Source organism: Antennarius striatus, chromosome 13 (genome assembly GCF_040054535.1).
Source record: "Antennarius striatus isolate MH-2024 chromosome 13, ASM4005453v1, whole genome shotgun sequence".
In the NCBI taxonomy this organism is placed as follows: Eukaryota; Metazoa; Chordata; class Actinopteri; order Lophiiformes; family Antennariidae; genus Antennarius; species Antennarius striatus.
This window is the reverse complement of record NC_090788.1, coordinates 3,051,760-3,182,500: the sequence shown is the minus strand read 5'-3', so window position 1 is coordinate 3,182,500 and position 130,741 is coordinate 3,051,760. Positions and strand designations below refer to the sequence as shown.

The 130,741-nt window shown below is 45.0% G+C and overlaps 6 protein-coding genes across 16 annotated transcripts; 5 read left to right on the top strand and 1 right to left on the bottom strand.

Annotated features, from left to right (window-relative positions):
* Positions 1–10,239: 10,239 nt before the first annotated feature.
* On the top strand, positions 10,240–35,950 carry jam3b (junctional adhesion molecule 3b). Its single transcript, XM_068331937.1, has 9 exons — positions 10,240–10,468; positions 31,188–31,256; positions 31,348–31,461; positions 31,540–31,692; positions 32,122–32,324; positions 33,221–33,320; positions 33,417–33,546; positions 33,624–33,678; positions 33,778–35,950. The coding sequence occupies exons 1-9, from the start codon at positions 10,327–10,329 to the stop codon at positions 33,811–33,813; spliced, it is 1,002 nt and encodes a 333-aa protein (XP_068188038.1). The 5' UTR covers positions 10,240–10,326; the 3' UTR covers positions 33,814–35,950.
* A 4,026-nt stretch (positions 35,951–39,976) lies between these two features.
* Positions 39,977–45,929, top strand: LOC137606537 (vacuolar protein sorting-associated protein 26B-like). 3 transcript variants are annotated; one of them, XR_011037860.1, is made up of 7 exons: positions 39,977–40,320; positions 41,155–41,311; positions 41,446–41,610; positions 41,701–41,876; positions 41,965–42,107; positions 42,217–42,439; positions 45,814–45,929. XR_011037860.1 is itself a non-coding variant. In XM_068331823.1 (7 exons), the coding sequence occupies exons 1-6, from the start codon at positions 40,098–40,100 to the stop codon at positions 42,337–42,339; spliced, it is 987 nt and encodes a 328-aa protein (XP_068187924.1). In that variant the 5' UTR covers positions 39,977–40,097; the 3' UTR covers positions 42,340–42,383; positions 45,814–45,920. The 3 variants fall into 3 exon arrangements, 2 of the variants coding, with proteins under 2 accessions (XP_068187924.1, XP_068187923.1); XM_068331823.1 differs by having other exon boundaries at positions 42,217–42,383; positions 45,814–45,920; XM_068331822.1 differs by lacking the exon at positions 45,814–45,929 and having other exon boundaries at positions 42,217–44,543.
* Positions 45,930–61,547: 15,618 nt separating this feature from the next.
* arhgap32b (Rho GTPase activating protein 32b) lies at positions 61,548–102,930 on the top strand. Of its 7 annotated transcripts, none has more exons than XM_068330727.1 (24): positions 61,548–61,704; positions 68,608–68,713; positions 71,293–71,387; positions 71,651–71,735; positions 79,611–79,697; positions 80,995–81,132; positions 81,548–81,640; positions 82,238–82,360; positions 82,585–82,662; positions 83,245–83,326; positions 84,183–84,233; positions 84,572–84,646; positions 92,333–92,482; positions 94,163–94,265; positions 94,980–95,124; positions 95,529–95,611; positions 95,992–96,099; positions 96,380–96,525; positions 96,600–96,801; positions 97,169–97,314; positions 97,421–97,495; positions 97,579–98,406; positions 98,584–99,227; positions 99,311–102,930. In XM_068330727.1, the coding sequence occupies exons 1-24, from the start codon at positions 61,610–61,612 to the stop codon at positions 101,501–101,503; spliced, it is 5,931 nt and encodes a 1,976-aa protein (XP_068186828.1). In that variant the 5' UTR covers positions 61,548–61,609; the 3' UTR covers positions 101,504–102,930. The 7 variants fall into 7 exon arrangements, with proteins under 7 accessions (XP_068186828.1, XP_068186829.1, XP_068186830.1 ...); XM_068330731.1 differs by lacking the exon at positions 61,548–61,704 and adding an exon at positions 65,787–66,146; XM_068330728.1 differs by lacking the exon at positions 84,183–84,233.
* A 790-nt stretch (positions 102,931–103,720) lies between these two features.
* On the bottom strand, positions 103,721–113,950 carry usp28 (ubiquitin specific peptidase 28). 3 transcript variants are annotated; one of them, XM_068331112.1, is made up of 26 exons: positions 113,756–113,950; positions 112,500–112,577; positions 112,262–112,382; positions 112,075–112,162; positions 111,814–111,976; positions 110,248–110,334; positions 110,027–110,164; positions 109,522–109,592; positions 109,345–109,421; positions 109,114–109,262; positions 108,900–109,027; positions 108,690–108,785; positions 108,425–108,604; positions 108,145–108,353; positions 107,960–108,030; positions 107,641–107,869; positions 107,224–107,559; positions 106,878–107,011; positions 106,494–106,787; positions 106,310–106,405; positions 105,946–106,124; positions 105,615–105,693; positions 105,111–105,190; positions 104,902–105,025; positions 104,618–104,816; positions 103,721–104,554 (listed from the first exon to the last, which is right to left on the bottom strand). In XM_068331112.1, exons 1-26 carry the CDS (start codon positions 113,798–113,800, stop codon positions 104,379–104,381), a joined length of 3,627 nt encoding a protein of 1,208 aa, XP_068187213.1. In that variant the 5' UTR covers positions 113,801–113,950; the 3' UTR covers positions 103,721–104,378. The 3 variants fall into 3 exon arrangements, with proteins under 3 accessions (XP_068187213.1, XP_068187212.1, XP_068187214.1); XM_068331111.1 differs by lacking the exons at positions 112,262–112,382; positions 112,500–112,577; positions 113,756–113,950 and having other exon boundaries at positions 106,878–107,008; positions 112,075–112,180; XM_068331113.1 differs by lacking the exons at positions 112,262–112,382; positions 112,500–112,577; positions 113,756–113,950 and having other exon boundaries at positions 110,248–110,308.
* A 487-nt stretch (positions 113,951–114,437) lies between these two features.
* LOC137606402 (5-hydroxytryptamine receptor 3B-like) lies at positions 114,438–118,473 on the top strand. Its single transcript, XM_068331650.1, has 9 exons — positions 114,438–114,755; positions 115,311–115,474; positions 115,559–115,603; positions 115,683–115,792; positions 116,216–116,385; positions 116,664–116,821; positions 117,422–117,632; positions 117,809–118,018; positions 118,111–118,473. Exons 1-9 carry the CDS (start codon positions 114,719–114,721, stop codon positions 118,377–118,379), a joined length of 1,374 nt encoding a protein of 457 aa, XP_068187751.1. The 5' UTR covers positions 114,438–114,718; the 3' UTR covers positions 118,380–118,473.
* Positions 118,474–119,686: 1,213 nt separating this feature from the next.
* Positions 119,687–122,471, top strand: htr3a (5-hydroxytryptamine (serotonin) receptor 3A). Its single transcript, XM_068331706.1, has 9 exons — positions 119,687–119,760; positions 120,328–120,494; positions 120,572–120,616; positions 120,730–120,839; positions 120,925–121,094; positions 121,261–121,421; positions 121,505–121,715; positions 121,803–122,039; positions 122,119–122,471. Exons 1-9 carry the CDS (start codon positions 119,700–119,702, stop codon positions 122,427–122,429), a joined length of 1,473 nt encoding a protein of 490 aa, XP_068187807.1. The 5' UTR covers positions 119,687–119,699; the 3' UTR covers positions 122,430–122,471.
* The last annotated feature ends 8,270 nt before the right edge of the window (positions 122,472–130,741 follow it).

Sequence of the window (130,741 nt, the reverse complement as noted above, 5' to 3'; positions counted from 1 at the left end):
CCGGCGCTTTAATGCGATTGATGATGGGAACCTTTCGGCAGAGATGTGGTTGCGTGAAGGGAAGTCGTTCGGCTCCATCCATGCATCCACGTCTAGTTTGCTGGTCAAACAAATGTCGTCTCGCCTGGGTGGGCAGACGCACACAGACGCAGCGACCCGGATCGAACACCTGAGGCCAAAGGGGAAACAGGATGCATGCAAATCGCACAAAGAAGAAAAAAAAAACAGAGCAAACAGTGGAGAAAGGAGCATCGTTTGGAAGAACTGTTGGAGACTGAGGGGTCTGGACTCAGGAACTGGGTGTCAAATGGACGGTTTAATACATACAGATGTATTTCAAGCACAAGCATGGGATTTTCAAAGCTTTAATTGCACCACTGAACAGAATGCATCTTAAAAAGTGAGAATCAGGGTGATCTTGGTTGAGACAAGTTTGCGAGGAACAAAAACAAACACACATCAACTATCTTTTCCTAATGCTAACCGCTGTGTTTGGAGGCTAAACTTCACCGAGGCGTCGCTTCATATTAAGCAACGGAAAAAAGGCCTTTTTTTGACACTTAAGGGCTCCCTGTCAGTCTGGATGAGCGCCACAGCGTGGATGGATTGCCCAAGCCCGAATCAGAATGAATTGTTGTGACTTTATTCCATCCATAAGAAAAATAAATAAATACAAAAACACAAAATCAGAAGAATTCTTTCAACATTTTGCTTTACAAAAAAATATTTACAGGTGATGGTTACAGCTGATTAGCGTTAGCTAACTGCTATGTTGAGTAGAGACCTTGAGTGCAGTATTTTCTGCACTATATAAGGCGTGCCTTCAATGAATGGCCTATTTTAAAACTGTTTTCATATACAGTGGTATCTCTACTTACGAAATTAATTGGTTCTGGAAGAAATTACGTAAGTAGAAAATTTCGTAAGTAGAGACGCGTTTTCCATGCGAATGCCCTAATCCGTTCCAAGCCCCCCAAAATTCAGACATAAATGTTTTTATACAGCATAAAAATGCATCAAAACATGTAACAAATACATGTTACGATTAGATTATTACACAATAAATGAGAGTTGTGCATAATGTTAAAAACAAAGAAGAAAGAATAATAATGACGGTGATTTACCTTTTAACTGCTGTCCTCATTGTTTTTTTGCCTTCTTTGGTTCATGCCCTCTTGCCCCCCCATGAACAACAGAGTGAATTCCAGTCCTCCTTCTGAACTTCTCCAACCACCCACGCAACGCCTTAAACTCCTTAATCTTCCTTTAGTTTTAATAACGTGGTGATTTTAGATGCATTACGGCCATATTCTTTGGTGAGATCAACCAAACTTTTTCACGCTTTTCTATCATCTCTTGATTTGTTTGTTCGGACAAAAAAACTATTTTCTTCTTTTCTTTTCCTCTTTTCTCCGTCACTTTCTTGGGGTCCATAGTGAATACTCTAAAAGTTAATATATTTTAAAACAATCACAACACATCATGGGTCGAGAGCAGCGTCCTCAAATTTCGAGGACGCTGCTAGATAGACACCTACTGTATCTAGCTCCATCTAGGTCCCTCTTAGCCAATGGGATGCCAGGATGCTCGGTAATACCAATGGCAGAGCAGCTATAAGAATGTTGCGTGTGGGAGCTGCGAGTATCAGCCCAGACTGTATTTTTACCTTTCGTAACTCGAAATTTCTTTCGTAACCAGAGGCAATATTTTGCTATTGAGGCGTTTCGTAAGTAGAAAATTTCGTATGTAGAGACATTCGTAAGTAGAGGTACCGCTGTATAAAATACTGTACTGATTTAAATAGTATGATGCTGATAACATCTTGCTAAAGTCATTATATGTCAGTCTGGTTAGCCTTTAGCTTAGCGTGCAGCTCTCTACAGCAGAGCTACAGTGTCTTGTCACCCATCTTGGCTGCTTGAGGCAATGAAACATGACCTCCAGACCTTTATGCTATGTTCCATGCTTCCTGTTGGCATGCTAATTCACAAATCCAGCTGCTAAGCCTGTATTAGCCACGGAGCTAAATGTTTTTACTGCTTCTGCTTCTTCGGCCTCCGAGCTGAAACTGCTTGCGTTGCCTTCTCGCTTCACGCGTCCGTCTGCCGCTGCTGCTTCGTCAAATTACTCTAAAGCATCACGACACAAAAGCAGACGCATCATGATATGTAAAACTATCAATTTTTCAATACTCGTCGCAACACAAACCTGGACAAACCTCGAGAGAAGCAATAAATTAAATGAAATTGAGATCAGGCAGACAGACGCCAAGATAACTGAGGACTTCACCCCCCCGTCGATGTAAACCTGGGGGTAAGGTGTCGTTTTTCACTAAAAATGTGCTTACTGAGCGCAAAAACGTCCCCAAGAATTAATGCGCGGTGCAAAATGAAGGCAATGCTTTCAGAGCCAAAAATGCATCAGAACGACACGTTTGGTGTCGATCCACAAAGTCGGTCACGTCACATCTCCTCTGATGGGGAAGGTGTGGAAAAGCATGTCAGCCCGAGTTAACGTATGACTTCATCACTCAGCTGCTGGATCTTTATCAATCACTGGGGCTCTGGGAGGAGCTGGATCAGCAAAGTCCTCCGGGGCTTCGATAGCTGGCGCCGCCGTCTGCTCCTTTCGTAGTGATGTCATGGTGCTGCAACTTTGAAGGCCTGTGTTACTCTGCTTTACTTTGCTGATCGTTATTGTTGGGCACATCTTCCATCTTCGCCCTAAACTTGCGTTTATATGTCAGGGTGGGAGAATTTTTGTCGCTCAACAGGAGGAGCAGACGTCACGCGTTTGATCTGTGCACACGAGAGGATTATTCTGTCGCGCTCTTTTGTTTTTGGCATTGAGAATCCACAGTGGATTATTTTTTAAAAATGGGATAAATTGAGGTAAAGCATGAGAAACATTGGTGTGGCCAGCCAGCAACAATCTGGGCTTCCAAGGAAAAACAATTGCCCACCCCTGTTGGAGAGAGATGCTGCAGCTTCAACCTTATATTCTCACAAAGAGCACGAAATGAGCGTTTAAACGTGGGCAGCTGATGAGTCTGGTTGCTAGGCTGAACATCTCTGTGCCATTTCCACGACCCTGGAAGGTCCTCTGTAGTCAACAGACTATTTATACTCTGATTTATACTCTTATTTTCCTGCTTTGAGAGAAGATGCATCTAATAGAGCATGTAGGGCTGCAGCACTTTGAATTAAAGATGTCAATGCAAAAAAAAATTCATCGTTTCAACCAAGTAACATCCATGAGTAGAATCATTAAATCAGGGTTGAACATATTCAGAAAGGAAATCTAAATCAAGTGTTAGCAACAGAAATAATAGGTTCCATAACAAAATAGGACGGAGCCTTGAACGAGCGATGACACATCAGCAACAGGCCGACGGGGAACAAGAGGGATCACACTGACTAAACACACCGAGAGACGAGACGATGAAGAACAGGAGGCGAGGAGGAGGAGGAGGAAGAGGAGGAGGAGACAGGTGGAAATAATCAGAAGCCTGCAGAGGAGGGAAAGCCAAGAAAGGTGCAACAATAAAATGACACAACTACAAAACAGGTAAGATGTCTGAGAGACCGAGGAACCCAAAGGACGAAACAGATGACAAGGACATGTGAGAACTTTCAAAATAAAACAGGAAATGGGACACTTTAACGCCAGATGAACCAAAAACATCAGTTCAGTGAAGACATGAAGGTGGTAAAGACGTTCGTTCTTCTTCTATTCTGTGAAACACATCGTCTCCATCATATCCTCCAGTGAAATAACAAGTTTGTATATTTTTATACCTTTTTTTCCATTATTTTTTTAGAACCAACTAAATTAATTCCCATCAGGCACAGCAATAAGCTCCTAGAGCCAATGGCAAATGTTAAAGCTGCTATTTTGCTTATTCCACTGGACAATTTGATTCCTATAATAACAATTTCAATTAAATGAATGTCGTTATTGATATCAAGGCAATATTTAAAGTTTTTGAGCTTTTTAAGGTTTAGTCTTTTTCTCTGGAGACATAAATGTTTGCTGCTAACAGCGCTGGTGGATGTTGACTCATTGAAGCCAGACAAGCTGAGGGTATTTCTTTTCCCGCTCTGCCGATGAGCCAACACGTCCATCTGGTATTTGAAAAAGACACACACATCCGAGCTGCCAGTCCAACTAAAATATGACGGTGCGTTTGATGAATGTGGGAACTTCCAGCGGGATTCACAAGATGCTGGCGACTGTGGGAGAAGAAACAAATGGCTGGCCTCGGGTGGGAGCAGCAGAAGGCTTTTCATCATCATCATCATCACACATTTTGTGTGCATGTCTGGTGGGACAGAATGTGTGTGTGTGTGTGTGTGTGTGTGTGTGTGTGTCAGGCTCTAATGAGGACGCCACATATAGTCACAAATTACAGCGTTTATGGAATTTCTTCCAGCTCAAGGTCGCTACGAGGCGGCACTAACAACTGGAAACTGTTCCAGAAGTAAATATTTTGTCCTGATCTTCTCGTACTCGCATGAGGGAGGATCCCGGTGAACTTTCATCCGAACACAGTCTGACTCAGACGAGTTCGGCTCCAGAGGAGACCGTGTTTCTGGAGAATTTTGATAAATAGTGGGACTTTACATCATTTATCAAAAGAAACCTCCCATTACTTTTATTTTAGTTTTTTTCTGTTTGTCAGTGGAACATGAGTTTTCTTTTTTCTTTTTACATCAAATACCCATAAAATCATAAATTAAATTTGCTTTTAAATATTTTATTGTAAAAAAAACGTATGAAGCTCATGGCTTAAGCAAATCTTGTGGACAAATTGAAAATATGTAACATAATCTCTTTTTGTCTGTTATTACTGATGTGACACACACACACACGCACACACACACACACACACACCACCGGTTCTCAGTGTGTTAAAAGGGTAAGCCTGGAAGTAAACTAACATCAACGCGTCTCTGCAGTGGACTCAGTGTTGACTCTTGTTCTGAGTGCTGTAAGTAAATGTGAGCCTCCAATAAACCTTCAGACACTTCTATTATTCAAAAGAACACCAGGAAAACAATGGACGGGGCGAAGTGTGTACGATGTGTGTTTGGATCTGTGTGTGCTTTTGTGTTTTCTCCTCACACAGGACCGCTTGAAGCTTCATTTTTTAGCTGGGGGGGGTTGGGGTGTGTGGACATGACATCACCGAACTGTTAGAAGCGCTTGTGCGTTTACGTCTTGTGTTCTACCTGTTTCCATGACGACAAACTGGTAATATATGTAGAATCCATCCACCTTGTCAAAACATTATCTAACTATTGGAATTTTTTATGTAAACTGGAGGGTTTTTTTTTAAATCTGTATGAATCTACAATAAAGATTTTAGTTTTTTGTATTCTTAGTACTTTTTTTAAAATTATCCTCAAGTGACTTTTTATCGTCTACGTGATTGGTTAACAAACAACAGGATGCTCTTCCAGCTGTAGTATTGTTTCACTGCTTTAACGTCTGGTTTAATTAGGATCAGGCCGTAGCGTTTTATGTTCAGTTCCATTCCCTGTCCAAACCTGTTGAATTTTTATTTTTTTTTAAATATGAAAGCAGGAAATCCATCTGCAGGACCAGAAGGAGGCTGTGATCAAGTTGGACGTTCCACATTAACTTATCTCCTGTGAAATCCAGCATAAATTTTCCTGCATTATTCTCAGTGCGTTTGTTAAAATGCTAACAATGACGCACGAGTGCGTCTGCATGCTAATTGCTTTAGTTTGCTGTGATGCTGAGGGAGGGGGGTGGGGGTGTTCACTGGGGGACAGACATGTCTGAGGGGAGTACGTCACAGCATGGCCAGCTCTCTCCTCTGTCCTTGAAAACCATCCTGCTGTCTGATGAACTGGTCTTTGAAAAAATAAAGAAAATAAATATATTCTTCTCACGTTCTTGTTTTGCATGTGTTGTTCTTACATCTTTGACTTTGGGCCCCCACCGATTAAAGAGAGGGTGAAGCTTCACGTTCACTAATATCAGAAATGTTCATGACCGGTATGACATCAGCAGTTGTAAAGTGTGTTTTCTTCAGCAGCAGCTGTGTAGAATGAACACAAGCAGAGTCAGCCTGTAAAGTGATGTTCAGTAGTCATGACAACATATCACCACCCCATTTCATCGCATATTAAAGGAACCTCCATGAGAAGACATAAAAATAGCATCCAACTTTGAGCTGATGCTTGGGGGGGGTGCTTTGGATTTCAGTATCACTTTAATTTACCATTTTTATGACTTTTAACACCCCGATCCGAATTCCTCTTTCAACCCCACCCCTCGTTTTTTGACTTGACTCGGCAGAAGTACTGTTTGGGATCTTTATCTAGGAAATGGGACGCCACTTTTCTCTGTTATGGTTAACATAATTACCACAGATGTTTATTCCCTGGCAAACAAATCCAACAGTTTGGCCACGCCCACAGCAGTTTGGCGGATTTCTCTCCTGCTGGGAATCGGATCAGATTCCTGGTTATTTCAGGCGTCCCTTGAAAACATGAAAGTATTCTGGTTCCAGTTGCTGCTTCCGTTATCATCTAGAGACAAATCTGAGTTCATTCACGGGACAGAGCAAAAGAATACGGGAAAATAACACACGACGCATTCAAAAAAGACATTATAGAGCAAAAATGTATGAGAATAGTGGGTAAAAACATGGAAATGGTGTATTTTCTAAAATGCATTACAACGATCCAATTACTATATTAGTCAGATATCCCTATTGATTTAAACATTTTTCATGCTTATTTGCAAAATATAAAACATTTAAATCCCTTCTTTTACTGGAGTGGTAGCTGTCTTTCATTTATGTTGCTCCTGCTCGCAAAGCATTCTGGGATTTCTCGTCACGCCACGCTGGGCCTAGTTAATAAATGGTACTGTTGAGAACTTTAATATCAGAATGTAAATGTTCTTTCTGAATTGTACTTTGCGTCTCAGACACTGTCTTATTTTGGAGAAAAAGGAAACTTAGAGCGACAGAAATCAGAGAAGTCAAACACGCAGGAGGTATGAGATTACAGTAAAGTAGATGAATGAACAATTCATCTTAAAAGCAGGAGCGATTCTTAATCTGGATGTAATCTCATCCGGTGTGTCACTGAAATAGAAATACACTCATCTGTGTTTTATTTAATCGAGTTATTTCTTTAGTGCTGAGATACTTGGCCAAGAAACAAGTGCTGAGACAAACACTGCAGCTGTGTACACTTCACATAATTACATAAATATGCATGAGCTAAAACACAAATACAGTCACATGCAGGTAAATGCAAGGCAAAAGTCATTATGGGAACAGTGGCACCAGAGCACACGAGCAGGAACAGGAAATGAGCTCAAATAGATTTAAAGCTAAACAAAGAATAATCAGTTCCTTATTGAATCTGCATCAAAACCATTCATATTCATATTAAATTCACACAGAGATCCCTGCTCTCTGTTTTACATCATTTCCCCACAGGCTGCAGGAGCAGAGAACATGAAAGCCCTTCGGTCTAATTATGTTATCCACAAGAATAGAGGAGCATCACTTCCACCGTCATACAGCTATTTTCCTCCAGGTCTTTAAGTTAAGAGGTTTACGACTGACAATGAGCATCAAGCGTCGCCCGTCGATTACAAACTCATTTCTTATTTAGTGTCAGTAATGAACCTGAGTTTCCGATCAGCGCTCACACTGGGAGGAAGAGTAGGGCTGTGAAAAAGCAATTTTCCCCCTTAAGGATTTTTTTTTCTCCTGCTTTTGTTTCTCACAAATAAATATTTAAGATCATCAAAATAACTAATAAATTATTAGATCAATTAATTAATTTGTTTATTTATTAATTCATTAATTCATTAATATTAATAAAGGACAAAGTGAACACAAAAATAACCAGGTAAGAGGTTGTGCCACCTTTGGCAGCAATAACTGGTGGTGAGATTTTCTCATTGAATGTTGGCCTCTTGTTTTAAAACACGTTGGAAAATTTTGAGCATGAAATCTCTGTTGACACTGTACCACAGTAACTAAATTTGATTTAAATTTATACACTTTGGATATGTAACAGCCATACCTTGAAATCTAATCAGTTCATATATGACTTAGATCTCACGACCAATAACTCACTGAATACAATGCATGTATTACGGTCTGAAATGTTCTATTTTGAAGGGTTAAAGTGCAAAAAAAACTCTCTGGATTCAATTCAATTGAAAAAACTTTATTTGTCACCAATGGGCAATTAATGGCACATTAAGCAACATATTTTAATACACAAAAAGTCAACACTAGCACTAAAATACACAATAAACAGATATGTAAAACATAAAACAATGTATGTGTGTGCAATGGGGTAATAAATATATAGAGACCGAAATTGTAAAAATTATAAACTACATATTTTCTCCTCTAGGTATTCTTCTCCTCTATTAATTAAGCTGCAGAAGGCAAAAGGAAAGAAGAAGGTAAGATTGTGACACGATTACTACGCTTATCTGTTAAATTACAGTTAAAAAGTCCAGACTTAGAAACTGATGCTTTCCAGCAGGACAGATGAGTTGTGTAACAGTCGACTCTCAGTAACCTAAGAAAAGAAACTTCCTGGATCTCCTCCTTAATCTGGATCCAAACCAAAATTCACTGGATTCTTTCCTGGTCTGCATCACCCCCCCCCCTCCTTCGTCTCCACGATGTTAAATGGAAATAAACCCAGTAGTTTTTGCATAATCCTGCTAACCGGTAAACAAACGGCCGAATAAGAGCAAATGTTATTTATATTGACTTTACCCTTTTTTCTCTGGATCTTAAAGACATTTCTAATACATAAGATCATCAGTTTTGGTCTCCAGCACAAACTGCAACAGAACCTCAAGACATCAGTGGTCAAAATAAAAAACACCTGACTCGTATTTAAAGCTCACTGGAATTACACATCCATGTGTCCTGCAATGCAATTCATGTACTAATCAGATATAGTTCTATATTTACACATAATTATTCCAGTAATTAAATATGCAGTGGGTTTAACTTTTATAAAATTACTTACAGATCACGTCAAGCAGTCATGCATGTGAGGTATTCCGGTGCCACGCCTCATATTGGCCTGCAGTCCCAGACGAGGCTCGAGTAGCATTTACAACCCAGGCCCTGTCAACCGTCAAGCGGTTCTAAAACGGGCTCGCTGAGAGGAAAGCGCTCGATGTAAGGCACTGGGACTAGAGGCCGGACCATGGCCGCTATGGCGAAACAAGGATTTCATAAGACTGAGGTTGTTCTATCATGTGAATCAGATTATGCTCTGACATGAATGTAGAGCCCATCACCGAGAAACGATGTATGAGCAGATCCACATGGATTTACAACTGGAAAAAAATGGTGAGTTAATATATTATTGATAGCTGATCGAATGTAGTTGGTCACAATGATGACAGGCAACCAATTGTTACACATTTGACATATTTCTTCTTTCTATCATATAAGTTCATACCTGAACTTATATAACAGAAATAATAATACAGTGCGCCCTCACGCATTAACACTTGTGACTTCACCTCATTGCGGATTTTTGGTAGGCAGTCACGTGATACCGTACACGCATTCTATTGGCTGACAGCATCTGAAAGTGCTTTAAACAATCACTAAAAGTGTGGGAACAGGTAATACAGATAGGTGGGGAGGGTTCATAAATGTTAAAATGACTGTAAATAATAAGGTAAATAATTTGTTGCTCAATCGCGGATTCCTTATGGTTCCTGGAACGCATTAACCGCAAAGAACAAGGGCGCACTGTAATTACAGATAAATTAGGATAGATTATTTAAATGATCCCAAACTGGGAAACTCACATGTTGCAGCAGCATTCAGACAAATAAAAACAGGGGGAATATATGCTGAAGAAAATTAAGACACTAAGACAACAACAATAATAATATCCATAATTAACAATAGTAACACCCTAATATAACAAATATTAAGTCATCTATAAATATGGAACACGGAATCTTGAAAAGAAATGTACACTTTTTTATTTATTTATTTATTTATTTACATGCACATATTGATGCATAATTTCCCCATCAACACCTCTTGTTGTCATGCAGACTGGAGGCTACTGGTTTCCTCTGAGCTCCCAGCTGCTGCTGACCTACAGTATGAGGCCACAGTAGTAAAAACCACCCACATAGCATCAACTATAAATTCTAGCCTGGGTGAGTGATGCTTTCGGTCGCTATGGAAACCTAATATAATACAGCCCTCGCGCTCGCTCCCTCGCTCGCGCGCTCTCTCTCTCTCTCTCGCGCTCTCTCGCGCGCTCTGCTCCAATGTCTCTCTCCCTCTCTCCATCCGCATCAAAGCGCTTTAGATCGGTTGCGCATGAACAGCCAAGTCACACCGAGCCTCGCATCGACTCCAAGATGGCGAAAACACGTCTGGTTAGCCTCCTGACTCTCCTCGCAAGTCACTGTAAGTAAGAAAAAACACACAATAAATGGCTTTTTGTCGCGTTTTCCCCCACCGGAGGAACGCGAACATCCACCGCCGTGGACTTCTGCGTGTGTTCGGTGGAGATTTCTCCGCCGGTGTGAACGCAGTAAATAGATCCGAGGGAAGTAAACTCGAATCCGGGACGAAACTATCTGTAAACTCCATCCGAACTGACAGCTTTTTCCGATGTGGGAATTTTTAATTTATTTAATTTAGTTCAACAAAATAAACAACTTTATCTAACTTTAGCTGGATGTTAGCGTTAGCGCGGATGGACGCGGAGCATCGTCGGGATTAACGGTTTCTGTCCAAACCGCCACGTTTTCTGCCTCCACTCGGGGGGAGGAAAACAAAAAAACAACAAAAAAAGTTTGATCCACTCGAGTTTTCGGTCGGATTTATGTTTTCGTGAATTCACAACGAATTCCAAACCCGCCACGGTTTTTTTAAACTATTTTAACGCGGAGTTCACGTCCGAGATGTTGGGGGAGTAGTGATGCGAGATAACGGGTTCTCTCTCCTGCGGAGGGACTAAGGCAGGCTTGTCCGCGGGAGGAGCGACAGGAGCGGGAGGGACCCCCGCCTCCTGCCCGCTGGGAGTCTCCCTCCGCCGGGCTGCTAATCCAAAAACAAGACGTGGGGGAATCGATTATTTTAAAGATGTTTTCGGACCTTAAAGACATCGCGTTGACACTTTATTGTGCTCCTTTGATATTAATTCCTTTGATTGTTTAAAAATATCAAAACGTTGACAAACTGTTTGGAAATGGACTCAAGACCGCGGAAGGATTTCTACCTGGAAAGAGATCATCCACTTGTTGCTGAGCTACGAGGGAATAATCGATAAATCAATATTGTTTTCCTTGTTAGACTCCCAGCTGATCCCAAATCTGTTCCAATAGATAAACTGATCCAAGAGCCAGAATCCTTCATATACTGCAAATGCAGATCAATGTTGTTTTAACCTGCTTGAAAAGGACATTTTCATTCCCTCTTTGGTGTGAAATCAACATTTGAAATCTTTTTTTTTTTTCTCCTTTAAATTATCTTTTTGTGCTTGAGTTATGCTTTGATAGGAATTTAACCGTAACAGATTGTCCTGGAGATAAAGGTTTTTTTTTCTTGTTTTTCCTCTTTACTGGAGGCGAGGTGTGACAGGACGGTGGTACAAATCAAATAGATCCAGGGACACCAGAGGCCTCCTGTGATCTGAATTGACTTTCCTTTCACTTTAATTAGGGATAATAGAGACAAGCCTCTTTTGAAATCCGCTGCCGTGCCATCGACGCTGTCTCTTTTGACATACCTTGAAGCTGTGTGCTCATTTTTAATGTCTGCTCTACGGCTGTACGTTTCAAAGTCAGCTCTGGTAACGATGTTCCCCCCCACCTCAGTGAAGTTGGAACAGACCATCGCAGGAGCACAATTGATGTTTTTAGTAGGGGGTGGAGGAGGTGAAGATTTAAACATTTCTTTTGTCCTGCTTGGACCCGGTTAAACCATGTGGTTGATTGGCTCCCAGCCAGATCGCCACTGACTTCAGATGCAGGACAAATCCGGTTGGACAAAGCTGCAGGCGGTGTCATGAGTTACTACTTGGTGCTGATAGGCTGTGATGACTTATATGCATTGACTCTAATTAGATTGCTTCCTGTATATTGGAAGAGCTCCTCTCCAAATCTCTGATGTTTTATGAACTTAAGTCCACTTCTTGTCCCGTAAGTTACATTTATTTTCATGTATTATAATGATCACAAACTCCCCCGCCATTCCAAATGAAGGCTAACCCAGCTAGGCAGACCATATCGGGCCCCCGTCGTCTGTCACGGGGCCATTGTTATTTTAAGTACGCATGCTTACAGCAGACTTTCCATTCCGGCCGTAATGGAATGCATTGAAATTTTCCATTATTGGCTCCACCTGAGTCATCTGGCTTAAAATATTCCAAAAGAAAGTGGTATGCACTTTAAGAGGACATCTGCCTGAACGCTGCTGCCAAGAGCATGTCTGAGATATGTGGGCGCTTGGAAGATGCTCAAAGTGGATTAGTGCTGAGCGCATATAAACTTTGACTCACACAAGTTTGACCTTATAGGGTAAATAATCGATGAGAAATGAATTGTGAAATTCTGATGCACCTGAAACTGAGACTCATGGAATACAAATGTGTCTTCAGACGCGTGTAAGCGAGCGTCTGCCTCGCAGAAGAGCTGAAATGGATTTTTTTTTTTTTTAAATTCCAATCCTGGCAGTTGACATTTTTATGACTTGACATTATCTTTGTTTTCACCCGTGGCTGTCATCATAATCCAATTGGAGCCCTGTTTTTATCTGAATGGATAAGATAAGGGGAGAACGCCATCCTGTAGATTGCTGCTGAGCCTCCCCTGTGTTTTCTGCTGATAAGTCATTGCATCACCCGGACAGCTTTTGAACATCCTCTAACCCCTCGCATAACTGGGGTGCTCGTCGGATGACGCTGCCCAAACATTTGTCTGAATCCGAGCCAAGTGTCGGCGCTGTATTTTTTGTCTTTTTGGCGTGCGTGGCATTACCGTTTTGCATGGCAGGAGTGGAGATAACTGCAGATAGCGACTCCCCTGGGAGGTGAATGTTGTCAGATGTTTCCCTACCCACCCAAAGCTTGTGAGCAAATGTTTGGAGCACTCTCTGAATGGCATGTACGGCCCCCGTGGGCAAGTCACATACTGTCTGACATTTTACTGCAGAGACGGTAAATGGCAAAGAAAAACAGGGACTGACAAACGGCGAGGAGTCCCTTGCCGCTCCGAGTTTCTTCCTGGAGAGTTGTCAGAGACCTGACAGATTAGGCGTCTTCTGCGCTGCCTGCTCGATGCGAAAACTTCGAATCATTATTCCGTCTTGCTGTTCTTCAGTTTAAAGGGTTAAATGGTTTGTTTGGGGGGTGTTTTTGTGCCTTGAAGCCAGTGGCGGCGGGGGGGAGTCAGCGAGACAGCAGCACAGGACACATGACATATTGTCTTACATGTCATACCTCTTTTGCTTCCAGAACACTGTGATCTACAATCACACACACACACACACACACACACACACACACACACACACACACACACACACACACACACACACACACACACACACACACACACACACTGCTTCGTCTTTATTTTCTATTTTGGAAGCAAACTGCTGTTGAGATAGGTATTTTTACAGCACTATTTTTGAAATAATTTTCATTTCAGGATTTTATTTTTAGTTGAATACAATTTCTAGCATCTTAAAATGTCATTTACTATAGTGATGGCGAATTAGACGGGTGAGGCTTGTGAACATTTAGTCTGTGAGGGTAGTCTGTTGTAGAAAGAATGAAAACCATTTCAACCAATTCTCCACCCCTTGAAAAGTATTTCATTTTGGAAGGAAATGGACAATATTTAGGCTTAAATTAAAAAAAAATTGTAATTGAAGTTTAACTGAACAGAAATAAATACTTAAATAAATAAATATAAATCACTAAACACAAAACTCAGAGTATTATATAAAATCATGATGAAATTTGATTTTTTAGATGTAAAGTCAGTCATTGCAGTTCAGAACACAACTGTTAATCAAACAAAGCCGTGAGGTGACCCCCTGTTTGTTCCGTCTGAAACCGATTCACACCCGTTCTGACCTGAGGCGGTGATTGGCTCTTCGAACCGATGATGTGTCTAAAACCAGCCGCTGGCGACTTGACAAGTGGAGCTAATTTATATTATCTCACTCTGCGACTGCTAGCTATTATAAAAACAAAACATATTGGTAAATATAAATAATTAGAATCACAAAATGAGGAAGTTATTTACACCGTCTTGTAAGATAACAATTGTACCTGCAGCAGAATCCTGCAATTAACAACCAAACAGATTTTTTAGTGATCTCTCATTCTCCCATATTCTGCAGCAGCTCACTGGTGATAAAGTTCACAAGTAAAGTGTCATGAGATTCTGTGGACATAGATGTCCACCTATCACATGTCACAACTATCCTATTGGCTTTCCTCAGCCAGTCCAATCCTTCACTTTTAGCGTGTGTGAAACGCTGCGTCGGTAGAAAATCATGGAGTTGGAACAATATATATCTCGTCTCCATCACAAATCCTTGGCAGTGAAAGTTGTGATGGAGTTTGTGATTCCTTTCATTCTTTCTGAGTTACCACCGGCTGGATTGTTCTCTAGTAAGCAGGAAGTCCAGCTGGTTATTTTTCCTCTGACTCCAGATGGAAACATGAGATGTGGTTCCTCATGTCCGTCATGTTCCCAAAATATTTCAGTTTTAGTTGGACACGCCTTTCAGCCTCACAAAACGAGACTATTGTTTTATTATTGAATTAAATGTTATTCACAATCATTTAGAAAATCAATTCATAGAGTTGTAAGAATCGATTTATTTAATCCCCACCAGATGAGTTCAGCTGTGATGGGTTCACATTCCACACCCTAATAAAAAAATGTAATCACATTATGAATTATAATTTTAAATGGGATCCAGAGAGTTCTGTTTTTGTTGTTCTGCTACTTGTCTCTATATTCAGTGCTTTTAAATTGACGATACCCGTGGAAAAACATCCCATCCGTGGCCTGAGGTTGAAGCAGCACATGGCCCTTACTGTGGAATGACTCAAAACAGCTGAGCAGGCGTGGGCGGTGGTGTTTTGAGCTGCGTTGCAGGCGTACCCAGAAATATCTGTGGTGTCCCTCCCCAAACCTGAGCGCATGTTAGCAAATGCAGCATTCCAAACAAGAAAGCACAAGGAGGCGGAAACCTTCTCCTCGCATGTCGGAGCCTAACAATCACAACCACCTGTTTTCCTTAGAGATAAAAGGGAACCCCCTCCCCATGCATCGATGAGCCGGCCGAGGTCAGAGGAGGAAGGGCGAGGAAGGGAGTGCTTGTTTAAGGTGTTCAGAAAACAAGTTGGGTGTGGCAAGAGAAATCCATTCCCTCCCCCGTCCTGGATCCGTGGTGTTGTTGTTGCTCTTGGTAACTTACAGCAGATGACGTCGAAAGGCGAACATGCTCACATTCCCAGAAAAACCAGTGGCATGTGCATACTTCAAATGTCAATAATAGAATAGAGGTGGCCTCCAGGCAGCACATCCGACCAAAAGCTGCGTATGATAGAAGGAATATTTCACGTAGCACAGATTTACAAGCAGAGACCATCCAAACAAAACAGGGAAATAATTGTCATCCTGTTTAGGGTAGTGAGCTTTTGGAAAAGATCGCCCTTCCTTAACCTTAAATGGTTTATTTTGACAAGACTTTAGTTTTTGCTGTTTAGGCCTCTGTAGATTTAGCAGGAGAATCTCTGCTTCGAATCCTTATCTGGTCACATGGTCTTTGGAGGGAGGAAGTGCCACGGCAGCCCTCCGCTTGACGTGTTGGCCGGATACCAACGGAGCGCATCAATAGGTCAGAAAAGACCGCCATCGACTTGACATGGGGACTCTGTCAGCTGAGTGAAATAATTAGCGGTTTCGTTAATGACATGGCCGAGGCATCGAACTCGCACGCCGCCTGTTCCGAAAAAGGAAAATGCTGGAGGCTGCGCTCCCTGCTGAGAGTCATAACCAGATAATCGCTTTAGATTCGTCTTTGTTTACCAGGCTGTAACAAAAGGGCAATTACTGTCTAAAAATAGCCACCAGGCAGGGTCACGTGACAACCTCAGGTGTTTGATCGCAGTCGGTTTCAAACCATCGGCCCACCATTCAAAATATCTACAGTTAAAATGATTAGGAGTAAAACTTCTAGAGCCAAATAATGGCTCAAAAAGCTTCTGTTGTATTTTTCTGGAATCTCCATTTTAATGTGAGTGAGAATTATTGAAATTAAACGACATCACCTCTCAGTCTGACAACAGGTCGGCAAAGGAGACTTCGGCGATATCATTTGGGAAACATTTCAAATGTTTGAGTATTTTGGGGGTAATAACTGACAGTCTGCCCCATATGGAGATCTTATCTGTGGAAACTGTTGGAGGTTGATATACCACAAGATATTTTTACCACAAGAACTCCCTGTGTTCGTCAGGAGCCGTTGTGCTCGAGGCTCATTTCCCTTCCTTACATCTGGTAGCCTGTAATTAGGGAGTCTCTACACCTTCATCCTCCACCCTCCACCTCCACATTGATGTCAGGCCTGCAGGATGCTGCTGTGGGGGCAGCAGGAGTCTGCGTGCACCTGCCAGTTACGTACCCTTCAAAATAAAAGAAAGGAACATGTAGTTTGTTGTTGAATATGGAACTGGGTGGGGGAGACCTAGACTCAAAAATGCTGGCAAGCCTGTTAAGGATCAACAGGCACTGACGGTAGATTAGGAGCATAAATTCTGCTCTGATACTGTCTCCTAATCATTGAAATGGACAATCCAATCCTTCTTTTGCTGGTTCCATGATGAAGAGTGATCTTAATCTTCATCTCTGAAAAGCAGAGAAGTTACCGGTATTTCATACTTGACAGAGAAACATGGCACAGGACTCTTGTTGCTTACACATATCAGGTGTTATTCCTGATTAAATTTTGTGTGTGTGTGTGCGTGTGTGTGTGTGCGTGTGTGTGTGTGTGTGTGTGTGTGTGTGTATCTCTCGATAGAAGACTCCTTGCTGGTCTGGCATTGGTCTGGTATTGGTCCTATATTCGTCTGGCATTGGTCTGGTATTGGTCCTAAATTCATCTGGTATTGGCCCGGTATTGGTCTGGTATTGGCCTGGAATTGCTCTGGTATTGGCCTGATATTGGTCTGGTATTGGCCCACTATTCCACAATTGGTCTGGTATTGGCCAGGTATTTGCCTGGTATTGATCCAGTGTTGGTCTGGTATTGTTCTGGTATCTTCGTCAGGTGAGTCATACATTGATCGCAGAGGTAGGATGAGGAAAGAGCTCAGCATGAAATCATTTGCAGTCCTTTATTTTAAAGATTGCTTGGAGTCTTTGCATTTATTAGATCAAAATAAAGGAAATAGAGGAGAGAGAGGAACACAATATCGACAAACATCATTCTTAGCAACAACAACCTCTTGAATCCAGACTGAGAAAATAAATCAGAAACTAGACTCAGATTCAGATGAACCTCCGGTACCGACCTTAATCTGTTTTTAATCTATTTTTATGACCTAATGGAACTAAAATGTCCTTTCTGTGTGATGCATCAGGAGACGTTCCACATAAGAGCACAGGAAGCTTTTCCTATTTGACCCAAAAAATATATTTGTAATATACTGTATTTATATATACATAATTACATAAATAAACAGCAGAATGTTACGTCATTTTCATGTGTCATCCCTTCTCATGTTACATGAGCTCATGTTATTATATTTGCTGTTGAGTTGAAGCATTCTTGACTTTATATCACTGTTGTTTGGACTGTTGCACATGCATTGCATTATGGGATATTTATTGCATTACATCATCAGATATATTTGAATTTAAACAGCGCTGTATTTACAGAGCATGGAAGCACAGAATTTCACACGTGGCCTCGCGTCTGGGGGGGAAGTTAGCTTCTTGACGTCTCCACTTAATTTAATATCTTTTCATTCTAAGAAATGTGTGATATTTTTATCCAATAAAAATAAATAAATAAATAAAGAAGCCCACCAGTGCAGTCAGAATGCTTTTAGCTGACTGGACATGCAGATTGTAACCAGATCATTTGTCCATATGGTGTGAGGACTATCCCTTCTGGGCTACTTAGTGCTAAATATGTTGGGTTTGAACCGGCGCTCCTAACACTGTTACGCTGAATGGGTCCTTGCCAAATCATCATTTGGTAAACTGTAATCAAATGGAGCCCAGATAACAAGACGATCGTCTGAGGGCTCTTCCCCCTGCGGCCTCTCAACCCTTCTCGTCAGTCGTGTGACGAGCTGTCCTAATTTAAAGTCTTGTGAGATGGGACAGGAATAAATACTTAATGGTCGACATCTCTGAGCATTAATGGGATTTCTTGATTCTGTCGGGATGGATCACGAAGTGGGGCTGGATCGTGTGTGTTTGTGTGTGTGTGTGTGTGCTTTTCAGGAGATCGGCGTCCACGGCGCCGTTGCCACATGTGTGTGAGAGGGCATACGTTAGCTAAGTAAGTGCCTCAGATATTTGTCAGGATGCCAGACATAGGCGACAAGTTTGTATCATGGTTGCCGCCCCCTGTCTGAGTTCCAGTGAATGTGTTGGATGGGGGGGCGGGGGGGTTGCGTGTGTGTGTCATAGAAAGCAATAGAGGAGAAAGCAATTTGGGTGGATTTCACTGTGACTCAGTAGCGTGTCAGATGTTTGTCACCATCACAACGGGTCAGTTGGGGTGGTCGGACATAGCAGGTCCAAAACCTGAAACTGTTGAACCAAAACGCCATTAAACCAGCAGCTCTTTCAAGTCAGGAATGAACAATATAAAAGAGAAGACATGAAAATGGAGGATAATCCAACGAATATTCCACTGCCCATCTCTGTGTTCAGGGATTTCCTGAATTCTTTGCCGACGAGATTATAATTAAACTAAATTGTCAGCGCCTCCAAAATTAAGCCTCATATCCTGTAAGAAAGCAGACCCATTCCCAAAATGACCATGTTATCTACCCATGCCATTTCCTTTCACAAAGCACTCCAATTCCATTTGAATTAACACACAATGGTCATTATCAGAGCTTAAATAGGAAAAAAGAAACCAACAGAAACATGGACTCTTTATGGAGAAGAGTCCAAACTGTTCTCAGTGTGGAAAGAAGCCACCACTCATGGAAAAAATTAAAGCTACAAATGTACAAAGTCAATGTCTGACACTATATTTAAGTGTGTGTATATATGTACTGTTTATATACAGTATATATATGTGTATATGTGTGTGTGTGTGTGTGTGTGTGTGTGTGTGTGTGTGTGTGTGTGTGTGTGTGTGTGTGTGTGTATATATATATAAAACCAAATCAACACACAACCAGAGATTTCCTCTTAACTGCATTACCTACATTACTGGCGATGGAACGGAGCCACCGAGTGACATCACTGGAAGCAATTTTTCAGATTACTTTAGAGATGGCTTGCTGAAGAGTGGCCACGAGCTTACACAGAGATTTTATGGTTTTATGACAAAAAAATTTACCCGGCTGTTCAAGTGTGACTAATTTCTTGATTATTTACAGTTGTGCTTCTTGTGTTCCTCATCTATAAAAACAAAAGCCACGTCTCAAAAATTGTACTCCCGAACACAAGAATACGGAGAACAGGGAGGGTCCTAAAATATTCAACATACAAAAGCAAAGAGCCAACAAATTATTTATTGAGAAAATAAAAAAAACAACAACTGTGGAAAACTGGAGAACAAAAGCCATTTAGTTGGCAGGGGTCAAGTTTATAGTGGGAGTGTGCAAGCAAACACACACACGCACACACACAGAGAACACATTGAATGCTGGGACTTTGTCCTTTCTACTCTGATTCGAGCTGGAACGAAGATCTTCTGGTTTCATGAGCTGCTCAACTCACTTTCAGAGGGAATCTGCTGCTCAGCGCTGACGAGCGCCTCCGCACATCCTCCGTCCAGCCAGCCAGCGCTTCCTGTAATGAATCCCCCGCCCCCTCCACCCCCTTTCCCTCGCCAAGGTTCGGCCATGCAGAACGAAGAGACTGTGCAGTTTTTTTTAATCTCAGATCATCAACACTCAAGATCATCAGCGTTCACATCTGTGAAGCGGCTTTCCTTCGGGGCGATAACGGGATAGCGCTACTCAGCGAGACGTTCACATCCGCGTGGAGAGATGAGCTCTGAAGGGCCGCTGTCATGAGCTGGTATCCGACCTAAAGGTCCCAGTCAGACGCAGTCAGATCCATTCAGAATGGGACTCAGCCACTTAGGCTGGCTCCGTTACACCGTCTTCCTCCCCGCGTCGAGATGGATGCCTTTGAGCAGATTGGCATTTTGCCATTCTCACTGATTACTTATGGCTTATCAGGGCTGGGCCGGCTGATTTCAGTGCAGTCTGGATAAATCTTTACTGCAGGCATGAGGCAGACTATTGACTTTAGTTTCTCACTGATGGAATGTTCTGCTCACCGTGAATAATGTTTACATGTAATTAGCTAAGGGATTATTTTATCTGACAAACATTTGAATCATCTCACATTCACGCTGCATGTGAAGCAGCATCTTAATCTGCATTAAAGGCAGTCAGAAGAAGTAAGCTCCATGAGGTTTGTGCAAGTGTTGGTTTTCTTACACACCTTTCACACTTCCTGTTTGACGCTACGCTACGGCTTCAGACGAACGGAGCGTCTGGTCGCCGGGTCGTCTTGATGCCTTCCACTGGTATTTCCCACGGAAACCCATCAAGGATTCCTTCGTAAGCAGGTGATAGAAGTGTGGCTCCAGTGCTGGGGGGGGCTGGGGTCAGCTGCAAGGAGCCTCAGATGGTTTCCCTCCCCAGCTGTTGTTCAAGCAACATTCCCCCGTCCTCTCACTCAACCTGCCTGTGCTAACTGTGTGGGTCTGGAGTACGCCTTCATGCACATTTGTTGTCTGGTGGGGGGGCAAATTCCTGCTTGGAAATTGCACACTTTGATGTCTCAATATTTATTTTAGTGTTTTTGACATGCAAAGCGGGCACACACCATCCACAAACACTTTGTAAGGAGGAGGCGGTGGCGTTTGGAGTCTGTTTTGGTCGTGTGGCTCTTAAACACACCTCAAGGAGAGTTTTGTGTCTTTTTAAACGATTCACATGAATTTCTCAAGTGTTTTTTAAATTTGATTAAAAGCCTGAAATTCCAATCAAACCATCATCAATCAGACAAATGTTTCAGGTAGAAGCCGCCGTTATAAATCCTGGGATTGGCTGTTGGTTTCCCCTGATAGCATCTTGATGACTGAGCTGACAGCAGCAGGGAAGCCGTCTGGTGAAGTCTTTAAAGGCCTCCTGCCGCCGTCTCACACATTACGCTCCTGAGTGCCATAAGTGTGCGGCTACACGGCTCGAAACACGAGTGCATTTGGCTGCACTCTTGTCTTGTATTGAATGCACTGTTGCATTCGTCTGCTGGCATTCATGCGTAGCTGGTTTGTGTCATTCGGCTACGATGAGCCTCAGATGAGCAAACTCCCAGCGCGGAGACATTAAATAAACACCGAGCTCCGATCCATGAGGGATGTGCATGATGATGGAGAGGGGGGGGGGCAAACGCCTCAAAACTGAAGTCAGCAGAGTTGCATGAAAGTTAGCGCATCCCCAAAGGCTGGGTCCTCTCAGCTCAGGAAGCAGATTAAACCTTTTGGACCTGCTAAGTCAACATGTCTCTGCCGCGCGGCGTCATTGTTCAGTTGTCAGTCAAGCCTTAGCTCATCGTTGTCGGCTACGCCGACCAAGCACTCAACAATGAGCGCTTATCTCTGCAGGCTACTCGCACCCCCCACCCCCCACCCTTAACTCGCCTCCCAAATGCTGGCTGGTCAAAAAAAGAACCGCTAATATCGCAGCGTCCAGATTAGCCTGATATCTGCTAATGTGATTGTATCTGGATTTTTATATGTCGAAGAGGAATTATTGGCTAATCCTGACATATTGATGAAAAGCTTTATATTAAAAAGGGGGGGGGAGTGAATATTTTTATCTTGGATTAAAAGTGTGTGTGTGTTTCAGGGTGTAAATGCACCGGTGTGGGGGAGGTTTTTGGTGTGAGTGGTTGAAAGGACAGGCAGCAGGATGTTATCCAGGGATTTACTCCGTGTATTATCGTTTGACCGCTTCATTGTTGACCTGCAGGGAGGATGTAGGTTAGAGCACAGTAGCCACAGCCGTTTAAAATCCCGCCCCAGTGATCGGTTTAAAATGGCGTCACAATCGGCCGACTCACGGAATCATGAGATGATGCTACTACCCATAAGCCACCGCTCCTGCAGCAGCGCAATACAAATGTTTATTTTCATCCTTCTTGAAAAAGGGCCCGTGTGGAAATTGCATTCCTAATTAGGATTAAGGAAGGGGTCAGACAGCCTGGACTAGAATGCGAGGCATTCGCGATGAGCGTCGCTGATGCCATCTGTGCAGAGCATGGCGAGGAGCTAATTTTGGCACGGAGCGCGGAGTGATTTAACACAGAAATCTGTGGTAGCAGCTCCGATTCAGGCGTGGGATACGTTTCTGAGCACCAGCAAAATGTTGCAGGGAGTTCAATCTTGCCCCCCACCCGCCCCTTCTTGTTAGATCTCCTTGAAGCTGACGCCATGGAGCTTCCCCGATTCACTCGGACATCCACCATGTGCGGCGTGTCATATTGTTTGCATAGCAGAAATGCTACGCCAGGGGAGGCCCGCTCACCCTCTTGGCCTTAACGCTTCGATCTGTTTTGACAAGGCCTTCTCAGCGTCTCCCTCAAGAGGAGGCCCCCAACAAATGAGGGGCCAATTATTCTATCACAAAGAATGGTGATTGCCAACAGAGAGCAGGGAGAGCTGGTGCTGCCAAAAGCTTCTTACCTGGGAGGAAGCCTGATTAGCGGCCTGCAGGGGGCCAGGCTGATGATGACTTCCATCCATCCTTCTATTTTAGGTGAAATGATCACAATCTGAAATACAGGAGCAACAGAAATCCATTATGTATCACCAGACCTGGTATCTCCCTTCCAGTTCCAGGAGTTCATGTGGCTGCTACCCATTTTTGTTTCATTTGTCAGGATGATGTAAAAACACAGGGCAGGATAACCTGTTAGATTTCAGATTGGAAGAAGATCTCCCCTGCTGAACTTATTCGTCAAGGAGGCGAGGCGTGGCTCAAGCTAAGCTAAGATGTGCAGCACCATTTGTCCTTGGCGGAGTTATCCGTTATACCGAGTGCCGTTCTCGTTTTAGCCTACGCTGTGACAATTGACAGTTTCCTTGTGACATACATAGTCATGTTGCCTTGCAGCTCAAAAGTAGGGACAACTTTATTTTCTGCCCAGTAGGTTTGAATCCACGTTTCCACAACGTGCTATTGTGATTATTATCTCCTCAGTGACAATAGCCGTCGACCACTGTTCTGCTTCATTAAGCATTCATTCACTCCTACTCGCTGAAACTGTGTCACAAAACAAAGGTCGCCATTGCTGCGCATGGGACCTTGTGAAGAGGCAGTGTGACGCCGAACAACGGCGCTCTATTTTTCATACAGTGATCGGGATGTGATTATCTGAGTGCCAAGATATTTCACATGACTTATTGGATGAGTAACATTATCATTATCAATCAGTTTCTATTAGATCCTTTTAAAGGCGTTTTTTGTTCAGATCCACTTCGGCCGTATGAGAGGAAACATTGTTCGACAAAATTTCTGCGTTTAAAGGTTATTTCACAACAAATAACCCGTGTGATGCCTTCAGGATGTGTCCGCACTTTTTGCATCGCGTCACATAAAGTCAATTCTAATATTTTATTCATCTATAAAGCAAATAAGCGCAAACACACCTTTTGTTTCAAGTTTGATTCCCACAGCAAAAGTAAGCTACAGCTAGAAATCATTTCTGTAAATTGTCAGACATGCAGTGTTTATTACGTTGCCTCACTTTTACGATCAATATACATTAACAAGTTGGCAGGGATTCTATGTACATTAATCTATGTGCATTAATGCTGCCATTACATGCAGGTTTTGTTATATTTGCTGGCGGCATTATGGTATAAGTCAAACAAGTCAACAAAAAGGGTTTAATCAAGCCTGCCATCTGCTCCCGTTGTAGATTTATTAGATTATTTCCAAGAGTTAAAAGAAGTGAGACTTTATAACAGAGTGGGTATTTTTAGACGTCTCCTAAACAGCCATTTAGTGGCTGTGGAATCTGTTCGTCCCCTGATGTGAAGCGATGGCTTAATGCAGCGACTGGCAGCGGCGCAGCGAGGGAAAGGCGCTGCATGTTGGGTGAAAGAGTAAAAGTTTGTCTGCAGTCCGGTCCTGTGAGCCAGCTCCACTTAGCTGGAGGTCAAAGCGAGAGCGGGGCCAGATGTAGACGCTAACGCTGACGCAAAGTGACAGGTTCCCAGGCATTCAGTGACACTATTGGCTCCTCCCTTACCCCCACCACCCCCCTGCATGCTCTCATTGGCTCAGGCCAAGTCTTTGACCCTGCCTCGTTCCGAGGGCTCACCAGCAGCAAGGCACATGGGTTGCCCTGGCCGTACCGGGCTCACGGATCAGGGCCTGTGGCAGCCTGGTATGTAAATGCAGAATTCATGAATACACAAGGAGCCCTCATGGGGGAAAGCTGAAGCATGTTGGAGTCCACCTGGAGAAGATAGGGTGCATTCCAATGAGCTCCTCATGCCAGCATACAGCTTCAGTCAGACGTGATTTATCTAGCAGGGGTGGAATAGTTGTCTGGGACATCATCTGGTCGTCTTCTAGTCGATTTAATTTAAGTGCAAACTTTAAAGTTCATTATGTATGTACAGTAGATGTGTGCTCCACCTGTTATTTGCTGAAACCGAGTGAATTCAGGCCACTTAGCATTCTGAACACGCCGTTAGCTCAACCAATTTCATCTCTGAGAATAATAATTCTGCAGGCCGTATGCTGCTTGGCCACGAGCAAAGAGACTGGGTTAACACGTTCAGCAGGAATGCTGCACTTCATTGCATAAGAACATGGTGAGGTTCCATGTACAAGCTGAAGGGCAGCTACAGCTAAAAGACGGGCTGCTAACGTCTTCGTTTTCACCTGTCCATGATGCTTTCAAGATGAATCAGAAAATGGGAAAAGTCAAAGCAATGTTGTCAAATCAATTTGAAATCATTTAAATTTTTTCTTTCTGCTCTGAAACCCTGAAGTCATTGGATTTGATGGGATTTATTTACATTATGATATTTGCCCAATAGCCTAGTCGAGATTTATTGATTCCAACATAATTGGCCATTGATATTATCAATAGTCAGGGCATATGCGACATTTTCCTTACTGATTTTGTCAACTTTTTCAGAGATGATAAATTCCCTGAATGGCATTACATCATTTACAGAATAAATTCTGCAACTGATTGTTGCAATGTGAGCCGTTGCATCTTTTATACAGCCATTAAGACATCATTCAATACAAATACATCACTCCTAGCTTACACAGGAAGTGGAAGCAGCCTGAGCTGTCAGCCTGAAAACAGGCCATCCTAAAGGAGGTCTGACTTGAGCTCAAGTATCACATGCACCCAGACAGACATGAAGGCCGTCACAGAAGACCGTTACGCAAACGCTGACACGGTGTATGTACCAGCCCATGAACTTGTTGCACCTCTGCACCCCTGATCAACACCTGATACATTTATAAGCAGGTTTAATATAGCCGCATGTTTAACATACAGCTGAAGTTTGCTGCTGCTACAGTCACAAGCTGTTCCACCTCCATCCAGTTATAGTCAAACATGGTGAACATTCTCCAAATGGCTGGACAAGTATCTCAGGAGTGTTTTGTTCCACAGGGTATCATTCAGGTAACGGATGATATTTATGTAGACTAAGGAGAGAAAGTGTCCTAAACTGTAGCTTCAAATCATTTTTCTAGTTGAGCTGAAGCTCAGATGAACAAAAGTCCGGAATTGAAAAAAGAACATTGTTTTTTCCACAACCAATCAAAGAGGATTTCCCACAGAAGAGATTACTCCCTGAAACCTCACTTTATCTCATGAATAGTTCCTCTGCGATAATCTGAACTGTCCGTGACTTTCCACTGCCAAAACATACAGACATATTCCTCCAACACATTGTGTCATCACATGACCGTTTCCTCAGAACAAGACTGTCCACCGTCGCCCATGGCTACCGAGACAGGTGGGACTCCCGCCGTAGCACTGGTCACCAGTGGGAGGATGAGAAACGGCAAGAACGACAGAGAAAGAATCAGTTACTATGGAAATATCACCAATATCGCTATGGGAACGGAAGCGGCAGAAGCACGCTTTGTCTAGGATCGAGCTGTAATCGTCTCTCAGAAAGAAGCTTATGGTAATATGTGATGCTCTTATGAATTAATTTGTCAGGCTTTGTGTCCCAGATGACATCATAGACCTTTATCAAATGGAAATTAGTGTCTCCTCAGGGAAGAAGCACGGAAGACATGAGAGCGATTAAAAAAAAAACACTTCGACTTTTGGCTCGCCTTCAAGTCGGCTTGCATGTCCTAATTTAAATATCCATAATTAAAGGTCACTTTGTTAACTAAATGTAATCATTTCATTTTGTTTGCAATATATTTCAATTTGAAGGTTTTGGTTTTTACAGTTAAGAACAGACTGTGTTTTAAGTCTAATCCCTAGGCCATCATTATTTTAGTCTTCATGATGCCATTCTTCAAATTTTACAGCATGTTTGTCACCAGATTACTTTTTCTTTCTCACGACTTTAACGCTTTAAAAAAATGACCATTTTAGGCCTTGTTCGGTTTGGGATGTTAGCGTTGGTGTGAGCGCCGCTAAACACTTTCCTAGGACGTTTGAGACCAGAGACTTTTACACCCTTTTAAAAGATTCTTCTTCAGGAGAAAATGTCCAATGGAGACTCTTGAAAGGGATGAACGAGTGAAATCCATCCAACCCCCCAAGGAGCGCTGGCAACCTCTTAACACAGCATGAGCTGTGAATGCTTTCGTTTCATCTGTCTTGGGTTGCTAAAGAAACGGGTCATCTGGTCGTTCTGCAGGATTTTATTCACAAGGACGACCTCATAACACACAACTTTTAATTACGCGTGTCAGGTCCTTCCTTCAGGGAGGACATTTCACAGAATTACCAACATTTGTATCCTTGATAAAACCACATGTTTCACTAGATGGTGAACTTCTCCTCCCTGAAACACAAAATATATCAATTTATTTCTGAGAAAGTTTCTCTTCTGATCTACTTGTGTTTCATTTCTAGAATCAGCCTTGAAAAGAGATCACAGATTGTTAAAATGTGTTAAAATGTGGAATTCACCTAAGCCTCGTGTTTTTGGAGGTGGGAGGAAGCTGGAGAACCTAAAGAGAACCCACACAGACACGGGGAGACATACAAACCTCTGAACAGAAAGGAACCCAGAACCTGTTTGATGTGTAATAAGTAAAAGTTGACAATCATATGTAATAAGTAGTGCTTAAAACATAAGTTTGCATGTGTTGTTGAAATTATGCATGAATATTTGTATTTATTTTTTTATGGCTTGTCTGGTGGAGACAGAACCGGTAACATCGGGCGACCTGTTCGTCCCCCTGACTCTCCTTCATCATCCTTCATTCCTCCTCCCTCCTCACCATTCATATTGTCATTTGCCTCCCCGGTTGGGGTTGTTTACCTATGTTTCCGTTGGAAACACGATGCTGAATATGTATCAGCGGTATCTAGGCCATGTTATTCATGTAACATTAGCTACATGCAGTGAATACATAGCATGTGCAAGATGTTCTCCTCGCCCTGCACCTAGTTCTACACGTGTGTTTGAACGCACATGCTCATTCTGCCTCGCTTATTTAGCGTCAGACGTTCCTAATGCAGAAGTGTGAGCGACACCGACAGTGTGTGTGTGTGTGTGTGTGTGTGTGTTTGTGCTCTCTTCCTGTCGTTTTTAGAAAAAGAATAAATCACTTGAAGGACGCGGCCTTGGAGAGCAGACGGCGGTTGGTTGGCGCGAAGGTAGCAGGACAGTTATTTATTGTCAATTGTATCAGACGTGGGACGAAAGTAATCGACACTAATCCTTTTTTGTGAAATCAGTTATGAAGAAATACAAAGTGAATTAAACAATCGTGAAAAGAATGTTAAAAACTCATATCAACGTGAAGATCCTTCAAACAGCAACCGGTTGATAGCGAGTGAAATGTGTGCTTTGATGTCAGAGCTTCCACGGTGGGGGGGTTGGGGGGGCATGGGAATATTCTCCACAGGCGTGGGGCTGAGGTATTCCACAGGGAGAACCACTAGGTTGCTTAATTGAACCTTTCTATTTATGATAGCAGCCTCACCTCTCTGGATTTACAGAGCAGCAGCAGCGGCGGCGCAGGAAACAAACGCAGCTTCCCATGGGGGGGTGGTTGGAGTGGGGTGGGGGGGCAAGGAAGAAGGAGGGATTCATTACCCTCAGCGCAGGCAGCAGGAAACACTCAGCTCCACTTCGCCTATTGTATTATTCAGTGATGGGGGTTTATGAGGGTATTACACTAAGATTACAGAGAAAACCCTGCGCCTGTAACGGGGGGCCGGGGTGGGGTGGGGGGATTAAAAAAACAACAACTTTGATGTAGATTTACAGATTGCTAGATCTCACACAGCTGCGTCCATCCAAGAAGGAAAAAGATGGAAAGGAGGGGTGGGTGGTGGTGGGGGGGTAGAGGAATGAAATCCACGGCACATGTAGGTCACTGAGCACCTGAGTGGTTTAAACTGACTCGACATTACGTACAAAATATTAGGATAGATGACAGTCAGGAAGTTGGGTCTGTCGTCATAGCAACTTGTCACCGCTTGGATGCATCTTTTTCAGCAAGATCTAAAAGTTGTTTGTGTGTTGTTGTTTGTTTGTTTTTTAAACGAACAAACAAATCGTTTTCACAGTATCACAAAAATTTCACCCAAATTCGGCGCTGCTCTTTCCACGTGGGGAGTTTTGTGTGTTTTCCTGGACAGCTGCTTCCACGGCGGACCTCCCCAGCTTTTTATCTCAATTTCAAGCTAACTTTGGAAACTAATCTGCACTAATACTCTCAGAAATAAGGAGGAGTGCAGATACATTACAAGAAACACGCTGCATTTAGTGGAAAAATGTTCATGTGAAAAGAATCGCTCGGATTAACGAATTGTCAACTTTCATATTGTGTTTCAGTTCAGCCTATTCTGCTGCTTCGGTAACTTGGCACACATCTCCAGTTGGATTTTGTAATGGAGTGCATTTGGAATTTAACCCAGAAGCAAACGCTGACATGTTTTACCCAGAAAAATAGCGTATTTTCATTAAAAAAAACATGTTTTTATTTAAAGGCGTGTGTGTCGTTTGCCACGGGTTGTCACTTCTCATCAGAAATGAGTTGATGTTTCTGCGAGAAAGCAGAAACCCTGTGAGCGCGTCCTCCTGTGCACACAGCTTTTAATTCTGTCAGAACGGCGCGTTCCATCCTGCGTGTCGCGCCGACGGGAGGAAGCTAAATAGGTGACGGTTTCCTTCTGAACCGGTGATGTTTTTTTGAGTGTCACGTTTCCAACAGGAAGTGTTGATTTTCATCCTCTCCTCTTTGTCGTCCTGTGTTAAAATTCACAGTTCTGAAACAAGTTTTTTTGTTTTTAAAAAAAGTTTTTTGGGGTTCTTGTTGTACAACTAAACTTAATCCACTCGGGACTGAACTTTATGGAAATGCAAATCAAATCTAAATTGAAATTCACATTACAACCAGAGTTTGGTTGTTGTAGATGTCTTTTTAGTCAGGCATAGCTGTGACCTACTTCTGCCTCCATACAGTATTACTACAGTCGGCACCGGCTAACAACAAGCTGTCGTCTTGTCATGATCTCCAGAAGGACCGCGGGCTAATCAGCTTAGCCCGTCTGGTTCCACAGGTGACCGCAGACACTACTGTGTGTCCACGGAGCAGCTGCTGGGGGCCGGGGGTGTCTCCGTTGGTCTGAATGAGAGCCCCCACTGAAAAACGCTGCATTTAAAAATCACTCATTTAAAAATAATTTGCTTTGTACGTTTCAAATTGCCTCAATAGCAGACGACAGCAGTTTCTGATCTCCTCAGATGTTATTCAAAATGATTATTTAGATAGTTCACATAAAATAACTGGTGAGCATGACCCACCCTACTCCGCTTCTGATTGGCTAGTAATTGCCTTGTTGTACTAGTCGGATAGCCATGAGGAGTATTGATCGGTTAAGTAATATCATCACAGAGAGCCAATCAGCAGTGGGTATACTGGTCCATCTGTGACACTAATGTATCCGCTCAGAGGATAAGTTCGCCTTCATGTCTTTTTTGAACACATTAGGTCAATTATTTAACAGCTAGAGACGAGTCAGCTTCCTGTTTGTTGCAGAGACACTAACAGATTAAACACTTCTTGGGTTTTGACTGAAGAGCTGCAGACTTGACCCCGTGTCCGAGGGGTCGCCGCGTCATTTAATGTCTGTGGAAGAGTTCACGAATGTGTGGGAAGTGACTTTGTGTGCATCTGCTTGTGGGCCGGAGGCTGTCGGGATGAGTCAGCAGTACCCCCCACCCTCAGGCGGGCCCAAGCCCCTCCACCGCATTCCAGCACGGATCTGTGCTGGGTCCGTTTGCACCATTAGTCCCACACGGGAAACAGCATCACGTCCAGAGAGGGAGAGAGGGAAGGGCTTGGCAGGCAATTTAACTACTGGCATGGTCAGCTCGCCCTGAAAAGGGCATATGCCTCTATGCACAATTACCCACTGTGCGTGGAAACATCTCCCCCCACATCCCGCCATCATCACAGACGCACAATGGGTTCGACCAACGCAATTAAAATGTAAAACGGACGGTAACGAAGAACCGTCACCCCTCATCCAGGATTCACATTTACTGTCACTTTAATCGTGTTTGTGAACTTAACACGATGTGTTCAAACATCCCCACGGAGAGTGTTAAAATAAGCCGCGCACATCAGCGGACGTCAGCTGGTCCATGAGATCACCGCTCTGCTCATCGCCTCCTCTCTCGTGTGTTTTTTTTTTTACAGGCTGGTTCAACGCGTTAGCCGTGGTCCTGAAAACGGACAACGCATCACCGTGGACCGACGAGTTTGACAGTAAGGGCTGACGAACAAACACCATGCCCACAGAATGAAAGACACTTTTTTCACACCAGTCGTACTTTTTTCTTCTCCCCCCCTCCTCCAGAAATCGAGTTATCGTGTTTGATTGAATCCATCTCGACGGCCGCTCCTAGAATCGAATGGAAGAAGATAACGGACGAGGGGCCGAGTTACGTCTACTTTGACAAGAAGATCTCAGGTCACGCGCGCGACGCACGTTCTCCCCAGCAGACCTGAACGCAACACGCCGCTTCACACCGACCTCTTCCTCCAACAGGTGACCTGGAGAACCGAGCGGTGATCAGAGAACCCGCCACGCTACTGATAACCAACGCCACCCGGTCGGACACGGCCAGATACCGCTGCGAGGTCACCGCCGCCGACGACCAGAAGTCGTTCGACGAGATCGTCATCGACCTGGTCGTGAGAGGTAACCTCAACACGCATCGCTGACCAATCCGAGAAAAACATGCAAAGGTTTGGGGCCGTCATTGTGTCCTTAAAGAGGAACCTTGCGTCGTGATTCACACTTTGGATGCTGTAAGGTGAAACCGTGTTATAGGTCACTCCAACCCTTTGGCTTGCGTATGAGGATGTGTTATGACCAGACCTACCCAGCTGCAAAGGCGTGTTCTGGGCTATAAGAGGAAACTCTGAAACTGCATCTGCTCCGAATCGCAGCGCTAAAGAAAGCAAGCGTTACGTGTTTTGGTGGCGTTTTTTGGCACGGGCCCGAAAAACATGTTCCGTCGCGTTTGTGGGGCGGAAACCTGGCCGGTTTTAAGAACGCGTTCCTCTGTGATGATTGCGAAGGTAAAAAAAAAAATCAAGACTCTCATCACGTGTCGTGTCTCCACAGTGAAGCCCGTGGTGCCCAAATGCAGCGTACCCAAATCGGTGCCTGTCGGCAAGTCGGCGGAGCTGAGCTGCCTGGAGGAGGAGGGCTTCCCCAAGTCTCAGTACCTCTGGTTCAAGAACCGAGAGGAGATCCCCGACGACCCCAAGACCAGCTTCAAGTTCTTCAACTCCTCGTACATGCTCAACGCCGAGACGGGAACCCTGGTTAGTGTGTGTGTGTGTGTGTGTGTGTGTGTTTGTGTGTTGGGACAAGGACATGCTTGAGCAGCAAAGGGCGGGGCAGGGTGGAACGGTGGACGGACGCCCAGGGGTGTGGAGGGTGACGGATATTTTGGGGAGACAGTTGATGGTGCGAGAGGGCCGGAGCCACGAGGGGAATCTGCTGTCCTCGTTTGCACATTCTTCAACTCTCACTCACTTCCAGCGCCGGCTCCGTGTTGTCAGCTGCTCGCCTCCGACGCTGCTGTCAGGCTTCAAGACGGGACGCAACGGCGAACGAACGCTGACGGCGTCCGTCTTTACGTGAAACTCCGGTGGAAACCCGGCAGAAATTAGGGGGTTTTCTGACTGTTATTTTTAGAGCCGTCACAGAAACACACTCATGACTCACTTCTCTGCTCCCGTTTGAGGAAATAGTGACTGATGCAGTTAATCAATCACATTCGGTTTGGAATATGTAATATCACTCTACTCTGGATTAAATATTTCTATGATAAATATGTAAATATATAGATTTATACTGTCGTATGATCACATCACACCAGTCCATAATAACAGGCTCCATATGACGGTGACGTCACACACTGATCTATAGGCTTTGTGCTGCTGCAGGGGAATAAACACACACATACACACACACACAATGCAGCTACAACAGGGACAGTGATAATGCTACCTTTACTTTACATGAGGAGCTTAAACACCAAACTGGTTTTAAAAAGACGCAAAAAAATACCAAAAAAAAAAGAAAATGGAATAATTAGAATCTTGATGACAGCAGTTTCTCTGTCAAGAACAGAATGTAAATGTCACTTGCTGTCAAGGCTGATCTAATTTGTAAAAGAAGGAAGTCTGAGGTTTTTGTGATTTCTCTCTTGCAGAAGTTCATCGCGGTCAGAAAAGAAGACGCGGGCGATTACTACTGCAGGGCGAAGAACGACGCGGGATACGCCGAGTGTCCGGCGCAGAAGATGGAAGTCTGTAAGTCTGACCGGAGAGAAACCGTCTGAGGTTGTGTCACACATACACACACGGACGACTTTAACGCTCTCCGTCTTTCTACCCCGACCCCAACAGATGACATCGACGTGGTGGGGATCGTGCTGGGAGTGCTGGTGGTGATCGTGGTGCTCGTGTGTATAACCGTGGGGATCTGCTGCGCCTACAAGCGAGGATTCTTCTCCAGCCAAAAACAGACGGGGAACAAGTAAGATCAGACGCCGGCGGTGGTTTCCACAGCTCCGGTCGGACCTGATTAAACCGTGATGTCTTTTATTCTCCCAGCTACAAGGTTCCAGCTAAAGGAGACGGAGTGGACTACGTCAGGACGGAGGACGAGGTTTGTGGCAACTCGCTTTTTTACTGCTACACTTACCTGGTGGGATCTGATCTGATCTCCGATTCGCTGAACTCTCCTCTCTCTTTTTTGCCCCCGCAGGGCGATTTCAGACACAAGTCGTCATTCGTGATCTGAGACGGCGAGAGGATGACGAGGGCCACCGTGCTGAGCGAGACGTGACTCGTGGGACACCCCCCACCCCCACCCCCCACCCCCATTCACGGAGCCGCCACAGTTTGTGCTCGGAGCTCTCAGCACCGCTCAAATCCAACCAGTCAAGTTTTAGCCAAAGGTGACAAAAGATTCCACAGGACGACCGTGGGTTCAACTCTCACACATGAACTGAGATCCGTTTGTCCACTTTTTTTTGGGTTTTTTGTTTTTTAAATCACCATCAACAGAATTCTTTCGCTAAGTGTGGAGCTTTTTTTTTTTTATTTTACAGCTGTCGCGTGCTTTTTCGATCGGCGGTCGATGGTTCGAGAACACGAAACGTTTTGTCTGTCCTGCGGGTAGAAAGGGGGCGGAGCTTCTCACCTTCCTGTTTAGCTTCGAACCTTTTTTTGTCGTTTGTAACGTTTATTTTCTACTGTTGAAATTTGTCAGACTATTTTTCATGGAATATATTTTAAAAATGCCTAGAGATAAAGGTTTACTTTTTTAAATATTTGTAAAATACTAACATGTTTTTTTATTATTATTATAATTTTTGGTTGTGGATAAAAAAAACAACAACTTTTAATAACCACTTTGCGTCGGGCTGTGAGCGGACACGCCTCAGACATCGGAGGAAGGTTAGACAAATGAGAAAACGGTTGTAATCGCATATCACGATGCTTCTGGATGGTCGGTCTTACATATTTAATTTGTCGTCTGGGAGCGCCCGGCTCGTCGTGAGAGACTTCCACGTTCACGTTTGTAGATAGTCTTCGTACGAAGCTTTTGAAGAGTGCCAGTCAAATGCTGTGAAACACTGTACGACGCGATCAGTGCTGCATTTTCTTGATTTTAAGTGTCCTTCTATGCTTGCTGTTAATCTTGTATATATGGAATAGCTCTGCTGTCATACACACAATCAGTATTACACTATAATATTGATGCTAAAACAGGAAGTTAACCTCCCTCACCCTCCAGATCCCCGAAAAAGAAGGAAAATCTGTATGAAATGTTGAAAGAGTAAATCATAAAGAAGAAAAAGAGTTCAAGACGCAGTGAATCCAGATCGATGACATCATCAATTCACTAGAGTAAATACAGAACACGGATCAAATATGATGCCTGGTCGTGTTCAGTTTATTTATGCTAACATGCTTAAAAAAAAGATGAAATGTAGGTAAATTTTTTTAAATATTTAAGTTGTGATTAAATGTTTTTGGCGGAAAGAGAAACTGATTTTAAAGTTAAAGTGGTTCCCAGTCTTTTTAATGGCGGTGTCCCCTCCTGAATGGACACAGACAGGGGGTCATCCATCTGTAGTATTATAGCGGGGCGAAGAATGGAGTCTGGGAGGTTAACAGTTAGTTCTGGTTGTATGTAAATATGTGTTCTTTTTGTTTTTTCTTTCAAGGTTCTGTAAAGTAGTGAAAAATGTCCTTTTTGAGGCGGAATGAAACTCTTTCCATTCGTACGACTGAGAAGCCCTAACGTTTTGTCACAACCGTCACGGTTAAAAGTCCCAAAAGCAGCGCGTCTCACAAGAACCCGACGCCAAAATGTCCCTTTATGGGATTTATTCATTTTCAGACAACCTCTTATTCATTTAGAATTAAAAATTACTTTAAGATTCATCCAGTAAGAATCTAAAAGATGACATCAGCTCAGTGTTAAGTGATTAACACGGCTCTATCTGGCAAGAGCAGCTGCACACACACACACACACACACACACACACACACACTGCTTTAGACTTTTAAGGTGAATCCCTGAACGCTGACTCGTCGTTCTTTCTTTTGGACACTCATGAATTTGAGACGTTGGTATTTTGAGGTTCTCCAGCTGGGTCTTTTTCCTCTTAGCTCTACCTCTAGAAAACAATGAGGTGTTGCTAAGCAACCAGTCACAGGAAGGAACGTTAAGGGCAGCATTGTGTGTTAAAGTGCCATCCAGAGCCCCGACTGGACTGGACTGGACTCCCGTTTTCTTATTTTCCATAAAGGTCACATGACACGTTACAGCCCACTGATTGGTGCTGATTGGAGTGGATTTACTTCTTCCACATCTCCTACAGTTAAAATGGTTTTTAAAAAACGACCCATCGCTGGTTTAAATTTTTTTTTAAAAAGTTCAGAAAGCATTCTTTTTATCTTTTATTGATCAAACATTTATATTCACGCTGCTGCTGTGGGCGACTTTTAATCGGCGACTGATAAAACGTTCGGTTGAGCGTCAGTCATGGTAGAGACGATCTGCCCAACGTTTGCACACAGGAAGCTTTCGCCACTGCTCAGTCTTTTCAGGTGGAGGAAGCAATGGATGGAAGGTGTTTCCAGGCCAGAAGAGAACTGCTGTCACAGATACAGACTCAGTGTCTTCAAACCCGTCTCTCCTGACGCCGTCAAGAGACGTCAGAGAGGAGCGATATCAGATCTCCACTTCTTTACGTACAAATATGTAAATAGCTTTTTTTCATAGATTTGAAAGTGTAGACATGTTGAAGTAGAAATAGGAATATATTAGTGCCTAAATATAGTGGAAATTATTTTTGGTAAAGACACATAGCACTATTAGGAAGAGAAAAGAAGAATACCTGAAGCAGGGATGTTTTTATATCAGCTGTGGTTTAAAGGACGACTGACTGAGGTCTGTTTTTCATTGGCGACGCGTCAAACCGGAGGAATCTGGCTTTGGATTCAGAAATAAACACAACTTCAGAACGGGAGTTGATTCAGTGTTGGTCACGTCGCTGCAAAGGAGCCTAATTATTCAGGCAGGGCGAATAAACACTAAACAGGAAGTCGTTCAGGCAGTCGTGGACGAGCTGTCAGTCATCTGATTGGACGCTGGGAAGCGGCGGCCGCGGTTTATTTACATCCCAGTCATATGTCACACCTTTCACACCGCAGTGACAGATGGTTTCCAGTGCGTTCTGTATCCGAGGAAAGTTCATCCCAGCTAACTGGGCCTTTGTGTTCCGTCTCAAGGATAGCAGCTCTCAGTGATCTGGAACGACCGGAGCGATGTGTGAGAAAAGTCAAGGGGGAGGGGAGTGTTTGGGGCGAGCTGGGGGCTGTTTCTGATCATTTTAGAGCCACTCGATTTGTGATTAATAAAACTCACATCTAATACGACTGAAGACATTTGTGTTTGCGTTCCCTCTCTTTCTCTGTGTGTGTGTGTGTGTGTCCAATCCTCAGACGGCTCAAGCCTCCTGCTGTTCTCAGAAATCCTTTTTCGCTATGAAAGTCCATCAAATGTCCCTCTGACGGCATCTTTTGTTGATCTAAAGCCATAATCTATTAGTGGGACTTAAGCCATTTCCAATTTCTACACTAAAACAGCTTTCTTGTTCCACTCTGTCCACCCTGGTTACCGTGCCAACTGGCAGGGACTTCCTGGATAAAGAGCATTATAATCAATGAGCTCAGTGGGGATAATATATTGTAGTTTGCAGCAGAGCCAGTGGACACTTCTCTTTAATTCATGGGACAAATCTATTAAAGCCCTGTTCACCTTTTGGAGAGGAATCTGATGAGACCAAACGGTTAAACCGGGTTCATCTAATCAGACTTTGATGCTCAAGTTAATAATGAATTTCAATTTTTTTTCACCTTGTTTAGTTTTTTTGTTTTTGAACTTTTTAAAACGGCGCCGATTGAAATTCCCTTCACATGGAGGGAAAAATCAATAAACCAGACAGGCGGTGAAAAAATTTCTGGGATGTTCACATTTCACGGTGTTCAACTTTACAGGACAGTTTAAAGAGCTTGATCTCAGAGACTCTGGTTTAGCTTCTCAAACTGTCACCGTGTCCTTTCTGGATTTATCCAATCAGCTTTAATCACCCGAGACAAGTTGACACCAAAGTTGTTGAACTGTTTCCTCATTAAGATTTCCCAGAAACCTGCAGCGACAGACTGTCACTGTCTTTACATCACATGATTGAAACTGTTCTTTTTTGACGCTGATCTTTTTAAGGGTAAATCTAACAGTATCTGATGTCAGAAAACATTTTTATGCTTATATTTGGCTGCACTGAGAAAATAAAGAACATGAACCTGGAACCAGAAGAGGACCCCAAAAGGGAGGTGATGGTACCTGACGGACAGATGCAGCCCATTTAGAAGATATCTCAGGGAAACGTGATGAACTGACATGAAGGACAGATCCATCTGAATGGTGTTGAGCAGCAGCTGCACCTCCTGCTCTCCACCGTACCTAAATAATTGGTTCCAGCATCCTGGGACGGTGATGCTTGACGTCCCAGTGACGGCTGCAAGGGGAACAATTCTGGTCGAGTTTCATCAGCAAACCGTTCACACAAGGAAGATCACTGTCATTTTATTTTAAAATAATCACCAAGACTAATCAGTTAAATTGATTTGTTCCAAGTGGAGCCTTGGAATGGGAAAAGGTGACGCACAAACACATCCATTTGTAATAACTAGGCCTTCCTCTACTCACATCACGTTTTGTTTTATTGCTACTGTTGATGTGAACATTTAGGGTGTGATATGTGTTTTTTTTATGATATAGAAATGTCCAAATCTGATCAATGATGCAAAGTATCAGGAATGCATAAACTTTTCCAAATAGATCTGACCTGTGGAGGCCATCCGAGTGGATCCGTCTCCTGCTGCTGTTGAAGCCTGACCTCTAGTGGTACAGCTGCGTCATCACAGGCGCGACCCGATTACTGCACACGTCCGTGCAAAGGGAACAATAAGAACTTGATTTTTAATGTTTGGATGTATGCACAGATACATACAGGGTTCCTTTGATGACACCAGATTCCAAATTAGGATTAAACTGAGCTGAATCTGTGTTTGAAACCAGTACAGCAGGAGTTTCTGAACATTTTGTTGAGACCCTACATACTGCACCACCTTTGTGCATACTCAACACAACTTGCATGACATTTGCTGTCTCAGACTCAGGGGAGGATACTTCACCAGCACACCTATCCAACATCTAACATGGGGAGGGAAGTGCAGGAAGAATGGAATAAGTTAACAACTTTACCAAATGGTCAACGGGCCACTGCTGTCATAAATAAAGTAAAATAAGATGGCTGTGGTGTCAGACTCACAATCAGGGTGCTTGAATGGTTTGATCAGCAGAGATTCTCTGATCTCCTGTTTCAAGGGGTCCACAAAAGGAAAAGAAAACGGTGTACATGTCTCCATTTGATTGTTTACTCATCTGATATTTGGTGCCAGCAGGGAACAGGTCACCAGATGGATAGAGGAAGGCTGGGATGCTGCTGACTCACACCTGATTAATGGCCTCGGTGCAGGGCAGGTCACTGGAGGCCTGGTGAGAGCCAGAGATGAGAAATCTCTTGACAAAGTGTGAACACCTAAAGGGCAATGTGGATTTTTTCTTTTTTTTGGAACAAGAAGTTTGCTTTACTTACACGTGGACAAATTTGATATGTTTATTTCAAGTGTGAATTCTTGTTTTAAACATTTCTTTTTTCAATGGCATACTTTGAAACAACTACTAAGAGATAAAGGCTCTCTTTTACTTATTATTCAAAGCTTGTTTCTGATTCATGCACTTTATATAAAAAAAACAAATACACAAATTTTAGTTAGTTTTTTTCCCTTGTGGATCAGAATATATATACATTTGTTTAATGTTTGGTCATTTTAACCCCGTTTTACTACTTCCGGTCGTCGCTGTGTGAATGCTTTTATTGTGAAAAACCTACCATTCCTTTGCAGAAGGCTTTAAAAGTCTTAATAACAACACACGCGTACAAAATTAACGTGCATGATCCGTTGTTAGAGTGTGAGGATGGGACAAAGCTTTATTTTGGGGTCAAACGTTGGAAACCGCTGCAGGAAATGAACCCTATTTGTCACTCGAAAAGAGAATGTGGAAGGCTGTATTCCGGAAGTAACGTCTCGCGAAAACATAGTTACTTCCGTTTGTTTATGCTGCGTCACAAAAGCGCAGAAACTAAATAGAATATTTAATTTAGATATCAGGAAATAAAATGTTATCTATAAAGCAATTGGTTGTGTTAATCTAGTATTGAGTGAAAAATATAAACGAAATTTATTAAAAATTTACTTGATAAAACCGCATTTCCTGCTCACTGGAGTTGACGCATGCGCAGTCAATCGGCTGTAACTATTCGGTGATCTAGGAAGCTGTTTGCGCGTCTGTCAGCTAGAAGCTAGCGACTTGTAGTTTATTGGACGAGGCGGGTGTTTATTCCGCATGGTCCAGGGACAGAAGTCGACTCTCTGGCAGTCATGAGCTTCTTTGGTTTTGGTCAAAGTGCGGAAATTGATATAATCCTGAATGACGCCGAAACGAGAAAGAAAGCTGAGCATAAGAGCGAAGACGGCAGGAAGGACAGATATTTTCTGTTCTACGACGGGGAGACGGTGTCCGGGAAAGTCAACGTGACGCTCAAGTACCCCGGGAAGAGGCTGGAGCACAACGGCATCAAGATCGAGTTCGTCGGACAGATAGGTGAGCGGCCTACGGGTTGCGCTGAGTCCGCGGAAAGAAGCGGCGAAGTGCGGCGGGACGGAATCGGACGTCCGCCGCGTCGCTCCGTACCGCGCGTCAACGCACCGCGCGTCAACGCACCGCGCGTCCACTCACCGCTCGTCGCCGCACCGCTCGTCAACTCACCGCGCGTCACCGCACCGCGCGTCAACTCACCGCGCGTCAACGCACCGCGCGTCTCTAATGCTGGGGATCATTCGAACCGCTATAACGTGACTTCCGACCGTCATTATGGCGGTAACAAGTGTTAGTTTGAAGCGACAGGTCCCGTGACAGATTACTCGCTGACATCAGCTGACACAGCAGCCATTGGCTGACTCTGTTGTTTGACCTTTGACCCCTCGCCTTTTAAATCGTTCAAACGGCACTGAGCTCTCATTAGGTAGCTGATAGTTGATCCATACAATATTTTCTGCACCATAAGGAGGTGCATATTTAATGAATTGTTTATTTTACAATTTATTTCATATATAAGGCATAACAGATTATAAATCGCACTGTAGGTTTATGAGAAAATTAGGTGCGCCTTATGGTATGGAAAATGCTGTAAATGAAATTAATTTATGTTTTTGTGTTTAATGTGGAGGAATGAAGGCCAGCTGGAGTATCAGCAACTAAAGGATGGGCTTTTAATTTCAACCATCTTAATTTAAGAGTTGTGGTTCCCCGCCTCTCGCAACCCCCGTGACCCACGAAAGCAGAAGAAGCGGTGCGGAAAATGAATGAAATTTATGAGTCATCGTGTGAAACTGCGCCGCTGCTGCCGTCTGATTCTGCCAGCTGGTGTTTTTCCAGAGCTGTACTACGACAGAGGAAACCACCATGAGTTCGTGTCCCTGGTGAAGGACTTGGCTCGGCCGGGCGAGCTGACCCAGTCGCAGATGTTCGACTTTGAGTTCACGCATGTGGAGAAACCCTACGAGTCGTACACCGGGCAGAACGTCAAGCTGCGGTGAGTTCTCATAAAAACTGAAGAACCTTGGTGAGTTTCAGTCTGCCTCTATGTTTCCGTCCAATCAGAAGCTTCTGTTGGTTGTGAGTGGTTTGGTCTAGTCTGGTGACCTTTTTTTTTTTTCTTCTATCCAGCTACTTCCTCAGGGCGACGGTCGCACGGAGATTGAACGACATCAGCAAAGAGCTGGACATCGTGGTTCACACGCTGAGCACCTACCCAGAGCTCAACTCCTCCATCAAGATGGAAGTGGGCATCGAGGACTGTCTGCACATAGAGTTTGAGTACAATAAGTCCAAGTATGATTGTCTTTTTTTTTTTTCCCCTCTTGCTTTTTGATGCTCTTGGCGCCCATCTCAGGTGAAACAGATCGTCCTATTTCCTTGCAGGTATCACCTCAAAGACGTGATTGTGGGAAAGATTTACTTCCTGCTGGTGAGGATTAAGATCAAACACATGGAGATCGACATCATCAAGCGGGAGACGACCGGCACGGGTCCCAACGTCTACCACGAGAACGACACCATGGCCAAGTATGAAATCATGGACGGCGCGCCAGTCAGAGGTAAACGCTAAAGGCTCTGCTGCGTTCAGGGACTAGCTTGTGTTTACGGCCACACGCTAAATCCACTCGATGACATCTTGCGCCGCAGGAGAGTCCATACCCATCAGGTTGTTCCTCGCCGGCTACGAGATGACTCCCACCATGAGGGACATCAACAAGAAGTACTCGGTGCGGTACTACCTCAACCTGGTCCTCATCGACGAGGAAGAGCGACGCTATTTCAAACAGCAGGTTCGTGTAGCTTCGACTCCCTTTTTGTGTCTTTACGTTGATGACTTTCTAGACTCAATCGAACTTAAAACACATCTTGATATATCTGGTTATTCCTTCGCTGCTGCAGGAGATCACGCTGTGGAGGAAAGGCGACATTGTGAGGAAGAGCATGTCCCACCAAGCGGCCATCGCCTCCCAGCGTTTCGACGGCTCATCGCATCCCAGAGAGGTGGAAGAGGCGGAGCAGTGAAGACGCGTCGCCCTCGTGCGAGAAACTGTCAGCTGATCCTGAATGTGAATATCGTTCGTTGGCGTCGAGGCGAAATGAGCTACAGTGATTTTCAGGATATGTGAGAGACGCTTTGATATATATGTGTGTGTGTGTGTGTGTGTGTGTGTGTGTGTGTGTGTGTGTGTGTGCGTGTGCGTGCATGTGAAGGTGACAGTCGAAGCAATTCAGGCTGTAGTCTCTAGTGATGCTGATTGTCTGTTTTAACCACCTTGAGCTACCAGTGGGGTGGAGTTTACTTCATGACCATCAAAAACAAACTGAACAAGAGGAACATTTAACTAAAAACACAAAAACAAGTCATTACCGGCCTTCCTCCGGCGTTCGGAACAACCGAGGAAGACGAGGACTCGTTTTAAAAAACAACCCTTAAAAAAATAAATAAACGTTAAATCTCGTCATGCGTTTCATTCGGAGGAAATAAAGCCTCCAGAAGCCCCGAGATTCCAAATCCATCTGGAAAGATGTCGTTTATTCCTCCGTTATCGAAGCCGAACGTCATCTAAGGAGCGCAAATGTCGTCTTTTTCAAATCCATTTGTGATCGCGGGTCTCGTGATCGCCCGTTGGATGCACTTAAATATCTATTCCGATTCCAGATCAGTGTCTTGAATCCTGGTGTGTGTGTGTGTGTGTGTGTGTGTGTGTGTGTGTGTATAATAAGATACACGGCAGAGAATCACCACCTCGTCGAACAACAGTCGTTTTTTCTTCAAAAATCTATCTTTGCTGGAAGAGCAGCCGCCTTTAGCACCCATCCATCTACTGTGTTGTTCATTAGCGCCATGCTAACGGGTAACTGTAGCCTAAAGGTCGCTAATTGGGGGAGGAAAGGGCACCGTGTTCCTCTGGGATGTCGACATCTGATGTGTTTTCCTCTCATTGATCAGGAATGCGGTGGAAAAATAACAGTTTGTCGTTTGTAAACCAGGAAATCTGTGATATTCGAGCCCCCACCCCCACCCCCAAGAGGTGAGCAACTGTGTGAATATTAGTCTATTGATCCGGTACATCTCTGCATGATCCCGCCAAGAGATGCGACATGAATTCATGAGCGTCCATCACTTCACTGCCGCGACAAAAAGTTCCTTGATTCTTTTTGAAAAAACCATATTTTTCTTTTGCCTCTTTTGAAAAAAATCAAAGCTGCACCTTTTTAAATAAAGCGACGTCCTGGAAATAATAAACTTTAAAAAAAAAAGTGCTATAATGAAAGGTAACATTTCATATTTTATGCTCAACAGTCATGAGGATATTTTCTTACATTCCAAGGCTCTCATCAGAAGAAAAAGAAAAAGCATATTTTTTTAAGAAAACGAACGTCACACGTTCGCTTGTGGTGTGAAATGTTGCCATGGCTGCTAAAACAAATGTGGCACGTTGTGTATTTCACATCCGTTGTCGTTCCATCCGCTGACAGTTTGAAGCCCTGCTTTCTCATTTGCACTATGAGCTCATCCTGCTTCTTTATTATTTTTTTCTCCTGTGCTGTTTGTTACTCCATCAGGAGCTCAGGAGTCCGACCTGTGCGTGGAGACGAAGCTTAGCGTCGTGCTTAAGGATGTATTGCCAAAATGTTTCAGTGCTAGACATCAGAATCAACTGCGATAGTCCGGTGAAGCCCTTTCTTCTTTTTAGTGATCATAGAAAAGATGAATGTATAAGAAAAGCTGCTCAGTTGTTCCAGTCCGGTTCAGATCCCGACATCGAAGAGCCCCAAAACTTTGTGTATTTTCTAAATAAGTGGAAATATCACACCCTGTCGGAGCAGATAATCGCTCTCCTGTGCCACTGATTTTTCTTTTTTATGACTAAAATTTACACCTCCATCCTGAGATTTTTCCTTTGGCACATTATCTGTGTAAAGGTAAATAAATGTGATTCATATGAGGGGACTGTATTAAAAAAAATAAGAATGGAATCGAGGCAAAATGGAATTCTGTTTTTTTTGTTCCCATAAAAATGAATCATTCATGTTAAAGATAACTAACCCACAGCGTATACAGAAACAGATTAAAACAGCAGAGGATGATACCATGCACAATGTAAATTAATCTCTTCTACTTTTTTTGTCATTGTTGATGTCAAATGTTTTGTTTCTGTCTATGAAAGCTGATTTGAATCATCTGTTCTCGTTTGAATTAAAAGGGAGTTGCTTCGAAGTGTCTTTGTGTGGATTGTAGAACATTTCTGGAATCGTTTGGGAGTGATTCTAAGAACAAATTAACAGATTTTCTCAAAATGATTAATATTAGAAAGCAGATTTTTTCCCATAAACCCTGTTGATGCCTGGTCGTTGTGTGTGTGTGTTGCACCCTGATGTGTCAGTGTATGGAGCTGATGTTACCACTAGAGGGCAAGACTGGATCAAAGTTCCTCATGAAGACATTTTTCCAAACAAAAGGTGAATATGTGACCTGCTGAAGGTCGGACCGCTGGATATTGACCAGATCCAGAACCCCAATCGATCCCAGAGAATCCTGACACTGCTTTGATGGCAGAATTTCGGGTGGATATTCAGCCCATTCATGAACAGGGATCTTCCCAGCCACCAGGAATTCCACTCTAATCCTTGCAAAGTGGATGCACCGTCAATGCTGCAACATGAGGCGACGGCGGCGGATGGAATTGCCAAACCGTGGGCCACAGGATGTCGTTATTGGAGTCGAAGAGAAACCAATGAAAGGAAACTTAGTCGTCAGTAGTTGATGCCAGCCCATACCACAACCCCACTGCCATCATTAGACATCCCAAAGGGTTCAGGCACATGTAGTCACACATGCCTTAACTGTCTGGGTGGCCGACCTCAGTGCGATTTGGAAGCCGGATGTGGTGGATCCTGGTCTGGTTGTGATGTGCTGCCAGATCTTATGTAACAGATAACTGGCTGGTGCCAGAGAAACGAACATGGAGGTCACATGTTCCGCCACTGGTGGACGACCACAGAGTGACCACGACTGGGCAGAGAGCTCAGGTCATGCTGATCATCAAGTTATAAAGATGCACGAAAAATTCAAATAAAATAATCTGCTGTATTTTTTTTATTTCTTTTTCATTGATAGTAAAAGAAATGTTGGTGTTAATGTGCTCCAAACTTTATCTAATTTACGCAAATGAAATAAAACTTCTTTTTCTGCAGTGATTGTATTATTCCTTCAGTTTAGAGGCATTAAAAAGGTCTTCAAAGTCATCTTTGACTTATTTCCCGTCTTACTAAAGGACCCCTGGGGGGTTCCTGGTCCTCACTTTGACATGTGCTGACATGAGGGACTTGGTTTTCTGGTGTTTAATCCCAAAGGCTCTACAACGCATTTATAATAGCTGTTTCAACAGAGTCAGAACTCTTATCGGAAATTCCACTTGCAAGATTATTGGTAAAATAATTCTGCACCGCATCTCTGACATTTTAATTAAGTGTACCCCACTTTTGTTGCAGGTGGGAGCTTTATTGTGGCGGTGGATCAGCATGCTGAAACAAAAACGGGCTCCTGGGTGCGTTTACCTACTTCCATGATGCCTTCAAGGTACCCTCTTGTGTTCCTGCTAATAAATTCAAAGTGAAAACACAAGCCTCTGTTGTAAGAATTGATGATATTGTGTGTGTCGCCCGGTAATCAAACTGGAGGTCAATATTTATTGGACGCTAGCCTAAACTAAAAGTGTACTTGCTTCTATAATATTATCCAGTTTCCAACTGAAAATACGAACGCGTGGAGAAAAAAAAAACTGCAAAACTGCTTGACTGAGAACTAAATGTTAAAAAGCTGAATATTTTTACGAAATTTATAAATGGAAAAAAGTCCCACCATAGCATATCATCAATGTGTAAGCAAAAAAAAAATAGAATATTTCCAGCTATGCCCAATCCTGCGCTCCCACCCGGACCGTCCTTCTTGTGTCGGACAGCCCCTGAACGCAGCACAGGCAGCGCCGCTCCGCCGCTCCGGTCCGTCTTCACTCCGCGCTGTGCTCTCCGTCGGGTCGCACGCCCCACGCAGCCTCCCGGTAAGTTTTAACAGGCGGAAATCATCCCGGGACTCCACCGAAAAACGAAGCAATCTGTACGGGTGTTTCTCCGGGGGATTATAATCCGGAGGACGAACACCAGACGACCCAAGAACCAGAGGAACATCAGCGGGCATCGTCCCCCAGCCTCGCCGTCCCGGGGGAGGCTGCTTTTTGTTACGGGTGAACCGAACCGACACCACCGGCGCGAGGTTTACCCAACCGGGGAAAGAATACCGGACACTATCGTGGACTTTCCGCTCCGGCTGGTGTCACTCAGCGCGGCTGAGCTGTGATGAGGAGTGGGATTAACCGCGGCGGAGCTCCAGACGGAGGCGGCGAAAGCTAACCCCCCCCCCCCCCCCCCAGCAGCCCCGCGGGAAGACGGGTACGTAAAGTGAGCACGTAAACGCAACACGCTGCTATTTTGTTGACCTCCTTTCACTTGAACTCAACGCGGGGGTAGGATTGGGTGGGTGGGTGGGTGGGGGGTCGTGTTGGGTTAGGGGTTTGGGATTGTGACGAGAGTCTCCAGCTAGCCTGACGTGGTTCACACACACCCGGCTAATCCGGTTGAAATACATGGCAAGTGAACGCAGCATGACTCCAGCTCTCCTCTGCTGACACATGACCACGTGTTCCAAACATGCCGGTAATAGATTTATATTATGTTGCGTTCACGTAACACATACTGACTTCTCACAGCTGTTTATTAAAGATTAAAGTAGTCCCACGAGGTGCAATAGATAAAGATAAATGATTCCACCCTTAATGACAAGCATCTCTAGGAATCTGAGGAATCTTAGCTCATCCCTCCAGGAGTAAAGGCATCTATTCCATGAGCTTCAGCCAGATCTGAGGTTTCCTCTGGGAACCACCAGGACTTGAATCCAGGGCTTCTTCTGGAACCGAGCCTTCGGTGGACTCTGAGATCTCCTTACGATCTTTGTGTTTTTGAAATGTCCGAGCTTCATCTAGCTCGCAGATGGAGATGATTTCCTCCAGGATGTCTTGATCCTTGATGGAATCAGTCCAACCTTCAGGCTGCAGGTTTCCAGCGGACCAGGAACGTCTCTAGTCCGTTTCAAGGAGTAGATATGTGGAATTTAATCCACAAAACCCCACTCCCTCACATGCTATTTGATCCTCAGTCAATGCATAGACGCCTGTCATTATTTAACCAGTAAACCATCTACAAACAGTCGTACGTACGCAGAGATGTGTTCTCCACGCCACTGGCGCCCTGAGCTCCTGCAGCTCCACCCGTGAACGTCTTTAACGGAGTTAAACGCTTCGTTTCAGGACCCTCATCATCTTCTGATCAACATAACTAATTAGTTCTAGCAACACGCATGTAAACCGTATTAACTTCCTGTCTTCGCCATGAGTGGCGTGGAGCATTTACAGGTCATGGTTCGTTAGCGTGTTGATGTTGGAGGTCATGGATCAGCACCCGCTAGAGGAACCAGTCCTGGTCCGCAAACATCTGTATTTGTACAACTGGACTCATTAAAGGAGAATTCCTTGTGTTTTGACTGTGGATGAAAAAAATCCCAATGATTTTGTATCATAGAATGATTAATTATAGCCTCTAAATGATGAGCTGCTATGTTGAGGTATGAATAATTTGAGCTGCTGTGCAAACATTAAAAGTTCTAAATTAATGATTAAATTAAAATGTAAAATCTTTCAAAAATAATGACAAGGTATTCTTTAAAATAACTTATTTTCCTTTGTTTCTCGGAGACAGTTTCTCATTTAAAGATAATAACCGCGCCATTATTTTAAAATCTGTTTTTACTTTGAAACAAATTGTATCATCATTTTGGGATGTGAACACATTATGACTCTGTATGGGTTATTAGTTTAACACATAAATAATTACCGCATTATGAGGTTTGTTATTCCGATGATTTACAGGATTGGTTTTTAATGTTTTTGGCAGATGTGGGCTTTGTTACATTTGGACATTTGCGCTCATTGTTTTTCTCCTCTCTTTTGTTCTATGAGGAAATAACCCTCGCTGTCCCATTTTTAATTAAATTCTCACTGGTATTTTTAATAAAATTAAATTTTGACCAGGTGGCTCAGCGATCTAAATTCAATGTTATTCCAGTTGGGATTATCATAACAATCAATTTCCACGTTCATCACGGCTTCATTTATCTTCTGCTGACTTTTGCAGACTTGAACAACAGAGTTAATTTTGGCTGGGGGACTTGTGACGAGTTATTCTTCATCGTTGTGGAATAATGTCTGTCGTTTGGGGATTTACATGCACAATGGTGCTTTAATTGCCTTTGTGATTCATGTTCCCTTCTCAGCTGACGGGACATTATTTTACAGCAGGATGAGTCATTTTTATCATTTTCAGAGTTTATTTTGACTGAGAACGAACAAAAAACACTTGTTAAAGCTGAATAAACACAACAGATTCCTCCTAAAATGGCTCATTGTGATTTATTTTCTCAGACTAAATGCAACCTTTTTCAGCTGATCTATGACACAAACAGTCAAGTGATTTGATTCCTCCGGCCCTTGGAGGCCGTTGTACCAGGTGATTGCTGCCGGCGGTTCGACTCTCCAGCTCAATCTGTATTCAATTTCTAGAAATCGAATCAATGTGACTGTTTTTAAATGAGGAGCCATTTGGCTTCATCTCAGCGCTTCGATTTACCTGAATGCAACTAGCCTTATCATTCAGCGGTCTTTAAAAAATTGTCAAAAAAATCGGCTTGAGGATGGAGGAAGAATTGATTCGATTCAGATGAAGATCTGATTCTGAATCCGCATTGTTTGTTCTCTGATTTCCTTGTCTGGTTTCCTTGTTCTGGATGATTTTTGTCTGACGTGCATTATTAGGCTGCATGTAGATGTAAATAATCCCAGCGTTGGATGCGTCTTGGCTTGCAAACTGTTCTTTGATTGATTTGAGTTTTATCGATAGTAGTTTTGGAGGACACGTGTTCTTTCTCCAGCTTTATATTCGCACGGCCCCCTAAGGAAACAAATAAGCAAAGCTTATGTCTCTGTTACGAGTCTGGACGGCTCGTCACAGCTGAAATAACAGCACAACGCGCTCTGCGACGCAGCAGATAAGACTGGAAACGATTTGAGATGGGCTGCCGCGGTAACCTCAGGATTAGCCATATCTTAGCAGACAGAGGGCACAAGTGGTTGTAGCTGCTTATTGTTGATGCATATCTTACCGACTGCAGTTTTATCACACAAGTTATACTGCAACACGGGGTTGTATCAGTTCATAAAGGCAGAGGCGGGATATTTATTATGAGAACTGAAGTAAAAATATAAAAAAGTGCACTTTTTAATGTATTGGAATTAGATGGTGGATGATGTAGGATTTGAGGGTCGAGATTGAGGGAGGATTTTAAAAAATGCTAATGATGATATTTTCCTGATTTCAAAGGGAATATTTTGGGATTTCTGAACAAGCAGAACTGCAGTCACCAAAATAAACATCCAGACGGATGGAGGATCAGCAAATCTTTGAGTCATTTGGGTGAATAAATGAATAAATATTATACATTTACATGACATAAAACTAAAAGCTAGTCTAAATGATCATGGACAGACGTTTGTATGTCTGCATGCAAGTGCAATGGATTACAATGATCGAGGCCTGGAGCAATAAAAGCGTGGACAACAATGTGAGGAATGGGAATGGTCTGATGTTGGAAGTTTATTGCAATTTAATTGCAATTTTATTGATGCTGTTACTATTATCTTAACAACAGTAATCAGTGTCAGCAACATTAAGCTATGTATCATCTGCATAGTGTTGATGTGGCCGACTAGGATCTGTTGGAATGTTATGAAATAATTGAACCTCTGGTTTGGCTCCAGTGTCATATTGTGCTTATTTTTAAATCCATTTAAAACATATATACTAATTCTACAAACAAACAAGTGTTAAAGGATCTGTTGGCGGCTTTTCTTTTTTGTACTGAGCGATTTACTCATGCAGATGGTTTGCTAAACAGTCTTTTGTTCCATGATGGTTTGATGGATATGAGTTTAGTGTGTTTGTGTGTGTTATTTCTTCAGCCTTTGTGCCATTAGTTCCAATCTGTTGTCTTTCTTATGCAACAAGGATGCTGCCCAGGATTAATCATACCTCTCACGTTGCTGAATTACTTGGTGTCGTTATGGATGACATCGTTTCCATTAGATCGACTGATTGCGGCTGTAATAAGGAGGAAAAAAGCTGATAACCAGATAGCTAGCAGATATTACCCCTCCCAGTACTCCTTAGTCCTTAATAATTCCAGGATGGGAGCTGTTTGTATCCAGCAGCTCATGTAAGTAACTGATAAAGGCGTCAAATTCTATCCAAATATATTTGAGTGCGTGCCTTTAAAGCAAATAAAATTTAAAGCCGTATCAGAATGAAGCGTCCTGTATCCTGTTACCCAACCAACTGCTCCTTTTTGTGTCCTTGTGTACATTAAACCCTCTGCGCTCTCAAGGCCCTCCTTGTTTGTCTTAATTCTCGGCTGCCACTCGTCAAGCCAGACATGACCTCCGACCCCAGTTTTAGATCTCCGACGCTTTGCGTTGGGCTGAGCGTCCATTGTCATTTCTTCCCGCCTTTTTGTTAATTATGCATCGTGCATACGCCGCCGTCCCCTGTCCCCGTCCCGCGGATACATCGACCAGGTGAATAAACATCCAGCTCCGAGCTCCTCTGCTCAGTCACAGTCCTCCCAGGATGCCGTGACATTCCCCAAAGGAGATTCCATTCCCCCGTAAACAATCCTGGCATTGACATGGGCACTGATTAGTCAGTTGCCAGGGTATTCCCACAATGGCCCAGCGGAGGATAATGAGATCACGTGGACCTCTCATTCAAGACTTTTCTGGCAGAACTTTGTGTGGAACTACTTGGAAATCAATGCAGACAAAGGTTCAGTTTCCTGTCCCACCGTAAGTTTTGACATTCAATAGTTGGTTTTGGAGCCTCTTAATATGTCTGTCATTGCTTGGACTTTCAGAGTTATTAGAATACGATAATATCGCAATTGTGGTTCAAGAAAATACCCCCTTCTCTTTTTTGGAGACTTATCTTCAAGGGGAAATAAAAATATGCTTCCCTGGTTTCTCTCACACAACTTTACAAAACCGTACAAGTGGCCTATGTTTCAACCTGTAAGTAGTCTAGACTCTAAAGGTGAGTGGATCAGGTCTGGGGTTAACCTTTGAATCCGGCGTGTCCCGTGGCACCTGTGTTAGAATGGAATCCCTCAGACTTAGCCGTCCTGCGTTGAGTAAACATGTAGTCTTTACCTTCTGCTACATTAAGTCAATGTTACCGACATGTTTCGGTGTATTAAACACACAAATACAATAACGTCTCTCAGCGCCCTTGTCTTGTCGTCCACCCAAGGGTCTCCGTTTAGCACTTCTTGCCTTATTAGTCAGATTTGTCTTTTTCTTGGCAGAGCGTCTCAACCCTCCAAACCCCCGAGGCTCCAGACGGCGAAGTCTCCGCTAAAGCCAACCCTGCTAGTGGGTCACACTGAAACCCACTTTTGGACACCCCGTATATTCATTCCCCTTTTCCCATTCCGCTAATTAGGTTGATGGGTGTCATGTTGTCAGGGTGCATTAAGGTCACATTCACCTATCGTGTCACAACAAGACATCTGTCAATACTCTATTTGCACAAGTATGTGTGTGAAAGTATGTTGACCTATCTTTACACCGTTGTGCTGCAGGTGCTATTGTTCGTCTACTCCTCCTCTGTTTCCTACAACTTGGATCGGAGTAGAATTTCATTTGTAATTCTAATTCATTTGTAAATCCACAGTTCTGTGGATTTGTTTTGCAACCAAGAGCCCTGTCCTGCCCTGTCCCCTTTCCCTAGGGGGTGGGGGCTTTTGCTGTTTGTGTCCTTCACACAACCGTGTTCATGCAAAGAATGCCGATGCGTCCGTTTCTCCAGGCTCACATTGTCTTTTATTTCCTCTTAAACCGTGTAGAGGTGTATGGAACTATGTTTGCTCCCTCGGACTCCTGGATGTGTCGATCCTCAGGCCGTTGTCGTACCTTTTTATTGGTTTGAAGGCACGTCTGAAGTGCTGTGTGACTAATGTTTGCACAACTGTGTAGAAGAGCAGCTGGTTGCATTGAATCAACAAAGCAGGACCGTCATTGGCTGCGGTCGGAAACCATTTACTTCCTTATCGTGTGGCAGACAGCATTGAACTGTCTGGTCACCAAAGCGCATCGTCTCGTTCTGTTATATTATCGACTCAGACAGTTTTATTTGGTGCTTTTTCAAGGAGACATGATTCTTCTCTTCGCTATACAGTAATGAGCAAATATGGGAGCAAATATTACACAGAAGAGAAAATGAAATTTCATAATATCGATGTGTTTTATTTGCTATTCTAATGCAAAACAACTAATATTTGAATATTAAACATGGGTTTAGCAGAAATAATCGTGTTAGATCATTGATAAGTAAACTGATGCAGTGTTTATTAAATAAAACTGATTATTGATTTGTGAAGTGAGAATGCAATGAGGAACGCTTCTGTCTCCCTGGAAAATGAGCTGAGCTAACGCAAACTGCTCATCTCATGGTAACTCATGATCCAGACGGCAAACAAACCCCAAGTCCTAGAGTTGTTGATACCCAACACTGTCCTTTGGCACCCAGAGTTTATCCATCCTACAAAGGTGATTGGAATCAACAAGGTCACCCATATCCAGTCTTCTCACGTCTGAGCGAAGGCAGGAGACGTAGGGGATAGTGTCGAATGTCACGCATAAACGGTGTTGTAAAAGAACAGCAAAACGCTGCGTAGGTAATTGATTTCGGTCTAAGGTTAGTCCTGGGACAGCTGGTTGACTCCACGGGCGTTGGGGGTGGACATTCATTGAAGACCCCGGATTTGGATTGCCTTACAGTCCTCATTCGGGGACGGTGGCTCATTTCCCAGATGAATTAACGTCTGCCACATCGTTTCAGAGAGTAATCCACCAGATTACGATCTGCCATTTTATACCAGCGTTTTAGGGTATCTGCAGTGATTGCCTTTGCGTTTGCCAATGTTTTAAAGCTTTTGAGACAGAACGAGCCTTCGTCTGCATTGACATAAGGTGCTGTGTCACCCGAGGATGCTGAGCAGACTGCTGTGTCATGGCGTAATTCCCATAAAGCTTCCATTTACCTCATGAATATGCACAACTGATAGATGTAAAGTCAGGGCCTTATCCATTAAACGCCGGCTCGGATGTCGAGATGAATAACGATGAATGCACCTGCTGCACTATATTTGCCGTTTGCATGAAAATAATAATAAAGTGTCATTGAACACGAGAGTGTGTCTGATGTCTAGCTTCTTTGAAAGAAGTTGAGTGGTTGCAGATTTGCACAAGCCGCAGCGTTTTAAAAAAAGACGTCGAGTGAAAGCAACACCTGCTTGGTTTTATAGCTGTAGTTCAACTTTGACCTCAAAAGTTGCTTCCAGTGACATTCTTGACTGGACAGAGTTTTACAACCATGAGCAAATTCATGTTTTAAAGGGCTATAATTGATGCTATACAAATAAAGTTGGCTTGAGCTGACTTGCTCAGACTGGGCTGGGTACAAAGGACATTACTTGACCTTTTCATACTAAACAAGTGAATCGTCTCTCATCTTAAAAGCACTTATTTTCTCACAAGCCACAAAATGTTTTGTGGTTTGACAAGTGTGCTAGCGAACCGTGTACGTGGGATTTCTCTACAAGACTCGGTGTTGCAGGCTCCTCTTTATCGTATTCTTGCACAATAAATCAGAACAGAAGCCAAAGTAATGAGGTCAGGACACCAAGGGAAGCATCCAATCAGCGACTTGTGAGTTTTTGCTCGCATGTCTTTATGTTATAAATGAAATCAAAGATAATTGACAGGAGATATGCCACCGTTGGACGATAGGATTAGTTTCAGCTGAATCATCCGGCACTTTTGGTTAGATTTATGTCCAAGCATTCCTGAATTATCACTTATTTATTGGTGTTTATCGCAGTGAGTCAGCACACGGCAATGGAGACGGGCTGAATCGTCCCTCCTCTCTTTCCACACGTTGACCTCAACAAAATACTTCTTGCAATTATTTCATCGCTAGCAATTGCACAGATGGACTGCAGAGGCCCTGAATAGAGTACATTAGAAAGTCCAGCCTCTACAAATTTAGCAATCTTTTCTCACCGCGTTATCTTCATCTTCCTGGAGTGCAAAGTAATTAAAATGTACAGCTGTTGGTGAGTCAACACGGCTATTAACATAACAGTTTCCGGTAAAAGCGTCAAGTGGATGTTGGATGAACAATTAAGAAGCTGCTCTGGCATTTTCACAAATTGATTGTGCTCATAACCGTTTCCTTGAAGGTTATCTTGGAGTTATTATGTAATTAAAGTCCTTTGTGGGTTGTGGACAACAACCTTGCAAAAGTGAATTGAAGAAGATGTTTAAAAAGCACGATTTAGTTTCACCTAACTTGAACTTTTTCTCTATGAAACTTTCTCTTGATTTTATTCTTGCACCTGAGACCATGTTGTGCTTACAATTTATGGTAATTTATGTTGAAACTCAATCTTCTCGCGGACACTCCGATGGCAGCCATTCCATTTTTAAATCCGCCGTTACGGTTTGTATAAAACATTCGGCTTTAGCCTGAAAGCGTAAAACTGATTTTATGTTCCCGAGTTAAGAGTGTTTTGTGCTTCCAGATGACGCCGTTTACAGTCAACACACTCCTCTGTTGGCGATTCCACTTGTGTCAGCTGAGAAACAGATCTTCAAGATATTTTGCCCTGAACGTTGCTCCTCGGATTGTTGTACCTGAGATAACCAAACCACTGTGGTGTGAAACAATATTGGACCCACTCCTGGTTCTGTCTATTTCTGTGTGTGTGTGTCTAAAACTAAAACTGTGTTCTTCAGGCTGTCTGAGCAAAAGCAACATACTGTAAATTTAAAACAACAGTACGATTGAAAAGAGAAAAAGAATTGAAAATGATGGAAATGTTTAATCTGGGAAGGAATACGGCGCAACTTCTAAGGTTCAGGGATCCCAGGGATCCACGTTATCAGAAAATTAAGTAAACTCGGAATAATGGTGAACCTTCCTAGAAGTGGACAACCTGCCAAAAGTCCAACATAATCATCCAATAAACACCTTGATAGATGTCAGTATATAAAGAGTGTGTAAAGTAAATAAAGGATGGATGGACCTGGAAAGAACCCATTAAAGTTTGATTCTATATACTGGCTTCAATTGTAGTCGCTTGTTTTGTACTCCTAGATTGATGACTTTGACATTGTAAAGTACATTGACACACAGGAAGTGGGTTCATTTCTGTCCATCCTGGGAGATGTTTAATGAACGAACCACTAATGCATCAGACAGTTCTCCTTCTCCAGTCAGCTCATTTGTCATCGTGTTAATTAAGATCCCAATCTCACCTGCTATTGCATTATCTCCTCCTGTGATTGTCTAATTGTACCCACCCACCCCATCCTTATCTGATTATCTGGTCTTTATCAAGTTAGGTTTTATCCAAACCCATTTCTACTCAGGAGCCTCCAAAAACAGCTTCAAGGTCATTAATCTCCTTATTTGGAAACATTTTTGTGAAAGACAAAGTGACTCATGATGATTGTCTTTGGATTGTGTCTCTTGGCAGTCTTGCATTCACCGTGGCCAAAACAAACAATTAAGACGGCACACAAAATTGTTTTTTAATGAGCTGAACCCGGTGATGATTCCCACTTTTGTCTCATAGTAACTGTTGCCATCGTTCAGACGAGGTTAACTTCAGGCGTTTTCCTAAGGACTGGTAATTTACTTGATGTGTCAAGACGTTTAGACAAATCCAATCAGGAGGCGCCAATTTCAACTTGACTGAAAGTAAGAAAACATCAAAGATGCTCCAAATTTACAGAGTAGTTCAATTTGTTAGATGTCAGGATCCATCTCAGTGTGAGTTTGTGAGTTCTGGGCCCAGTTTGGATGAAAACAATCTGTTTCCTCATTGATTCTGCATGTTTTCTAGTTTTTGGGCTTCAGTTGTTGGAGGCAAAATAATTCAGGCTCCAACTTACACACCAGTTTCGACACGCCGCGCTACAGTGGGATTGCTCCATCGTCTTTGGCAACGTCATCTATGGCGACGCCTGTGAGATTAGCCGTCCTGATGCTAACCCAAATGTGGGCTAGCTGTCAAATCCTCCGCGTTGTCTCCCGAGACCCAGACCATGCCAGCGAATTAAAGAGGCTTCCACGGCTAACGAGGCCTTCATTCCAAACACACGAGCGAGCTTTGCACAGAGGAAACAATAAGTGTGTCTGACTAATTTCCTCCCTTGTGCTCAAAGTTTACTGAAAACAACTTTTTGCTCATGCAAGTGGTGTGAAAGTGGAGTAGGAATGCAGGATTGGCCGGCAGAAGCATGACATGATGGATCGGCGTCAAGATAAGGAACCTGTCTTCACATCTGAGGGCAAAACTACCTAGAAGATGCATATTGATTAAAGTGTAGAGTTGCCAAACTGGTTCTAGACTAAAAAAAAAAAAAATTGCCCTTTTGATTTTGAAATAACGTCTTTTCAGACCAGAGGAATAAGTTTTCTACTGATGACTAAACAGGTTGCTGCATGAACTCATTACTGCCGAAGGCAATTGTCCCATTGTAGTTTGAACGCCACAAAAAACTGGAGTGAAACTGGTTTCATTCATGAGCATAGCAGCTCTTTAAGTAAAAAAACAACTTTTTTTACTTACTGCTTTTTCCTATGGGATGTAGCTCAGAGTATTTACACCTGATTGAGTCAGCATGTTCTGGCTGAGGCCTGCAGGAACCCAGTTCTACCTTATTTTAAACAAAAAGCTGGAGATCTTTTCTCTGTGGGGAGATTTTTATCTTTAGGTAGCACCAACTTGCTGCAGCAGATAAATAACATTTACTACGGCGAGGAATGGAACCGCTTGAATGTGGAGACGAATAAGCCACTGGGAAGTGTGGAGGGTTGCTGGCACTCTGTAAATTCAGGCCTGGCAGCCTGTAGCGGATTCACCACTTTTATTTAAGTAGTATTTCCCAACTTAATCTAAATGGAAGCAGTTGCAGCAGAACATCCCGAGAAGATAAACCACAACATGTTTTGTCGTCTCTGTGGGGGGCACTCGTTCGTTATTGGCCAGAATAGAAATGAATAACTGACAAAAATTGCAAATGACAACTTTGATCAGTTTCACGCTGCAGGAGGATCACTGGTAGTGACAACTTGTCCGTTTCCATTGTGAGGCCAAACATTAAAACTGATGGAGCGACAGCAGGAATTAAGGAAAGTTGCTGATTTTCATCACACACCATCTGTTGTGTTTTTTGTGGTCTCAATCTCAAACTGTTTCCGCACCATTTGTTAAACAGCTGAACCGAAGTAAGCGTTGGCCTGCGAGGCGATTAATTCGCCCACGAAAAAGACGAATTAATCGATAAGTTAATGTAAAGAAAATGAATGTCCAGCTGCGGCATTCCAGAATAATACTAACAATTGTTACTGGCTGACCTGATTGCATGCATTAGTCTCTGCGTTACTATTTTCATCACAGCTTCGGCTTCGACATCCGAAGAGGTCGTGGTGTAAATGAGCTTTGCCTCCTTAGTATCGATTTGACGCGGGGCGGCTCGATGTGCTTCTGATCCGATCCCTCGGGGTTTAGCGCGTGGTTTAATCTGTCGGGAGAGTGGATGTGCTTAGTGGAAGGATGTGAAACACAAACTTGGAGCAAACGCTCAGACTTCATGGGATATAGACCCGTCCTTCAAGTCGATGGTTTTTCATTTCACAGCCTCAATTCCGGCGCCTTTTTAAATGTATAATTCGTTTCAGTCGAATCCGATTCATTGAAAGGTTTGACAAAAAGTAGAGACACTCTTATTTCTCTCTGAGGATTTATCATTGAGGCTACAGCTGTTGCCATCTTTGTGTATGGTTACTATGGTTACAGGCGATGTTGGCCTCCACTGGAAAAAAACCTTTTTTTTTTAATGTGTCATTACCAGATTGAAAGGTTTGTGCACACATTGGTCAGGTGTGCTAATTCCTAGTGACATTAGAGATTAAATTCACAGATAAACCCTTTTTTATTCCCTCTCTGGCTTACTTTAGCTAACTGATATATAAGAAGTCAGCTCAAACAAGAAGTTTTACCGGTCTGGAGGATATAATGATTCAGATCCACCCTAGAGGTTTAAGCCAAACACAAGCTGTAAGTGTTTAATTTGTGTAATTGTTTCATTCCTGTGTTCCACCTCCCCGATGGGAATGGAAGATGTTTTCCACGCAGAGCCGACTGGATTTTTAATCTCCTCGGAGCCGCCGAGGCTCCGTCCTATCACAAGGTCGACTAGCTTTACGGCTTTTCTGCTGCATCAGGTATCCGTGAGAAGCTCCGTCTGATTCCCACCGCCCGCCTGCCCGACCGCCTGTCACGCTCAAAATTGCTTTGTCATTTACCTAATGCACACACTCGACACCTTCTGCACACAAAACAAGTGTGTTTTCACGCCCGCGCGACATGCATGCCTGCGCCACCACAGATGGGTTGAGCCGATGTCCTTCCTGTCATTTAAGATGAGTTCGGGCGTGCAGCACGCCTCCGCGCTCGCGTCACGCCATTTTACCTGCAGCGATTCATGCACACCAGTTGTGTGTGTTCACACACACGGAAGCGGCGGTGTGGATGTTGGTTTTCGCCTCTGACTCTGACTAACCACCACCATGCCCAGCGTTCCTCTGGTTAATCCCACACAGACGTGGATACATAATCCCAGATGCAGCCATTTGAGCCGACGGGCCATGCATCGTTTGGCTGGCACCACGTCGGGGCGAGCTAAAATATACTCTGAAAACAGGAAGTATAAAACACAGTCGAGTTTTGATAGAACTTTCTGCAAGGAATTACGAATAAATGATCCGTCGATGCAGTAAATTTACATCGTTCTGGAGAAACGGAATCATACTTTCTGTTTTAAAGTGGGCCTGAAATTCTTTAAAAAGGTGTGACAGTGTTGGGTGGTTATATTCATGGGGGGGGTGACTGTTTTGTACGTTCTGTTTATTTCCTACACTGAGCTGCTCGCCACAGAAATCCTTGGAGGTTATGTATGCCCGGCACGTCTCCCTCAGATGTACAACCAGCTGCTTCAATTCGGCCTGCGAGGATCTTCTCCTCCCACACTTTCTCCTCCACACACACACACACACACACACACACACACACACACACATGCTCCCACACTCCCTCCATCGTCATCCTCCTAGGATTAAAGCACAGAGATTCTTACTGCCACAGAAAAACACGTTCGTCTCTCTTTTATTGGGTCATTCCTGTTGCGGCCCCCGTCATCTATTTTCATCACATTTGGTGGTGGTGGTGGTGGGGTTGGTGTTATCACGTGGCTGGTAATATATTAAAGCATTAATACCCAAAAGGGTGTTCCCTGCTGTGATGATGGGTGCACTGTGGCGCAGTGGATGGGATATAACCATTTCTGGTGATCCCACAGGAACATTAGTTATATAAACGACGTTTTAAATAACAATTAGCGACGCGATTAACATCCTGAAAGTAACCTGACGGGTTGTGTAACGTGTGTAAATTCTTGCTTTAGTCCTTTAAGTGTCGCAGCCTTTAGAGCTGAAACGACGTAAACGCTAACTGAGTCGCTTTCGTTATTTTGCAAGAAGGAAATCTTCGTCGGCTCTAGCTGATGCAACCGCTCCTCATCCTCATCATGTAGTTGTCCCAGATGGGAGCGGCTGTAACCCGCCCACACTGCCTCAAAAAAAGAGGAAGCTGATGAAGACCTGGGAGCAGGTGGAGGAAATGATTCACCCTCCCCGGCAGCAGGGGGCAGAAACGAGTCATTTCAGACACACTGGCTTCTCTTTTGTTGTATTGTTGTTGTTTTTTTGTTGGTGTAAATAGCATCTACATATCGACGTGACGTATGGGTTTCATCTATACTAAAAAGAAAGCGTTAGCGTGCTAAGTAGCATTTGGTAAATAACTTCTGCTGAAGGTTAATGCTAGAAAAATGCTAAGCTAAGGTCATTCAGTACAGCAAGGAAAGAAAATGCCCAGCTAGCTCTAAGTGGCTAATGATAGCACAGATAGGTTTGTGAGAATAAACTTTCAAACTTTGTGACGTTGTAGTGAGAACGGGATTTTTCAGGCAGGATTTAGCCATCCATTTGTTTTTGATGATGCAAATTTTTTATTTTATTTGTCCGGAGGGAAATTTCATCAGATATCCTTCTTGGGCAAACAAATCGTATTTTTGTCAGTTTGGGTTCTTGACAATCCCTCTTCCTGCTTCCACCAATAGCGTCTGCGCTAATTCTCTGTGGCGACCGATAAATGGGCTTAATGCTAACCAGACTTTTCTTACGTGTTCGTCATGGAAAATAAGAATCATGTGAGTTTTCTTTTTTTTTCTTTTATTTTTTTTTATATGTGTGTGTGTCAAAACTGCAGCCGAACACGTTTGCCTTTGTTTGCCTGACTCGGACCTTTTCACCTCCTGTCATGTGGATTTTTGCAAATTGCCGTATTGTGATGTCAATGCTGAATCAGCAGCCTTTAGTCGAGTCAATGAAAACCGTTGCCTCTTTAACATCTAATACGATTATTTGCTAGTTCAGAAAAAAAAACAAAAAAAACCCACCCAAACGATTGGATGGTTGATGATGTGTTTGGGGAGCGCTCGCCGCTGCAGCGCCCCTCGTTTGCCTGCTGATTCACATCAGAACGTGCGAGCCAGAATCTCCATGTGGTAACACACCCGAGTGAAATCCTGCTCCGACAGCGTGACTTATTAGATCTGCAGACTACACACAATTAATGCTTTTTTTTTTCTCTCCCCCCCCCCCCCCCCCCAGCCACCCCTGTTCTCCCACCTCCTCTCCCTTCCCTTCCCTTCCCTTCGCACGTCTCCCTTTCAATCCCCTCCCTCGTTCTTCTCCTCCTGTTTTCCTCCCAGTCATCCTCCCTCTTGCCTCTACATGTGATTTCTTTTATCTCGTTTGTCTTTCTCCCTCGCGATCTACCTCTCCCCCCCCCTCCCTCCCTCCCTCCCTTCTCCCTCTCCCCCCCTCCCGTCCCTTTCCGACTCCTCTGGCAGGCTGCACATTGCGGTGAGTCAGTATCATGGAGACAGGCGGCGGGGCTGCCGCAGCGGTGGGGAGTGCAGCGCTAGGACTGCTGGGAGCCACAGCCTCGTCCGGCCATGACATCCTGGACAGGTAAGGAGCCCCTCGCGTCCCGTCCCCCCCCCTCCCACCCTCATCCATCACAAAAAAAGTGTGTGAGTGTGTAACTGTGTGAAGACCACACCTCGGGTTTTGCTAGTTTGTTGAGAAGGAGAACGCGGCCGATGGAGCGTCTGCGTTTTTGCGCTACGTTGAGTTTTTGACTGCTGGAAAAACTGGTTTGCTCTCGCAGCGGCGCCGGCGCCGGCGTGGGGGGTGTGCATGTACACCTTGGGAGTGTGTGTGTGTGTGTGTGTGTGTTCATGACGGATAGGGGGGTGTTTCTTGGCTTCCTTTAGACCTCAAGGAGAAATGACAGCGGGCTTTGTGCATGCAGGGGGGGGCGCGAGGAAGAGAAGGGGAGATGTGCTCTAGCTGAGCTGATAGGGTGAGTTTGCACAGTCACAACCCCACCCCCCTATTTAAGCCCCCCCACCCCACCGTCAACTGGTCAGCCACATAGCAACTGGGCATTGCCACCACAGGAAAGCCCTCTTTTTTTGGGGGGGGGGGGTTTCCTTGGGTCCCGGCGCCGGACCAACTGAGGGGGTCGAGGGTGTCGACTTACAGTCAGTTACGTCACTGCTCCAGCTGCACGCCCACATGCCTGTGCACTGTTATCACACACACACACACACACACACACACACACACACACACACACACACACACACACACACACACACACACACACACACACACACACACACACACACACACACACACACACACACACACACACACATCGAACCACACAAGGATTTTTAGAGCTGCTTTCGCACGTGGCAACAACAAACACACCCTCTGCAAACGGTCGTTCATTTTCAGTGAGGGTCTTCTTCCCGTGTCCCATCATGCATAGAGGTGGTGTGTGTGTGTGTGTGTGGGGGGGGTCTCTTGTGTTGTTCAGGTGCTGCTGGGATATCTACTGTCGTTACACCCTCCACCAATGAGGGACGACACTCCAACGCCTTCCGGGGATCTCCTTTGATATGTTGTATAATCAGGAGGAAATTAAGGCGGTGACTCATCCGGCTCTGATTTCCTCACTCCTTCTGTTAGTCAGCGCTCACACCTGCCCGCTCTGAAACGCTCTGAATCACACTGGATCACACTGGATGTGCCCGTACAACCGCTTCCAGCGTCACTTAACCAGGAGAGTCAATTATTCACCTGCCCCGCTGTGTTTGCGGCGCCGCTTTTATCCCGGCGTACATCCTGTCGCTGTTTTCATCAATATGCACCGCTTTCTGTTTGTGTGTGTGTGTGTGTGTTTATTTTAATTTTGTAGAGGATGATACAGTTAAGGCTGCTCAGCCCCATCCACCTGCCCCTCCAGTCCTGAACTGGGTCTAAATCCTGCACCAGGGTTACCATGGCAGCAGCAGCTTAGCATACATTAGACAGCGGTCCAGCGTTTACTTCTGAGTGAGTGAAAGGAAGAGAAAAGGAGAAGAGGCTGAACGGACACCCCCGTGTGTCTCCGCTGAATCGCTCCTGGACGACATCCTGTACAGTTTGCGGGGCGTGTGCTCAGATTTTTAATCGGGGACCATTGGGGGGAGCTGGAGCGTTATGTAAGCCGGTGGATCCTGGTGGACAGCTGTGGACCGGGGGTGGGGGGGCAGTCGGGACACTATTTTAGGAGGTGATGCAGAGGAAGACTCAACGCCGTAACTTCATTCCGTTGGTGAGATCAAATCCAGAGCAGTTAAGGATGACGAACTCGCCCGAATCCGTGACTCAACTGATTGCATGGCTTCTAATTTAAGTTACACACCGGCTGTGGTGGTGGTGGTGGTGGTGGTGGTGGGGGGTATTAGCATCCGGGGAGCATGTGCTTATGTGGGCAGTTGATTGAACAGGAGGGGCTTGTCGGTCATAGTACAATAAACAGTAGTGCGCTAACGTACAAACGGATGAATGATGTTGTTGTTTTGTCATCTGATTGTTTGTTGTCGTCTTTTCTCACGTTTGTCGCCGCTCAGCATCCCATACCGCATCTCGTAATCTATTCTGGGTTCTGACGGGCCGGTCTGATAAAATAATCCCGTTGACCTCACAGTGGATTTCTTCTTCCAGATGAAATGAGGACATCCCCGAGTGTGAAGTTAGATGGATTAACTTGGTCGGATTCAAGATATTACATGTGAAACATCATCGCTGCTGCTGTCGTAGTAGATCGGATGTGGATGGATGAATTGATACGACGATGACGAGTTTATTTATATACGAGATGAGTTCCTACCTTGATCTGTTTCCTCCACAGAAGAATTTGTGGAAACATCTAAATTGGAATTTCTGTGCACTTCCAATTTAAATCCTCATTCTTTACTCCACATGATATAAAGAATATAGAATATTGTAGTTGAGGACATCCCATTTTTATTTAAGTCAGTCGGTTTTAGTCAATAGCATAAAATAATCTGTGTAAACACTCCTTGTAGAGCAATTAAACAGTTTATTTCACCTTTATTCATGTATTACATTAGTGGCAGAGTGGAAATTGCTTTGTGTAATTAAACCATAAATCAGGTCATTCACAGCACCCACAAAATTGGCCAGTTATTTTAAGCTGGCGCGTAAATAAATCACCGGGGAAGGTGTTGACATGGAGCCCACTAATGCCAGGTGACGGAGCTGGGGGGGGGGGTGGGGTGGATAATGATCCAGAGGCCTCGGCTCACCATCAATTATTGGGTGAGGGCATCAACGCGTGATGTAAAGTTTAACCAGCACTTGCTAACACACGTTCACCCATGATTTAAGCTGGTTTTAAAAATAGACTTGACTTTGCTGTTTTCCAACAATCTAAAATGACACCGACTCGGATCCCTACTTCTACTCTATTTCTATTCCTACTTCCTAAAACTGATCTGAACTGGATTGGATGGATCTGTTCTTGGGTTGTGGTCGAGGATTCAAGACGCCGATTGAAAGTTGAATCTAATTGTGGTATTTTTCTCTGATTTTTTAGTGAGGTATACCGAAGATTTCTTTTTTCCCTAATCGCTTTTGCTTTCATGGAGCGATTCTGTTTTTATTCTCCGACTATCAATTTGACGTGACTCTGACTGGCAAACCTTTTCATCCGAGTGAAAAACAAGAAAATCCACGATTCGTTCTTTCCAAATAAAAGAAGTCAAGTCACTCAGTGAAAATTCCAGCATTTTTTTTTTTTTTTTTCAGACTGCAATATTTATGACAATCTCTTCACTGGCATGTACCCCCACTAGGAAGTATTAAAAATGTCATGATAATAAAGAGTTCCAGGCCATATTGTCCCTTCAGGATTTCCAAAATGCCATCATACTTTGGATGGTTGTTTTAAAAAAGGTCTTAAAAGTCGTTTGTTAATTATATTTCCAATTCTGGCACAGATAATCCTTGGTGACACAAAAACCAAGCTTGAATCTCATCCTTAGGAATAAATGTAGCTTCAGCCAAAATCAGTGAGGAGATAGTATCCAGCAGGAACTTTACTTTTTTACACAACTTATGAAACCAACCCAAAATCCCATTAAATTCTTCTAAATTCGAACATAAGGCACTCCACTCTGTTTGGCCTTTAAGTCACAACTCATTGGACATCAGCCGGGCATTGCAATATTATTCTCTGGACAGTGTTATTGGCAATTCTAAAAGTGGAATTCATCCATGCGTTCAGTCCACTAAAGAAAACATGCCCTTTAAAAAACTCAGCTGCCCAAACTGGCAAAAAAATAAATAAATAAAAAATTGCTCAAGTTTCTCTTGTTTTCTTCTAAATTTGTTTTCTCCTCGATTTAAACTGGTAAAATCTTAACAGACAGGTTTTATCCATGTTGTGCCTCTTGGTATTTCTTTCCTCCTTCGCTTTTAGCTGTCATTACTGGCTGATTTGTCACTGTAAAACAGACACACACAGAAACAGCACAGCGGGCGGGGGGGGGGGGGGGTAAAACTCCAAAACACAGCGGGAACTCTTGTTAGTGACGATTCTGTGCAGGTTGTGCTGTTTCAATACGTTTTATACATCCTGTTGGTCTTGTTAATGCTAAGTCAATATGTGGTGGTGCTACACTTTCATTTATGCACTCAGTGGGAGTGGCTACCTCATGGTATAATTTGGTAATCCAATCAGGTGATTTCAAATCAAACAGGTTTGCATATTTGTATGTTGGCCTCACCCTTTTCTCACAGCTTTCTTAATATCGTCCTTCCTGATTGTTGAAATATTGGGTAAAACAGTCGTCGCTCTTCTGGAGGTTGAGTATGTTGAACAAGGCTCTCTGTGGTGAAGCAACCTAATAATACCCAACAGGCAAATTTGTGGCAGGACAATGAATGCAGAGAGGGATTAATGGCTTTTATGTTTGACAGCTCGTTGATTCAAAACGTTCTAAGTGGACTTTTATCTCCGTTTTTCGGAGCCGAAGGGAGAAAAGTCTGAGAAGGTGAGGAGCTGTGGAAGCCCGGTGGGAGTCCTGCTTCTTCCTCTTTATATCTGGCTCGTAATGTTTAGAGGTCAGATGGCGACGTCACGTCAGGTTAAAGCAGCGTTTTGTGCCCAGCTGCGTTTTCAGGAGTGTCTGCAGCAGGTGCAGCCGTTCGTTTCCCCTTTCATGCCTCCTTACCAAGGAATGCTGGGAATGTCGGGAGTGTACAGCACTTGTGAACACCGGAGGTGATACTCGAGGGGGAGAAATGCGGCGTTGCTTTCATCCCTGTCCTCTAGAAGCACTTCACGCCGTGTGAGTGGTTCTCAAACTTTCACCGCAAAGTGGTGGTCGCCGTGGCGTTGGGATGTCGACCAGTCGACCAGAAACTCACTGAGGCTTCTCAAAGGTTGCTCTTCACTTAACCCCACGTGATTCAAGTAGTGCCTCACGACGGCAACCACACTTTCACACTGGGATTGAACTTCAATAAAAAAAAGTATTGGGGACCCATACTGGAAACCCAATCCCAACGTAAGGCAGAGGGAATCTGAGTAACACGAAAAGTTTTATAGGTACTTTTACTTAGCAAGACAAACAGTTGTCTGTTTTATCACACGAATAAACAACCAAACTGGACACACTTAGGCCTGTCCAACCTATAGACTATTCTCAGAAGCATGAAGTTGGCCGGTAGGTCTCACCAGTAGGACGACTTGGTAAAATGAAAGGAAATTTATGAAAGGAAAATGAAAGGAGAATCTGCTTTGGTGGTCAAAACACTTTGAAAACTACAGTTTGGCTGCTGGAGATGAGAGAATTAAATATCTATATGCTAGTGTTTTTGTGTTAGTGTTAGTGTTCATGCATTAACACAAAACAGGACCCCGGTGACTCAACCGTATCCGTATTTTATGACACCTCTATGAAACGCATGACAAATGCAGAACCTGTGTGTGTAGATGTTTCAACACAATAGTTGTGCAATAACGACAGCATTTTTACCGCTCATGCAAAAGGTTTGTAGGATCCAAACGTTGTTTCTGTGACATTAGACTCAACTGTTAGCGACCGGCTGCTTTTTAAACTCCTGCAAATGAGCTCATCTTTAGGCAATGAACTGCAAATGTTTAAAAGACAGTTTGCAAGGAGCAGTGAAGACGGGTTAGAGATCAGATTTGGAATGCACGGATTTTGCTGACAATTTGGAGACCAATTTTTTTGCTGGCCTCTGACCTCCTACTGAAGGATTATTTAATTAACTTCTTGGGTTTGAAAGCTGAAGTGCCTTAGCAATTAAAGATGAATTATTTTATCTTGTGGCTTCATCTGTGGAAACGTGGTTCAGAGCTAATGTGGTTTCTCTTCTTAAAACTGAATCAAAAGTAGAACTGCCCACCAGGCCCCCCTGTTCGTAGGGTTTATGAGCTCCCAGTCCTTTGAGAATCTGGGGTAAAACCTCCTTTCTGAATGTTAAAGTCCTGTTTTTTGTTTGGTTTGGTCTAATTTGCATGAAGCACTGAAGATCTGTGAGTTGTAAGCGTCGGAAGCACAACAGAGAATTTGGTGTCAGTAAACTACATCACAGCAGCGTTGCCTGGAGTTCCAGGCCCCCGGTGGTCTGATTCAGGTTTGGCGGAAGCCGTCGACATGCAGCTGCTACAGAGTCGTCTCCTTTATGGATTTAGAGGTTTCTGTGTTCTAAAAGGTGGTTAACAGTCTTTGAAATACTGACGTGCAATTCTGTTTCATCACCGCCGCTCGTCTCAAACCAGGACATCCTTAAAAGTTGACTAGAAATCTGTAGAGACGTCTCAAGTTGCTCCAAAGAGGCGATTCAGACTCATTCATCAAGTTGTCCTTTGCCTTTGTTGGTCCCTGGGTGCTGACCGCGGCGTATTTAAAGCACACGGAAGTAGGCCATTGTTCAGTCAAGAGAATTCCAAACTATTAAATAGATTTTAAAGTTGGACTTGTGCTTTAATTACATCAGATATGCTATTTAGTATCTATAGCCAGTTTTATGTAGCCTTAACTGTTTGGACCCATATCCTCGACACTCCTGTTTATGGGTCATTGATCTCTAGGTTTACTTAAATAGTCCAAAAGTAAAAGAAATACCCTAAAAGAAGTCAAAGGAGGGCACAGATTCTTACTTTTGCTCTGACCTGCTTGCCGTTGCGCCGTTTAAGCGTCCAGCGGAATATCGTAGACGGGTTTTAATTGAATATCAATTGCTCACCATTAATGTTCTTAAGTGTTTTACAGAAATCCATAACGGTTCTCCATCAGTCTCCACACGAGCGGACGTTTTACCGATACAGCACCGCAGTAACACAGCGGTCAGCTTACAGTGTTGGCTTTACATTAACGCGTTACTCTTGTTACACAAGAGCATTGATGTCTGAAAGATTACAGTGTTTTAAATACATCACGCGTGTTATTGATGATCCGTGATCTCACATGCGTTTTTTTGCAGGGGTCTAAGGCCCGGACGTCACCTGGAGGACGACGACATTGTGCCTGAACTGGCTCACATCCATCCCAGAGAGAGGCCTGACTGGGAGGAGACCATTAGTGCCATGGTGAGACACACACACACACACACACACACACACACACACACACACACACACACACACACACACACACACACACACATATTCCTGTCATATCCATTGTTAACTTGATCAGTTGTTTGCTGCCGGTCACATGATCATCCGGATCAGTTTTCGTCCCGGACGATTGATCGCTCGCCTCCCTCCTCCTATTGGCTCTGCCTGTCAGCTGTCGCTGTAACTCTATCGCGACGTTCATGATTAATGCAGGCGACCGCCGGCGTCAAACGTCACCCGTCTCCAAACTCTTCCCCCGTGTTTACCTCACCTCCTGCATCCCTTTCACCAGAACCCATCATTCATTATTTCCTTCCTCTCCCATCTTTTGGTTCCAGTCTTGCCTCTCGCATCAAGAGCACAGCGAGAAAAAAAAAAAAAAAAATCAGGCCGTCTCCATGGTAACGTGCCGAGCCACCCGCGGTCGACTCGTGGTTGGAGCCCCATTACAAGTGCTCCTTTCGATCGGGCAACAGAGAGAAACAGAAGCGATCGTCTCATCAGACTAATGAATATTGATCACAGAGGCGGGGTTTTAATTCTGCATGTCTGCAAGTCTTTGTTCAATATTTGATACGGAGGGACTCTGTTCTTGAGCAGCATGCATTATACATGTCTCCTGTGTTTATAGGAGGCGATCAGACGCGCCGAGCAACTTTGACACATCAACGCCACGTCGCATAAACTCCCATCAGATCCGTAACGATCAGTTCGGGAGTCCGACGGCGACCACTGAATGACGAGTCGTTAGAAACGCGTTAAACTTTGGCGCGGCGGGAAAAACTTCTAAATGATTCACACCTCCCTGTAGATTCATGGTTAAACGCAACAGGTTTTTTATTACCCTTGTAAAAGCTGTCATTTTGTCACCGCTCTACCAAAAACGTCTGATCGTCTGACGAGCGTCTCATCCGCCGACATTAAGCAGCTGTTCCAGCACGCCGCTTCCACGACGGTAAACATGTCATCCAAGCATTCAGTAGGCACTAAAAAGAATAACGGGCTACCGCTTTGTCACCCGTGGAGAAAGGCTCCAGATTTTTTTTGCGAGGAGAATCCTCAAGATTCTTCATCTTTACGAACATGACTGACGCTGTTTATCTGCCTCCCCCGGTGATTCGCTCACAGATCTGAACTTCTTTCCGTTCCAGAGATGTGTTTGTGTCTGTTTTCTTTATCACCATGTCAACTCGTTTGTCTCGCAGCATCTCTTCCAATGACCTGGACCCTCCCCGGGGCTCAGCAGATGTTTACTTGACCAAAAGCTGGCTTTTCATTGTAATTTAAGCCAAATGAAGCACATGACTGGCTTTAAGAAATATCTGGAGAAAGAAGGGTGGTGGCAGATGTTGAAGAGGCCCTTTGGTCTAATTCTGCTGCATAACTTCTTCTTATTGAGCAAAAAAAAAAAGCAGAATCTAGCACTACTGACACTTTTTCAGCAGAACAGCACCTTAATTCACTCTTTTGCACCCACATCTATAAATAAGTCCCTCTTTTTTGCCAATCTCTGAGTGTTATTCACTTCATTGCATCATGTGATCGTCCCTGCGTCGCGCCGCTTGTTACTGATGCAGGTTGTGATCGCTTGGAGGTAAACGCAACCAGTCAGTTAAATCTGGGAGTGGTGGCGTTTTTACGCACAAGAATGCTCTCGTTTTCCACAAATGATGGAAACTGGTGGAACTTTGTCAAAGATGCACGAAGCCCTAAAGCGAACGCTTTCCGCAGCGTTTGGCCGCCGTGATGTCAGGAGATGTTGTTCAGAGCGATCCTCCTATCGTTCCCGATGCTCAGACTCCTCCGTGTAATTAGTGAGAGCCTTCTAATCTCATGGAGGATAAGCCCCGAAATGAACAAGGTCAATCCCGACATGATACCGATGAGCAAACAGGATGGCGCCGCGTTCTCCAATGGAGGAGGAGGATGAACCGACTGTTTGTGCGATCTGTAGGACACACACTGACCGGTGAATCACGCTGTTTGGTCGAAGATGTTCATAAAAACTTGGTAAAGACGAGTTTGAACATCGGCCACTTATCTTCTCGTCTTTAATTGAATATTTATTAGAGATGTAAAAATGCATCGCAACACAGGAATTAATAAAAATGTTCCACCATTGAAATATGAAGTGTGATGGCCTTTTTTAAACAGCAGGGGGCGTTTTATCACGTGTTTGTCGTACGTCGCTGTCGGTTAACGGCTTAGCCCGAACAAGATGGGTTAGTTTGCTCAGTGGAATTCATTAAAAAATTTTGTTTTTCATCACTTTTGCTCTCGAAGTAGATTTATTTATTTATTTATTTATTTATTTGAGCAAATCTAATCAATACTTTCCTCCTGCTATCCGTCTTCTATGGAGCCATCACTGGTTTCCACAACCGTCTCGCTTGTGTCTATTTCCAGGCGGAACACTGTTGGCCAACTGAATGTTGTTGTGAACCAAAAGCTAAAAATTTATCCAGCCATGTAACAGTGGCAGGGATTTATTCGTGCGCTACCAGATGGCTGACGATGGTGTGTGTGTGTTTGTGTGTGTGCCGATGCAGGCGAGGAGCGCCGAGATTCCCGAGCTGAGGTCGGAGCCCCTCATGCGCTCCAGCAGCAGCAGCACGGCCAGCATGAAGGTCAAGAATGTCAAGAAGTGAGTTGGAAGCGGGGGCGACACCTGCCTCCGTCTGTCACCTCCACCTCCCTCACGGACCTCCTTCCCTCTTTTTTAATCTGTTTGTCGCTCCCGATCTGGCTGGTTAGCACCTCCAGTCTATTGCAAGAGTCTATTTCCGTGTCTTCCTTCTCCTTTCGCTGCCTCTGTCAGTCAGGATGGTGTCAGGTGCAGATGATGAAGTGCCAACCTAACCGTGTGTGTGTGTGTGTGTGTGTGTGTGTGCTTTTTTATTATTTCAGACTCAACTTCACCAAGGGACACTTCCCCAAGCTGGCCGAGTGCGCTCACTTCCACTATGAGAACGTGGACTTTGGCAACATTCAGGTAAAACTCTTCCACCGTTCCTCCGTTAATCAAGTCTCCCGTCCCACATTAGGACCGATCACCCTCAGAGGTGCTTCTCTGCTCGACTCAGACTTCATCCTATGACATCATAGACGTCAGTCATGGTGCAGATGAAACGTTAAACCTCTGGTCATGGCTGCCGCAGAGTTGTTAAATAGGAAATGTAGGATCTGGTAGCCAACTTCACCTCAACCCAACAAAAAAAGTTCAGTTACCAAGTTCATGGGTGTATTTTTACCTGCTATAAACAAATTTACATATGCTAATTACTTCTATATATGTCATTTTATCGAAGTCACTACTTCCTGTTTGTAAGTCAACCCCTGGAGACGACACAGCCACCAGCCGCTATCGAGTTTGACTGTCACCAGCATGGATTTCATCCGTTTGCACTATAATTTTTTCTTTAACGTCCTCCGTGAGTGTAAATAACGACGGCCCTTGAAGGCATCGCGACCAGGTTGGCATTGTATTTCTTAAATAGCTGTAATTATAGATGCATTTAACGTCTTTGTTATTACACACACCCACCAGCAGGGGTCAGCAGTGAACTGAAGTGTAATGCTTTCAGCTTACATGTTCTTCACCTGCACATTATCTACTGATTTAAATCAGGTCACACCTCCGGGTCTCCCCCCCGTCCTGTTGTCCCAGCTGTGTCCGCATCCCAGCATGCAACAGTTTTGATGTTGCTTTCAGGTCTCCTTGTGTTTTTTGTTATGCTTGGGTGTTTGCGCCCCTCTGTGGTTTTTTATTATTCAGCTCAGCGAACGTAACCCCGAGCCAAAACTGCAGACCTCTTTGTTCGTTGAGGGATTAATTAATCTGCCTTTTGTTTCTGGTGACGATCATTCTGCTTTGTGCATAATCTTCCCTCGACCCAAGGCGTTGGCTTGTCGAGCGAGTCGCTCACGGGTCTATTTAGCTCATCGATGTCTGAAACAGACTCGGATCGTTTCTCCTCTCAGAAACTGGACAGAGTAGTTTCAGAATCGGTTTCGTATCGGTTGTGATGGAGGTTTTGGTCGATTCATGTCGGTGCAAACCTCAATCCAGCGTCCAGGCTGTCCGTCCTGGAATAACACGATTATCACGGTCTTTGTTTGACTTTTGGGAGGACGACTGAGCCGGAAACCCTGTTTGTTTTTGCGTTGAGCGTCCCGGACCGAGGAGCTAGAAGACATTCTCTCGTTGCCATGATTACAAACGCTGCCAAGGGAGCGTTTTGAGTCACGCGAGGACTTGTTGTTGAAATATGAAGATGTCACAGGAGGCCAGAGAGGTGCGCGTCAGGATAGGGATCACCACCGGGGCTTCATGTCCTCACCGCGCTGGAATTTTTAGATCTTAGCTCGATAACCTTCACAGTGTTTTCAGCAAAAGGGTGATTCGAGTGTGACTTCACGCCGCTGCCCGTGTCGTCTGTGAGATGTTTCTCTCCCACATCTGGCCTCGTCTCGTCAGACTCAACTTCACCTGACGGAGTTCTGGCCGCTGAAGACTCCCATGTTTTATGAATTTGTCCTCTCACATGCATAAAAATGGCCGGACGCCACTAAAGAAGCGGCCTCTCTGGGTCGGAGCGCTCCAACACTCAGACTTGCGCGTTCTGATGTGTGCTTGAGACTTGTTGGCCTTGTCTGAACGCTGTTTATCCTGAGCCGCCGCCAGCCGGGTCCTCGTTGACAGGAAATGGACGTTTGCCTCCACAAACATGTGCATCCAATATAGACGCCGCTCCGTCCTACAGAACACGAAATCCTCCAAACCGGGTCGGGCCGAGGCGGGTCGTCGATTGTAGCTTCGAGTTTCCCATGGCGACGCGCGATCGTTGAGCTAAAAGGATTTTTTATGTCACTTCCTGTTTCACGCTGCTCCTCTCAGACTGATCGGTTTTTGACCGATCAATCGACGCCGATCGGAACTCCTGCCTGTGTCTTCTGCTTGTGTTTATTCAGACGACATGAAGAGTCTGAGTGGACATCTGTGAAGCCCCCCCCCCCACACACACACACACACACACACACCCTCCCCTAGCAGTGTGATTTTTTTTTTTGTATGTGCTACAAAGAGAGCAGGAGGCAGTGTGTATGCGTGCGGTCATGCGTGTGTTACAGATAGCCACGCCCCTCAGCCTTTCTTCAGGTCAGCTGACCGCCCCCCCCCCCCTCGCTGCAGCTGCTTTTACTATCAGACCGTGACGCAACAGGAACCCGTCCCTCCTCTGTTCCCTCAATCCACGCCTGAGAGAGATGAAGCCCCGCCTTCATGGAGGACCAATCCATCAACAGCGTCGCTACGGCGACGGGCAGAACACACCCAGGCGGGCCGTCCTTTAAAGGCGGAGGGTGGGGTGTACCTCTGTTTCCTCTCATCCCTCACGCCCGACAAACACTGGAGATGTGGGAGCCGTCTATGTTCCGTGTTCTGGCTGGTGTGTGTGGTTCTGCTCCGGGGGGGTGGGGGGGGTGGGGGTGGGGGGGTGAGTTAGTGGGGTGTGTGTATCGACAACACGCCATCAGCAGGAAGGTGGAAATCCGTTTTAGCACCACTTTTTCATCTCAGGGTTATTCACTGCCCATCAACTCGTTCTCCCCCCCGTGTGTGTGTGTGTGTGTGTGTGTGTGTGTGTGTGTGTGTGTGTGTGTGTGTGTGTGTGTGTGTGTGTGTCTAGTGTGTGTGTGTGTGTGTGTGTGTGTCAAGTGTGCGACCGCATGCACTCTACACTAAACAAATCTTCTTCATAATGGGATTTGCTGGCGAACCTGTTCCAAGTCATGATCTCACCCCCTCTGCATTTGTTACCCCCCCCCCCCCACTAGATCAATTTTTATAGCTGGATCAATGATTTTAGACGTAGCTCCTTCACACGTCCTCTTTGGCTCTCAAGTCCCAACATTAGTTTTTAATAGTCTTTCAGAAAGAACCAGAACACAGCGTGAATCACGTTTCTCCCTCTGAATCACTGACGGGCACAAAATGAATGGATAGCAGTGAGGATAAAATTAATCAGAAGGACCTCTAATGGAATTTTTTATCCCCCCCCCCCCCCCCCCAATCTGGAAGCTTTTTAAAGCAAACTTCCACCACCAGCTGATCGATCCTCTCTCACCAAGACAACGCCATCAGTTAAGCAGTTGTTGGATGATCTGTAATTTGTGGCTCAATACCAGTCAAATGGTTTTTATTAATAAATTACTTGTTTTGTTTTCTCCTCCTTTTTCTTCATCTTATCCTCTTTTACGTCCCGCGGGGGGTGGGGGGGGGATGCATTGTCAGTGTTTGTGTGTTTGTCCGTTAGTATGTCCACCAAACATCTTCGCAAGCGTTGCAGATAGAAAGATGAAACCAACAAGCTCGTTACTCAGGCAGCAAAGGGGATAGAGATGAGGGGATGACCTTGACCTTGAGAAAACTAGATCGAGGTCAAATTTCAACTGTCGGGTACTACTTTCAGGGTACCCTGGCCTACCCTTGGAGGGTTGTTGCAGTCTCTGACTGCCTTGGTTCTTGATTTTTATTTTTCTCGATCCGTTTTGTGTGGCGTCGCCCCCTGCTGGACGTCAGAAACAATCCAGGTTCATTTCCACTTTAGCTTCACGGTCGAAAATGTCATGAAATTTGCTCATCATGAACGACTAAATCTTGCGGTCGTGTTTCCTGGAAAACGTCTGACCTCCTGCTGTTGGACTGGGATCGACCCGGCGCTGGCGTACCGGAGCAGGAAGCTGAGCGAACTGGGTCATCATTGGATTATGGTCTGCATATTCATAATCAGTCTTATGCAAAAAGAAACGATCTGATGCCCTTCTCTCTCATCCCGTCCCAGCGGACGTCCCAGCTGTCGTCCACCTCCACCCAAGAACCCTGAAATCAAGAGTTCTCAATACTTTTCCTTTTCGTAGCAGCAGAAATCATCCAGGGAGGGGGTGTCCTTCGTGACACTGGCTGCTCGCTTGGATTTCCTCCTTCTCCTCTCCATAAACTCTCTCTCTTTTTTTTTTTTTTTTTTAATCCATTTCATGTGTGGATGGCAAAAATGAAGTCATCCAGCTGATGCAACCTGAGAGCAGCCGTTTGGGTTTTTTTTTGTAGGGTGTATTTTCGGTGATCTCTATTTGTACTTTGCAAGTGTGGTAGACCGTTAGCCACTGCTTTGTGGGTATTTATTGTGGGGAGTGGGAGGGGGGGGGGTAGTTTTTTTAGATTGCCTCCAGTTGAAGTAGCGTCCCATTTTCTTTCTGCACTTTGCAAAGCATCACTTATTGACTTAATTAAATGTGTTTTGATGCCTGGAAGTGCTTCGACTCGCTTTTCTAGCGAGAGCTGCACATTTTCTCAGTCGAGTGCTCTCAGGAAAATGGGCAAAAAAAAAAGGGGGGGGTGAGATGCACATGTGGACTACCCCCCCCCACCCCCCCTTTTTTTTTTCTCTCCTTCCATCCCCTGCTCTTTGTCCTGGGAACGTACCAACCAGAGAGGAGGAAGAGGAGGAGAGACGTGGGGGGGGAGGGGTGAACCAGCATGTCAGACGAATAGAAGGGAGCATGTGGCGGAGGGACGGAGAGAAAGGCTGTTGTGAAGTCTGCAGACGCTTGAATGAAGACTGCTTTTTCTTTTTCTCCATCTGCCCCCCCCCCTTCCTGATTTTAATCTACTTGGATGTTTGAGTTCTTCAGTTCCTGACATTTGAGAAAAAGAAAAAAGACAAGGAAAACCACGTTTTTTTTTGGGGGGGGGGGGGGCCGTCGTGATGGGAGAGACGTCGGGACGGAGGAGATGAGGAGGAATCCGTCTTGATCATCACCTCCTCTTGTACCCCACCCTCGGATGTAACCGCATAACGCCGTTCCCTCCCACTCCACGTCTCCGGGAGAGCTTAAACTGCCCGTGAAAGAAAGTGGACGGCTTGACATTTACGTCTGGCCGAGAGGGGAATTGTGTGGCGGTCCGGCGAGACAGGATGTCCCCCCACCCCCCCGCTGGAGAAACACACTCCTGCAGAGGGAATTAGAAACTGAGGACAGGTGTTTGGGAGCGTTTTAGGAGGCGCCGGCTCTGATCCTTTAGCTGCACGGCATGAAAGGGAGGAAATTGTTGGAACTAGAAGAAGAAAGGTGAGAAAAGCCAAATGTGTGTCTCTGACTGTCGTTGGGTTCCTTTGTGGTTCCTTCCTCCTCTATCTGCCCCATCGCGCCCCGGAGGACTCATTAAAATCGCTTCTGTCCAAAATGTGGCTGTTGGGTTCAGCGGATTGTCCTCTGCAGAAATCTTTTGTTAGAAGAACTTCACCTCTGTGTGACTGGCTCGCCGTGGAAAATGACCGCCGTGAATGGAATGCCGTCCTAAACCGGCTCCTAGGATGTTAAATGTGCAGCGTTTCCATAGATGCGGATTTGTTTTTCCAAGTTTTAACACATGCAGGTTCAGAGAGAGCTGCAGATCCGGTCATTAGTCTGTTTCTGTCATTCCATTGTTCCAGATCATCGTACCTGTGTGACGACAAACTGATCCAACCCAGAATGCAATAGATGGCTGTGGAGCTTCGCTGTGGTTTTGTGGTTCTTTGCAGGTTTGGATCGAAATCAAAAGTCTAAATGTAGTGAAGTTACATCCAGTGCAAAAAGAAGAAAAAAAAAAGAACCGGAATGGGAGCCGATCTGTCTGGCGATCGGTTCTGTGTGTACGCGATCTGGCATCGGACGTCAACACAAGTTGTAATTTGGTTAAACTTCTGGTCAGGACCAGATGGACTTGCTGAAATATTGAAGTGGAGAGAAGACGCCGGTGCTTGTGTGTTGTGGCTTCTGTCGGCACTAGAAAGCATGTTGTACACGTCTGTTATTATGCAGCATGTACGCAAAAACGCCGTTTTTTTAATAAATATAATTCACTTTTTTTTTTTTTTTTTAAGAAATTGTTAAAAATGTGTGTCTTGCTGGAACTTCTGTGGGTCTCTGGATTAAATAACGCTCTGCAGTTTGATGAGTGCCTCCGAGTTTTAACGCTGATCATGGGTTTTCACTGATGTTTTGACATTTAAAAGTCCGTTTTCTTCCAATCGGTTGTAGTCACAGAAAGAAACCCACATTTGGCCGAAAGGCAATAAAACGCAAAACTATAGCAAGTGAATGAAAATGGGAATAAATACAGGAGAGACATCCAAGGTTTTTAAAGCCTATTTAGAGGAAAAACAAGTAAATGACATCATATCTTCTTTTTTTTTTTTTTGCTGAGCAGTAATATCGATGTCACTGCCGCCGAGACAAAGGACGTTTTATCGTGGGATGAGCTCATACCGGTTGGTGTCACCACTGGGGAGGGTGAACATCTGTCCTGATGGAGGCAAATGAAACCCACCGCCTTCGTGCTCTTCCAGTTAATTTGACTATTTACTATGATGTTACCAGAATGGTTGTGGATTTTAGTGCATAAAATCGGTGAGGGAATTAAAGATAGACTCGTCATCCGGAGATGTTTGCAGTCCTAAAGTGTCTCCGGAGGCCCGTTAAAGCTGATAGAAGAAAGAAATACATCGCACGGTGGAAGGAAAAGGCTGACTACTGTGTGACCCCGGAGAGGATCCGTCTCTCCTCCGTCTGTAGGAGACGAATCGCAGCACAGGAAGGATGCATCCCTGAAAAGACTATTAGGGAGATGAGTTTACCAGACACAGAAATATTTGTTTGAAAGCTCCGCTGTCTACAAATACAAGCCGAGGGCCAACGCCAGCTCCTCTGTGCGCCGTAATGCAGATAGTACCAACATTAGCTGCAGGTTTTAAAGAGAATCTGAAGGTCTGTGATCCATTCCAGGTAGTGAACGCAGTTTAGCAACACTGCATGTATCCCAGCATTCCACATTAAAGCGGCGGCGATCCCTGTCAATCAAAAAGCATGTTGCCTCAGTCGCTCCGTGGGCCGCGATCTGTTTTCTCTAAATTATACGTCCAAACCTTCGAAGCCCTCCGGCAAAACTGGAAGAAAGCCTCGCTGCACTTAACTTTGAAGTTTGATTGATTGCTTTTGTTCGCCGCTCTGACAATAGAATAACTCTGGTACGGAGTTGGAAACGATTCTGGGTTCTCTAGCGACCAACAGGGAGGCGATCGGGCGGTTTTTCTGTCGCACCGGTTTGAGACGGAACCACAGAAAGGACTCCGGTTCTCTGTGAAGGTTCTGTTTACCGCTGCCCCTCCATTAACAAACCATTCAAGCCCGTTTAAATGGGGACAAAAACACTTCCATGTGTTTTCCTCCCTTCACTGGCACCATGACATTGTTCAGACAATATCTGTTTAGCGGACCTCGGTTTGTGTACTCGCTGTTGTGCAACCGGCCAAAGAACATCTAGAAGAGAGGACGCCGTGTGGAGTTTCAACAGTAAAACCGTTGTTTTACCTTTAGATCTCAGATTTAAAGGTAAAACGTTAAAACTTTAAAGGTAAATCTTCAGTTTCTTTATAGCCTGGAATGATTTCGGAGAAAATGAACAACAAATATCACATTTGATGCTCAAAAACGATGTTTTGGGAGTCGATGGATACGAGACAGCTTCCCATCACTGGAACATCCATCATTGTGATTGGTTATTGCATCTCAGAGGACGTCGTGTTAATCGATGGATTGATTTCCTGCTGTGTTCAGACACGTTTTAATCAGTCTTGACCCTTTGATAAGGCTTTTGTCTTTTAGGAATGACACATGACGGCAATAAACAAGAATAAAAAAAGGGCCGCAGCTCATTAGAAGACACTCCAGTGCAGCTAGCGCCCCCTATAGGACGTTGTGTTTCATTCCTCCTTGTGTTTATTTCCCTTTTGTCTAACGTTTCCTCTCCCTCTCTGTCTTCCAGCTGTCTCTCGGGGACGAACAGTGTGAAGTAACGCGGAATGGATATGAGTCTAAGGAGCTGGTGTACTTAGTTCATATCTACTGCCAGGTAATAGACGGACCCCGCTGGGTTTGATGGGGCACTCACGCAGAAACACACAGTCAAATGGCTCCACACACTCAACTAAACTGTAATTACAGACAGTTTTTGTGAGGACGAGCGTTTTTCTCAGGGCGTCGGAGGTGATACGGAGGCGACGGCGTTTCTGGAGAGTTGGCTCGACCTCGGACGTTTCTCAAATAAGTTATTGTTTTACGAAAGAGGGGGAGGGGGGGATTTGGAACTTAATTAAGAAGGGCTGTGAAGGAATGACATGAGGGTTGAGTGGTTCTGAAAGACGGAGCGAACTGAACATGTTTCTGCATATTTTATCTCACGCTGGATTTGTTTTTTGAACTCAAACAGAATAAAACCCTTAAAGGTGTCTCGCTTTGGCGCGGATCCACATCGGGCTCCGTGAAACTTCCCAGACGGAGGATAGGTCGCACATGTTTTCCGTTTAGATTCCGTCGCTCGCTCCAAAAAAAAAAATGTTACCGTCGTCCCGTCTCCACCGAGTATCGCTTTCTGTTATCGATGGCAGCGTCCTGCAGGATCGTTGCGTTCGTTTGGCTTCACGTCGGCGCGTCGGGAGTGGAAAAAAGTTTTCTCAAAGTCGTCTTTAAAAATTCCTTTTTAGGCAGAGATGTCAGATTCAAGTAATCACCAAATAATTCATGATGACATCACATTTTAAAGTCGATCGCCTCAACTCGCATGCAGATCAGCTGCTCAGAGGTCTCCTCCAGCCACATTTCTCATTCTGTTTTCCCTGCTTCTCCCTCGACGGCCTCGGATTCCCGTCTTGCGAGGACCTTGGCGAGGCCGGCAAGCGTGGAAATTCCAACTCCTTACGGCTTTACTAGTTTGAAAAAGGGTGGGATGGTAAAAGATTTGGCATCCAGCTCTGCAGTCGGGAGCTTTGGTGAAAGTAGCACAGCTGGTTGGGGTCCACAAACCCAGAAAGTGGAGTGGTGAGTGGAAGCACCGGCTGAGAAAGTGGGACAGGAAAGCAGAAAGGTTCCACAGAGCCTCCCCTGCACGTCTTCAGCAGCCAGAATCAGGCCCTGGCTTCAGTACAGGCTGATCTTTTCAGGCCAAATCAAAGCTGAATGCTTTCCTCACCGACAGTTTCTCTCAGTGGAGCTTTTTGAGGTTTTGGAGCCCGTTTTCACTGGAGGAAAAATAAACTACAGATTAAAGAACACACGTTACGTTTAATGCAGCGGCTGGAGGGCGAACCGAAACTTGTGTTTTTATGTTTAGTTTTCAACTTTTTTTTTTTTTTTTTTTTTTTGCTCTAAAGGGTCGAAGTTGGATGGTGAAGCGCAGCTATGAGGATTTCCGCGTCCTGGACAAACACCTGCACCTCTGCATCTACGACCGACGCTTCTCCCAGCTGCCCGAGCTTCCCCGATTGGAGAGTCTGACCGACCAGTCGGAGGTGAGAGTGATGGTAGTTTTAAAATACACAGAAAAACTTCCTATTAAATCACCTGAACTGAACAATCGGCTTCTAAAAACACGACTTTACGGTATCGGTTGTGTAGAAAAGCCTTTATCCCCTAAGATCTCGGTAACGTTTGATATCGTACCGCTTTTTCCCGAGGAGTGTAACGTGAGCTAAATGAAACTTTTTTTTTTTTTGTCGGATCAAGGTTCTACTGGGAATGTAAGGGTCAGGTATCAAACTAAGCTGGTAAAACCGGTTTAGCTTTGAGGGTCTTTGTGTGCAGAGTGGCCCGAGGTTCACTATTATACGGTCACCTCAATGCAACCACTTCTTTTTCATCCTTTTTATGAATGAAACCAAACCGATTCCAATGATTTTAACTCGTGTATTTTGTCGTGTTTGTCAGTCTGCTTCCCAGATGTTGTTAGCTTACCTCTCCCGGCTCTCAGCCATCGCTGACAACAAGATCAACTGTGGGCCTGCCCTCACATGGATGGAGGTAGAACTACACCGCCAACACCGAGCAATATATATAACAACAAGACCAAAATGTTTTCAGGACAATCGGAGCCGCTTTACCAGAAGTTTGAGGATGAGCCTCAGTTATTAGTTTTAGTTTACATCATTAGAGTTGCATTTGTGTAATTTAACCACCTAAATATAGGATTTTTAAATGAAACACGGCTATTTACGCTAAACTATTCTTACTAGAAGAGCGGCGTTCTGTCACAAACTGCCCCGTCTGCGATGCTATTCCATATAAAGTGTTTTTGCTCAGTGTTCATTAAAAAGCTATAAAGCTCAAAGAAGCATCTTAACTCAGATGTAGTAAACCATTAAGGTTAGACAGAGTGGATTATCTGACATTAAAACTGTCTGGAAGGAAGAAATACGTTGTCAGAACTTTAGCCTCGGTTTGAAGTTGGATTGTAAGACAAAGACAAAATATCTACAGAACCAAACGTGACGGAGAGCGATCCGTGCCTACTAGAACCAGCTCCCGAGGCCTCACAGAGCAGAACCAGTAAAAGATTAGAGACAGGAGGAACACTAGACCATGATGTTTTGTCTGTGTGTGTGTGTGTGTGTGAGCCAGGTCGACAATAAAGGGAATCATCTATTAGTCCACGAAGAGTCGTCTATCAACGTTCCGGCTATCGCCGCCGCCCACGTCATCAAACGCTACAACGCTCAGGCGTCAGACGAGCTGTCCTTCGAGGTGACGACCGTTCACACCAACATTCTCTCTCCGCTCACACACAGATTTCATAACAATGAACTCTACAAACGGTGACAAGGAAAATATGAACAAGAACTTAAACAAAACAACAAAAATATAAGTTTTGTGAGCAAATGTTTTTTAGATATTGGTTATTGGCTGTCAGTGATTGATTAGAGTTGGAAGGGGAGTCTAATCCCTTCTACTTTCGATGCTCTCTGCAGGTCGGCGACATCGTGTCGGTGATCGACATGCCTCCCAAAGAAGACACGACGTGGTGGAGGGGCAAACACGGCTTCCAGGTGAGCTCAGGTTCCAGGTAGTTTCAGTGTGTAATCCGAACCCCGCCGCTGCGATCCCGACACACTGAAACCCACGTCGTTCGGTTCTCTCACGTGCGGCTCGCAGCTTCAGCTCGTCAGCAACAACAAGCATGTTGTGTGGGAAGGTTGAGCATGTGTCACGAAGGGGTGTCGACGTGGTAGCGCTGAGCTAACGCTCGCAAACGACAACATTTCTGGGAAGCAGCTGTTTCTTCTTTGGTGGTTTTTAAGTTTCGTCTCACGGAGCTGCAGACTGTTCCAAAAGGGGGCGTGTCAGGAGGGCGTGTCCAGTCTGATGACATCATATATTTAATCACATGCTTTGCGTAAACATTTCTCACATCTATTTCAGATATTAACATTACTATATATTTGCGAATCAGGACCAAACAGGTGTAATAAGTTTGTTGAAGAGCTCAAAAAGAACAAAAAAAAAACGGCCGATCCGATTGATTGATTGATTGATTGATCCGGCAGCTCGGTGCGGATTCTGTTGTCTGTTTCTGACTTCACTGAATCATGTAAACCTGATCCGTCGTCCATCCCTGTCCCCGTCTCCAGGTCGGCTTCTTTCCCAGCGAGTGTGTGGAGCTCATAAACGATAAAGTCCCCCAGTCCATGACCAACACGGTGCCAAAACCAGGTACTCCTCTTCCTCCTCTTCCTCTTCCTCTGTTAAAGCCTTCACAGGAAGAACGTTATCCCTGAGAACCATTAGCGACACGCTGACGCGGCTGCAAGCGGTTTAAACTGTGGTGGATGTTTGGATGCCAACATAAATATAAGAATCTAATTTAATTTAAATTTTATAACTTGTTATATTAATTTTACACACTGTTATATACTGTACAGAAGCGTCAGTTCAGCTCATAGCAGAGCGCTGACGCTTCGCACCAACAGACGTAAAATTATCAGATGATACCGATGACACATCACATTACTCGTAGTGAACGATTGTAGTCACGGTAACGTGAAACACCCTCATCGTATCTCCAGGTTGTCACCAGAACCAGTGGAGTCAAGTTCACAATCTGTCCACTTTGCTGCTTTCAGCACAATTTCCATGCTTTTATGTTGGTTTATTTTTGTTTGTGTGTTTATTTTTTGCATGTCATTTTATTTTTTTTTATTTTTTTTAACTTTACAGAGGATTTGCAGGTCAGATTGATCAGGCCAGGAAACGCACCAATCCAGCGCCTACATATTTGACCTACATGAGTTTATCCTGCCTATTTTTTACTAAAATAAGACTTTGACTGCATGCTAGTTAAATCCAAAGTGTTTATTTTTGTGGGTTTATTTTTTTAAGACCTGCAGACGCTCTGTTTTTGAGGAGGTCGTGGATCTGGAGCCAATAACTGGATTTAATCAAGTTTATTTCGAATGTTCCTGCACTGCTTGTCCTCCACTTCCACACATCACCAATGCCGTTGTTGTCTTGCACACGTATGTACGGTTGTTTTTAAGCATGTATCTTGACTGTGCCTCCTCTGCCTCAGCCTCCCCCTGCTCTGGCCTGCAGCCCGCTTCTTGGAGCCTCTTCCCCCCCTGTGCGTGCTGGTATACGTCACCCACACAACACGCATCTCAATGTTCGGTACACCGGTATCCGGATGCAGCTGAAGTCACAACCTTTAAGATCGTCTTAAGGATTATAACTTCAACGCTGGATTTAAATTGCACCATTTTTACGGGATGCGCCTCTTCGCCGTCGCGCATTCCGTTTTATTTTCTACTTTTAGCATCTTCTCTGTGCACAGATGCCTTGTTCTCTAACTTGAGATGCTTCTCTCCCTCCCTGCTGGCCTCCCCCCCCCTCCATCCATCCATCCATCCATCCATCCTTCCGTCTGTCTGTCGGTCCGTCTGTCCATCGGGTTGCATGCAGACTTGGAGATGGAGAGTGTAATACAGGACAGTGCATGGGTGGCCGACCCGCTAAACCCCTACAGCCTGAGCTCAGGTAGACATGAACCTTTTGGTGTGTGCCCCCCCCCCCCCCCTCACCTAAGACTAACTCCACAACCCTGAGTGATGTGTTTGCACTGTGTGACCCTAACACTACTATCCTGGGGGTGCTGATAGCTTCACCCTCCCCTACAAGAAAACCTCCGTCCTTTACGTATGTTTTTATCACACAAGGTAATAAATGGTTCCGTCTGTGACCTTTTCAGTATTTATCCACGGTACCCCCTCCCTCTGCTGGTTTTCCCTCCTATGAGCTTTTAGCTGCATCTGGTCGTCATGGAAACGAGTCTTCTCTTGCATGTTTTCCTTTCTTTGGGATTGCTCTGAGCTTTTTTTAGCGAAACCTGAACTTTTCTTCTGTGAAGTTTCTTACCTAAAATAAGGATCTTTACGATGTTGGGACCCCCCCCCCCCCACACACACACACACACTTCTAATGGGGTTCCAGTGGGTCCCCAGAAAGAAGATAAATTCTATATGTAATTATGGGTCTTATTTTCTGAACAAAGCCCCCCGGTCTCATCCCTCCAGCCCCTCCTGAAGGTGCATGCAAATAACTTCTGGGGGTGAGTCCGGTTACAGCAGCGTGAATGTACCTCTGTATCCATACGGGGGGGGGGGGCACCGCTGTTTGTGTGCGTCTGAAAGGCCCCGGCAGGGGTGCCGTGGTGCGAGGTCTCGACCGGCCTTGATTTATTTAATCCTTTTACAATGTGTGTGAGGGGGGTGAGGGTGGGGGTGGGGGGGGCATGTAAACCCATCCACTGAGCGTAAAGCTTTGTCCCGCAACAGTAAGAATCTCTGTCTCCTTCTCCATGGCGACTGAAAGAGCACATTCCTGCAGGGGAGCCGCGCGGCGCTGGAAAGATTTCCCAGTTGAACTGTTTCCCAGTAAAACTGGAAATAGTTGTGCAGCGATCTGGTTTAGAGCGGGACGTGACGGACGGCGTTGGGGGGGTGGGGGGCGTCCGTCCTGCAGGAGAATCAGAATTCTCTGCCGTTGACGGATAAAACGACAGTAAGACGACTTTTCCTCAACAGACCCACCAGTGACTTACCCAGATGTACACCCCACCATCATTTCCTGTTCCTCCTGTCTGGGGGCCGGTGATTCGGGCAGCTGTGTGCACACATGAGCCAAGACAGCTGTTAAAGTGGAGGGGGGGGGGTGGGTTTGTCCTCTAGCTCCTGAGGATCTCGCATCATTTCCTGAGAAAACTGTTCGGCGTCCCCCGGGGTGGGGGCTCTGCGGCTCCGATCACAAGCTGAGACCACACAACTGTTTGTCTGCTGCTAGCAGCTCAGGCTAAATTTAAACCGCTGTCATTTTTACACCTTTCCTTCTCTTCGGTAAACGTTTTGTCGTGACTACCTGCGCAGTTGCGTCAGTATTTTTAAAACGTGTTCCATTTTCCTCGGTGTTGGTGAAACGCTCGACGATGTTTCAGATTATTATTACAACTCTTACCGTTGACATTAACGCAGCAGGTGGGACGTGAGATTTACAACCTCATTAATGTTTCAGGCGGCGTGGCGATCTGCAGCTGTGGTCCATAGACGTCACCCACCCCCCCCCTCCACCTCCTATTCACACCCACGCACAACATCAGCCGCATGATGCTCACCCTCACGTTTCAACCGTTTGTGTGACATCACCAGGTTACTTCCTGTCGAGGGCAGCTGGTGTCCTGAAGGCTTAACTCCGCCTTCCAATCACGATGACATCACTCTTGTCACCGCACGGAAATATTTAATTGCCCCAAACATGAAGTACCGATCTGAAATGAGAAACCACAAATTGAATTTTAAGGAAAAAGACGTGTAAAGTAGCTTAAAACGCAACTTTAAAAGACAAACGTGAGGGTCAGTCCACGTGTTTCTGTGTACAACTTGTTCAGAGATTGTCCAGATGAAGCGATCACATGCGGAGGGGAAGTCTGCCTGCAGTCTTGTGATTCTAGACCAACAACAAATAATGTTTTTTAATCTTGGCAAAGTTAAAAAAAAACAACATGGATTTTGAATTGAAGTGTTGCTCTTCTCAACTGATACCAGAGCAGCTTAAACCTGTTGACCTCTTTGATTGCGTTTGATATCGCCGGCCCTGAGAGGATGTTGAGACTTATAACCAGAGAGCGGTCATGAGCAGGTCAGGTCAGGTCAGGGGGAAGAAAATAATGACAGGAAGTTGTTTTTGAAGCTACTTCCACTTTTATGATAACCCCGTGTCATTTCTCACCCTGATCTATATTTGAAATGTGTGCGCTTGACTAGGATTACTGTCTTTTCCTCTAAGTATGTAATGAAAGCTAATTAATTCTGGAGAGATAAAAAGGAAATAAGAGCAGGGATGTTTATTGGCTGTGCGTGCGTGCGTGTGTGTGTGTGTGTGTGTGTGTGTGTGTGTGTGTGTGTGTGTGTGTGTGTGTGTGTGTAAACCACTAACTTGCCTTCTGGCTTCCTGGCTCCCATGTTGCCTTTAAAACTGTCGGACAAACTTCAATCGCGCCCATGTGTGTGTGTGGCAGCAGTGTAAACGTCTTGGGGGTGCTGCTGTGTTGTAAACAGACATTAACGCGGAGTGTGGCTAGGATTAATTGCACTTTAAGTGTTATATATTCTAGATCTTATCACAACTGTGCAGCTGAAATCGGTTCCATATTCGTTCGTCATGCATTGGCGTTTAGTTGCGAAGCGCCTTTGTAATAATGTCAAAGGCGCTTGCCTTTATCTTTCTACTCAATGTTTGCGTGTCGCTCGATCGGTTCTGTAAAGATTTGCTTCAGTCAAACTCGCGTCTTCATCGATATTGAGATAGATGCTGGTGTGTCCGATAGCCCGCGAAGGCAGCATCGTAAAGCCGTCCTGGAAGCGGAGCTCCGTGTGACAGAGCTCGGAGGAAAGTCCTCGCGTTCAGACTGAACTTTCAGCCGTTAATGGAGCGTTATCTTTCGGTTAAAGATTTAACCGAAACGTGGGGTTACATCGCTCTTTTAGTCGCGTATAAGTGAATGAGAGAGAGAGAAAAAAAAGAGAAAATAAGTAAACCACGTCGGGACTTTTTTAAAATTTTGTCACAAAGCCTCAAGTTATGGAGCAAAGGTAAGAAAGTTGAATGTTAGCTAAAGCATCCTCTGTGGATTCTACATCGTTAGCTTCATGTTAGCTTTATGCTACTTGGGTCGGTTCTGAAGGGAATTGGGGAATGATGGAAGGTTTTCCTAGTACGGAAAATATTACTGCATCCTCAGAACTCCACACAGTTCTCCCGTTTCACGTTTAAACCCGATTATATTTGCGTGTAAAGTAATGGAGTGTTAATTATGTCCCTCTGACGTCACTATAATCCAGAACGTGAAGGCAACATCTGTGTAAACGTAGTTTTATTGTATTTTATCGAGCAAAAGTAGAAGTAAAACATTTTTAAAAGCTTATAAAAGTCAAGTTCTATTCAAATCAAGTTCTACTGCTGATTTTAAATCAATAACCCTCTTGATTTCTGTGATTCGGGGTACATTTGCTCTAATTAATGGGTGAGACTTCACCCCCCCTCGCCCCTCCCCTCCATTGCTGGGTGACGTTCAAGCGTCTCCTCGCAGAGTAGGAAAACTCAACATCGCGCACTTTGACCTTCACGTTCAAACAAAGGTTGCTGCTCTGTTTACAGCTGAAACAACATCCAGGAGATGGTCAGGCCGGGTGTGTCCACAGGTGTCTGTTTGATGGGGGGTGTAAACATTGTCCTGGTAGGATTCACAAAGGTGAATAGATGCCTTTTTTTTTTAGCTATTCTGGAACTTTAATTGTTTGGATTTTATTTAGTTGTTTGCAGAATCTGTGAGTGGGTTTGTGTCGGTTGAGAGTTTTCAGGCCATATATAAATTTTTTTTATTTAACAGAGACAACTTGGCGTCTCTGTAGTTGTATTTCCTTTGCAAAATTGTTGTCTTTAAATGACTTCAAGAGAGAAACTCCTCAGTTCATGATAAATTATGGTAAAAGGAATGGAGGGGGTTTGAACTTCCCGCTCAGCTTGTTCCCGGTTGGAGTGAAAGGATCCGAGTTGCAGCCACGCCTGCCGATGATTGTGTATTCAGGGAACAGTGACACACACACACAGCAGTCGTATTGAATATCCGGCTCAGTCTGCTGATTGACTCTATAGTGTCACCGCTCTACTTTAGGAGGCAAGTTAAACGCCCCCCCCCCGGTCTGTCTCCCTTGAAACGCTCTTCGCCACCTCAGTGGAATGAAGCGCTCCTGGGAGAGTGTGATGATTGCCATTACATCAGTAATTGTTCTCATGGCCTCATCATCCCATGTGCTCATCCGGGCTCTCGTTCACACACTGAACACACTGAAACCTGTGTGTTCCTCAGGCATCGCAACTGTGGGCCACTCTATTTGACTTTGTCATATCTGGATTTGATCTGTTCCATATGCAAATGCCAGGTAGGGTAGTCAGTTGTTATTTTCCTAGCTGAGAACATCCAGGCCTCCACCCACAGCCTTTCTAATGTAATTTAAATTCATGCCAGGGGTCACAGAGTACATTTGACCAGGCAGACAAACCGGAAACTGAAGCTTTTCTGTTGCTTCTTGGGATTGCAGTGTTTTTACTAAGTGTCCTGTCACTATGAATCTCATAATCACAGGTAGAGAAGGCGTTTATCAGCTCCTCTGTCCCTAAATGAGATGCTGTTACCCTGGTGGATTTCAGCGGCGGCGTGTCGGAGGCTATTTCAGTGCTGCTGAGTCTCAGCCTGTCATCTGCCATGACGGGAAGCATCTGTCCGTTCTCTGGAGAACCCTGCTTGTCGTTTGCGCTCCTCTTCCTCGTGTCTTACCCCTCCTAAAAAAAGCAACGTGTCAGTGTAAACCAACACAGTTTTCACCCCCCCCCCACACACACACACACATGATACTGAAGGCATCAGCAGTGAGTAAACAAAGCTGCCTCAGCTGTTTGTCGGCTGCTTTCCCTGGAGGGAGAATCGGAGCGCTGCTTGTCTCTGAGACGGGCCGATGGTTTTGTTGGCACGTCGCTGAAGCAGAGGCTGATTGTTGATTCCGTATCAATTTTGCCGCTTTATTGAAATGGCTCACACCAGAGATGTAGGATGAGTAAGGTAAATATAAATGCATCCTGATAGGAGTCTGTTTACTCCTAAACACCAGTGGGTGTGTTTTCACCGTCACCCCAAAAGAATCAGGTGTGGGAAACGCATAAAAATCGGCTACATCACATTTCCAGGGCATTTTTAGGTCAAAACGAACACAGCAGAGACATGGATTTTAATATTCCATGCAGTTTTTGCCAGGTGCCACAATCATTCATCACATTTAACCACCCTCGGTAACCCCCCCCCCCTCAGCAGTGTATTCTGCTAAACAATGAGAATAATTTCATCAAACGCAGCTACAAAGTCACTTTCGGCTCCCCTCAGCTCATTATTTTTGCTCCGGTCTTGATGTTTGCATTCTAAATATACACTATGGACCGTCAATTAATTCTGCTGCATGCCGTTTTCCCTCCACAGTGTACATTTAGCATGCAAAGCAGACAGGTGCTCATTAATTTTAGGCTTATCCTTCTATAGTGTATATTCCAACCCACTGGACGGAATTCACTAGAATTCTCCAGGTGTGTGCTGCGAGTCCCGTTATTTCATCCTCCAGTCTTTTTTCCCCAAAGTGGGACTACGTCAGTCCTCGGAAACAAACTTCCTTGGAAGCAGAGGCGCGTGTCACTGAGGCGATGTTTTTCTCATTAATAATTGCACTCATAAAACAGTTTGTCATTCAGAATTCTGTCTGAGTCTTTTTATATTAGAATACGTTTCTGGTTTATCTGGTCATGTGTATGAGCTGGAACTGGTCTTGATTCCGTGCCGCCCGAAATAACTGCTGTTTGTCAGGTGTAGGTGGAGTGAGCTAGCAGCGGGAGGTTAGTTAATGCTAACCCTTGTATAGTTTAGCAGTGAGTACCGCTGTGGAGCTCTGACGGACGCCCACTGAGACGATTCTCATCAGTAATTAGTTGCTGAAGGAGATGATACCCGACGTTATGATACACACTTCAATAATTAAGTATGAAGCCTCGTTTTGAGCCACTCCCGTTTGCCCTCTTAACGTTAATGCAAGATGCAGTTAATACAATCTCAACACTTCCTTTATCTCTTTTAAATTAAAAGGCCTGTTGTGTCTCAGTGGGAAGGAGCCCTTCATCTCCTAACAAGCTTTTGTTGGGGAAAATGATGTATGGCCTGCATCAAAATCCAGTTTCTGCAAAGGTCTTATTTGATTCATTGTTGGACGTAAACTTTAAACGGTCAGCTTGATGGTTTGCGACGCTTTGCTCCCATTTATAGCCTGGTTTACGCAGCTTCTGATATCTATGCACCATTTAGTGGTAAAATTTAGTGGTCTAGTCCAGGATAAAGTTTATGCGTCATATCTGACTGGTTGAAATTCTTACAGCATTCTAACCCTATAGGACAGATGCTTGTAAAGACACCTCCTCCATGCTTTTATTGTATTCTTGTTATCTTCGGTTTTAGCTTGTTTTGCGTCTGGAGTCTGGTTCAGACCGGCCTGCTTCGGCTTGTATTGCAAACACGACTCTTGTCAGTCACAGTAAATAGAAACTGTCTTGTAAAGGACATTTTTGATTCTTTGAATTCCAATCTGAAGTCATTCTGTGTCATTCTGAAGTCTGGAGCCGATTAAAAACACGTGTCGTCAAGGATGCGAAACCAAGGAGGGGAATGTGATTTTGACTGGACCCGTAATCAGTTTAAGGAGCATTTGTCCTGGAATATCCATTTAAAAACAAGACTGATGCAACAGTCCAGGTCTTTGTCATGTAGTTTAGTGAAACTTCCCTCCAAGCAGGGAAAACCTTCTAATCATCTATCCTGGAATAAAAAAAAGACAGTAAATGTGGGAAAGCAGGCTGTGTTCTAGCTTGTAGACTGTGGTGATGATAATCTCTAGACCACTTAGGAATCTGTAGCATCTACCATCATGGAGAAATGGAATGTTAGATGATGGGAAACTCTTTCCTGATACTGTTTTAGATTCATTTATTCTCCTCGAGCCGCGTTGAGCAACCCACCACTTGGAAAAACGCTCTGCTGCTGTCATCTCACCAATGGCTGACAGCGTGCGACTCGCAGTTCGACATTTTTTGGAGTCGAACCAGCTCCATTGTTCCCCTTTCCAAAAATACAGATTGTCTGATAGCCTTCCCGCATCCCTTTTGAAGCAGAGAAAAACAACTGGCGTGTAGTTTAAGAAGCTTACGACCCTTTCCCAGACCTCGTCTGTGATTATCGCACTTTGGATTTGAGGAAAGTCTGCTCCTTTTTTTTTTTTTGTCTGGTTTTGGAGGGGAGCGGAGGATTCTGGTGTTGGATGTGGAGGATTCCTTTGTAGTTGCCTGGGAGGTGGTATTTAAGAACGAAGCTTTCGCCTCAAGGAAACTACACAAGCATAAAGGGACGGTTTGACTTAGAATAAAGCCAAAATGCACAAAAGGACAGCCCAGAGTAGCTTGTATGGGATTTCACTCTCCTGCACACTAGACTTGGTGTGAAAGCTAATCCTTCTGCCAGCCCACACTTTTACTCGGGCGTTAAAACCGTCGAGATCTGAGATGCATCTTCCGTTTCTTCCTCAGTGTCTAAGAAGCACGGGAAGCTGATCACGTTCTTGCGCTCCTTCATGAAGTCCAGGCCCACCAAGCAGAAGCTGAAGCAGAGAGGCATCCTCCGGGAGAGGGTATTCGGCTGCGACCTGGGGGAACACCTCCTCAACTCAGGACATGATGGTGAGAAGAAATATTTCCTTTATCCCTTTTATTACACTTTTATTAGTGGGTAGTTTTCTCCTAGTTATAAGTCTGCTCAGAATAAACAGGCAGAGTTCAAAGAAGATTTTCACATTTCGTAGTAGCAACTAAGGTGTGAATCTCGTAATTGGTTTCTTCAAATTACATATTTTTCATATTTTTAGCCACAATTCAAGACTTTTAACAGATTTTCTACCTTATATTTCCACCTAGCCAGTTTGATGACATCAGCTAGCGATGACTAAGATAACCAGACATCTAAGTCATTCCGTACTCTGACATGAGCCAGTAACCCCCCCTCTGAAGCTCACACCAGCCCAGTCTGCCTTTTCTCCTTGTAATTAGTTGCTGGGCTGGTCCATAGCTGCTTTATCTGGTGCAGACACATTGATTTCCTGGGGTCTCGGCAGCGCTGTGACCGACAGGTGAGCTGATGTGATATTCTTAATGACGGAGCGGGAGGATAATGGCGTCCTGATTACACTCAGACATCAAGCTACATCCAGCGTAATGATGCCACTCCGCCGCAGGAGCGCGATCGATGCCTTCATTTCGTTCCGCATCGACACCAACTTGAAAAAAGCTATTTGTTCATGCTGACGGATCATGTTGTCTGGTTCTCATCGTACCCACTCCCCACCAGCTGACTAACCTCTGCTCTCAGATGTCGACCGTTCTTTATGGCGGTGACCCATTCATGGGTGAAGGAGTCAATCTTTAGCCTCTGTAAATGCTGCATTAGCTTGACGTGTAGAGATAAACCAGTCTGTCACACATTACTGAGTCAAAAGGTCAAGGTGTCCTAATTGCTGGTGGGAGCGAAAGACTTTATGATTATGATAGGTGGAGCATTTTATGCAGCTTTGGTGGTGCTCCAGTGTTAAACCCTTTAATAGGAAGGTTTTTACTCCGCTGTTGCTGTTCTAATGTCAGTTTGAGCGTTTAAAAGTGGTGAATAATGGGATCTGACTAACAAATACAAGTTGGTGCTCCAGCGCCACATCCAAACAACCAACTGTGTGTCTTTGCGATAAGAGGATCTCAAATAAATCTCCCTACATGGACGACTTGGAATTGAACTTATCTCCCCTCCATGTCGTCTGTTCCGCACCAGAAGGCCAAATAGTTTCTCAAATCTCTCCTTGTTTTCTCCGGTTATGTGTGGAATTCATCTGAACAGCTGCTTCGGCGAGCGTCTCACTCTGTCACGCACTGAATGACGTGTGAGCTGCGAGGCCTGGGAGCCTCTTTCTGCACAAACACATCGCGGTTATCACACACACACACACACACACACACACGCTCACACATAGATAAATAAAATGCCGCTATGATTCATGGTTTCTGAGGGAGACCGAAGAAGCTCTTCTTTTTATGTCCGTCTTTTCCAAACATGCTATCACTGGTTTTCTCCTTTTTAAGCCAAGTGTGATGATTGGCTGCCTCCTTCACAGACACAAACATGTTTTTTCACAATCTGCTTTGTGTAAAAATAGGTTACCATTAAACCAGTAGAGCTAAATCAAGAAATAAAATGGATTTTGAGGATCTTTTGAATGCGTTTCAAGTTATTTGCAGTTCCGTGCTGCTCTTGACCTTGAAGCCCAGTTAAGAGGAGACAAATATTGACACGTTGACACACCGTCTTTACCTTTGCAGTGCCCCAGGTCCTCAAGAGCTGCACCGAGTTCATCGAGAAGCACGGAGTGGTGGACGGCATCTACCGCCTCTCGGGAATCGCCTCAAATATCCAGAAGTTAAGGTAGAAACTCACACAACAGACATTTTAGCTTCCAGAGATTCATTTAGTGGAAATCATTGTACTTAATCTCAAATAATAAGAGTTTTCTCAAAATAGACCCTCAAGGCGTTCATGGCGGCACGCCCTCACCTTATTCTTGTCTCCAGAGTCTGAAAACTAATCTGCTTCTGTAGATAAGGTGTCTAGTTCACACCTGAGACGTCTTCATTGCATACCATCATAAAATTCCTTCCCCAACAGAGGAGCACGTACTGCTGCTGATTATGTCTGAAGCGACGCTCATCAGTAAGTGTCGCTTGTGACATCACCAACGCCATTACGAGCAATTATCCCACGTAATGAGTCCGAACAAAAGAACAAACAGTTGAAAGGATGAACAAAGAAACAGGACGATTCACGACGTCTAAATTTAACAAATACTTTGTTAAGCAGTGGAAACCAGAAGCGAGCTGTGGTGACGGCTTCATCCGTACATTTTCTGTCCGTAACCTCACTTGATTGAAACTGAGAGTCATTTCAGGAGAATGAAAAATGGTGACCAGATTTCTATTTTTTGTTTTTTAGTACAAATTAATTTCTAAGCTGCGATTACGTTTTAGTTATCAGTAAGAAGGAGTCTTGTACTTTATTTCCCAACTGGAGAACCGCTTTGCTTTTTTCCTGTGTTAAACTTGACCCATCGTTTGTTGACCCCCTGCACCCGTTTATTTTCAGGCACGAGTTTGACTCGGAGCAGATCCCTGACCTGACCAAAGATGTTTACATCCAGGACATCCACTGCGTGGGCTCTCTGTGTAAGCTCTACTTCAGAGAGCTGCCCAACCCGCTGCTCACCTACCAGCTCTACGAGAAATTCTCTGTAAGCCAAAACACACCGCCGTCTACCATTGAGCTCTCTTGCAGCGTGAGGTCATTCTTCAAATTCGTCCTGGAATTCTTCAAAATTGATTTTCAGTTATGAGTCACAGACATTCCTCAAAATCATCACGTTAGTCGACACACCCTGTCATTACAAACAGCAAACCGCCGTCTGTGTGACTTGGAATCAAACCCTCTAAACACAACAGAGCCATCCCTGAAGATGAAGTAAATGTTTTCTGGTTGTCATGGCAGCTGACAGGGAAGAAGGGTGAGGCGTGGCTGCAGACTGACCTCCCTGCTCCGTGTCGCTGCGTGAAAAAAGGGGGGGGGGGTGACAAGTGAACGAGCTTAGTATTAATGCGCTCATCTGTCGCCGCGTCTACATTTGTTTCCTCTCTGAAGGATGCTGTGTCAGCAGCGACGGATGAAGAGCGACTCATCAAAATCCATGATGTCATCCAGCAACTTCCTCCGCCGCATTACAGGTCAGTGTAGAGGCACACTGCCCCCCCGTTGGCACACGCAGGAACTGCAGTAGTACAGATGTGCGCGCATGTCGCGCTTTCCCTTTAGTTGTGTGTTTGTTAATGTTGAATTCAGGGGATTTTGTTTTATCATTCTGCACTGAATAGAATCATTTACCAGGTCCCAGCGGATTGGATTTTCATTCTACTGATGATGAATTGGATTTCATATCTTTTGTGAAAGCATCCGAATGCTTTATCTCTAAGTGACTCTCCTCGGGAGATTTGAGCACGTAGTGAAATATTGATGCACTGAAGATGTGGCTCCATTGCGGCCATTCATTTGCACATCACTAGCAGAGAGCCAATTAAAACTGAATAAATGAATATTTGATTGACAGGACCTTGGAGTTCCTCATGAGGCACCTCTCCCGCCTCGCAGCGTTCAGCTACATCACCAACATGCACACCAAGAACCTGGCTATCGTCTGGGCGCCCAACCTGCTCAGGTCAGAAGCCGCTCTGCCGCTTTAACGTTTCCTGTGTGCACATCGTCGTCTTCATGCTTTTAAACTATATCTCCAGCTTGAGTCAGCTGTGATAAATCTGTGCAGCAGAAAGTAGGAGGGTGAAACATGAGACTCTGGAACATTCAGCCTAAAAATAACTTTCGTTTTTTGTGTTCAGCCCTTTCAATTATAACACAATCTACCCGGCGCTGTCGGTTTATCTCTACTACATAAAAGTGAATCTTTCCTTTTGACTGTTATTTCCCCACAATTGACTCAGGTCCAAGCAGATAGAATCTGCCTGCTTCAGCGGCACGGCAGCGTTCATGGAAGTCCGAATCCAGTCGGTGGTGGTGGAGTTCATCCTCAACCACGTGGATGTTCTCTTCAGCACCAAGCTTAGCACGCTGATAAGAGAAGGAGCAGGTAGGTGCAGGCGTCAATCCATGCGTAGTCATCCCACTACCCACAAATCCCACTAAACAACCTCACATCACCAGGTCACAACTCCTTGTCGCGGCCCAAATCCTTGCTGGTCGCATCGCCTTCCACTAAGCTCCTGACCCTGGAGGAGGCCCAGGCCAGGACCCAGGCTCAGATCAACTCTCCAGTCACCGAAGACAGCAAGTACATCGAGGTGGGCGAGGGTCCGGCAGCCCTGCAGGGCAAGTTTCACACCGTCATCGAGTTTCCGGCTGAGAGGTTTGTCATTTCTTCACTCTGCTTTAACGACAATAAACAAGTTAAATTTGGACACACAGGCAGAGATGGTGACGTGTGTTTTGCAGGTTTGCAGGGCATGTGGTTATGTTCCCATAAACATGTACTTTATGTCGCCATGTAGCTCCATCTGCTGGTTCTTAGTAAGATTGCATGTAGGCTTGTATTCATCCTGTTCCGGACGGCCAGTATTTTATTTGCAGACTATTTCCATTTTCAGTCGTAATGACAGATGAGAGACTGATGCGACGTTTTAGTCACAATGTCACAACATCTGCTGTTTTTATCAGATTTTGGAATCACGTAGTGAAACCAACTGTTCTTCTTTTCCATCGTTTTTTAACCACAGGAAGAGGCCTCCTATTAAATCCAAGAAGTCTCCTGTGGGTAGCTGGCGTTCTTTCTTTAACCTTGGCAAGTCTTCATCCATATCCAAGCGCAAACTGCACCGCAACCCCAGCGAGCCCAATGAACTGAAGGCCATGGCTCTGGCTGGTGAGTCATTCCCCTCCCCAGCTGGGAGGAAAACCTTTTTAGGCACCTTACGACTGTGACTGAAAACCAGACTGAGTGTTAATCATTTATGATGGTCGTGTTTTAGGAGGCAGAGGCGACACGGCGACGTTGAGGTCAGCCAAAAGCGAAGAATCACTCAGTTCCCTGCACAATGTTGAAGGTAATCATTTTGACCTAGGGTAATGAGTTCAATCAGTCAGTCAGGCCTCGAAAAGGAATGAGTTTCTGATTCCGTTTCTTTAGGAGAGTCTAAGATGTACCGTCCTCGACGGCCACGCTCCAGCAGCGACGCTCTGTCGGCCTCTTTCAACGGCGAGCTGCTGGACAACCGACAGCACTGCAACTCCTACGACAACCTGGACGCCACGGAGGACAGCGAAGGGGACGACGGGCCCATCTGTGTGCCTGCCCTCATCTCACCTCCCCGCTCCGCTGGAGAAGATGTGGACCTCAGCCCGCCAGACATCGGCATGGCCTCCTTGGACTTTGACCCCATGTCTTTCCAGTGCAGCCTCCCTGACACGTCCTACGCCTTCCCCCTGGATCACTCACCAGCCGGCGCCGAGGGCTGCATGCTAAAGAGGACTCCCGGAAGCGGCTCTGGCCAGACCAGCGGCTCCGACCTCATCTCTGCCACCGTCCTCGGCAGCATGACTTCACCCTTGTTATCCCTAGACTTCAGCCAAGTAGCCGGAGAGAAGTCAGAAAGCAAGAAACTGACCTATTCTCACACTGATAAACCCACTCAGGCGGTGTCTCCTATTAAATGTGGAAAGACCACTAGTTTGACACCATGTGCCACTTCAGAGCTCGTCTCCGCAGAGATGCCTGACAAGAATACAGCTGGACAGGCTGTCTCTCCACAGCCATTATCTCCTCCTTCAGCAGCCAAGGACTCTCCGACCCTGATGGGCAGTGTGCTGCTGAGGACAGCCGAGCCGTCGCTGTGCGAGGCTTTCCAAATGGAGCTGTACTCCAAGCTGGCAGCCTTTGACAGCCAAGACAGTCAAGAGCTGAGGGCAGAAGACGGCGTGCAGCAGGCGCCAGCTGCCAGCAGCCACCAACACCAGCGTAAGGAGCAGGCATTTTTATTCTCTGACTCCCTAATTTATATGAATATCAATTAAATGAACACATAAATAATGCATATAGGTGTATTAATATTTATTCTAATACTTTCCTGGTCCTGAAGCACCAACATGCTCTGCTCTGAAGTACATTTCCCTTGTGTCTTTGCGTCCCTGCTAGGTGTCACAGCGTCAAACTCGTCAAAGGACCTCACCTCTTGTTCCAGCTCTACAACCCCTGCTGCTTCCCATCCTCCGCCCCCCCCTCCTAAAAATGCCGCCCGCATGTTGGCCCTGGCCCTGGCCGAGTCTGCCCAGCAGGTGTCCATTCAGTCCAAGTCCCAGTCCTCTGAGCCCCCAACACCAACGTCGCCTCGGGCTTCACAGGAAGATGCTAGCTTCCAAGACTCGCCCCGTCTGCTGCAGTCGCGCCCCCAGACGTCCCCTGTAGAGGGGGCTGACAGAGGAAACACCCCCCCACCTAGCAGCGCTGCTCTGACCGTTAACCCGGTCTTACCTTACTCCTCTACTTCAAGTCCACAAATCAAACCGCAGCCGTCAGAACCGACCGGCTCAGCTGATGCCAAATCTCCTAAGACTCCACCTGGAGTACAGCCAGAGTCCTCTCCCCCACATACTCACCTTTATAAGGGCGCCACGCCCCCCAGCTCAGCCAATCGGACGTCCCCGACCAGGAAAAGTCCAGAAAAGCAGCCACCTGTAACCGGGCAGATCCCAGTTCCTACCGGCTCATCTAGTAGTACTCCAGCCACCCCTCTAGGGGGCAGTAAAGGCACCAGAGTCCTACCGCTGTCTGTTCCTGAGGTAGGTGTCACAAGTTTCCTTCAGATTGTTTTCTGTCTGAAAAACTGTCTCACATTTATTTTATTTACCCTCCCTCCCCTCAGGTCAAACCAGAGGAGACTGTGTCGCCCCCAGTACTACCAAAACCATCACAACCCCCTCCTCCACCAGCTCAGAAGCCCAAACGGCAGGCCATCTCACTCCCCCAGCACCAGAATCCGAGTCATCAGCAGAGCCAGGCTCACATCCAGCCTCGTCTTCCAGCACAGCTCCAACCTCACTCCCAGCCCCAGACTCAGCCCCCCTCCAAGGCCAGCGCCAGAGTGGCCCCCACCTCCACGGAACCTGTGGAGAAGCCTTGGGAAGCCATAAAGCCAGTGGAGCCCTGCATAGAGACTGCAAAGTACCGCGACTCGTTCGGACCCCCGCCCCCTCCGGTTCGCACCATAGAGAGCAAACTGGCGACGGCAGCACTCAGCCAGAGCGAGGCCCCCTACCACATCCTGGCTGAAGGTCCGGCTCCCGCCCACCCGGAGGAGGCTCCGCCTCACCATCCTCTGTCTCCTCGGAAATCTTCCACGCACCAGCCGGCTTACCTTTACCACGCTAAAGCGGAGCCAGTCTTGATTGATCCCTCAGGAGCAGCGTACTACCACCAGAGGCCAATTCCTGTGGGCCCGCAATCCATGCCACATCACTATCGGCCTGAAAGCGTACCCCCACACCTCTCTTTTGTGTCCAAATCTGAGCCTCAGATACCCTACACTGCACGGGTGGACAACAGATACAGCACTTTAGGCCCCAGGTCCTACCACCACTCCATCAAATCCCGTGGGAACCCCCGCAGCGTGTACATGTCTCCAGGACCGGGCCATCAGGGTTACAACCACGACAGGAACCACGGCTACCCCACCATCCGCAGGGTGCACTCCCTCCACGTTCCCTCCACTATCTGCTCGGTGCCGATCCAAAGGACGGAAGTTCCTCCCGATGACGAGATGTTCTTCTGCCACCGGCCGGTGTATCAGTGCAAAGCGTACCAGCAGCCGTCGCAGCAGTCGTCTCAAGCCGACTACCACGTCACGCAGCTGCAGCCTTACTTCGAGAACGGTCGGGTTCAGTACCGCTACAGCCCCTACACGGGTTCGGCCTCTTTGGAGGCACCGTACTACGACATCGACCCTTACGGGACCATCAGAGTCCGTCACATCCACGCCTTCGGTCGAGATCCGGGCGCCGTCGCCGGCCGTCAGGGAGGGAAGGCGAGCGGGTACCACTACCTCGCTCGCCACGTACTCCCGCCGGGGAAGGAGCACAGTTTTGTGAGCAGGGACATGCCCCCCGGTCACGGAGCGAAAGAAGCCGGTTCTTACGTCCCGTGGGACCCAGAGGAGGCGGAAAGGCTCCGCATGCACTCCATTCGGCGAGAGAGCAGGGCGAGGCAGAAAATCAAAGGGCCTGTCCTATCTCAGTACGACAACGTCGGCTTGTTCGGGCCGGCGGACATTTCGGGGTACGAAACGCTGCACCTGCGCAGCAAATCCGACCCCGGAAAAGCTGTTCTGATCGCCGCCGAGAGCAAAGATGGGCGATACCTCCCCAGACACATGGTTTCGGACCCGGATGTCCCCATGTACATGGAGACTGACAAGCACGTCCAGGGAGGGACAGTCTCCGACAAGACGGAAGGACTCGCCAAGCAAAGCGGTTCCAGGAAATACCAATCCTCTCACTCCCTTCCAGCTACTCTGAGCCACAGTCTCTCTCATCAGCAGGAGAGCGGCCGAAACGAGGCCAAGTACGAGACCGGAGACGACAAGCAGGGCGGGGATAGATCTAAACACTGGCAGCAGGAATACCCCAACAAGCGGAACTTCCCACCGCACTACGACTTCCCTGAATCTGACCACCAGCAGAGCAAAGGGAAACCGTCGAGCGGCTACCACAACACAAACGAACAGACGTCCCGCTCCAAACCGGAGCGATCCCACAGTCTCCGAGAGCAGCAGCACTTCATCCCGGGTAAGCCTGAACCGGACAGAGACTACCCGTATCAGAAACTCAACGCCAAGATGTCGCAGTCCCACTACGACAACTTGGACGATTACCACCCGGTACCTCAGCCCCAGGCACCCGTTTCGAAACGTGGCAGCTCCGGTGCCTACCCTGCACCGCCATTCACGGCGGGCCAGAACAACCGGGCATACTCCACAGCACTGGGTCAGGGGGCCTACATCCAGACTGAGCTGGCCAATCAGAGGCCAGAGCCTGAGATCAGTACCGAGGGAAGCATTTAACGGACGGGAAGGGAAACGATCTTTTAGCTGTTAGAATTAAAGACTGTTGAGCTTTGGTTGAGCAGCCTCTGCCGGACAGTAGACTGTCAAATCACCAAGATTGTTTTTGTTTGTTTTTTTGTTGGTTTCTCTGTATTTTTAAGTAATTGTAAAGAGAAATTGTAAGACTTTTTAAGGAAAGTCCAGAATGTACCTGAAACTAATGTCCAAGAGATCATATTGTAGATGAGAAAGAGACGGTACTTCTACAGGAGCCACCAAAATTTAAAGTGTGTGTGCATATATATGTATGTGTATATATACAGTATATATGTATATATGCATATATATGTATGCGTATGTATATATGTATATGTATATATGTACATATGACAGGTTAAAAGGGATTTTCAGTTTTGATTTTCTTTCCGGGCGTGGCACTGGGTATCAGGCGGGCTTCAGGTTTGCATTTTAGAAATGCATGCGGTCTCTATCTCTTACAGAACAGTTCTACGTAAGTCTATATCCATTACATTTTCATTTTTATTTTTTTTGTGGATGTTAACAGCACAACATAAGGGAGACGGGACCCATCTCACCTCCCCCATGCTCGTATGTACACCAGTAGACTGACTAGTCTGTAAAGAACCAGTCGGGTGTGCGGTTTGACGGGTTTGTTTAGTAGTCCTCAGCGTCTCCGTTTCTCTGTGACTTTTCTCAGTGTAACTTTGCTATAAACAGATTTTAGTGACTTCTAATGAAACGTTTTTGTTTTTCTTCATTGGAAGTGGGACCAAACAAGTTTGGCGCGGTTGTTGCACATGCGAGGTGAAGCGGTGATGATGGACGGATGCCTGGTGTAACTTTTAGATGGTACTAAGAGGGTATTTGAGTTTCCTTTTGTTTCCCCACGTCACACTCGTGGTATTTTGAACTGGACTGACTGAATAAAGATGAAAACATCGTCCTTTCACGGTAAAGAACATGTTGCTGCTGCTTTTTGAGGGAAAAACAACTCATTGATGAGCCTTAAATTTAGTTCCTACAGAACATATTTTCTTTACTGTCCATCATCACAGTGCACAAAGCGTGTAGTTCCTTGGTTTAATATCATGTTTCGATTCTTGACAGTTCAGGGTTGACAGGTGACCTGCTGGGGTTGTCTAGTTTTATATCACCTCGCTGGTTCTGAATTTAAAATCAAACTTTTGGTTGGACATAATGTAAGGATTACAGTATGTTTCAAATGTCTCAATCCAGGTTGTACTCTGTAACCGTTTGACTTCTATATCGCTTGCAGGTTGTGCTCCTCTTGCCTTATCTAAAGCCTCTACCTTTAGAGATGGGGCATTAAAGTTAAGGCACCATGTACTTGAATGTGAAAACTCAAACTAGAGGTATCTAAAGTTAGATATGAAATAAAATTGTTCAGGAATAGCCATAACTCATGTCTTCTCTTGATACGTGCGTGATTTCACTGATCCTCCACAATTTGGTTTGGTTTTGTAATGTCAGCTGTCAATTACTAGTCATTTGTCCATTCACTAGTTATTTTGTTTCATTTTAAGTTATATTAAGCAATTTCTTTTATTTTTGAGTTGATGACTAAAAACATGATTCCAACGTCAAAGTTGGAACGCTTCAACAGGAAGTGGGTTTTTTGCCTCTAGGGGAGCTAAAGAGCTGCTGTGTTTCACTCCTCTTCACCTTTAGAACACTGAATGCTGACTAAAGAATGTCAGTATCCCTTTGTTTCTTTGACAGATTAAGTTTTTGTTTTTTAATCAAGTGTCAATCATGATCCTGTTTGTTGTTTTTATGATCCTGATTTAGTTCACTATTACCGACCATGCCATTTCCTGTTTCAAAACAGACCAACCAGAACCACCAATCAGCCGGAGAGTTAAACGGTCGGGTGTGGTGCAGTGCATTCTGGTTCTTGAAGTTTTCTTGTGGTTCTTGTAGATTTTACCGAGGAGAAATTGCACAGTCTGTCTCTTTCCTATCACAGCTTATTTATTGATCCATTTAAACCATCACGCATTATCAATATGTGTTTATTCAATTAGTCCTGCCCTGCCTATGTTAAACAAAAAAATGTATACCTTACCTGAATTATGTTAGTGTATCGGTTATGTTATCTCAATAGTCAACATATAGGAATAAATACAAAAAAACGTGTAACAGAAAGAGAAACGATCATCTGAAGGGTTTGGGTGAAACAAAGAACAAAAGGCAGAATGTTTAAAATATTTATTGAGTACAAGTGAAACCAGTGAGCTCAGCAGCCAGACATGGATGCTAGCCTTTAGTCCCCATTCATCCGTTTGTTCATTCATTCGTTCACAACGTGCCGGATTGGGAATCTCTCGTCCCACATCTCATCTTTTCAGAGTCAACTTGGTTCACAGGAAACGGAAAAGACGCCTCGATCGATCGAGATGTTCTCTGGCGTCTATATCCAGTGCACAGACTAGCTCAGACCGCGTGAGCGTGCAGCAGTAATATCACTTCACATTCCTTCCAAATTCACCCACAAGAACAATTTCCAATAATTTGTTTTGGAAAAATACAAAGGAATACAAAATATTAAAAAAAAAAAAAAAAAGAAGCTCATAACTGCACAAGTTTCTCCTCTGTGTTAAGGTCTTTGTGCTTCGCTTTCAGCACACTGGGGGTCGTTATGGGTGATGGGAAAACAGATTTGAGGGCCTCTGAGGTGGAAATGTCTAGAGACGCTGCTTATAGTGTGCTCAGGTAAAACAATAAAATGAATGCATGTGCAATAAAATGAAAATATACAGTATAATTTATCTGTTGGGGACGTCTCAGTCGTTCAGAACGACCCACCAGCCGAGCTTCTTCAGGTCGGACCAGGGACGGTTAATTCAGGGATTTACTTAACAACCACCACCGAGGCGTTGTGGATGGACTCCATGACCGCGGCCAGGCGGCTGCACAGATCGTGGGCCTGGCTGACGTGGACTTTAGGTGGGTCTTTCAGAACGACCGCATCTGTGGACCCGTCCAGAACTCTGGGCAGGAACTCGCCCAGTTTCACCTGCAAGGAATCTGAAAGAAAGAAGAAACGTGGAAGTTTGTCTCACAGAATCATCTCCTTATTGCGTTTCTCACCATCCATGTCCTTCCCCAGGCAGCAGCACCAGTGGCTGCGGATGTTCTCCATGGCGTCCCTGTCTTCCTGGGATGGAAACGAATCCCGGCTCATCAGGTGGAGGCAGGGAATGACGACTTCATCCATGATGGAAACGCCTTCCTCCACGCTGGTCTCGTCGCCGCTGCAGAACAGCTGCGACGCGCTTTCATTCAAAGCCTGGAGGAGGATGATGACGGAGAAAGAGTTTGTGCGTAATCAGGAGAAATCCACGCAGGCGTCCACGCCGGCCACCTTTACTTACAGTGAGGCATTTCCTCCTGTAAAGTGCAATGATGGTTTTCTCCACGCCCCGCTTCTCCCCGCTCCTCAGCAGGGTGGCGTTGGTCTCGTACGCATGAGCCAAGTAGGTCAGCGCCTCACGCAACCTGCAGCGCATTCAGACGCATGGGCCATCACATGGACCTACAGAGAAGCCCTACGATTGGCTGACAAAAACAATTTGACACCTACTTTCCATGCTGGTAGTGCTCTAGCCCCGTCAGCAGGTAGACGAACACGGTTCTGAACAGCCTGTAGTCGTCGTGCCACTGCTGTGGGGGCAAACGGAAACTAGGGGGTCACTTCATTTTTATATATTTCATTAATTTTTTTGTGTTTTTTAGTAAGTGTTACTCAAACAGTTAAATAATATGTTAAAAAGACAAGAATTCTTCGATTGATTCATGAGGAAGCTACAGAGTCCCTCCAGACGTAACCTCTTCATATCAGGCTGGTGTCTTCACAGTTAAACACATGTCACTGGGTTTACTCACGCCCCGCTGGAATTCCAACCACACACACACACACACACCCAGAAACACTCAGATGACTTGGAAAGAACCTGAAGCTTTTCCAAAGACACCAAACTGCCGCGATGTGTAAGAAGTGTCGTCACATTTGAAAGCATGCAGTTGTTCTTCATCGTTTTCTACGACTAGAACCACACATTCTCTCGGCCCAGTCATTAGCCAGTACCAGATACTCATCCATATCCATGTCCTCTGGTTTGATAAGGCGCAGCTTGGATCGGGCCTCCCTCATGATGCTGATGGCCCTGCAGGTACAAGACAGGACACCCACCATAAAACTGCTGTGACATCACGAGCCAGGACCTGCAGTACCCTCTTCTGGACGCTAGGTGGAGTCCTAAGCGAGCTGTACGACCTGCTGGTAGTGTTTGACTGGATTTATTTACGTCTGCTCTTTAACTTGTGCATAACTTAAACCTAGTTTTCATGTAAAATGTCCAACAAAGGATTCTTTTACGATCTTGTGTATTTTGAAAACCTGACTCAGCGTTGTTTACCTCTCGTCGAAGCTCAGGTTGCGGTCGCTGAACTGCTCCAGCAGCGTCCTCTCAATGACGCGTTTGGGCGCCTTGTTCTGGAAGAAGTAAACCAGGGCGTGTTGTAGACGGGCGTCCTCCTGGGGGGTCACCTCCTCCTCAGAGAGCTCGTACAGGCGAGAGTACTCCTCATGGAAGGCCTGGGGGCACGGAGGGAAAACGAGTAGTCGTAAATCTGACAGTATAATCTCATAAGCACCAGATTTACCAGTTGCTTGTGTGACTGACGTAAATGTGGAATATATTTTAAATTATGAACCCTCTGCTGCAGCTGTGTGTGAGAACACGCGGGTGTTTTCCATCAGGCATCCCTCGGAGAGCTTACCTTGATGAGGCCGGCCTCGGGGCCTTCTGTATCGAACGTCTGTCTGGCCTTGACGATGGCCAGAATGACGCCCTGCATCGCTGGAGTCAGCATCATCTGGGGAAGGAGAACGAGTGTAACGCCATGAGGTGGGGCGCCGACCAGGTGACCCTTCACGCGGGTCCTGATGAACCCCCCTACTCACCTCTTCGTTGTATCCATCGGCGTCGGCTCGCACCATGATCCTGCCGACATTCGGGATCTCCACCTCGGAGACCTCGTTCTCCGCCTGTCGCCGTCTGACTGGAACCTCTTGCTGTCGTTGCTCCTCTTCTTCCTCCTCCTCTTCCTCCTGCTTTCCTTCAGGATCAGGAGCCTCTCCTGAAGCCATCGGCTCGCTGACAGCTCCAGGGCCGATACCTTCCGCCTGTGCGTCTTCCTTCTCCTCGTGTGGGTCGACTGCCTCTGGATTATTTAGCGCCGCTTCAGGACCAGGAGTCTGACAGATTGACCAGGACGCAGATTAAATCATGGCCTAGAATTTCTGCAGACGTGTGAAGGGATAGCAAGTCATCACAAACACGCCTACCTGACTCTGGAGCTGTTTCTCGGCTGGGGTGGAACTCCGGCTGGACTCAAGGGGGTCATTCACCGCTGTGCCAGTGGTGTCTACCGACGGTGACTCGGGGTCCGCCGGCGGCGATGGCGTCACGTTAGATTCTTCTGGGGTAAAAATAGAAGCGAGTGTGAGCAGAACCAGGTTTACTGGAGGGTGGGTTTATCGCGTTTTATCTGTAATGGGGCCAGTGGACCCCCCCTGCACCCCCCAGGTTCACTTCTGCTTATCATTACAAGTGATGTGATGGAACGAACCGTTCCAGAACACTCAGATTACTACGGTCCTCTTATGGGTTAATCCGGGCGTCGCTACCGACCTTCAGGCGTCTCCCTGGGATCCGGCTCCCGGTCCTCCTTCGTGTCTGATTCCGGTTGTGGCTCTGACAAAGCTCCATGATCTGGCTCTTCGGTGGACGGTCCTGACTGGGGGGCTGGCTCCACTTGGATCTCGTGTGTGTCATCCGGTCCCAGGTTTGGGGGCTCCGCGGAGGCCGTGGACTCCCCCTGAGGGGTCGCAGTCTGGCAGAACTGCTCCTCCCATTCGCTGAGCTCCTGTTGGAACCAGCGGTTATCTTCGTGGACGTAGCGTCTGAGGACGGGGGGTAGCGAGTCCATGCCCCGCAGCACCTGACCCGTCTCCACGTCCGTGTCGTCTGGGTGGATGGGGGGGTCATTGGGGTTATTCCGGGGTCAGAATATCCCACCAGACTGCGTCCAATCACTGACGGACTCACCTGTGATAAGGTGGGGTAACCTGTCATCGATGTACATCAGGCAGTACGCGCTGGCGTTGGTCATGCCCCCAAACGAATCACGCTCCAGCTCCTCCCAGGAGGACTCGGTGATGCTGATGTCGTTGTACTTCATCCAGCGCTGGTTGGCGTGGTCAAAGATGTAGGCCCAGTAGTGACCCGCTGATGCCTGGCCTTCGTGGACGAGCACAGCGTGGAGTTTGTAAGGAACCTGAACACAAGGCGGAGAAGGAATTCAAGTCGGAAGCAAAAAAGATCGCGACCAGTCGGTCGGAGCTAATCGGGCGAGCGTCTTCCTCACCTGGCAGAGGACGTTGTCGGAGTAGATGCCCTCCAGCATCTGGGTGAGCCTGTCGATGCTCGCCTTCAGCTCTGGCACACACACGATTGTACGCACAAACAAAACAATGGCAAACTATAAAGGACAGAACTAATACATTGCATTGGCGAAGCGGTAGCCTGAAAAAATGTGAAACTCACGCTCACCGTTAATGTCGTTCTCTACTTCTGTCCTCCATCGCTGGAGGCAGGTTTTTACAAAGAGCAGCTCTTCTTCTGTGACGCTGTGAGGTGCCGGGTGTGGCGGACAGTCGACGGGGGGTCTGCACTGGGTGAAGGGCTTGTATATGGGTGTTCGCTGGCAACTGGAGACACTGGAAACCAAGACCTCTGAAGACTCTGTCTCTGCAGGTTCACTAGGAAGTAAGAGCAGCGGTTACCGCTGAAATTGCAGGTCCAGGAGAGATTCTACGGATCATACGGGTACCCGGCGTCTTTGGAGAGGGGTTCGCTGATGGGATGGCTTGCAGGAGTCGGGGATGAGGATGTCAGTCTCAGATCTTCAGCTGGGGAAACACTTGTTGGCTTGGTGGTAGCAAACTCCAACACAAACTGCAGCATGTCCGCTAAAGGGTACTTGGTAGGTCCTGAGCCGTAGTTCTTGTAGCTGGGAATAAACGGTAACAGTTCAGATACGAGAGGTTGTCATGACGCGAAGGTGTTTAAAGTCATCTCTTCAATGCCAAACCAACCATTCAAGTTTCTGCTGGAGGACGGCCAGTTGCTCCTTGAGTTTCTTCACCTCTCCTCTCCTCTCATGGGTCTGCTCGATGTTTTTATGAAGATACCTGTCCACAGGAAAGTCAGGCAATGCCCACAATTGATAGTTAAAGTCTTCCAGTTCCCAAAATGGGAAAGCGACCATAACTTGTGTGCAATCGCGTCATATGTCAGAGGCTCACCTGTCCATGTGAATGACGTGTGGGAACTCCAGTTTCTTGTGTATCTTCTCTGGACGGCCAAGTTGGGTGTTGAATTCAAATCGAGATAGTTCAAACGTTAAGACTGGGGGTAACTTCTTGAACCACCTCTGCAAGGAAGCAAAAATACAGAAGCTTTAAACACTGCAAAGACTTTTCACGAAGCAACCACCGGTTGATCGATGATGTCGTTCACCTCGCGGCCGGAGGTGACGCTGTGTTCCGCATGCAGCGACTCGATCTCCTTCTCCACCATGGCGCCTTCCAGACACTCATCCAGGTTGTTGAAGCCGTTGACTTGCAGGGGGTACTGGCCGAACTGCTCGATGTTATACAAAGTCTTACCTGCGGAATCACATTGAGGTGAAAGACAACCAATCAATTCCTGACCATCACTGGTGATGGAGACTCGCACAGAACACGTTACCCTCGTGTCTCCTTTCCGTCACAAAGGTCCCGTAGAACAGCTGGACCATGGGGTTTTGCTGCTTGTCATCCGCTTTGCTGAAAGTAAAACACAAATTTATCTTGATGCGCTTTAGCACGCAGTGAGAAAATAACGGTCTGAGCGTGTGGATGAGATCAGCATTCTGGGAAAACTCACTTTCCAGTGGCAGCAAGCTGAAAAGCGTCCTCGAGCCAGTCGAGCAGCTTGTGAGAAAACTCACTGACATCCTGAGGACGGCGTGAAGAAAAGGACAGAGTTAACGATCAAAGCATCAATCAAGATGTAGTTTAATCAATCAATCAATCAATCAATCAATCAATCAATCAACTTTTATTTATAAAGTGCTTAATCACTTCAACAAACATTTCAAAGCGCTTTAACAAACAGAAAAACCCAACAGAACCGTCCAGAGCAAGCATTAGCGACAGCGGCGGGGAAAAACTCCCTCATTGAGGAAGAAACGCCAGGCAGGACCCAGACCCTGGTGGGTCCAACCAATCATCATTTTTTTACACAGTTAAAGGAGCTTCCCCAGTTGCCATGGAGATAATCATCTTAGGTATACAACTTCCTGTCGCTATACATATTGAACAAAGCTTTGATGGCAAGCAGACAACATCTAGGCTTTTTAAAGGTTTGTCCGTCGTGACGCAAGCCGCACCTGTTGGGCCTCGCTGGTCCTGAAGGCGTCTCGCAGTAACTCCACGGCGGCTGATGGATCCACAAACCTGCGAGTGGAGCCCACCATCAGGGCAAACAGGCAGCGAAGCTCCTGCATGAAGGCTATGTTCCTCTTGTCCTGTAAACCCAGACCTGCCATCAAACAGCAGCTCGTATTAACAGGTACATGATGAACAGACCACGCCCACGGCGTTTACTCACAGAGTGGCTCTTACACTTCTCCAGGACTCGTTCGGACAGGTGATAGTTGAGAACCAGCCTCCTGAAAATAGGCAGGTGGAACAATGACTGCAACAAGACAACGAACAGCCGTTAATGCGAGTTCACCAGAGTCTCCAAAGAAATCAATGTTTTCCTGTATGATTTTATTTCTTTACACCCAACAGCCAAGCAACACAAGCCCCGACCCTTCGTGAGAGTACACCTTTGTCATGTGATACGCCGTCTTATGCGTCATACGTGTGGTAACTAGGCCTTTTAGCACTTACTGATATCTCCATACATCTTTCCATTCGTGGAGGAAATTCAATTACAGCTTATCTGAATTTTACTGTAATTCATACCACAATGGATCATAAAGGGAATATGAGCCAACAACCCAAAGATGTGGTCACTTGGCCTCGAGCGGATAGTGTAATTACTTTTTAGGGGAGACTGGTTTATCAAGAGTAGGACTGCATCAGTTTAATTCTGAAGCAGCAAAACAAACAGAAGGCTATAATTTCAAACGCATTTGTATTCAAATGTCTCTGCTTTGTTTTCTCGTTTTTGTTCCGGGATAATAACCCCCATCCCAAAGGGTGGTGGCAGAGACGGTGGTGGGAGTTGATTCTTGAATTCGCGTGGAATTATATCTGACTTTGATGAGAGACAAACAATGGACATCCATTTAAAGCTGGGGGGCTGAAGAGACCGCCACTCCGCCGTCGCATCGCTCTATTTAATTACCGGCACAGCTCACGCATCTCAATGAGGGTTCTGGTGTCCGCCGAGCCACCCGATAGGTCCGGCCAAATTCACCCCGGAATGGACCCGTAATAGAGTTAGCAGCTCGGCAGAAGCACGTTGGCACCTTTTGGTTTTGCCTCTGATTATCCCGATGAGTCTCATGATGGGAAATCAAACGCACATTTGCTGACTGTTGACAGAGTTAGACGTCTGGTTGGGGAAACATTTACCGGGTCAAGTCAGAACGCTATTTAAAGATTTGGTGAGATGAAGGATGTGAAGCAGGTGGAGCCTTCAGAAAAACTGAAAACAAGGTGTTTCTTTTTATCCGTCTAACACGTTGAATTTGAATACAGTAGAGTCTCGAGATACGAGTTGTTTGACATACGAGCCATTGCGGTGTTCACATTTTTGTTTGACGTATAAGCAAAATCCGAGATACGAGTTTCGGGACTCCACGGCTAGTTTGGTGGATGGATACATCACTGAAACCAGATCTCATTCTCTTTGGTGGAGTAAAGACGTTGCTCAAATGTTTTTGTGACTTTTGCGTTTCTTTTCTTATTTTATCATTGTTTAAGTAATTTAATTATACACAGGTGAAGTCTGCATGGCCATTTATTGCTAAAAAAATTTCATAATTTAGACGGTTTGGGGCCTTTTTACAAGGCTGGAACAGATTGAAATGATTTTAGTTATTTTAAATGGGGCATATTTGTTAGACTTCTGAGCTTGATGGAACAGATTAAACTTGTATCTCGAGGTTCTACTGGACTGTACTTATAGCCCTGAGGGTTCCTATCCCATCCCATACACCACCTGGATGACGGCGCTGAACCAACAGGTGTTCCCAACATTGCGGATCCCAACGGGCCACTCGTCCTGGCGGATCCAGTCCGCTGGGCTGCACATCTCGTTCTGGGCTTCGCACCTCTTCCTCTTCATCCTCGCTGCGTTCTCCTCCGCGCTGACCTCCAGAGCCCTACGGCATGTCAAACCAGCAAACATGGTTTCATGGTTCCCATGTCAGAACCCCCTCAAGACTTTCAGTCGCCTAAGGTATAGAAGGTTCTCTGGTACCTGTTCAGTTCTCTCTCCTCTTCTTGGGCATTGTGGGACTCCTGCAGGCTCAGCTCTATGGCGGTCTGGAGTTCATCTTTAGGAAGTCCTGACGGAGCACACAAAGTGTCAACCAAGATCCAAAGAGATCTGTGTGAACTGTGAAGGTGCGTAAATAAACCTTTTAGAAATTAGCTGATTTTCGTACCTTTCTGGCCTTCCCAGGTCTCTCCAGAGGTTCCGGATTCCTGAGGTTCTCGAGGATCCTGAACCTCTGCGGGTTGGGTTGTCAGCAGCCCGACGGCTTGACCAATGTCACCCTGACTGGCCTTTAAAGAGGAGGGAAGGGGGGTAACAGATATGGACAAAAACAGGAGATGCTATTAGTGCATGGAGGAGATTTAACAAAGACAAACAGAACCGGTCGTGGGTTTGTCTCGTCTTACGTTCAAGGCTCGGTAAAGAATCTGTGGGTCCTGGATGGCGGTGATCTCCCTCAACTGGTTGATCAGCATTTCACTCTGCTGAGAGAACCAATTGGACAAAAGGGGAACAAAGGTCAAACATCCTTTGTAACGTCGACATAATTTGGGTTAGCGACCCTGTTTTGGTTGAATTTGAACTGAACTGTCCAAGTCTGGTTTTAATGTGAACAAATGTTGGACTTTTAGTCCAGCTTGGTTCGTTTGCTGTCCATGGGAAAGAGTTCTAGCCCGTGCGTCTCCTACGACGGCTCACATCGGCTCGAGACCTGGACGACAAACCAACGCCGGACAGGCCAATCGTAAGTGATGACACAACGGCTTAAAACCTGCTCAACTTTTCCACTCGATCCGCTACGTTATCGAAGGTTTGAAGAGAGATCGATGTGAAGACCGATTGCTAGGCAACAGATGGAGATCCATTACAATCTTTCCAAAGGCCAGGTGCGGCCTTCCTTTACCCACATTTAGACGGGTAAACACCGACTCCCCCCAGGCCGTCCTGTGTTCTGACCTCACAGACATGGAGAACGAACATCAATCTGGTGGGCTGCTATATTAAGCTGGCCGCCCCAGCAGCAGGTGGACATGTCAGCGTCTCTCTCCTGCAGATACAGGAAGCCAATCGCCGGGCGGCCATACTTATATGGACACCTCTGGATATCTGAGACCCTCCTGGTTAGCCTCTATTTTGGGCCCGCTGGCGCTGGCCGCCGCCGCAGGCGTCTGTTTATCATTCCACTCACCATGCCACCATGACTGACAAAGACTCCGGGTGTCTCTCTGTCTCTCTCTCGCCTCCTGAGGCGAATGACCAGTATGAATAATCTCACATTTCTTTTCTTTTTTTAATATAAAAACTTAAAATTCCAAATCAAAATTAGATTTTTATTAAAGCCTGTCTGTCTATATCTGGTTAGTGGGTTAAAGTAGACCTAGATATATGTGTTCTAATAAACTAGTAGATTCAAATGTGAAACGTGATTATTATTTTTTTTTATTTGTCATGTTTTTTTTTACTAAAACCAGCCAAGTGTGTTTTAAATATTTTTTTCTGAAATTGACTGATTTCTTTCTTTTTTCTTTTGTTAAACAAATCCTGTTATTATTCTGTTTTGGGACTCGCACAGAGGGGTTAGTGTTCACGTTAGTTGCTCGGGCATTCCGATGTAAACATGTCACCGGTTACGGTCATACCGGTCCGGTCATCCCTCGCTCACCGGGTTCGTCGGCTTTTCTCCGGGTTCGGTCGCGTCTCCTTTCATCGCTGAACGAAAAACAACGAATTTCTTCCTGTTTTCCACCGTAAATAAAAAATAAAAAAAAAACTTCCTGATTTCTGACTCCGAGTCAAACCAACTCCATCTGTCCAGCGCCGGGAGCGGACAAGCAGCTGCGGGGACGCGCCCACCTGTCAAGACCCGTGCGTGCACGAGGACGTTTTACGTGCGCGCTCCTTTGACACGCTCGGACAGTTACGCGTTAGAGAACTCAGATTTAAACTTTTTACCTTTAATAAAACTGTTTTTTGTTCGTTCTTAGCGTGGAATGAAAGTCAACAAATTTCCTTCAGTAAAAAAAAAAGTCTTTACGAATTAAAAAAAAAGAAGTCTTTATTCAAGCTTCAATAATTTTAAATTTTTGTAATTGCGTCACTGGAAATATTTAATTTCAAGTCTTAAAATATATTGTACTTTATTTAAATTCATTTTTTTTATTTACAGATGTCAATTTTAAAGTAATTTCACCCTCATTTAGCCCTTGTTGGATTTTATTTCAAATAACATCAAACTTTCAAAAAGAGAAAAATATTTTTCATTCAAATCTACAGAAAAAAACCCCACCTGATTGTGAAAACAACACAAAAAAATTACTAGTTAATCAGAAATTGAAGTCATAATTCTTCCCTTTTCTTGTTTTTAGATGGATTTCATTGCTGGTGAAGCGTTCACACCGATGAGGGGTTTCTCTCCAGGGTTCCATTATTAGTAGTATCACATTACCCTGGGAGTGGAAAATCAATGCTGTGCAACCAAAATGTCTGAACGACCCCGTTCTTTGTTGCACTTCACCGAGGACCGCTTCAGCCCATAGGGTCCAAACTGTGGACATTTCTGTGTCACCAGGAACATTCTGAGGCGACATCCGGATAATATGTGGATTCTGGAAGGTTAATATTCAGCATGAAGTCTCTCCTGTGGCTGATCTTATTCTCCTCAGGTAAGAAGCTGTGGAAGGGAAAAAAGAAACTGTATCCTAAATGTGTAAAGTATTCCCTAATGGGGTGGAAATCAGCTGTTTGTTTTTTAAATTTATATATTTTAATAGAATGACTTGAGTTGTCAGATTTTTTTCAGAACATGACAGCTTTATGATTTGTTTTTTTCCACTTCTTGTCAGATTTTCTTGCCGTAGGAACGACGCCTTCATACTTTATGTGACACGTTTTTTTTTTTTTGTAATGAATGTGTTATTTTACCGTGCACAAAAATTGAAGAGATACTAAAATTTTTTTATGACACAATCCAAACTTTTAAAAGCATAAAATTGATGTTTATTGAGTTTATAAAGTTCACCGCCCCCCGCCCCCCTTTTCTCCCTCAGTATAGTATAGTTTTCAGTGTCTTTATTTCCATTCCTTCCTTTAAGGAGAGCTGCAGATTTTTTTTCTCTCCTTTCATCCTAATTCAAGTTATCCTCAAACTAAATGCTCTACAGTGAACCCTAGAGGTCACCTGAAGGTCATCCACCCGGTAACCGGGCTTTTCCTTTCAGCTCGTCTGCTGGAGTGTGTGCCGGAGAAGCCGAAGCGCTCGGCCCTGAACCAGCTGACCCGGGCGCTCCTCAGGAAGTACGACTGCGGCGTCCGGCCCGTTCACAACTGGACCAGCCTCACCACCGTCTACATCGACCTGGTGCTGCAGTCCGTCCTGGATGTGGTGGGTCCATCCTGCTTTAACTCCACAGGTGAACGTTATGGTTGTCATGACAACAACATCATTAAGTCGCTCTCCTTTTCACAGGATGGAAACACCCAAAGTATAACCACCAGCATCTGGTACAGACAGGTCGGTTCATGTTTTCGATTTCTAGTAAAATTCAATTTTAACACAAGAATGATTCTAAAGCTTCTCTTCTTGTTTGCAGATCTGGACCGATGAGTTCCTGGTCTGGGACCCGGAGGATTTTGACGGCATCAATGAGATCTCGCTGTCGTCCGACGCCATCTGGATTCCTGACGTGATCGTTTCTGAATTGTAAGGAATCACTGAAAGAAAAACATATTTTCATCCGTGTCGTCGCTCCTTCTTGTCAAGCTCTAAATCAGGGTTCTTGGATATTTATTTAGTTATTTATTTATTTCAGTGAAACTCATTTCAAATTTTGTTTAAATCATGTTGAAACCGGAAAGAATGTTACATCTAAAAAAGTCTCCTGTGAATCTGGACATGTTTTCTTTTGCTGCTGCAACGTCCTCCTTTAAACATCCATGGGGACATCTTGTGCCCCCCCCCCCCCCCCCCCATGAACCCTCATTGCATTTGGATCCCCCAGCACTCGCTATTAATGTAAGAAGGTCAAATTGATATAAATCCGAGCCAGAAAGTTCTCACATTCTGCCCTGTTGCTTACAGCTCCTATTTCGTCCCCTCTCCTTCACTTGTCCCCCCCCCCCCCAGTGTGGATGAAGGGAAGTCCCCCCCCATCCCTTACGTCTACGTCAACTCGTCCGGCTCGGTGAAGAACAACCGGCCCATGCAGGTGGTGCTGGCCTGCAGCCTGGAGATGTACGCCTTCCCGTTTGACAAGCAGAACTGCAGCCTGACCTTCCGCAGCTGGTTGCATTCAGGTGCGTCTGGAAAAACCAGCTGCGCATATTTGAAGCGGTTTAAGTAGAATTAAGATGTTGATCAGATAATAATTATTTCAGTTTTAATTTGAAAACACACTGTGCAGAAATAAAAGACGATTATTTGTGTTTCCTGCACCTTTAAAGTGATTTAAACATCTCCGGATGAAATGAATGATTTCTACTCAGATCCTAAATGGCTTCATTAAATTCCCCCTGACCTCCACTCGGACCACCATCTGACATCAGAACACTCTTCCTCCTCTTCTTCCTCTCAGTGAAGGAGATCGACCTGGCTCTGTGGAGGAGCGCCGACGCCATCGCCAACGACACCAAGGAGTTCATGAACGACGGAGAATGGGAGCTGCTGTCCATCCCCTCCCGCTACGCGCTGACCCACCAGGACGGCACCGACTACGCCCACATCCAGTTCAACGTACGCGCCTCTAACACACACACACGCGACTGGGATCATCTATCGATGGTGACCTTTGACCCCTTCCCCTCCTCTGATTTTAAAGCGTCAAGCAATCCCCCTCCTAATAGAGGGCAGCGAGCTGATGCTAGGGGATGAGACTGGGGCTTAGGGGCAGATGGGAGGGGGGGCAGTCATAATGAGATCAATGGACTTCTTGTTAGCGGCGGCGCCATCGCCCAGTGCAGGTGGACAGAAGGGGGAGTGGAGAGGGGGCTGCTATTTATTCGGGTCAGAGGAGGAAGGCTAAAAAGAAGCCTTTTAAAATCCCACCGCCGCCTGTGAAGAACTGCAGGTCACGTGTTTAACTTGATCTGATTGGACGATCACTTAGATCTGCTTCTATAGAGCTGGAAAGACGTTGTTTTTAAAAAAAAAAAAAAAAATCTCTCTGCCAGATGAAGTTTTCTCCTCTTAGAAAATACATAACATTTTTCAGCAAATATTTCAAGGCACAAAGGCACAATTTTACTCCTTTGCGTGCGTAAAAATGGTTTGTTTCACTTTTATACACAGAACAATAATTCTCACCGCCTCCTCATCCTCCCTTCACTTCATCAGGTGCTGATCCGACGGCGCCCCCTGCTGTACGTGGTGGGTCTCCTCATCCCCAGCGTCTTCCTCATGCTGGTGGACGTGATGAGTTTCTACCTGCCTCTGAACAGCGGAGCGCGCATCGCCTTCAAGATCAGCATCCTGCTGGGATACACTGTCTTCAGGGTTAACATCACGGAGGAGCTGCCCTCCACGGCCGTCAGGACCCCCCTCATAGGTGGGGACACACCGGGAGAAGTTCCGGTTAATTTATTTAAAAATAAAGTAGAACTCCACTTCCTCCATGTGCATGAAAATTATGAGAATGAAGACGGATCTAGTCTGGATTTCTGCTGATCCAGAATCCCAGTTTTGGCTAATCTGTTCTGGTCCCCCCCCTCCATCCCCACCCAGGGGTGTTCTTCGTGGTGTGCATGGCGCTGCTGATGCTCAGCCTGATCAAGTCCATCCTGGTGGTGAAGCTTCTCCACCACAGCGAGAAGGAGGTCCGGCAGATGTCGGTGTCCGCCTGCCTGCTGGATAAATACGGATCAGCCGCGCACGACTTTACGCAGAGCGCCGAGACCTCTATCCGGACCCTGGACTACACCAACGCGCCCGGAGGTGAGCTGCGCCACGCACACACGTTGTTATACAGTATATAAATTGATATATACTGTATATATGTTGATCCGCACTTCTTGACCTCATCACAGATTACGAACCGGATCCGTCCCTAGAGGAGGACGACCTCCTGTCCCTCACTGAGATCCAGAGCCCCCTCTCTGGACTGGAGTGGCTCCACCGGGAGCTGGCCTCCCTCCGCCTGGCCCTGACCCAGGAGGACTCGGAGGGTTCGGCTCAGGCCGAGTGGTTGGCCCTCTGCTCCAAACTCGACCGTTTCCTGTTCCGCTTTTACTTGCTGGTTCTGGTTCTGTACGCCGGGACGCTGACGCTGCTCTGGGCCAGCTGGAGCTTCGCCTGATCCCAGACCAGCTTCATGTGTCTCTATTTGATGCTGTACCTTAAGTATTGGTGCTGAAATGTAACAGAAGCTCATTTATGCAGCCGAAAAATAAAAATATCCATCAAATCTAAGTGGTTTTTTATGCGTAATAATCCATCATTACGCACAGACTCCACGTCGCGCACATATTCTTACTGCAATCACCAAACCATAACACTTGTGCGCACCTCCAGGGTATCAGAAATATTATGGTCTGGTCCGGGTCTCCCCGGCGACAGCGAAGATAAACGGACTAAAATAATGAAGCGTCTCAATCCTCCAGCCGGTGTGATGTGATGATATTGGATTCAAACTTTAATCTCCAACTCTCTGCCACAAAACGGATCGATAAAAAGCCATCCGGAGCGCAGCTGTAAGTGTTTCTGCTCCCCGGTGGCTTTTCCTAACAGCAATGATGAAAATATGAAACGCGCGTCACGGAGGAGTTGAGGGGAAAGATCCATAATAATGAAGTTTCCACGCGTAACGGTGAACCTGTTTTTTTCCAGCGGATCCGGTTGCATCGCTTTAACCGAACAGAACAGGAGATAAAGGTTCGGGTTGATACCGTCAGGAATGATAAATGACTCCACTCCTGAAAAAATAAATAAATAAAGTACTTCTTTTTATTTAACAATTATTTTACAAAGTCTTTTGCAAAACCACCATAGCAGCCAGGAGCTGGAACATCTCCAGAACCGGAACCACCATCTCACGGGACGGGGTCTAAGGGTCGGTTGTGAAAAGATTATTCATTTTCATTTTTAAAAGCACGTTTATTCACAAAAAAACCCCCAAAATAAAACCCCAACAAATTACAAAATAATCAAATTCACGTTAAATTCACATTCAAAGACAATCAATAGTAGGAAAATATAAACAAACTAAACAGAGTATAACTGAAATCACACAATGTGGTATGAATCAATCCACTATTGGTTTGCTGATAAAAAAAAAAGATCGATCCGACTCCTCCCGCCGGGACGACCCGGACTGTAAATCGAACGCCTTCACATGTTTGATTCCTTGTTTAATTCTGAACTTTTCGATTTTAACATGAAGCAAGTCAGAATTCAAACCGGAAATGAGTGACGTCATACCCCTACATATGCGTTTATCGACCAGGGGAGGAGCAGATGGCTGCCCCCCCTCCCTCACCCACTCACCCCCCCCCCCCTACCAGAGGAGTGACACTAGCGAGGTTTTCAAAGCAGATGAAGTGATGGACGCGGAGGATATGGGGGTCGGGCATCCGGGGGCCCTTCATCAGAGCGTCAGGGCCGGAGGAGAAGCGACACCATGAGGGTCTCTGCTGCGCTCCTCTTCCTCCTCATCCACGGAGCTTCTGGAAGCTGCACAGGTAGGACTTCTGATCCCCCACCCCCATTCCAGAACATCTGACATTAGCTCCAAACTCCGGATTTAGTGGGTTTAGTAAAATTTACTGGAATAACTAACGATCCACGCGACTAAGTGACCGAAATTACCAAATTAAATCTATAATCTCACTTGGAATATTTGAGCTGGTGACGCGTGGAAATTTTAAATAAGGTGTCTTGTAGCACAACTTTATGTTATGTAATTATAGCATTATTAGAATAATGTTGAAGTTACTTATTTTAAAAAAAATTGTTTTCATGCATTTGGTGCTTTTAAACAACAAAAAAATCAATTTCCATTTAAAATGATAAAATTTCAAAATTAAAAATAGGAAACAAGAACAAATATTATTGTTATTGGTGGTGACATGTGGGCAATTTAGTTATTCAGATTCAGTAAAGTTATAAAATGATTGAATTTACGTATTATGATATTTAAACGTTTATTGTCGTAGGTTGTTTTTTAACAAGTTTTGATCGTGTTTTAAAAAATGTATCTGAGGGGAGATGAATGTTTTATTCTGACATCAGATTTTCCACATTCGCAGTGAAGAAGCTGGGCGGCGGCGCGGGGGGTCGCTTCGCCAACGCCACGCTGGTCCGTCTGTCTGAGTTCCTGAGCGGGGGCTACAAGAAGGGGGTGAGACCCGTGAAGGACTGGAGGACGTCCACCATCGTGGCCATAGACCTGATGGTGTATTCCATCCTCAACGTGGTGAGGTTGAAAACCCCCACGCTCCCTGAACGCGACACGGTGTTCCACTCCTCTAATGGACTCTCATGTTTCCACAGGATGAGAAGAACCAGGTTTTGACCACATACGTGTGGTACAGACAGGTGAGAGTCCCACATCTCGACCCGCAGCGTGGATTTGTTGTATTTATAGTCCAACAAAAACAACTTATCCTCGTAGAAATGTTGTGTTTTAGTGTCTTCTGCTCTGGTTTCAGTCATGGACGGATGAATTCCTGGTCTGGGACCCTGAAGACTTCGACGAAGTCAAGCAGGTTTCCATCCCTACGGCCAACGTGTGGGTTCCCGACATCCTCATCAACGAGTTGTAAGAACCGGCGTCGTCGTTTTCTTTCATTTCGCCCCCGTCTCGGCTCCTTGACTCACCCGGTTCTCCCGTCTCTGACCTTCAGCGTGGACGTGGGGAAGTCTCCGGACATACCCTACGTCTACGTGACCCACAACGGACTGGTGCGCAACTACAAGCCCATCCAGGTGGTGACGGCCTGCACCCTCAACATCTACAACTTCCCCTTTGACGTCCAGAAGTGCAGCCTGACCTTCCAGAGCTGGCTCCACACCAGTAAGACGTTTGGACACAGATGGTTGTAAATTTTAGCTAATTTGAACTAGCTGTCGTTGGGTTGGCCTTTTGGTGACTTTGGTGACTTTTTTGGTGAAAAGAGGTCGTCCCTTTCTTGTTGCCGTGGCAGTCTGATGTTGTTCCCGTCACTGTGTTTGACCTGCAGTCAATGACATCAACATCACCCTGATGCGAAGCCCCGAGGAGCTCCGAGAAGACAAGAGCGTCTTCATGAACCAAGGAGAGTGGGAGCTGCTCCACGTCTTGTCCAACTACAAGAGCTTCAGCGTGGACAACGACGACTACTACGCCGAGATGAAGTTCCACGTGAGCGGTTTTTGGTTCAAGCTTCTAAATGCATCAGGTTTTATTGGTGTTACACAACTAAAAACAGCCTGCAAACGTTGCAGGTGGTGATCCGGCGCCGGCCGTTGTTCTACACGGTGAACTTGCTGCTGCCCAGCATCTTCCTGATGGTGATGGACGTGGTGGGGTTCTATCTGCCTCCGGACAGCGGCGAGAGGGTTTCCTTCAAGATCACTCTGCTGCTGGGCTACTCCGTCTTCCTCATCATCGTGTCCGACACTCTTCCCGCCACCGCCATCGGAACCCCTCTGATAGGTGACCCCCTAGCGCTAACGGGAGGATTGCATCCGCCACCAGGTGGTCACGCTCCTCCTCTTCTTCTCCTGTCATCTGTCTTTGCAGGCGTCTACTTCGTGGTCTGCATGGCCCTGCTGGTGATCAGCCTGACGGAAACCGTGCTGATCGTGCGTCTGGTGCACAAGCAGGACCTGCAGACCCCCGTTCCGGACTGGGTGAAGTACCTGGTCCTGGAGAGAGCTCCGGTCCTGTTCTGCATCCACAGGAAGCACCGCCTCTGCTCCAGGCTGTCCTCCCAGGCCTCGGATCTGGACCACTACAAGGAGAACAGCTACGGAACCGGTGAGGAACCGTCCAACATCTGGGTGGGAGTTTCCTAAATTCCCACAGTTCACTAACGCCTCTCTTTCCCGTCCCGCAGCCCAATGCACGCTTCACCATACCTGCGAGATCGGCCGGAGGCTGAGTCAGCACGACAGAGAAGGCGGGCTGCTCGGGCTCGGTCTGCCCCCCTCCAGGGACGCCACCCCGCCCGTTATGGACAACATCCTGCAGGAAGTGACGGCGATACGCCACTTCCTGGAGAAGAGGGATAAATGCCGGGAGGTGGCCAAGGAGTGGCTGCAGGTCGGCTACGTGCTGGACGTGCTCCTCTTCAGGGTGTATCTGGTCGCCATGGTGGCGTACACCATCACGCTGGGCACGCTGTGGTCCGTCTGGCAGGTGGCTTGAGTCCCGCTCCCCCCGCAATCCAACACGGGACGCTAGTTTGAATTAAAGGGGCCATAGTTGTCGGCTGTACGCCCCGTACAGGACGACGGGTACAGAGAAGACCGTCACGGCGAAGGAAGACTGGTGTACAAAGATGAAGCCACTATATTCCCACACACACGCAAGAATACACATTTTTTCAAACCCGCAGGGATCATGATATTTAGTTTAAATGATGCTGTGATCGAGAGTAAAGGACAAGGATTACTTCGGGCCTTTTAAGTAGAAGAAAAAGGAAAAGTATCATCATATAATTTGTGCTTTTAAAGCAGACATTCATCATCCCTGAGAATTGATGAAAGGACGTTCTAAAGAGGGCAGGTTTATGAGCAGCGGGGTATCTGCTTCAGTGGTGAAAGAAGTGTAAAATAGCTCTGTGAATGTCTGATGTAAGTATTTACACACTTTAGTGGCTAATAAAGATCCATAGTTATTAATAAAGGATGTATAGAACTGTTAACTGTGTCTGTCATGGAAAATGTTTCACTGCATGAACTCTTACTCCATCGGAAAAACGTCGTAACTTCTATTTAAAGTCGGACAGATGAATGTTATTTATTTCCGTCCCTTGGTAAGTTGTGTTGTAGGCGTAACGTCATGTTATAAATGACTCTTCACAGCTTAATTACACAGTAATAGATGTGTAACTTGTGCTACTCTGTAAATGTGACGTGTAATAATATCAATAAAATAAAAATAATTGTACAAAAAGGCATTTTTCAGTAAATGTATTTAAATCATCAACAAGGTTCTAAACAATACGAGCCATCAAGTCATAATTTACATAGAGCGCCCAAAGATCTGTGATGCTCTAGCATTGTGCTGATGGGTGAGTTGGACAGGATCAAAGGTACGTCATTCAAGAAAACTCTAACCTAACCCAACCCTAACCTAAGCCTAAACATAACCCTAAACCTACCCTAACCCTAAAACTAACCCTAATCCTAACCCACATTGTAACCTAACCCTAAACCTAACCCCAAAACTAAACCTAACCTTAATCCTAAACCTAACCTAACCCTTACCTTAAACCTAACCCTAAACCTAACCATAACCTAACCTTAAACCTAACCTTAAACCTAAAAACCTAACCCCAACTCTAACCTAACAATAACCCTAATCCTAGCCATAAAAATTCCCCTTTTCTATGGCTAACCTAACCCTAACCCTAAACATAATCTCAACCATCAAACTAACCCTAATTTAACCCTAACATTAACCCAAAATTCACCCTCACCTTAACCTAAACCTAAATTTAACCCTAACCCTCAGCCTAACCCTAAATTTAACCCTAACCTTAGCCCTAATCTAACCTGACCCTAACCCTAAACCCAACCCTAATCCCAAACCCAACTGTATCCCTAAATTTAACCCTAACGTCAGCACTAATCTTAATTTTTTTTTTTGGTTGGACGGTCGGTCGGTCAGTCTAAAAATTTTTTTTCCATCGGTCGGTCCACCGGTCTAAAATAATTTTTTTCCCGTCAGTTGTTTGGTCAGTCAGTCGGCCTAAATTTTTTCCCCCCACTGGTCGGTCTGTCATTTGGCTGGTTGGTCGGTCGGTTTTGTCTAAAATGTTTTTTTTTCCCCACCGGTCGGTCAGTCGGTGGCACAACAGAAACTTCCCTGAGAGCGTTATTTGGTTATTATCTACGTATTTCATAAATAGTGTTCTTTAACCCAGATGTTTCCTGAAAAGGAAAAGTTTGGAGACCCCTGGGCTAAGGCTGGGTTTAGGTTAGGGTTACATTGATGGTTGGAGTTAAGTTTAAGTTAAGTTTAGGGTTAGGTTTATGGTTATGGTTAGGATTAGTTTAGGGTTAGAGTTAGTTTATGGTTAGGGTTAAGTTTAGGGTTAGATTTAGGGTTAAGTTGGATTTGGAACCGACTAATTCACCTGAAGTGAACAGGTGGTCGGAGGTCCCGGAGGAAACCCACGGGACCCTTCTAGCTGTGAAGCAACAGCTCTGCCCACTGCTGCCTTATTAATTCATTATCATTCAATGTTAATCATGTTACTCGAAATGTCTAAATATCAATATAAACGCAGCAGTAAAGTTACAAGCAGCTCATGTTTGCCTTTACTACTGTAACAGGTTGGGTCAGCACCTGCAGTTCACCACAGCAGCCACGAGGTGGCGCCACATACAACAGCATCAGTGGGAGTCAACAGCAGCGAGGACATTTCCACAGATGTAAACCGAGACATGGAAGAAGATCAGGAATCACTCGTTTTTATCTGCATTTACGAAGGAACGTGAAAATACAAGAAAACTGAACTTAAGTAAATCAGTTTTATTTAGTATTATGCTTTTAACCCCACAAAAAAAGTAATTATAGCAATTACATTAATACTATCAAATAAAGCTATAGCAGTGACATCATTGTAGGACAGAAGGAGTAGGAGTTTTATTCAACTCTGTTTTTATGCTGTTAGAAGTGAGGAACGTTAGGGTCAGCGCTTTCAAAGCAAAGTTCTGTTGGTGAGAAAATCCAGTCTGTGTGGGTCAAAGTTCAGCGCCGCAACACAAAGAATTGCCCCATTCAAACTGCCATCCTGACAAACCATTCACCAACCAACCAACCAACCACTGCCCCTTCCTTCCTAAACCCCCCAAATAAGATCAAAGTCACCACAAGAAAAACATCTGACAACACCTTCACAATAAGAGGTTTTTTCCTGCTCACTTCCTGTTCTGTGTCTGTTCTTATCTTACAAGGTTAAAACACACAACAACAAACAAACCACACAACAGCATCTACTGAGTGGTATATGGTACAGGTGGACGGGGGGGGGCGCTGCCTCATGGGTTTATTTTGTGATCTTCTGATCTTTTGTGTCAAACAGGAAGTGAGCAAATATGGTGGATTTACAGGGACTCTTGTCATTGGACGTTTATTTTAGGAAGACAGAACAAAAGTAAAGAATGTAGCTGAGTAAAAATGTCTAGAATTCTCTAATAATAATAATTTTAGCAGCAGTTTTTCTCTCCAATTTTTTTTAGGGGCCTTAAAATTGATCTTAATTTACAAGTTGCTGTAAAAATTGACTCATTGATTATTGATGTTCCTATTGGATATGGTACTGACACGATGCTGTTGTTGTATTTAGAACAACACATCCACTACCTGATGCATGTTTTTGTGTAAACGCAGGATGTACGTGAAGCGAGACGCTGAAGCCATGAAAGCCAGGACTCATCTCCAGCTTGTTCAGGTCAATCTACTCCCAACACTTTGCGTCTCGGCTCGCCTCCTCTATAATGACGTCCAACCGTGTGTGACGACGGCGCGGTCTGCATATCTAATGATGGCATTTATGACCTCTGTGGTAGAACAGACAAAGCCGTGGCTTGCAGCTACCATTAGCACGTTTCCAGCCAGGTGGTAGCTGGGAACGTTTGTGGGAGCAGAAACCATCATCGCTCATTAGGAATGAGTGGTGCTGTTCAGTCAGGTGTGTTTCAAAGAGATGCAGAGACATAATTTATGCAGATTTTTACATCAGCGTGTGTCACGAAGATGCCACGGCCACAACCGACTGTCCCGACCTCCACATGCACGCAGATGACCCTTCATCATTTCTCAAGGTCACCTTAACCTCCTTTGGGGCCACCAGACTGCAGCTCTCTGTGGAGACCCTCAGTCATCCAGGTTGCCGTAGAACTTTGGATCAAGTGAACTGGACTTCAAAATAAATGCAGGTTATTTCAGTTTCAACAACTGTCCAACCTTTTACAAAGATGTCCCATCAAATCCGGACACGTGGTTCTGGTTTCCAGACCTCCAGACCGCTTTAGAAACGCGGCGTCCAATCAGATCGGCCGCTGGCTTCCATCATGGACGGGTTAACGGACAGATGTGAGAACATTTGTCTCTGGATGACAGGAAGTTTGGAGGCAAAGACATTTAAAAAAACCTTTCAAGGATGTATTTTGTTTTTCTGGAGCTCAAACGACACTGGTTCAGAAGTCATAAAATTAATAATTTCATGTCATAAATGTTTTTAAATTTATTTTTGAAGTCAAAAGCAGCAGCAAAAATGTTAAAAATCAGATTAAACAATTTCCTCCGGGATTAATAAAGTATCTATCTATCTAAACAGCTTATTATTATTATTATTACTGGGTATTATATTTTTTTTTGGATAATTCCTAAAAAACAAACTCAGCAAACCAAAAATGCTACGACAGACAACATGAAGTCCATTTTTTATTTTTTTTTCTGACCGCAGATCGAAAGTATACAACTCAACATCATGGTTTGATTTTTATTATGAGACTCATAAATAAAAATACAAAAAATTTCCACTACAAAAACAATCTACTGTTAGTCGGATGTAAAAAAAAAAAAAAAAAATTATTTATATTTTCACTATCAAAGGCACAACATTGACTTTAGTGACAACATGGAGAACCTGCAGCATTAAATCTTTTATTTTTCCTTTTTATTTTTTCACACTCCATCAGAGAACACTGAAATGTTACAAAGAGAGGTGTCTTGATTCTACATGGAAAGGAACGAAACCAAAAAATAAAAATAAAAATAAAATAAAGGAACAACCTCTATATCAACAGACGGTGGCTATAGATTGGTGGCACAGCTCAACAGGAAACGTACTGCCACAGAAAACAAAGAACAAAAAAAAAAAGCACATTGTCGCTGGAAAAGACAAAGGACCTTTGCAAAAGCTCTAATGCGAATATTTAAAAAAAAAAAAATTATACAACTGACAACAATAAGAGACCAAAATAAAGAAAAAAATAATAATTGGGCACCTTCTAAGATTAGGCTAAGATTAGGTGCTGAGGTAGACAAAAACTATAACAATTCAAATCATAATAAAAACACTATTTTCTTAATACAGAGCAACTTGACTGGCGTTTGTGCTGTCACGACAATGGAGAAGTAGCACAGACGAGTCAGAGGAAAGACAGAGGAAAGCTTCGTTACATAAAAAGCTTCGTTATGCTTGGTCCAGACGGGGGCGATTGGTCCTCAGTGCTAAGATAAAAAAATATGTCTCGGTGCTTCGTTTACTCGAACGCTTTTCGTCTAGACCTCGATGGCACATGCGTCGCGACACTGCATGAAATGGCTACTTTGTTCTAGAAAACACCACACCAAAAACACAAAAGAGTGCCAGTTCCAGGGATGCCATGATCCTTCTAGCCACAAATTCAACACCCCCTCCCCCAAAATAAATGCATTTTGTAAAAGAAAAAGCCCAGCAAAAGGAAGGAATAGGCGGGGATACCCGAGTGCCAACCCACCACTAGGAGGGTTTCTTTCTCTTTTTTTTTTTTTAAGAGCAATTCATCAGCAAACCTGTTGCTGATCAAATTAAAGAAATATATATATATATATAAAAAAAACTTTTGCTTCCGGAAAAACAAATTACATTTCATTTGACAGCTCTGGATTTCTGTTAAATTTCCAGATGCTTTCTTTTTATCTGCCAATTGTTGTGAACGGCCTTGAAGAACAGAATCCCAGTTGCTATTTAAATGGAATTAAAGGTTTATTGCAGTCCTTGTAGATTTAAACATTTTTAAAAAAAGAAAAGAAAATCTGGTCCTTTTCGAGTGTCATGACATCCCTAGGGTTCTGGAGACACTTTTTTTTTTTTTTTTTCAATTCCTCTGAAAGTACAGAAACAAAGCGGATATAGATGGACATTTTTGTTTGAACAAATTCCATTTTTAGGCACAAAGATATTACGGAAACATTGGAGGAACACTGAGGGAAGAACTAGAACGATGTCGATGTGTATATATATATATTTTTTTTTTTTTTCCAACATAGAGAAGAAAAAAAAAGTGGCATAGAATATCATTTTTATTTTGTATCTGATCTGATTAGTGCATTTTCCCACTAATACACACACGCACACTGCTTGACACACTCTCGACGCACTCGTTCGCTCGCACGAAAAAAGTAGAAAACATTCAGAGGACGATGATAGGAACGACGTGACTGGTCAGGTCTTGCATTGGTGGTGGTTCAGACTGAGCCGTGACTGAGTATATTATAGTGGGTGTGTATTATATGAGGGGGGGAAAAAAGCCCCTCAAGCTCACAGTGTTGGAGAATAAAAGACACCGCGGGACTTTTCGTCCCCTTATATTTTTTTCTTCTTCTTCTTCTTTCAAATACAAAAACAAAACAAACGCAGACAGTCAAGTTTGATTGAAAAGTTGTGAATGACGAGTACGAACGTGTCGGTCCGGCAGCGGCCCTTTCTGCCTTTCCGTGTTTTTTTTTTGTTGTTGTTTTTTTAAACGTCATCACATACACACACACTCGTAAAATTTGTAGATTTGATAGGTTTTAGTCCTTCACCTATGATGTGACTGACATCCAGAAAGCGACACTTATTATTATCACAACATGTTCAACACACAAAAGTCCGACAATATCAAAGAGGAGCAAGGCAAAGATGATTCGACACCCAGAGAGGAAATAAAAGAAATACAAATATTTGTGCCCTGCTGTAACCCCCCTCCACAAATGGGAAAAAAGGATCGACAATGAATACAAAAATATCACAATTTTTTTTATATATCAAATCGCCTCTGGTGGCTCTTGTTTCAGGGATTCGCTCGTCTCTCAGGTGAACTTTGTGATCCGAGAGGAATCTCGATTTTCAACCCTCTTGGTTTTTTTTTTTTTTTTTTTTAATCTTCTCTGATTACCATTTAAAGTTCCAAATTGTCCATCGCACGCTTTGCATCGCTGCAAATATGACCTGTCCTGGGGAGGGGAGGTGAGGGAGAGGGGGGGGGGGGGTTCAGCGTATGTGTTGAACCTCCTTGGTTTTTTTTTCCTCGTATTTTCTTCACATTACAAAACTACACTTCTATTCACATATTTTCAAGTTTAAATTCTTTTTTTTTTTTTTTTAAACCCTCTTAAAAAGCAATAGTGCTCCCCTCTTTGTCTGATGCATCACTTAAGGCTTCAAAATTGCTTTTTTTTTTGTTGTCGCTGCTCATCTGTGGTTGCAGGTGCAGTGGGATGGGGGGGGGGACTATAAGAGAAGAATAAACATCCGTCTGAACGACTCATCAAATCCTATCCGCCTCTACTTTTTGTTATCTCTTACCCTTTTATATACATCTGGCTTAAAAACGATCATAAATCAAGTTTGACAAAAAACAAAAAAAGCATGAGATGAAGTAGCAACGCTGAAATAACGCAAAACACAAATGCAAAAAAATTTTTTTTTTTTTTAAAAATGTGCTTTTGCCTCAAAAAATTAAAAAACAAAAAACTTAGAGGTAGCTTTTATAACAAATGACCAAACTTTCTGGCTTATTAACAAACACGTTAATTCCACCAAGTTTGGTAACGAGTAATGCACAAAAGAAATACAAAATATTAGAAAAAAAAAAAAATCTCTTCACCGTGGCACTTAATTTCTCGGAGTACACATTGCTTCATCACGTTGTGCGACGCATCTTTTTTGACAAACTAAAAAAAAAACAACAAAAAACAACGCGTACACGTGAAATAAAAGGGAAAAATTAAAAATACACAAGCAACATGAGGTCACACAACAAGGTAATATTCAAGTACGATGTGTTGAGATCCAACTCAAGGTAAATAACAACAACAACAACAACAACAAGAGACGAGGGAGACGAAGCACAGGGACAAAACCACAGAGGAAGAGTCGATTTATTCTGTCGTCTTACTTGGTTGTCCCGTCAGTGATTTCCCCCCTTTTCTTCCCCCCCCTGGGGTCATTTCGATTGCCCATCTGGGGCGACGCTGGTGCTGGTTCCAAGGTTCCAGAACCAGCACCAGCGTGACCCCTACAAGGTCAGAAAACACCACGTTTCCACCTCCTACTCACCAAAACAAGCCTTTCCTTCAGCTGCACAGTGATTTTTGTTTTTCTTCCTCCAGGATGCAGTTTTATTAAAATATCTAGAGATATTTTAACAACCACAAACCGGCCCATGATGATAAATTAGCTAAGGGCTCCTGATATTAATCCTCTCCTCGGATTTTGTGTGCAAAAAATAGCAGCTTACTCACAGCGTTGTAATCATATTTTGCTCGGCGATGTGCGATATAACAACATCGTGATAATAAAGAAGCCAACTTCAGCTTTTCTCTCTGTTTCAGCCCTTTTTTTTTTTTAAAGTTAATATCAAAACTAAAAATGTAGTTTTGTAGCAAGAGGAAAAAAAGGCGGGTGAAGTGGAAGGTGGGAATTGCAAGTTTTCTGACTTCCGGTGGGGGGAATAACAGCGCCCCCCTGTGGT

What these genes read in the sequence shown, in the direction of transcription:
- jam3b (XM_068331937.1), top strand. Translation starts at nt 10,327, where the DNA reads ATGTCTCTCTCCCTCTCTCCATCCGCATCAAAGCGCTTTAGATCGGTT. An exon ending in GTGGACCGACGAGTTTGACA is followed by an intron (nt 31,257 to 31,347) that starts GTAAGGGCTGAC and finishes CCCCTCCTCCAG; the next exon opens with AAATCGAGTTATCGTGTTTG. An exon ending in ACGTCAGGACGGAGGACGAG is followed by an intron (nt 33,679 to 33,777) that starts GTTTGTGGCAAC and finishes TTGCCCCCGCAG; the next exon opens with GGCGATTTCAGACACAAGTC.
- LOC137606537 (XM_068331823.1), top strand. Translation starts at nt 40,098, where the DNA reads ATGAGCTTCTTTGGTTTTGGTCAAAGTGCGGAAATTGATATAATCCTG. An exon ending in CGAGTTCGTCGGACAGATAG is followed by an intron (nt 40,321 to 41,154) that starts GTGAGCGGCCTA and finishes GTGTTTTTCCAG; the next exon opens with AGCTGTACTACGACAGAGGA. An exon ending in GGACGGCGCGCCAGTCAGAG is followed by an intron (nt 41,877 to 41,964) that starts GTAAACGCTAAA and finishes CTTGCGCCGCAG; the next exon opens with GAGAGTCCATACCCATCAGG.
- arhgap32b (XM_068330727.1), top strand. Translation starts at nt 61,610, where the DNA reads ATGGAGACAGGCGGCGGGGCTGCCGCAGCGGTGGGGAGTGCAGCGCTA. An exon ending in GGCCATGACATCCTGGACAG is followed by an intron (nt 61,705 to 68,607) that starts GTAAGGAGCCCC and finishes GTTTTTTTGCAG; the next exon opens with GGGTCTAAGGCCCGGACGTC. An exon ending in TAGTTCATATCTACTGCCAG is followed by an intron (nt 79,698 to 80,994) that starts GTAATAGACGGA and finishes TTTGCTCTAAAG; the next exon opens with GGTCGAAGTTGGATGGTGAA.
- usp28 (XM_068331112.1), bottom strand. Translation starts at nt 113,800, where the DNA reads ATGAAAGGAGACGCGACCGAACCCGGAGAAAAGCCGACGAACCCG. An exon ending in AACCTGAGCTTCGACGAGAG is followed by an intron (nt 105,694 to 105,945) that starts GTAAACAACGCT and finishes TTGTACCTGCAG; the next exon opens with GGCCATCAGCATCATGAGGG. An exon ending in TGGATATGGATGAGTATCTG is followed by an intron (nt 105,191 to 105,614) that starts GTACTGGCTAAT and finishes TTGCCCCCACAG; the next exon opens with CAGTGGCACGACGACTACAG.
- LOC137606402 (XM_068331650.1), top strand. Translation starts at nt 114,719, where the DNA reads ATGAAGTCTCTCCTGTGGCTGATCTTATTCTCCTCAG. An exon ending in TGCAGTCCGTCCTGGATGTG is followed by an intron (nt 115,475 to 115,558) that starts GTGGGTCCATCC and finishes TCCTTTTCACAG; the next exon opens with GATGGAAACACCCAAAGTAT. An exon ending in ACGCCCACATCCAGTTCAAC is followed by an intron (nt 116,822 to 117,421) that starts GTACGCGCCTCT and finishes TCACTTCATCAG; the next exon opens with GTGCTGATCCGACGGCGCCC.
- htr3a (XM_068331706.1), top strand. Translation starts at nt 119,700, where the DNA reads ATGAGGGTCTCTGCTGCGCTCCTCTTCCTCCTCATCCACGGAGCTTCT. An exon ending in GACATCCTCATCAACGAGTT is followed by an intron (nt 120,840 to 120,924) that starts GTAAGAACCGGC and finishes TCTGACCTTCAG; the next exon opens with CGTGGACGTGGGGAAGTCTC. An exon ending in ACGCCGAGATGAAGTTCCAC is followed by an intron (nt 121,422 to 121,504) that starts GTGAGCGGTTTT and finishes CAAACGTTGCAG; the next exon opens with GTGGTGATCCGGCGCCGGCC.